General features: G+C 49.1%; 2 protein-coding genes and 1 long non-coding RNA gene across 7 annotated transcripts; all 3 read right to left on the bottom strand.

Annotated features, from left to right (window-relative positions):
• Nucleotides 1–2,970: 2,970 nt before the first annotated feature.
• On the bottom strand, nucleotides 2,971–17,088 carry LOC142929365 (uncharacterized). The gene is made up of 3 exons (XR_012945658.1): nucleotides 15,921–17,088; nucleotides 13,097–15,670; nucleotides 2,971–5,083 (listed from the first exon to the last, which is right to left on the bottom strand). It is a non-coding gene; the product is annotated as an uncharacterized LOC142929365 (long non-coding RNA).
• An 18,779-nt stretch (nucleotides 17,089–35,867) lies between these two features.
• LOC116947426 (sodium-coupled neutral amino acid symporter 2-like) lies at nucleotides 35,868–115,410 on the bottom strand. 5 transcript variants are annotated; one of them, XM_032963122.2, is made up of 18 exons: nucleotides 114,965–115,410; nucleotides 97,930–97,989; nucleotides 89,330–89,419; nucleotides 69,883–70,201; nucleotides 67,797–67,863; nucleotides 66,503–66,621; nucleotides 61,775–61,848; nucleotides 59,243–59,335; nucleotides 57,817–57,901; nucleotides 52,924–53,006; nucleotides 52,359–52,417; nucleotides 50,958–51,152; nucleotides 49,017–49,096; nucleotides 47,649–47,749; nucleotides 46,527–46,651; nucleotides 42,952–43,096; nucleotides 41,649–41,746; nucleotides 35,868–40,562 (listed from the first exon to the last, which is right to left on the bottom strand). In XM_032963122.2, the coding sequence occupies exons 4-18, from the start codon at nucleotides 69,996–69,998 to the stop codon at nucleotides 40,467–40,469; spliced, it is 1,536 nt and encodes a 511-aa protein (XP_032819013.1). In that variant the 5' UTR covers nucleotides 69,999–70,201; nucleotides 89,330–89,419; nucleotides 97,930–97,989; nucleotides 114,965–115,410; the 3' UTR covers nucleotides 35,868–40,466. The 5 variants fall into 5 exon arrangements, with proteins under 5 accessions (XP_032819013.1, XP_032819012.1, XP_032819011.1 ...); XM_032963121.2 differs by having other exon boundaries at nucleotides 89,330–89,408; XM_032963120.2 differs by lacking the exon at nucleotides 89,330–89,419.
• Nucleotides 115,411–135,925: 20,515 nt separating this feature from the next.
• On the bottom strand, nucleotides 135,926–143,489 carry LOC116947424 (transmembrane protein 115-like). The gene is made up of 3 exons (XM_032963119.2): nucleotides 143,248–143,489; nucleotides 139,986–140,894; nucleotides 135,926–138,564 (listed from the first exon to the last, which is right to left on the bottom strand). The coding sequence occupies exons 2-3, from the start codon at nucleotides 140,864–140,866 to the stop codon at nucleotides 138,324–138,326; spliced, it is 1,122 nt and encodes a 373-aa protein (XP_032819010.1). The 5' UTR covers nucleotides 140,867–140,894; nucleotides 143,248–143,489; the 3' UTR covers nucleotides 135,926–138,323.
• Nucleotides 143,490–144,179: the final 690 nt, after the last annotated feature.

The following is a 144,179-nucleotide window of genomic DNA, read 5'->3' as shown; positions in this document are numbered from 1 at the left end:
AAGGACAGCACAGCTTGGGCAATAGTTGGTATCTCTGGCTCAGCGCGTGCCTACCTCCCCACTTGTCTTTGCATCCTCGCGTCTCCGGCCGGTCGTCTCTCGTTGAAAAACAGCAAATAACTCTCCAGCGGTGTGCGCAATTATTTTTATTCTATGGATGTCAGAATGCCCGTTGGAAAATTCACACTTTCAATGCAGGTTCAAAATCCGGTCACGTATATTTTAGGCTCGAATTAAATTAGCAGCCAGGCTTATTCACAAAGTGGCAGACCGGTGCGAGTTGGGGTTTTTTTCTTCTTCTGCCGTGGCCGATGTTAACCCACCCCCACACGGCACATCGGTTGGAGGAGAGGTCAATGCAAGGAAGTGTTGGCACTGCTTCGCTTTTTGTCGCCATGCTGCAGGAATTGGCGTTCCCGTGCCATGGCGCTCTGCAGTGTCGCTGCTGGGAGTCACGGGACCGGGATCGCCCGAGATCCAAACTTGATGCTCGCTGATCTAAAAAAAAAAAACATGAACTATTTTTGAATGGACCATTTAAGGCCTACTGAGATGTGTAGCCCTTTTCCAGAAGTGACCTGGCTATCACAAATGATAGCTCAAAGAAGTGGCTTATAATGTGGACATTTGTCGAAGCCAAATACTCTAAATGCATGTTGATTCTAAATGTGGAGGGAAAAACCGGAGGACCCGGAGAAAAATCCACGCGACCATGGGGAGAACATGCAAACTCCCCAAATATAGGGGCGTCAGGGTCGGGATCGAACTCACGACCTCCTGCATACCAGGCGAGGGAGTTAACATCTCGTCACTGGGTGCCCAGCCAGCAACTGGGCAAGCACACGGCTATACACCCGGTCTCACGCTGTCAAGGGGGCATGAAGCATCACCACAGCGGCAACAACTCGAACATTTACGTCCCTGTTAAAAAAAACAACAATCTTTTCTCACCCAACGTGGAGCCTGAGTCGTCAAATCGTACATAATATAATGTACATTTACACATACTTATAAAATAAAGTTTGGTCTTTTTTTTAATACGATCGTAATTTTATACTCAGAAATCAATGTCATCTAGATCTGGGCTATCCGATTAATTATTAAACGTAATTGATCACTCTACCGAATGTCAGTTTGATTTACTCGAAGAATTGGAAAACACAAGAATGGTTTGAAAAAGATCGAACCTTTCTTCCTATGTGTGCCGCTGGACGGGAGGTGATGGGTGGGGCTCGGTGACGTCACCTGCGTCATCAGCCGTGTCATGCTGGGCGCGGCTTGCAGGGGGGTTTCCTGCCTTCGCGAGGAAGAATGTTCGGGTGCCAACTCATTGTCTTGATCAACTTAACGTCCTTGATCCAATGTCGTCTGGCAAAGAATATGTTGAGAAACGCAGTGTACCCCGTGTGTCAAGGGGATGGACGTGGAAGAGATTTGTTTACAGAGCTTCTCTGAAAAAACTCCTCCAGGGCCTGGCGGAACCAAGGGGCGGAACCACGGGGCGGAGGGGGGGGGGCAGGTCGGTGGGGGGTCAATTTGGGCGATCCGTCTCTCCTCTCCTTGAAACCGAAAAACATTCTATTCTATTGATATTTACCAGAGAAAATACATTCAATGTTTTTTGTATTTGTTAATGTTGATCCCAAAAAATATTTTGGTTATATTTTTTGTATCATCGTCATCATCCATTGTCAATCCACTAATCCATTGCTGGATGAAGGCCTCTCCCCAAGCCACCGTTCCCCCCTCGTGATCCCTTGACGTAACAAGCGCAGTCAGTCGATCGGTCGGTCGCATGCAGTGGTGGTGATGGTGAACAATACGGGTGCTCTCACTTCATCCGAGACATCTGGCTGGCGTGGAAGACTCAGTCAATTTGAAGAATGTATCAACTTACACTCCCGGCCGCGGCTGCATTGATTGATTGAGTTCCATTGTTCCATAGTTCCATAGTTCATTTATTTGGTATAGCCCTGTGAGCCATTCGGCTCTTGAATCGGGTGCAACCGCAACAAACAAAAACATGAACAAGACAACATCTTAAAGTGATTATGTGACTGTGCAAACAGAAAATACAGGAAAAAAAATCAAAATATTCCTGAAATAGCACCGTACACCAACGCTGTGTGCAAAAATCCCAGTGGGATGCAAGTCAAATAATAACAACAACAAGAACAACAACAACCACAAGACAACTAAGATTAAGGCCATCAGTCTAACTCTGTACTACAATAAACAAAAACATGGCCAAAACAAAAAAAACTTTTCGAAATCACCAAAATAAAAGGTATAAATGCAATGTAACAGTGATCATAGGGACTGTGACCTAATTTTTAACAATAAACTACATAAATAAATTATAGATTTGAAGCTTTCGTGACTGCAAGGATCCATACTGTTTGGTTCTATTCGGTAAAGTCACGTAGGTAAAAAAAGTTAAAACAACAAAAATCACGACGTTTTGGCCACAACACAAGTGGCATTCATTAGGTGAAGGGACCGTGCTGTCATGAGGACAGTGTTGAAGTGAAAACAGCCAAGCCCAGGTCGTGTCCTTTAAGCACCTTAAATACCGCGCCGTGACGTCATGTCCGCCCGCCCACCGTGGGCCAATCACGCACGAGGGGCAAACTCTTTTCACTCCAACGCTGTCCTCATGACAGCACGGTCCCTTCACCTAGTGGTATCCCAAACTTTCACAGCTGCTTATTTCTCTCCACTCACTCCACTCATTCACTCCACTCACTCCACTCACTCAATCCACTCACTCACTCACTCCACTCACTCCACTCACTTCACTCCACTCACTCCACTCACTCACTCCACTCACTCCACTCACTCCACTCCACTCACTCACTCCACTCACTCACTCCACTCACTCACTCCACTCACTCACTCCACTCACTCACTCACTCCACTCACTCCACTCACTCACTCCACTCACTCACTCCACTCACTCACTCACTCTACTCCCCCCCCCCCCCCCCCCGCTGCTGGTCCGTCATGGTCCCCACCCGCTCCTGGTCCATCATGGCCCATGCACCTCCTATGTACATCATGCTCATTTTTACGCTAATTCCTTTGTCAAGCGTTTTGCTTCCTCCCACACAGCTTAAAGGATGCGACCTGGGCTTGGCTGTTTTCACTCCAACGCTGTCCTCATGACAGCACGGTCCCTTCACCTGATGAAGGCCACTTGTGTTGTGGCCGAAACGTCGTGATTTTTGTTGTTTTAATTTTTTACCTACGTGACTTTACCGAATAGAACCAAAGAGTATACATAAATAAATTATAACACCAAAATCTAGAGCCATATTTTAGGCCACTGAATAGCAGTGGCAGCTAGGGGTGTTCAACTCCTCTAGATCAGTTTTGAGTGAAGATCTCATTGGTAGTGATTCAAGCTGCAGTTTATTGGCAATAGCATTCCAGACCCTGGGGGCATCAACAGCAAAGGCCCTTCCTCCAGTTTTTGTACGGCAATAGGGAATGTGAAGCTGGTAAATGAGCGAAGACCTGAGGTCACGGGCTGCGATAGAGGAAGGTTCCGCACGTAATGCAGAGATATACTCATTGGTTACGGGACCTCTGGCATGGTCCCATTGGTTAGGAGAACGCTCGCGTGATCCCATTGGTTAGGAGAACGCTCGCGTGGTCCCATTGGTTACTGGAACCCTCGCGTGGTCCCATTGGTTACTGGAACGCTCGCGTGATCCCATTGGTTACTGGAACGCTCGCGTGGTCCCATTGGTTACTGGAACGCTCGCGTGGTCCCATTGGTCACTGGAACGCTCGCGTGGTCCCATTGGTTAGGAGAACGCTCGCGTGATCCCATTGGTTACTGGAACGCTCGCGTGGTCCCATTGGTTAGGAGAACGCTCGCGTGATCCCATTGGTCACTGGAACGCTCGCGTGGTCCCATTGGTTACTGGAACGCTCGCGTGGTCCCATTGGTTAGGAGAACGCTCGCGTGGGCCCATTGGTTAGGAGAATGCTCGCGTGGTCCCATTGGTTACTGGAACGCTCGCGTGGTCCCATTGGTTACACGGCCGCGCGAGGCTCTCACGCTGATGAATGAATACAAAATGTTCCGGCCTTTGCCCGTGGATCCCACATCTACATCGCAATTCACGAGCCAGGTGCCGGTTAATCGCCGCGCTCTCTTCCCGTGCGACCTCGCGTCCAGAGGCATGTGCAGGAGCCTTCGGCGGACTCCACGCGTCGTCTCGACACGCGTCCTCCCCGCCGGCTTCTCGGAATTGCGAACTCCCCTGGTGGACGTGAGCGAGAACGAGTACGGTAATTGAAGCCGTTGGCGGTGGGGGGAATTCACAATCTTGGCTTTTATTCGCGTAGTAAAGTACCTCTTTGTTCCACGAAATTAATCCTAAAATAATTATATATATATCACGCCCAGCATATGCAACGTGTACGTAATTGCTCATGGTCCACTGAAGTGTACACGCATATTGAGAAATCCACAAAAAAACGGTGTATTTTGTAAAAAGTAAAATATACACGGAACACAAATGTAATTTATCTTCTTTGGTTCTTTCGGTAAAGTCACGTAGAATGATAATAAATAATACATTGATAAAATAAGCACTGTGATGCTGCAACAGTGGTATCGTGGTCGGTGCCCTGGACTTGCAAGGGTTCTTAAATCCATCCACCACCGCTCCTGCCCACACAGCAGCGGCAATGGCTTCATTGGAGTGAGTCGCCTGGCAGGTTTTGTGTGGTGTAGGAACTCTTCCCCCGTTCTAGCCTGGAAGAGTAGGCCAGATATATTAACCTCACAGGCCAAATATCCAGCAGGAGATCGACTAAGGGCTGTACATTGTAATTATCATTATACTCACGTAATGAATACAATACAAAGGTTTAGAGAACACAAAAAGACAAATTCAAGCAGCTAAATCGTGTAAACCCCATATGTCGATTGGCAGAGGGCTGCAAATGGATTATAACGCGAACGTTCCCTGTGCCTTAAAGCGAAAGTCGAGGGTGCGTCTTGAAATGTGGCAGCCGTGCGCGTGCTTGTGAGCAGTATGAGGGGCCGTCCATACATGACGTCACGCACCTGGGGGGGGGGGGGGTCAGACATTTGTGACGATGTGTGACGAGGGGGGGGGGGGGTTGAGAAATGTGACGTCACATCAAAATGCGCAACTTTAAATAAATCTAGAATTGTTATAACAACACTAATTGTTATAACAAGACTTCTACAGAATCAGAGTGCAGCGCCACATTAAATACGCACTACAATGACAATAGTTTAAAGCGATTTGAAGCATGTTTTATTTTAAAAATGGAAATATGGTTGGGGGGGGCAGTGCTTTGTGACGTCATATTTGAGGGGGGGGTCTGACTTTTTGTGACGCCGTGTGACGAGAGGGGGGGGGGTCAAAAATCGTGTGACGTCATTGACACCGCCCAAACTATTGGGACGTGTCTTACCTTCCCGAGCCCCTCATAATCTGGAGGCAATTGCACATTATTTATTTATCATGCACTCGAAGCAAGAATCTCAGAAGCTCCCTCGGGGCAGGTGACACCACCACCACACCACGTGATTCACTGCGCGCCGCTGTCATTTCACCGCGTTGTGAAAAACGATCCTTGACTGCGACGCCTCGCTCGCGAGTTCAAGCTCTCGGCACTTTTGCCCCATCGAATCTGATTCTCACAGGCTCAGGGGTGTCCAGCAATGACTCATTTGAAGGGTCCTAATTTAATTTAAAAAGTCGGTTTATATTTATGGGTTTTGAATTAAATGCTGCATGCACGCTGTCTACTTGACAATCCAATTACACGTATAATTAGGATACTGCTATGTGCTAATCGGAGGTGCTTTACAAAAAAGACAATGCGTAGAGAACAGCACACAGCACCAGTAATGGCCCTTAGATAACCAATTAATATTTGGGAGAAAAAACATATTTACTGAAATTGTAGACTTACATTTTGATTTTAAATGTAATTCATCATTATTGATCTCACTTCTTAAATGGAAGATACAGAATTTTGCCCTGTTACAAATACATCTGTCTTCATCGACTCGCACCGACGAGACCAGCGTGGTGAAGTATGGTCAAACCACCTCCGCATGGCATGGGCAAGCCCTCATCCAGCAGTGGATCGACAGCGGGGCCCTACGTTAACATACTCAAAATAAGTGCATTGCTCGTATTCTTGTGTTAAATGTTAATGATTAATAAGTCATTCAGAAGTATTCACGTGTTATATGTCAGATTGAGTCCACTCTCATAACGCCTTGACCACTCATCAAGCTCGTCGTCTAAACGTCCCTCTCGTGTGAAGGTGACAGCACGGAGGTGTTCTCGCGAGCCGGAGAGGAACAACAAACACGCGAACAATGTCTCAGCTCATTGAGTCAGACCAATGCCCGATAGCCAGTCGCAGAGCACACTCTCAACTGGACACTGGTCGAAACATGTGACGATGGAAGAGCGTTCATTAAATTGACAGCACGGAGCCCGAGGGTTTTTTTCCTTCCCCCCCCCCCCCACCCAAGTGCGAGATCAGTGGCGCGTGGCGAGGCGGGAGAAAACCGAGCAAAGGCGCAGGGGCCCCAAGTAGCCGGTGGGGGCCCAGAAAACGCAACACCGGCACCAGATCTCAGCACAAAGAAAGTGCTGACACCCAAACGCAGCTGCCGAGTTCAAGGGGCAACCCTATCTGCCGCGCGCCCACTCCGTCATTATAACAACAACATTTATAGTCAGCTGACACACGCAAACACAATTTCTGCTTCAAGCCCTCAATGGGTTAGCACCACCACTGTACTAGATTAGTCTTTACCATTTTGAGAATAAATTGTTTCATTTTCATTTCCCCGCAAGCCTCCGATTTCTCATCGCGTGCGCCGCCCCTGCTGTTCCGCGTGTTGGCCGCGCGGTGCCGTTCGGCGCCGTTCGTCCTCTGCCTCGACGCAGCCTCACGACGCCTCGCGCGGAGCGTGCGCGGAATTTCAAGCGCGTGGCCCGGGCGCAGTGGAAATTTCCACCACGAGAGCCGCGCTCACCCCCCGCCCCACTGCAATGTGCACGTCAGCCACTCCCCGTCTCGCCCCCAACACCACCACCGTTGCACCGCCCCGCAGATCTCCCCCCGATGCCCCCTCCAGCCACGCCGAGGGGGTTCGTTCCCCTCCGGTGTCGCTGTCAGGGCTGCCAAAGCAACCTCGCCCTCTTGCTGAGCATTCTTTTACCGTCGCCTCTGGCTCGCCATCTCCCCCCCCCGTTCCCTTGTTCTGGCTCGCCACCCCCCCTCCTCCCCCTCCTCCCCTCTCTCTCGCTGTCCCGTTCATTGACTGTCTGTTTTTTTAGCTTTTCCACCCATTTCATATTGTATCACTCCCGCCTCTCTCCGTTCCGCTGCAGCCTTTCGCGAACGTCCAGGGATGAATCCCAGCCGAAGCTGGCGGAGGCTGAGCTCTGGAGAAACAAAGAATATTTGGAACCATTGGCTTGAAATTATTTTATTTAAACTTCATTTTTTTTGGCACGTACACTATTTTAAAAGGCTCCGTTTAAAATAATGCCAGCGGCTAGAATTCGTGCACTCACTGCCATGAATATTCACAATCAAGAAATATTAAAGACTCATTAAGTAAAATACATGTACTGGAAAGACAGAGCTGATCCATGGCTAATGATATCACATCACAGGATTTGATATAAATGCTTCCCAAACGTCACTCATCAAATAAATAAAAACTAGAGGGAGACCATCTCTAGCCCCGCCCTCTTACCCTGAGACTGCACCCATCTCAGGCCTATATAAGACTTTGTTTCAGTCGCTCTCTCTCACCTGAAGACGGTCGCTTGTGTTGCGATCGAAACGTCGTGATATATTAATTTTATATCTACGTGACTTTACCGAAAGAACCAAAGAGTATAAAAACTAGAGTACAGACTAACAGTACATCACGGGGCAAGTATCAGTAATTTAATGAATCAAGAGAACCAGCGAGTTGTACTATGATTGTACTATGATTGTACTATGATTGGCTTACAGAAGCAGGAGCGGTTACTAAACGCGATTTTTGTATTGTAAGCTGGGACCATCCTATCCCAGGGATGGGCTCAATCTCGTTGTAAACCATAATCATACACAAACCATAATCCTACAAAAAACATAATCCTACACAAAACATAATCCTACACAAACCATAATCCTACACAAAACATAATTCTACACAAACCATAATCCTACACAAACTATAATCCTAAACAAACCATAATTCTACACAAACAATAATCCTACACAAACCATCATCCTACACAAAACCATAATCCTTTACAAACCTTAATGTTACACAAACCATAATCCTACACAAACCATAATCCTACACAAACCATAATCCTACACAAAACATAATTCTACACGAACCATAATCCTACACAAACTATAATCCTAAACAAACCATAATCCTACACAAACAATAATCCTACACAAACCATCATCCTACACAAAACCATAATCCTTTACAAACCTTAATGTTACATAAACCATAATCCTACACAAACTATAATCCTACACAAAACCCCACTGCACCATTGAGCCAAAACCTCATCAGACGTTGCCCTCCACAACCTGGTCACTGAAAATCACTCGAGTACCGTTGCTTACAGGTGGACAAATCAAGTGTGTTAATGTGCAGTAACAAACACGAGCGAGCTGTTTTAGCCTGTCAGCTTACAGCGTCCCAAACCTTTGTGAAGCAGCCAAACAGCTGGACTGATGTCGCCCATGTGGGTCTGAACATAAGACGAGCCCTGGGCAGCCTGCACTGACCAGCGTGGGAAACAATGGTCGCATGACTGTCAGGACTGACACTGCGTTGGGAGGCTTGCAACCAGGAGTAGACTGACAAGGGGGTCGGAGGTTGTTATATTTTAGAATTGAGAAGGCCGATCGGTAGATTTACTCAAACAATGTGGGAATGCATCGATCCATGCACGCGCCCTTGACGTGTCAATAACATCCACAACGCCCCGCAACGGCGCACGATGAAACGTCATCAACTGCAAGTTCAACTGCAAGTTGATGTCTCCAAGTTGATGTCTCCAAGTTGATGACTGCAAGTTGACGACGCCCCCCAGAAAAGGTCAAGGAACGAGAAGTCGAAGAACGCTAAGCACGCGACATTTGCACCGGCGGTGTCGAACGATCACTTTGAGGTGAGCCGGAGCACCGCGCGGTCTGCTCTGTCTGACAGGGACATCCGCTCCGGGCTTTGCGGTGTGTGAGCGAGCACGTGCTGGCAGGCGCTTGCGAATTCCTGTGCGGTTGGCCGCTGCACTCGGGGGGGGGTGAACATTGGGGGGTTTTCTCTGTCTGTGTCTGCCCACTCATTTGTCACTGGCGCGCACGCCCGGGCAGGAACGAGGAACGCGACGAGACCCACCTGCATGGAGGCGGAATAAATCACCGTCGGCGCGTGCTGCCGCAAGCAACGTGCTCGGTCTCACAGAGACGATCGGTCGTCCCCTCCGCATAATCTGCACTCTGCAGAGGTGGGTCTCCCTGGGTGAGCGACTGATTCAGATTGCCCGAGGTGGCTGGGGTGGCTCAGAGGTCAGAGCGGGGAGCTGACACCGCTGAGATTCCACGTTCGAACCCAGGAAGCCAGCCCGCCTGTGATCAAGCCAGATCCTCAAGTGCAGTGAATTGATGGTCACCGATAATTGCACGGGGAAAGAAAACATGACATTCAATTTGTTCTAGATTTAAAGCTTTCGTGACTGCTAGGATCCATACTCTTTGGTTCTATTGGGTAAAGTCACGTAGGTGAAAATAAAATAACAAAAAATCACGACGTTTCGGCCACAACACAAGCGGCCTTCATCAGGTGAAGGGACGAGACTGTCTGGAGGACAGCGCTGGAGTGGGAGAAGCCACGCTTAGATCACGACCTTTAAGCTGTGTGAGAAGAAAAACACAAAGCGCCTTGACAAAGGAATTAGCATATAATTTAGCATTGAAATGGCTCATTGAATAATACCTCTGCGGATGTGTATACTTTAACTTAGCTATTTCAATGAGCCATTTCAATGCTAAATTATATGCTAATTCCTTTGTCAAGGCGCTTTGTGTTTTTCTTCTCACACAGCTTAAATGTCGTGATCTAAGCGTGGCTTCTCCCACTCCAGCGCTGTCCTCCAGACAGTCTCGTCCCTTCACCTGATGAAGGCCGCTTGTGTTGTGGCCGAAACGTCGTGATTTTTTGTTATTTTATTTTCACCTACGTGACTTTACCCAATAGAACCAAAGAGTATTCAATTTGTTTGTGTGCTTTATTTGGCTCTAGGGAATTCGATCTTTGAGAATTTAAAAACATTGCTTTCACTGTCGTGCGACGAGCATTGCTCTTACTGTGCGGACCAGATGTCACTTGAAGTAATTTCAGAGATAGCTCTGTGATACCCACTTCCGTGGGCTGTTCTTTAACAGGAAGGGTTGCACTGCTCCCAGATATGTTTTATTTTATCCATTTTTTTGACGAATTATTGCGATAGCGAAACGTGGAATAAACTGGGGGAGAAGACAAAATAATTGAGAATATTGTGGTATGGTCTTCATCCAGCAGTAGATTAAAAAGACCTGAACATGATCGTTTTTGCTCCGTTCATGAATCTGTGTAGCTGGATGGCAGTTTGAGAAATGTTGCCACGAGACCTCTAATTGCCATCGCGATAAGTGGATGAATGCCATAGCACCGCACCGCAGCACGATATTCGAGGAGAGAGAATTCGTAGCAATGAAAACACCGCTGGAATTAGTCGTCGCAGGATTTAATCCACGGCGGAAGCAATTCAGCGAATGCGGCTGAGCCGGCTATCGACGTTGGGGCTCCTATCACCGAATGCAACACAACGGGGCAAATTGACAGAAATAAATCACCGCAGCACTTAGAACCGATCACCTTATTCGGGAAAGGAAGCTGCTCTGCTTGTAGAGGCCGTAACAGCGGGGGGTAACCTGGCTCGAGAGGCAATCAATTTAAAAGACAACTCCTGTTGTTGCCTTCTTTTGTTCCCCCAAAATCTAGCAAAAACATTATAAGCTGACTCATTGTTTTCTTTGAAACTGGAAATTTACAGATTCAGCCCGTATCGTGCATAAGGTAAGATTGCTTAACAATGGTGCTCGTGAAATCTTGCCAAGTACAGAGTATCGGTGCTTCACCACAGATTTAGAATCAGACTATCGATGTGTACTGGAGGAATCCAATGAGCTACAAAGTTCGTTTTCACAGATGTCCAGTAATTGAAGGTAAAGGCGCAGCCATGTAATTGCTTTATCACGCCCCTGCTAGCGGAAGGGCCTCAACTAGAGGGGGCTCTAGAGAGCCCTTCTCCAGGTTATTTGCCCACCTCGTGCACGCTAGCAGAGGGAGGGAGTACCCACGCTTTGTCCCACCACACACAACCTGCCCATGGACAAATCGTGATGCAGCCATTTACAGAGCTGCTGGGTGGATGGGGGTGTGGACCTGGTGGGAGAGGGGGGGGATTTAAAACAAAACTATTTTTTATTTTACCAGGTAATGCCGACTGAGCTTTACAGCTGTTTTGGAGAAGTGACCTGGCTATCACTAATGATAGCTCAACGAAGTGGCTTATCTTGTGGAAATGTGGAGCAACCAAATACTCGAAATGCATGTTGATGCGGAGTGTGGAGGGGAAGACCGGAGAACCCGGAGAAAAATCCAAACGAACCAAATTCCAGATATACAGGCATCAGGGTCGGGATCGAACCCGTGCCGCCTGCATACCAGGCGAGGTAGTCAACACCTCGCCACCGCGGCTCCCACTTAAGAAACTGGCCCCAATAATCCAACAGCCTGCGCCAAGAGATGGAATCCAACCGGCAGGTCTCTTGATTGCAGGTCTGTTGCACCAACCAAACACCCCGTGACGACGATCCCAAACCCTGGATACAAAACCACAACGCTCCTCCTCCGACAGAAGCTAATTGACCTTGTCTGTTGCACCGTTCGCCAGCTGCGGTGCAAGCGCTCCGAACATCAGGCAGGTAAGCGTCAAGGCGACGGGGAATTAGAAAATCTTCCGTTGTTTGTCACTCGGGCGTCGCGAGATCCGCCCTCAAGGGAGAGACGTTCGGCGACAGATGGAATAAAATAAAATTTACGTCTTTAAATGTAACTTTGAGCAATGCCATTTTGAATCCGCAAGCACAGCGTAGCGTGGCGAGAAGCAATTGTCGAATCGTAAATGCACAGTGGAGGAATGCTCCAGTGATAAATGTGGCTCGTCATCACGAGGCACATCAGATTGAAATGTGGCGATGGCCACACATGGCAGAGGCCCGCTAATCAAGGGCTGCCCTCGGGTCTCTTCTGTCAGGATGAATGAAACCCAATGTCAGGCAAAGTAGTCTAACTATCCCGACATTCCGATGTGAATACAGCGGGACTCCTCTTTGCTATCATCTTGAGTGGCACTAAAACGGGGATGCGATGGGTAATGGTTGAGATGTGGGTCACGAAGGATTCAGCTCGAGAATTTTAATTTAGCGCGCGCACTGGACAAGGCGCTCCCTTAGAGGGTGGTCGACCTAAGGGAGGCGCGGGGTGGGGGACTGCTTCTGACCTCACTCGCCACTGACGTTAGCCGTGGCCAGAAATCAAACTCAGGCACCCACGTCCGTACAACGTTGTGCTCACCACTGCACTGCCGCAGCCTTAATAGGTGGTGGCCAGGCCACGATCCCTGCGCACAGTGCTGGGCTTTGGAGGTCCCTGCTGCAGTACTTGCCACAGCAATGAGTATGGATATATGGGGGATCTTGACCTGCGTGCGCGAGGGTGCACGTGTTACAATCCCACGGTGAGGCGGCGATGCGGTGGTTAGCGCAGTGCCCTACGAACCCAGCCACCTGGGTTCAATTCGCAGACGTGGTTCACACTGAGTGACGATTATAATTATCTGAACAGGGCCTGCAACTCTCCTAGGTTCACTCAACGTTAGCTCAGTAGTCGGTGCGGTGTGTGAGCATCAGCACTGGGGAGACCGAAGGTACCCGGACGTGGTGGCGGCCATACCTCCCCCCTCGTGTGCTGTGCCGGCCTCCATAGACAGTCACCAACAGCTCCTGTCCCTGCAGTCTGCGTGGGCGACATGGGGGGTGTCTGTCTTGTGTACAATTCCAGTAGCCCGAGTTCAATTTCTGGTCATGCACAAGAGGAGTGGAAATTGACATGTAAACACGCCCTAGGTCTCTCCTGGGTCAGCTCATCCTAAGCTATGAGTTGGTGTGCCGTGCGAACATTAACCATCAGCATAGGGTAGACGAGTGTGGTGGGGTGTGGTCTGGTGGGGTGTGGTCTGGTGGAGTGTGGTGGGGTGTGCTGTGGTGGGTGTGGTGTGGTGGGTGTGATGTGGTGGGTGTGGTGGAGTGTGGTGTGGTGGGGTATGGTGGAGTGTGGTGGGGTGGGTGTGGTGTGGTGGGTGTGATGTGGTGGGTGTGGTGGATGTGATGTGGTGGGTGTGGTGGAGTGTGGTGTGGTGGGTGTGGTGGATGTATTGAATCCAAATAAATATTGGTGTGTGACTTGAGTTACAACGTGTCTCCTGTGCCATGGCAGCCTTAATAGAAGCTTGCTAACGATCTCACTATATACTGTATAGTGTATACAAAAATTACAAAGACAAACTTCCCCCATATAGCCATGACAGACTATTGGGGTGAGTGCTGTTAGTGAGCACCTATGAAGGCCAACATGGCACATAATGGGTGAGGTTGCCAGCACCACGCCCGACCGCCTTTTTTTCTCGTAGTGGTGACGTTCACACACTGCACCAAGTACTCAATTAAGGCTGAGTCGACCTAGAGGGGGAGGGGGCGCAGGATGGGTTCAATTATTCGCCACTGTGTTTGCTCGCGAGTAGGAATCGAACTCGGATGGCTGGGTTCGTAGGGCATTGCACTAGCCACTACAGGACACAGACATGACATGCAAATATATTCATTTGAAATGTCGATACATATATACACACAGCATTCTTTCTGATGCCAGGGAGCACATGGTGCAGGCGCCATCTATTACGGGTTACATCAAATCGTGTGTTGCTACTCGGTGGATTATTCGAATTTTTATGTCACGTGAGAAATTACGGGGGAACTTGGGGAGGCCATCATCCAGCAGTGGATTGTCCACAGCTGATGACGTTTGGTGATGGAGCTCAATATACAGGGTATACAATTACTGCCAACTAAAATAAATTACGTGTCAAATTATGAATGTTCCGGCAAAAAGTATTGAAAAGAACAAAATACTGAATGCAAACACATCTCCTCGTGTTATATTTCTTGGAATGACACTTGTGAATTAATTTTATATTTTACACACAGATGTGCTGTAACCATTCAAACTTTGAAAACCATGCAACCGCACCATTCTCTCATTCATACGAAGACTGTATTTTGTTCTTTTAATTAAAAATTCAATAACTGAAATTGCAACTTGTCGTTACCATATCAGACTCAGATTGTTCCCTGACAATAAAACATGATTTCCAACACAAGCTTCCTGTTATAGTTTTTTTGGCCTGGTTTCCAGTTTCTTGCTGCAAATTCAGGAAGAAACTTGCCAGCAAAATATGAATTTCCAAACGAAAGAAGCTCCAATGTAACATCTTTTAAAATGATCAGAAGGTTTAATATCTTTCACTAGGGGATATCGCATTGAGTTGATTTCTAAACTCCAGCTGTTCTTTGTACCATTGGTTACGCAGACTTTGGAAAATATCTGGTAAATCATTTTGGCCATGCACATTTACATTTCTGCCCCAACTAATAACTAATTTCTTCAACAAATGTGTCCCCGTGTGTGTTTAAATGAAACATTGCGTTATAATTTACTGACCAAATATTTCGCATTTTTTTTAACCAAAGGCCATGAGTTGAAACGTTACTCAGGCTCTGTTTAGGTTCTTGTTTTACTCTCGGTCACTCTTTCTCATTGAGAAGGAAGGTGCAACTTGCGGGAAATGTGCCAAGAGGCTCACGCTGGAGAAATGACGAAGATGATTGTGCAAGGGGAGATGGAAGCGAAGAGGAAGTGAATGGATCCGCTGGTAGGACAATGTGATGAGTTGGACGGAACGCTCCATGAGAGATGCTAAAGTTCAAGAATGATGGAAAGCATCTGATGGGAAAACACACCTAGGTGCCATGGGTTGACTGACTGAGATGACTGGCAGATGCACCACACACAGCCACCACACAAACAAACATGGCCACCAAACCTACAAATAGGGCCACCAAACCCACAAACACAGCCACCAAAAATGCAAACAGCCGCCGCATTCACAAAGACAGCCGCCAAACCCACAAACAGCCTCCACACTCACAAGCACAGTCACCACACTCACAAACACAGCCACCACACTCACAAGCACAGTCACCGAGTACCCAAATGCAGCGCAGAGGGAAGCGTCTCTGTGCTTGTAGCGTGTGTGCGGACTCCGCGTCTCCACCTCGCCAGCCTGCCACTGGGGAATCGTCGCCCCCCCCCCCCCGGGTGCTCCTCCTCCACAGGGCCGCACGGGATGGGACGCCGCTGGGAGCCAGACTTCCCTTCGGCGCGCTATCGCTCGTGATGATGCGATGGCACCTGGGTTCACCATCACACTCAACGTTAGACTCCCGACCAAGGTTAATCCGCCACGGCTACATTGCAGCTTGCTACTTTCATTCGTGGCCAGGTCGTTTCTTAAAAAGAGAGCTCTGTAGCTCAGTTTGCCTTACCTGGTAAAATAAAATACAAAAAGTTGAGTGTTAAAATAAAATACAAAAAGTTGAGTATCAAAGTCCACTCTCAGTCTCCCATCATCTGCCTTTGGCTCTTCCCATTGGTCGCTTACCTGCGGCTGCCCCTCCAACACCCGTCTCTGCGGGCTGCCCTCTCTCCTGCTCCTGCTGTCCCCTGCACCCGCGTCTCACCCATCACCGCCGCGTCTTCCTGATACCTTCCACAGCGCTCGCTCGCTGCGCATAGCCGCCGCTTACCCTCGCCATCCTTCCACGGCATTTTTACCACGCTCCAACAATAACAACAACAACACCGGAGCACGATAGACTAGTCCGGCATGGTAACGTCGGTCTCCGCAGCTTGCCAGGGGTGCGAGCAAAGCTCGGCGCTTGCGCAACCTCTAAGGGGCGAGAGGGATTGTCGTGAGGAGCGCATGGTGGGGGGGGGGTGTTTCACTGGATTGCGTAACGTGGCGCCGCAAATTCCAAAGGAATCTCGCCGAGGCAAGTTTACAAAAAGTCCGCGCGGCTTGCGACTGCTCAAAGTACCGCTGCCGCTTGGGGTACCGCAATTGTAGCACGTGGGCCGCGTGCAAGCAGCCGCACGTGGCGCGCGTGCTGCTGAATAAAGTCGTTCCCGTGTCGTGCGCGGCGTTCTTCTATTCATTGTCACCTGGACGCCGTACAGGGCTGCTCCACATGTATCGCGACCTCCAATTCATTGACCCATAACATTGTTTGTTCCTCTGCATATTAATTTCTGTTTTAAATAAACCGTACTTTTAAAATGTGGGTCACAAGATCATCTGGAGCACCCTGCACACGGAGACTGAAGCGATGCTGCTGGTCAATCGACAGGCCGCTCGTGGTGGGGCAAAGTGTGGGCACCTCCTCACCCAGCCACCTCCTGCACGACGTCTAGCAAGGCCAAAGTCGGCCGCACGACTCTCTGAGCGGGGTTCTTCACAGCTCACTCCGGCGCCGGGGTCCGCGGCCCTGCGCGCGGCACTTTTAAATATGTAATTTTGCGTCGGATTCAAAAGTGAAATAAATAAAAAATATATGTCTCTTCCTGTTATTTCGGTTGTCCGAGCCGTGTTCTCGTGAAAGCTTTTCTCGTGAGCAGTCAAAGAGCAAGGCAACGGAGACCTTTTTGATACAAATGAAACAACAAGCGTGAGACATCTCTCCAGCGCCTGATGCGCGGCTCGTGAACAGCGCCCAGAGACCCGACGGGGCTTGGCAGCTCGAGACGGCGTCTCGCGGCGACAGGCGCTGGTCCCTGGATGTGCACCGACTTGTGCCGGCGTCCAGATCTCGCCTTGCAGCATTTCTGTGTGCGTGTGTCAAACACACACACATCTGTGTGTGTGTGTCAAACACACACATACATCTGTGTGTGTGTGTCAAACACACACATCTGTGTGTGTGTGTAAAACACACACATCTGTGTGTGTGTGTGTCAAACACACACATCTGTGTGTGTGTGTCAAACATACACATCTGTGTGCGTGTGTCAAACACACACACATCTGTGTGTGTGTGTAAAACACACACATCTGTGTGTGTGTGTCAAACACACACATCTGTGTGTGTGTGTAAAACACATACATCTGTGTGTGTGTGTGTGTAAAACACATACACCTGTGTGTGTGTGTGTCAAACACATACATCCGTGTGTGTGTGTCAAACACATACATCTGTGTGTGTGTGTGTCAAACACATACATCTGTGTGTGTGTGTCAAACACACACATCTGTGTGTGTGTGTAAAACACATACATCTGTGTGTGTAAAACACTTTAGCTCCTGGGATAATTCGGCACTGCGTATGAGGCTTTCGCGAACAATATCTTCCATAATAGATTTTTTGTTAGATCGCGTAAATATATAAATGTGTCGTTAAAGCCGCCACCACCCGACACAGCCAATGAGTAAGGGGTTGTCACGTAGCCCGTTGTTAGCACAGCGCAAAAGTCAAGTCAATGCGGCGTCCTCTGTGAACCTTAGGGACCGTCCATAAATGACGTCACGCGTTTTGGACGATTTTTGACCACCCCCCCCGTTGTCACACGACGTTACATAAAGTCAGACCCCCCTCAAATATGACGTCACAAAGCTCTGCCCCCCCCTCAAAAACATTGAAACATGCTTCAAATCGCTTTAAACTATCGCCATTGTAGTGCGTATTTAATGTGGCGCTGCACTCTGATCTTGTAGGAGAAAAAATTATTAAAACGTCTATTTAATTAAGTAGAACGTTTTAAAGCTTTTGTGACTGCAGGGATTGATCTTTTTGGGTCTTTCGGTAAAGTCACCACGGAGAATGAGAATAAAACAATAAAACAAAATAAGACAATAAAATTCTCACGACGTTTCGGCCACGAAGCGCTGTCGCACCGACAGTTCTGTTCCTTCACCTGAAGAAGGCTACTTGTGTTGTGGCCGAAACGTCGTGAGAATGTTATTGTCTTATTTTGTTTAATTGTTTTATTCTCATTCTACGTGGTCACTTTACCGAAAGAACCAAGAAGATAAGTAGAACGTGTTGTCTATATTTGTTTAAAGTTGCGCATTTTGATGTGACGTCATATTTCTCAAGCCCCCCCCCCCCCTCGTCACACATCGGCACAAATGTCTGACCCCCCCCCCCTAGGTGCGTGACGTCATTTATGGACGGCCCCTTACGACCGCCGCGCTCCGTCACTTATCCCGCCTAAGCTCCGGCTGGTGGAGGCAGAGCGCTGTTTAGATGTTGCAATTGTCTTAATTATTTTGAGCATATTTTGATTTAAAGCTTTCGTGACTGCAGTAATTCATATTCTTAGTTTTTTCGGTAAAGTCACGTTGAAGAGAAACAACAAAATAATAAAATATATATATAACAATAAAAAATTCTCACGACGTTTCGACCATAACTCAAACGGTCATCTTCAGGTGTGTCGGTTTGCATAAATTTATTTTTAAACGGCGCATTTATTTATTTATAAAAACTTTAGCGTCACGCGCAGCGATTTGGCAGTTTACCCAGGACTAGTCCATCTATATTTTGAAAAGAGGAGGGGGGAGAGACGAAATTTTTTATAATGTATGCTGTCTGAAAGCCACTGTAAGCGTGAACAATCAATTAAGAACTGAAATGGTTTATCAAATCTTTCCAATGATTGCTAAGATAGAATCCATCTTCTCGGTTGAAATTGTCTCTGTGCTTGTATATGTGGATAGCCTCATGAACGAATCTCTCATGGAAGCCAGATGGCTTACAAAGAACCTCTGTCTTGGAAAAGTCAATGGCATGTGAGCCTACTGAATTAGAACAATGATCTGCTACGGCCGAGGTGTTGGTCCTACCGTGTTTAAGGTCTGCTTTGTGTTCACAAATGCGGTCCGAGACATGGCGTTTGGTTTCTCCAATGTAACTACTACCACAGAGGCAACTTAGTTTGTAGACACCAGGGTATTGTATGTCCGGAATCACATCTTTTACAGACGGAACCAGATCACGGATTTTATGTAATGTGTTGAAACGGACCTGGATCTTGTGTTTATTCAAGATTTTGGAGATCTTTTTGTGATCCCAGCAATGTAGGGTAAAGTGATGGTTTTGAAAGGCTCCTCAAGAGGGTTCTTCTTCATGGTTTGAGTGATAGCTTTGCGGATTGTATAGTCGGAGTAACCATCAGCCCTAAGAGCTTGGTGTACGTGCTTGAGTTCACTGCTTATGTGTTCCTGGTCGGATATGCATTGGGCTCTATGATACAGAGTCTTGATGAGAGAATTCTTCTGTGATGGATGGTGGTGGGAATCCGGTTTCAGATAAGCATCCGTATGGGTAGCTTTCCACATATACAAGCACAGAGACAATTTCAACCGAGAAGATGGATTCTATCTTAGCAATCATTGGAAAGATTTGATAAACCATTTCAGTTCTTAATTGATTGTTCACGCTTACAGTGGCTTTCAGACAGCATACATTATAAAAAAATGTCGTCTCTCCCCCCTCCTCTTTTCAAAATATAGATGGACTAGTCCTGGGTAAACTGCCAAATCGCTGCGCGTGACGCTAACGTTTTTTATAAATAAATAAATGCGCCGTTTAAAAATACATTTATGCAAACCAACACACCTGAAGATGACCGTTTGAGTTATGGTCGAAACGTCGTAAGAATTTTTTATTGTTTTATATATATTTTATTATTTTGTTGTTTCTCTTCAACGTGACTTTACCGAAAAAACTAAGAATATTTTGAGCATGTTTTTTTTTTAATCCAGGACAAAGAACGTTATAACGAATCAGCGTTATATGGGGTCGCGTTAAGCGAGGTATGTCTGCATACGGATCAGAGAGTACTGTATATGCATCATAGTGACTTCTGAAAAGTGGACTTGGGCAGGACACACGACCAGAAGAGGTGGCTATAGGAGGACGAGACTGCCGACAGAATGGCAGCCAAAGGAAGTCACCCAAGGGGAGGCCACACGGCGTTGGTGGAGGGGTGACATCTGGAGGGATGACATCTGGAGGGATGACATCTGGAGGGATGACATCTGCTCACGTGCTGAGGCGAGGCGGATTGTGGCATTGCAACAACATGGGGAAGCCTCCATCCAGCAGCGTATAGATCATGACCTGATGATAATGTTGATGATGATGTTGATGATATAACTGTACTATCGGATGTAGTCTCCCCTCATGCATTGTCCATCCTGGCTGTGTTTTGGCGTCAATGCACACCGCCGGAGTACCCAGGGCTCAGTGAGGCATAACTCGTCACTGATGTTAGCCGTGGCCTGGTGGAATCGATCTCAGTTGGACGGGTTCATAGCGCGGTGCGCGAATCACCACTCCCCACCCTGCACCGGTTCTATAACCGAGAGAGCTTCGAGGGTGGCTGCTCTGCCTGGAGCACTTTGTGATGACAAGCGGAGCTCTCTGCACGCAGGGGATGGGGTGACAGCTCCTCACTGACTGCACATTGCGATGGATGGTATGGGGAGGCCATCATCCAGCAGTTGATTGAGACAAAGGGCTGAAGATTATAACTTATCATAGCTAGTCCCATGCTCACTTATTACCTAAGCTAGCGCTCTGTTTTTGTCCAGGCTGGACTGTTTTTATTTATAGACGTGTGTATGTGTTCACGTTGAACGCTCGGAGGGCATTTGGTTCACATGATTAATCATTTTGCATACGCTACATGCAGCAGCACGCAAAATCTATTAAATTATGGCGATGATGATTCTGTGATCGTTATGCATCGCGCTCACTGGAACCTCATTTGCATAAAGGTTAGATGTAATTCGAAACATCTCTGCGATCAACACGGCCAATGTTCCAATTAAAAGAAGAACATCTGGTCTTTGCGGATACAGTTGACAATCCGTTTCGCGTATTCTTGCCCCCATTCTGGCCTCAAGCGGGTCTTGGCTACGGCAGGGCAGGAACGCCCAACAGCGCACTAATGAACACACCTCTTCATCACCAGGCACTTCGTGTCACCGCACGCACCGAGAGGTGGCAGGACCCGCAACTGCAATTTTACTGGCGAAGGCGCCAAGAACAACGGGGTGGGGGGGGGGGCAGGGAGGCAACATCCGCAATAATCGGAGCTCTGCGGTTCTTTGTCGGCGCTGTCGGCCGATTCAGGAGTGTTTGCACGTGGAAGGAAACCGGAGCGCCTGGTGATAACCCACGCGTGCGAGGGGGCAACGCTCTATCTCATGCAGATGGAACCGGTGGAGTCCACACTTTGCTGTGCCGCCTTCTCCTGACCAGTCAGGGTACGGCTCCTCCTCGACGCCCACGGGAAGGGAGTTTCACAGCCCATCTGTGCGTGATCCACCCACCATCGCTGCTGTTGCCTCCACAGTACTGGGTTACTGGCAGCAGCAGCCGCAGCCCTTGCAGAGCCACCACCGCCACCCGGCTTAATAAGTTACTGAAACTAATTAAATTAATCCACGATCACAACACAAACAAAGCATTGGTCTCTTGCTTCCAATTCTGCCACAAAATGTAAAAACTGTAGTTGATGCTGGGGTCTAAACCAGTATAATACGACGTGAACAGGAGAGTGCATGAGGATGTCACGTCCTGTGTTGGTAATTGTGTAGAGGTGTTAACTACTCACTGTTCAGTAACCTGCATTGCCACTAGGTATCAGGGGGGCAGTGCAGCGTTACCTCGGTGTACATAACGGTTGGGGTCAGACGAGGTGAAGTGGATCGTAGCCACAGTTGGGGAGAACCAATCAGACAGTTCCATGTGGGAATGTGGGATTGGTTGTGCCTGGCCACAAACGAGTATAAGAAGGGTGACCGCGCAGAACTCGGGGAGTTCTCTCCCTACACAAAGACCGAAGCCCGGGCTGAAGACTAGCTAGGACCCTGGACCCAGCCTTCCAGCCCTTCTGAGGGCTACGGCTCGGCGTATCCAGTGGTCAGGACCCACCGGGCCAGCGGTGGGTCAGATAGCCTCCCCTAGGTCCCAGCCGGAGGACTCTGGGATAGGGTAGCGGTAGACGTGAAAGTCCCGCCAAGCTAGGAAGCTGTACCTCCTTAGGTATCAAGGAGACCTGTGTGTAGGTTACGCTGAGTCCGGAGGCTGTACCTCCTTAGGGTATCGGGTGAGGGGACCGGATACCCCTCTGTGTGTTAAGGACTGTATAAGGAAGGAATTACAATAAACAGAGTGTGCCTCATTCTTAGCTCTTTCGGTAAAGTCACGTTGAAGGGAAACAATAAAATAATAAAATATATATAAAACAATAAAAATTCTCACGACGTTTCGACCATAACACAAACGGTCGTCATCAGGTGTGTCGGTTTGCATTAATTAATTTATTTTTAAACGGTGTATTTATTTATAAAAAAACGTCAGCGCCACGCGCAGCGATTTGGCAGTTTATTTAGAAGGACTAGTCCATCTATGTTCTGAAAATAGGAGGGGGGAGACGAAAAATTAATGTATGCTGTCTGAAAGCCACTGTAAGCGTGAACAATCAATTAAGACCTGAAATGGTTAATCAAATCTTTCCAATGATTGCTAAGCCAGAATCCATCTTTATAAACACTACAATTCAATAGCCACAACACTCCTAGATAACTCAAGTGACAAGTTACATGCCAGACTGACCCAAGGTGATGCTTCCACAATGGTGTAACGGGCACCACTCTGGACTTGCAATGCAGGGGTCATCGGATTCGATCTCCCGGTACGGCAGTTGCAACAATGACGCAAGGTTTCTTAAATCCACCGCCCTCTGTCCATGGGTATGCCACCGTCGCTGGGACGGCTGGGGTAAAGTGTGGGCACTCCTCACGCCTTCCAAGACATGTGGTCAGTGTGGAAGAGTAGACCAACTATCTTCAAGGGGCTCTCTCGATATGAGCTCGTGGAGGGCTCTTCTGCCCAACAGCGATATTGAGCGAGCTGGCGTAGGACTGCGCCTTCCCCATTACAGCAACGCTCCACTATATCTATTGCCAAGTGTGTCGAACTTCTCTCGCACCGTACGGACTCAACCGCGCTAATCGGAGGTGCGTGGAAGGACCACAAAGGAAACGCAACAAGCGGTTGTAAGGAAATGAAGTCATTAATTTACGTCCTCAAATCGTGTTTTATTCTTGTGTGAGATGATTGTGCTGATTCCGTTACAACTGTAATAACAGTAGAGTCAGCCTGCAGTAAGAGTGGACTAGTGTCCACGGGAGGTAATGACAGAGGAGTCAGCCTGCAGTAATAGTGGACTAGTGGTTTACGGGAGGTGATGACAGAGGAGTCAGCCTGCAGTAAGAGTGGACTGGTGGCTACGGGAGGCAACCACAGGGGAGTCAGCCTGTAGTAAGAGTGGACTGGTGGCATCGGGATGTAATGACAGGGCCGTCAACCTGCAGTAAGAGTGGACTAGTGGCCACGGGAGGTAATGACAGGGCAGTCAACCTGCAGTAAGAGTGGACTAGTGGCCACGGGAGGTAATGACAGGGGAGTCAGCTTGCAGTAAGAGGGGACTGGTGACATCGGGAGATAATGACAGGGGAGTCGGCCTTCAGTAAGAGGGGACTGGTGGCATCGGGAGATAATGACAGGGCAGTCAGCCTGCAGTAAGAGTGGACTAATGTCCTCAGAAGGTGATGACAGGGCAGTCAGCCTGCAGTAAGATTGGACTAGTGGCCACGGGAGGCAATGACAGGGCAGTCAGCCTGCAGTAAGAGTGGACTAGTGGCCACGGGAGGTAATGATAGGGGAGTCGGCCTGCAGTAATAGTGGACTAGTGTCCTCAGGAGGTGATGACAGGGCAGTCAGCCTGCAGTAAGAATGGACTAGTGGCCACGGGAGGTAATGACAGGGGAGTCAGCCTGCAGTAAGAGTGGACTAGTGGCCACGGGAGGTAATGACAGGGGGGTCAGCCTGCAATAAGAGTGAACTAGTGGCCACGGGAGGTGATGCCAGGGGAGTTAGCCTGCAGTAAAAGTGGACTAGTGGCCACGGGAGGCAATGACAGGGGAGTCAGCCTGCAGTAAGAGTAGACTGGTGGCTATGGGAATGATCGAGAGGAGAAGCGTGGCCAGGTGACGGAAGAGGATGGTGGAGTCTGCCGGCAGAACGAACGGTCTAGAAACAGCAATGAGGTTCGAGAATGGGGGCGTGACCTTGTACCGTATATAAGGAGCTGTTGCAGTGGGGGTCTCCGCCTGTTCGAGTGAACGCGTCTTCAAGACAAGTGTGTCAAGTCGTCATTGCACACCTATGCAGCCACTCCTTGAATGTAAATAACTCGAGGCTATAGAATTATGGGCAAAACCATTTCTACCAAACACGAGTCCAATGCGAATGTTGTTAACACAGCCGGTGGGCGGTGGAAGCACACACAGAAGCTCATAACTCAGATGTGGATGCGGAGGATTTAAGTCAAAACCTGCCAAACAGGAATATCAATAAATGTTCCAGCCGCATTAAAGCCTCTAAACGCATTCACGACTTGGCAACATTCGCCAGCACAGAACTTTGCAACTAGCTGACATTCGTTTAAGAATTTGTGATGGCACGTGCCTTCATGCTCCGAAGACCTTTATAGACAAATAACAAAAGCAACCCACGTGATTATTGACAGCACCGACCCGGAAATTGAAGATTCCTGCGTGGCAGTTTCAAAACCATGGAGCAAATCTCTCAAACGGCGCACCCCGCCGTGTTCAGCCGGCAGCACAGTTTTGGGTTCAACGCAGCCGAGGCAATCGGCATGTCGCGCTCGGTGGGGTAAAGCGTGGGTATATACACACACTCCCACGTATTTCAAGACGTTTGGCCAGCCGTGGAAGAGTAGGCCAAAACGCACTCTCTATCGGAGCAAAGCAGTTGAAATCGGCAAATGGGGCCTAACATTTAATGAATAGAAACATTACATTTTCTTGGTTCTTTCGGTAAAGTCACGTAGAAGGGAAACAATAAAATAAAAATACGTTACATTTTCGGGATTGGGATCGTTGGGGATGGAGGAGGGGGTGTGGGGGCCTGGTGGGGGCCCACAACCCACCACTCCCACCTTGGACCCACGCCCTCCACCTGCTGTTCTCCAGCAGAGCCACCACCGCTAGTGACTCTTGTGTTCTCAAGTTAGAGCCGCGCCTACACTCCGAGTCTTCTGGTAAGAATAAAGACAAAGATCCCCCGTATAGTCTTAACAGACTGTTGGGGCAAGTGCTATTAGCGAGTAGCACCTATCAAGTCCGGAACGGCACGCCTTTGTCTTCCTAGTGGCGATGTTAACACACTGCACCAGATACTCAATTGAGACTGAGTCGACCTAGGGGTGTGGCCCAGGACCGGTTCAGATAATTATCACTGGTGTTGACCATGAGCGGGAATCGAACTCGGCTCGCTGGGTTCGTCGTGCAGCGCGCTAACCGCTCCACTAATAAATAAACCCTCACACAGACACACTGCCTATACACACACACTGCTTATACATATACACACTGCCTATACACACACACACTGCCTATATATACACACACACTGCCTATACACACACACTGCCTATACACACACACACTGCCTATACACACACACACACTGCCTATACACACACACACTGCCTATATATACACACTGCCTATATATACACACACTGCCTATATATACACACTGTCTATATAAACACACTGCCTATACACACACACTGCATATATACACACACTGCCTATATATACACACACACTGCCTATACACACACTGCCTATACACACACACAGACACTGCCTATATATGCACACACACACACTGCCTACACATACAGACACACTGCCTACACACACACTGCCTACATACACACACACTGCCTACACACACACACACACAGACACACTGCCTATACACACACACACAGACACACTGCCTATATACACACACACACACTGCCTATATATGCACACACACACACTGCCTATATACACAGACACACTGCCTACACACACTGCCTACATACACACACACACACACTGCCTATACACACACAGACACATTGCCTACACACACAGACACACTGCCTACACACACACACTGCCTACATACACACACACTGCCTATACATACACACAGACACACTGCCTACACACACACACTGCCTACACACACACACTGCCTATACACACACACACACTGCCTATACACACAGACACACTGCCTGCACACACACACACTGCCTATACACACACACACACACTGCCTATACACACAGACACACTGCCTACACACACACACACTGCCTACATACACACACACTGCCTATACACACAGACACACTGCCTACACACACACACTGCCTACATACACACACACTGCCTATACATACAGACACACTCCCTACACACACACACTGCCTACACACACACACTGCCTATACATACAGACACACTCCCTACACACACACTGCCTACACACACACACACTGCCTCTCCCGGTGCAAGTCAATGCTGCTGGTGTGAATGGGACCGCTATCTCTGGCGCGCCCTGTGGCATAAGTAACGCAGATAACGCCGAGACAAATATTTATATTTGGATGTTGCTGGCAGACTCGGCGGCTGCACAAAGCATGGCTGACAAAGGCACGGCACAATCCTCGTTGGCTGTGATTGTTCTCGATATCGGGTTAGCGCTGGTGTCACAACGGGAGGGCACGCGTGTCCATCGGGACCTGGGAAGCCGTGCGCTGCAGACACCACAACTCTCCTGGACCGCGCTGGGTTTCAAGTTCGACGTTTTGTTGTTGTTGTTGTTGTTGCGAAAGTGCTGTTTATTTGAATACAAGTTGGGTGGCAAATCGCTTTATAGTTTGTCAAAGAAAATGCTTTTTAGAATGCGCAGCATTTGTTTTTGTTATTTGTAAAAAGAAGTTGAGCGACAGCCTCGCCTTAGACGCGGTCAGTGACTGCCCAGGACGCCATCCCAGGGCTGCAGAGAGGCACCACTCTGTCTGCGTCTGTCAACGGAGAGTCGCTGAACTTTACAGACGGTGTTGTCGGGTTCTTACAGGTGTTGTCGGGCATGGTGTCCGACGTTTCGCTCCACGAGCTTCGCCATGGTTCCCGATAGCTCTATAGCACGGCTCCTTCAGGTTTACCGAAGGAGCTCCCCAGCACGCGGTGCGAAACGTCGGACGTTGTTCCGAGTCGACTGAGTGGGATCGTTTCTTCGACTTGTTAGGCCACCGACACAACTGCCTCCTGGCTCTCCACGAAGTGGCACTCGTTTTTAGCAATGCCAGAGGCTTGAGGGCTTGAGTCGTCATCCCCGCGACCCGGATTTCGATTCGTAGATCTTCTGATTGCGCGCCGCTCCCCTCTCTTGGCACGCGGTGCCAGCCGTGGAGACTGCACGTGGTGACACGTGGGAGAAAACATTCGTACATACGGCACTTTAAAAACAACAGAGGTGGGTGCTCATGGGCACGGACACATTCGCTGTCCTGTCCACACGATTGCACCATGGATGGTCTTTGGAATGAGATGATGGCAGTCAGCAGAATCGGTACCCCGGTTTAGGAGTTTAGGTTGTTTATGCCCAAATTGAAACTTGCCGACGAGTGCATTCACACATTTTGCAAAACATTCCCTTTCCAAAAGATTAAATTGCAATTTCGCCGTAATGGGGTCAAAATGATGAAATAGTTTCTCCATATCCAGAGTAGCTCCAGCAAAGATCACATTTCGATGTGTTCTGTGTTCATTCATCGTTTACGCACCAGTTTCAGTCCGTTGTCAATCCACTGCTGGACAAAGGCCTCCCGAAGCTGTGTCGGTCATTGGCGTTGTTTGACCATACTTCATCACGCTGGGCCTGTGCAGGTTGGTGAAGGCGAGCTCAGGATTGGTTGGCCAGTGAAGTTAGCAATGGCCGGGAAATCGAACTGAAGGCCCCGGGTTCCAAGCGCAGTGCGCCAACCACAGTACGACCTCTCCCATGGAGTCGTCCATCGGCTCCAAGATAACATTCATGTGCACGCACGATGGACGGTTTGACACCCTTCACATTCAACATAATCTTTACCCTAAGCAGAAAATCAATCTTCCGTTGGGTTTGATTAAGCACACATTGGAACACGTTCTCTCTCATTACAATTTGCACTTCAAATTAATCGCTGCGAAAACTAAACTAAACTATTGTGTTATTTTACCAGGTAAGGCCCCACTGAGCTGTATAGTTATTTTTGAGAATCCACCTGGCCACAAATGATAGCCCGACGAAGTGGCTTGTCATGCGGTAACTTACAGCAGCCAAATACTCGAAGCGCGTGACGTCGCTTCTAAATGCAGAGGGAAAACCCGGAGGACACGGAGAAAAATCCACGCGACCACGGGAAGAACATGCAAACAAATATACAGCAGAAGGAGGCATCGTCAAGCTCGGGGTCGAATCCACGACCTCCTGCATACCAGGCGAGGTAGTTAACATTTCGCTATCGTGGCGCCCGAAAGACACCTTAGCATCCCCATCATTGGCCACCTCGGAGTTAAATTAAGATAATAATAATAATGCCAATTCACAGCAGCCCTTGTATGGTCAAACTCGCAGCACTGGCCTGTGCACACACTCGCTTCACGTTGCGCCTGGCTCCCACTGACACCAGCGTCCCTCAATTAACCCCTTCCGTTACGTTAACGATTTTGGGGGGTGGGAATAGGGGCACATGGACGGGAATAAAGCTGGTAAGGGTCTCGTGGCGGGTTGATGACCGCTCGGTATTCAGGTATGTGGACCGGTGGTGGTGTTTGTGTGTTGTGGTGGTGGTGGTGGCGCGTTCCTCTGCTCGGGGGGGGGGGGCGTCAGGGGGTGTGCGTGCAGGCGTGAGCGCATCCCGCCCGCGTGATTGGCTCCTCGGCGGGGGAGGAGACGCGCCACTTGATGCGAGACCGTGCTCTGACAGCCGCCTGAATGGGGAGGTCACCAAATCGGCTGCCCTGTTTGTGTCCAACGATGCCCCCCTTTGAACGACGGGTGCCACCCTCGGCTGGAGAACGTGGCACCACGGAGGCGCGGGATGGGATGCCACTGCGATGGAGCGAGATGTCCTTGTGAGCTCGTGACGCACTCGGCCGTGTCGGCTCAGCGCTGCACGATGCACACGGATGGTTTAAACCAGGGTCGGCCGGCCGGCCGGCAACCACAACAACAATTAATCTTTTTTCGTTTTTGGTAAAATAAAAAAACCGAAATATTCCAAGAGCCTCGTGCAGCACGGGAGGCGCAGGTTGCAGACTCGTGGTTTTAATAATTTTTGCGAAGCTTACATTTTTTTAATGTTTTAGAAATACGTTTTATTTGTTGTTTATGTCGGCTTCTTTATACACGTTAAAAAAATCGACTCACATATTTAATACAAATATTTAATATATACTCCATTATCAACAACATGTAAAACAATTTTCAAAAAGTAAAAGTATTAGGTTTATCGCACATATGTAAATGACGTATACGTTATACGTTTAATCACCGAGCACGCATTGAACCAACAGCTATTAAACATGCAAATGTCTAACATATGTAAATTTGCCACATTTTATAAAAGTTGTCGATTTTGCATAAAGAATCAGACATAAGAGACAATCACTGCCGCCGCGCGTGCATCAGATGTCCGCGTGAGAGTCACCGCTCATCACACCGCGAGAGTGCATCATACCGCGAGAGTGCATCATATTGCGAGAGTGCATCATACCGCGAGAGTATCATACCGCGAGAGTGCATCACACCGCGAGAGTGCAGCGGCTGTGCATTGCAAAGCCTCCGCTAAGGCGCTCCCTCTGTGGTTTGTAATTAGCAGAGTAAATGAAAAACATCAATACAATTACGATGGACATTGACTTGAACATCAAACACACACAACACACATTGGGCAGTGGTGCAACAATCACAAACAGCAACACTCATACTCGTCATCGACACTGCCCTATAGACTAACACGTATATCATAGGCGACGTTTCAGGCAATGGGCCTCCATTCTGGTCGCTGCTGCAATGAAGAAGGTCCATGACTCGAAATGTTTCCTATCGTATATATGTTGTTTCTTGAAGGGCGGTGTTATGGATAGGAATGTCGAAGTGTGTTATATACGTTATGTTATATATGTTATATGTGTGTTATATGTGTTATATATGTGTTATATGTTATATGTGTTATATATGTGTTATATGTTATGTGTGTTATATGTGTTATATGTTATGTGTGTTATATGTGTTATGTGTGTTATATGTGTGTTATGTGTTATATGTGTGTTATATATGTTATATGTTACATGTGTGTTATATGTGTTATATATGTGTTATATGTTATATGTGTTATATATGTGTTATATGTTATGTGTGTTATATGTGTTATATGTTATGTGTGTTATGTGTGTTATATGTGTTATATGTGTGTTATGTGTTATATGTGTGTTATATATGTTATATGTTACATGTGTGTTATATGTGTTCTATGTGTTTGTGCACCACATGCAATGCGTTATCACGAGTGGAGGTGTGGACGGCTGAACGCGTGAGCGTAACCAGCAACACCCTGAATGTGCGGGTAGTTTGTGTGTTCATTATAAATCATCATCATCATTTTCATCATTCGAGCTGTCGGCGAAATCAAACGAGGTCCCCCCAACGCGAATGGAAAGACACACTTTGGAATCTTTAAAATCAAAACCCCCCCTTCCAGCAAAACCACAAAAAGCAATTTGATCTCGAAGCGCCAGCCAGGAACAGCAACGCAACGTGCTGTAGAGCACATGGGGTTACTGGTCAAGAGGAGCTGACAACTCAAAAGCAAAGGGAACTAAATAAAACACTGCGATACCAACTTTACAGCATTATTTGCATGCACAACGGGATGCAAGGTAAAATATGCACGAGACTTCAAATCGACTTTGTTATTGAACAAAAAAGGCTATGTTTTGCGTTTTCTGGCAATAGAAAAACAGGTGTTACGATCAGTTTAACACGCAGTAGGAGGCTTTCACGACCAATATCATCCATAATAGAGGTTTTTTGGGTTAGATCGTGTAAATATTTCAAAGTGTCATTAAAACCCGCCAACACCCGACACAAATCTGGCTGTCGCCTGATGAAGCTAGTTTTAATTACTGGCGGAACGTCGTACTCAGATTGTAAATGTTGTGGCTTGGCTCTCCAACACACCGGTGTGCTGTACTAGTGACGAATTGGCACGTTCTGTTGACGTGACAACCCTTACTAGTTGGCTGTGTCGGGTGGTGGCGGGTCTAACGACACATTTATATATTTACGCGATCTAACCAAAAAAAACCCTCTATTAAGGTGGTAAGATGTTCATACTGTGATACTGGCAAAAAGGTCCCATTTTATACCGTGTTATTCTTGACGTATTTTATGGCATGTGTTGCATAATCTACTGTCAATGATGTATTGTCTCATAGCGTGGCCCACGATCTACCCACTGCTGGATGAAGCCCCTTTCCCAAGTCATCACCATTGCTCACGATTCCGCGGGTCCACGATCCCAGCGGCTCCTGCACAATTCGCCGCTGACGTGTCTCTCCGTGGCGAGGACACCGCCACGAACGGCCTTTGTTGTCCAGCACGTGAACTATGATGCACTTTTCCTTTTAAGGCCACAACGCTATTGATGACGTGTGTGTTGAGTTATGTTGTTGTTTGATCACCTCCGGCAACGCAGCAGCTGCAGCACCGTCACCGATCAATGTGTAAATGATTATTGCGTAATTAAATCACGTTTTGAGATGTGTACACCTCAGAAACTCTTCCCTAGCTGCAGTATTCGGGCAAAGCGTTGCAATGCAGTCTGAGGAATGAGACCATTTTGCACAAACACAAAATAATGTTTACGTCACATGATTTTAGTTTTTAATGTAATAAGTAGATAATAATGATAATAATGATACTCTTTGGTTCTACTCGGTAAAGTCACGTAGGTAAAAAATAAAACAACAAAAATCACGACGTTTCGGCCACAACACAAGCGGCCTTCATCAGGTGAAGGGATCAGGCTGTCTCGAGGACAGCGCTAGACCGCGACCTTTAAGCTGTGTGCGAGGAAACAAGGTGCCTTGACAAAGGAATTAGCATAAAATTAGCATTTAATTGGCCGACTTAGCATGACGATCGGTGCAGAGGTGGTGTACATGCGGGTGGACCTGCCGGTTGGCGCGGGGGGGGGAGGGGGAGTTTACCCATTGATGGTGTGAAAAGGGAATCCTTAAGAGCTGCGGAAGTTTGGGGTACCACTACTTGAAAAAATATACTGTACCATTGAAAATTAGTTTAATGTTTGGTTCGATTTAGAACATCTTTCCAATGGTTGCTTAATTTGAAACCATATTCTCGGTTGAAATTGTGTCTGTGTTTGTAGATCTGAATTGCCTCGTGAACAAATCTCCGATAAAAACCCGTGGGTGTGCAAAGAACCTTCTGCCGTGGCTGATCACTGTTACAACGCTGTGGGTGATCACGATATAATTTTCTCCGATACCAAGGTTTTTTGCAAACCCACGGGTTTTTATCGGAGATTTGTTCACGAGGCAATTAAAATCTACAAACACAGACACAATTTCAACCGAGAAGATGGTTTCAAATTAAGCAACCATTGGAAAGATGTTCTAAATCGAACCAAACATGAAACTAATTTTCAATGGTACAGTATATTTTTTCAAGTAGTGGTACCCCAAACTTTCGCAGCTCTTAAGGATTCCCTTTTCACACCATCAATATGTAAACTCCCCCCCTCGCCAACCGGCATGTTCACCAGCATGTACACCACCTCTACATCGTTCATCATGCTAAGTCGGCCAATCAAATGCTAATTTCTATGCTAATTCCTTTGTCAAGGCACCTTGTTTCCTCGCACACAGCTTAAAGGTCGCGGTCTGAGCGTGGCTGTGTTTCACTCCAGCGCTGTCCTCGAGACAGCCTGGTCCCTTCACCTGATGAAGGCTGCTTGTGTTGTGGCCGAAACGTCGTGATTTTTGTTGTTTTATTTTTTACCTACGTGACTTTACCGAATAGAACCAAAGAGTATGGATCCTTTCAGTCACGAAAGCTTTAAATCTAGAAAAATAATGATGATTGTGCATCACACTTTGGCAATGTACTGCTGGATGAAGGCACCCCACGACTTCATCCAGCAGTAATGACCAGACAAATTTAAATGTAATATATAACACGTCTAAATGTTTACACCAATGGACCAATTACACAACAAAACACACTCTTGGGGCATCCACCCACAACAGCGGGGCAGACAGCCGGGAACCACGTGGCTGGACCGGGCCTGCATGGGCCGTGTTCACGTGACCTGAATCGCGGGCCGTTTGGGATGCCGCATTCATTCCCAAAGGTCATTGTTGTTATTTATATGCATGGTATTTCTTTTGACATGTAAGTGCAGCCCCATTGTTTTTTGAGATCGTGCCCAATAAACGCAACGTATTTGTATATACACACACACGTAAATATACACTCACACACATAACTATTCTCTGTTGAATTGTACTGACCTATTCGGACACGTCAGAGTCAGAATCTTTATCTATACTGGAGGAATCCTATGAGTTATATAAAGTAAATTTTCACAGATAAAAAGAGCTTCATGTTCAGTAAGTGCTATTCGCGAGCACCTATTTATGGTGGCACAACTGACGGCACCAGCCACGGTGTTGATGACCACGAACTTAAAAGAGTACTCGTTCAGCAAAAAACGTACTGAATAAGATGTCATATTCTTTGGGTCTTTCGGTGAAGTCACGTAGATAGGTTCAAAGAAAATAACAAAATACAAAAAACGACGACGTTTCGATCGCAACACAAGCGGCCCTCATCAGGAAACGACGACCGCTTGTGTTGTGATCGAAACGTCGTCGTTTTTTGTTAATGTATTTGAACCTATCCACGTGACTTTACCGAAGGACCCAAAGAGTATGAATTCCTGCAGTGACGAAAGCTTTAAGTCAGGAATAAGATGTCCCTATTGAATAGTTCAAGATGGTGCTACCGAACAGATGATCCTATTAAACAGCTCTCCGATGTGTTTTTGAGCTGTGACGCGTGTTGTTCGGCACGACGTCCGACGTTTCGCTTCCCGCAGCAGCAGAAATCACCAAGGCACCAACGTGCCGTTCTGGATGTTCCTCCCGGTGCGACGATACCCCCCCCCCCCGGCCAAGCCAGGCCTCCTGGGCAGGCACGGCCCGCGTGGTCGGGCGTGGCGCTCCGTGAGCCGCAGGCGTGAGGCTCCCCACGAGCGGTGGTCGGTCGTGGTTTGTCTCGGATCTGATGTCGACAACTCAAGCGTGGGGCAAGGGGAGCCAGAACGCCCGGCTGTTGGAGGCTGTCGCCTGATGAAGCTAGTTGTAATTACAGGCGAAACGTCGTACTCAAGATTGTAAATGTTGTGGCTTGGCTCTCCAATACACCGGTTAGTGCTGTACTAGTGACGAATTGGCCACGTTCTGTTGACGTGACAACCCTTACTAGTTGGCTGTGTCGGGTGGTGGCGGGCTTAATGACACATATATTTACGCGACCTAACCCAAAAGAACCTCTACTATGTTGGAGGCTAGCTCCGGCATCTGAACAAGCCCAGACGGCGGTGAGCGATGAGCTCCCCCCTCCCCCCCGTCTGTTTGGGGGAGAGCGGTGCGGGGGGATGCCACGGTGGCATTTGTGAGAAAATCTCACCACGTTGGTCCCGAGGATGATGCGCCGTTAACAAAGCTCATGGAAGGCCACGGGGACGCCTGGAATCACGACTCGAGTCGTAGTCTCCGGCTCAAAATCAGCATCTTCATTTGTCCTGGAGAAATCCCGATACGCTATGAAGCGATTTTCCACAGAGGTCCCAACACAGGCCTCGTGAGGAGTCGAGCGCGACTGCAAGGGGATGGCGAGCGTCGCTCGACGCGTAGCCGATGACGCAGCAGCAGCAGCAGCAGGAGGAGGAGGAGGCCAATGACAATTCTCCATCGCATCTCCACGTCGCATCGAGCACAGCAGCGCAGCCCACCAGGGTAGATGGACCCCTCCACCCCCCTCCACCGCGGCCCTGCGTGCTGGAGCGTGGCGGCTGTGGGACCCACGGACACCACGCTCCGGCACCCCTCGGCTGGGCCATCAACGCACGGAGCCCCCAAAGGACTCCGCCGATGAGCGTGGTCAAGAGCGCCGACGGCGGGGGCGGCGAGGAGCCGTGCGGTGGCAGGCGGCGAACTGCGTCACGTCACCGTCACGAGCAACGCCGGCGGGCAATGGAACCCCCGTTCATCCTCTGAACTGTAAATCATTATTAATGGGCCCAACATTTTTTTAAATTGTTTTTTTTTGGGCCTATCTACGTGGCTTTACAGAAAGACCCAAAGGATATGAATTCCTGCAGTCACGAAAGCTTTAAGTCAAGATTTCGAATCAGCATATTTATTTATCCTGGAGAAATCCGATTAACTATGAAGCGCTTTTTCACAGACGTCCAGTACACCACCACACAGACTGGTCACATTAACCAAGACAAAAAAAATCCACTTTAGCATTCATTTGCATCTTTTAAGTTTTTTTTATTGTTTATGTACTGTTTTCACAAACGCTTCTTTCGATACAAAAACACCCAAAAACACCCATCTACACATCCGAGGTGGGGGCGTCACAGTCTAGAGTTGTTTATTCACAACCGCACAACCCAGAGCCTCACTTTCTTTCTCACGTGGTGATGCCACTGGGAGAGTCAGCTGCTATCGGTATTAGGGGGCTTTAACAAAAGCACTTTAAACCCATGACCGCGAGGTTTTTTCTGTTTGCTTACATTTTCAAATGTCAAGGACCAGTACACGAGGCGCTAGTCAATACCAAAAGGTGGCGGTTTAAATGAGGGTCACCAACACAGCCAATCGCGTTTGAGTATTCTCCACCATGTGACCTTTTAATAACTGGACAAACGTGCTCTCACGCGAATCTGTTTAGGTTGACAAAAGTGCTCGCATTGGGGAAATGTTCCCTTCACCTCAAAAGGAGACTCGGCAAACTCAAGAGGCCTGTCAATGATTTGAACTTTTAAGATGTTTAACGCACACACAAATACATCTGGAGACACTTTCTGTCCACGATTTGGCAAAAGAATGGTGTTGGTGGCCAACAGGTTCATATTCTCCTGAAGTGCAGCAACAAGAACATGGCAATACATTCATTCGTAATGCGTGCGTGAAAATAAAACCCAACCACGTTCTCTTCAATGTTCCACGAAGTTTTCAATTCTCAGCGGAAGAAACGTTACGTTGCGAAATATCACCTTCCTTTCAAATGCCAACCTTTGCAGCTACAATTGCAATGTAAAATTATTTCGAGTTTAAAGAAAATGTTGAAGGGCATTTAATCCATTAAGCTACATGTATGTAGCCGTGTTCAAGGCAGTTGTATACAGCGACGTTTGTTTTTAGATACAGGAGCAGTAAAATATGTCCAGGGATAAACACGATGGCCCGTTCAGATGCACCCCACCGATACGTCTGCTTTTAAGTGTGACAACACGTTTGAAAAACATCAGTACGCATGTTTTCACTCCCTCGAAATGACAAGGCCGTGTTGTTTAACGAAGACTAGACACGTTTGAAAAGAAGTCTGGCTACAGTCAAAGAGGAGGAGAAACTCATTCCTGCTATTGCAATTGTTTAAAAAAGAGAAAGTAGTTAATTTGGGAAAACGCCGCGCTTCCCAGCAACACCACACGTCCTAAAAGTCCACGAGTTTACACACAAACCCAGCGACTTGCTTCCATAGACACGTTACTTACAGAGTGACACGGACCGTATATGTACAAGAGGGGAAATAAATAACGGCCAATGGGTTCACTGCAGTTCAACCGATCATAAATAGGGCATGTTGGCAAGGGGGTGGAGACGGAGGGGGGGAGGAGATGGTTAATGTTGGAGTGAAAAATGATGTCACAACACTTGTGCGGCCGTCTGGAATGCTCTTCATTCCGGTATTAGGAAGACTGGCACTACGCACTTTTAAATTTAAAACTATTTTGTCTACAACTGCTTTTTGTGTTTAGTTTGTTGTCCTTCCATAGCACCGCCGATTAGCACTGTCGGCTACGTACGGTGCGAAAGAAGTTCAACGTACACAGTACATGCTGAATTTGTCAATGTTCCTATGTGCAGTGATCGTGTGAACAGCATGCTGAAACGTTAATGGACCGCACTTTCTCAAGTTTGCTTTTAGATCCCGGTAGCTTATTCTACTAAACAGGTTTGTTCCAACTGCCAATCGCTTGTACTTAACAAAGCAGTCATCACAAGGTGGCACTCCACTCCCTCATGGGCCCACACTTCTGATGCAGGTTTTTGTTACGGGATGTTTTGGTAAGCAGCCTTTTGTATCATATTAAAACAAATGTGTTTAAACTACATTAATACTAGGGAATGACAACCAATATCTGCGTTTCATTAGGACATGCATTCACCCAAAGAAATAAAACATTTACATGTTTTAACTGGTTCAGCCTTTGAGTCCATGTTCCAGAGCAGATTGGATACCACCAAAGATCGCAACAGTTTAGTCCTAACGATTGAGAGTCAATTACTTGATAACCAACGCATTCTTAATATGGTTATCACGTTATTCACTGTTGTTGTCCACGTAAACAAAAATTATGCCACCTCGGGTGGCACCGACGAGTGAGGCGCCCGGTCCCAGCTCGTTGACCATCATCTCAGGCGGGCACTGTCGGCAAGCGGCAGGCACGCGGCGCCGGCGGGGGCCAGCGATGCCGCGCGTCCACTCCGGCCGAGTCCCCGGCTCCAGTGGCGACGCCGCGTCCGGTCGACAACCGCCGGGAGAGACGACGTCGCGGAAGGCCGCACGCCTCGCACCGAACCCGGGTGACAACGATCGACGGACTTGGGCAGGGTCAGGAATCAAACTCAAGCGGCCGAGGCTACCAGGCGGCGCGCGTGGCCGCACTGCCGCCGACGCCGACGAATCGCACCGCGCCCGGGAATCGACGAGATCCCAGCCCAATAAGTCGGTGTGTAGTACTTCACCACTACGGCTAGGCCTGTGTAGATGGCTCAAGGGGAACGTCCAACAGCAGGAGGAACTCTGGGAACACCACGATGCAGGAGGTTACGACTAGCCTAGGGATAATCCTACGGATGGGATGATGCGGTTTGCAAGGGAACCATCGTCCAGGTACGATATTAATCCGTAGCTCCACGCGAAGTCACTAACTTTGGCAATGCTGTAGTTGCAAGTAGATTTTTGCGCGTTATCGATGGACAACACAGTGAAATGGACGCTTACGCTAGTTATAATTTGAACGGACCGATTTTGTTAAGGTAGTATAAAGATACTATGAAAAAAAAAACCGGTTTTATTTTCCAGATGTAGAACAATGCAGAGACGAATGTGATCTGCATTTAAACGCCCTAATTTCATGATTCAGCACCGTATTTTACAATATGTACAAACGATACCAACATGCACGTCGACCAGTGGCTATTTTACAATGTACTAACTATTGATGAAGGTTGTGAGCCGACATTCAAACAGTACCAACTAAAGCACAAAAACTAAATGAGCTACAGTATATCAGAAAATAAAGACTGCGTTAATTACCAAAATCGTTAAGCGATATAGTCCGTAAGATTAGAGTTAAGATACGTCTTAAGTTAATATAGAAAAAGAGCTAAAGGGGTTTGTTTGAAATAGCGTAGTTAAATACTGTCTAAGGCATAGCGATCGGAGTTTATCCAGAATAATCTATGAAACACTACAAGAGAACGACGTGAAAGCAGCAATTGTGTACAAAAACAAAATAGCCGTCTTGAGTCTTGCAACTGGGAAACAGAACTCTGGGCAGCAGTAGAAGTCACAGAACCTGGTCAGCTGTTTGATAACCTGCAGCAGTAATCGCATTTCCGCTGACGGTTGTTCAAGTTTCTTTCCGCAGCGGGGAAACTCGACTTGACGCGGCACAGTCGGGATGTCTTCGTGAATGCCTCCCCCCCCCCCCCCCCCCCCCCCAAGGCGAGGGGGTTTCAACTCCCAAAGCCGCGCCAAAAGGTCAGCACGGATGCTGGACACAGCCTTGAAAAATTGGAAGACGATAGTGTACGGATCAAAAATATGTAATGCAGAGGTCGGCACATTTAGGGTTAAATACTCCTCCGTTTGCACGTTGATACAAGTGCCTGCATGCCCCCACACAGTTTCGTTACAATTGTTGCCGTTGTAAAATATGGGGCGTGTAAGCCTCTTTCACGAAACGAAAACAAGAAAGGACTTGGTGTCTGTATGATAATGCAAGCCCTGCTAATATCAAAGTGGATAACACAAGGCTATCGTTTTCTTTATTAACTGGCAAAGCACGCCGAGTTCACTACGTACGCCTTCATTTACCACCTGCACCACATGATGAAATGAATACCGGCGAAACGAGAGTCGTGAGCTGAACAAACCTTTAAACGAGACACGATGACGAAAAAACCTAAAAAAGAAAATAACTCGAATCCTAAAAGGTAATAAGTCACGGGAATAACCGCTAACACTGTGTTACTACTACGGGTAGCTCAGGCTGCCACACGTCGAGCTCTTCCCTGCGGGTGTCCAGTCTCTCGAGGGTCACACTTGCAGCAGCTTCGCCTCTTCCTCGCTTTTCAAAAGCATCCCCCGAGTCCAGAAAGGGCCGTACGGGCAAGCAGGTCGCTCAGACCCTGCCCCATCACGGCGGCGGCGGCGGCGGCGAGTGAAACGGTCCCAACGGTGCGGGGTGGGGGGAGTAGTGGGGGTCGTGCGTCACGCCCCCAAACACTCGCGCAGAAATCGCTCGCAGAGTGCGCGGTGGCGGTGGTGGAGGTGGCGGCTCCGCGTGTGCCATTGACCAAGACGGCCGTTGCCGTGGCGGTCGCTCCGCGTGGGGGGGGGGGTGGGGGAGATGCGGGATCGCCGAGGTTGCCCGGCTGGCGGAGGGAGATTTTTCCAGCGGACGTCTTGCTCGGGGGGTCCGTCCCCAGTCGGTTTGGTCTCGGATGGCTCTGGGATGGCTCTGGGATGGCGATGCACGGCAGGGCGGCTGGGGAGGTGGCAGGGGTTCTGTTGCTGCGAGCGGAACGGGAGTTGCTCCCGCCCCCCCCTTCTCAGTGGGCACCCCTCGCCTGCTGCACCCAGTCGGAGATGATGAGCCCCATGCTGGCGAACATGAAGAAGATGCCGGACACCAGGAATATGAAGGCCTGCGGGACGAGTCAAAAGCGGGGCTGTTAGGAACGCGCGCACGCACGAACGCACGCACGGCGAGTTCAAACGCGGATGGCGATGCGACCACGCGTCTGGTTGTCATCTGCGCGCGGTTCGCTCGTTGATCAGCTTCGCTTAAAGATTTTCGGACGGCGAGAATGCAAACGGCAAAAGGTAACGCGAGTAAATAAAGCGGCTTCTACAAATGTGTGAAGTGAAAATGTGGCTTTACTGGGAGATAATTGGTGGTTGTTTTTTTCCTGTTCTGCACGTTCATACGGAAGGGGACCCAGTAACTCCGTGCTCACAACGTTCACATTTTGCCGTATTTTTGCACCAGTCTTTGCACTCAACGTTTTGGCCTCGCATTTTACCCCAGGCCTCGCCTTAAATCTTTTTGTCTCAATGCACTCTTCGCCAATGTCCAACTATTATTATTTACTAATGCTACTACTACGGCGGATGAAGCGATGGTGGACTGGATCGTGCAGCTACATCAGAAGGCGAGCAACATCCCCACTGACCAGGGTGGTGAAGTATGGTCAAACATGACCAAACGGTGCAGGGAGGCCTTTATCCGATAATGCATTGATAATTGGCCCTACTTTTTTTTAATTTGTTACTAATTTACAATTAACACTTATTGTAACTCTGCAACTACAGCTCATTTTCAAGTAATGTACATTTTCATTATGGCCTTGGTATACAAATTATCTACCGATTGCAAACCAGGTGACGGTGGTCCGAGTGTTCACTTTACCGCAGAGGTAGCAGTACACCGGCGGTATGGAACCTAAGTACTCTTTATCACACTGGGGTCTCGCAAGCCGGCCCCTCAATTACAGAACACTGCCAACTAATCAATACCTGCTCTGCCACCAACTTGCAATGTTTAATAAACCGGCGTTTGCAAACTGTTACCGAAGGGAGTTTCCACGTACATTGAAAGCGTCAAAAGGATTTAAATGAATACGAGCGTGCGTGCTCTGCTTAAACGAAACACAATAAACAAGACAGCTTGTTATTAAAGTCATGACGGTGGAGCCATTACGGTTGCATTCTTTTTTGGGTGCAAAACTTACTCCGATCTTCTGCTTGGACTTGAATGGGTATTTCTTGACTATCTTGATGTAAAAGGCGGACGGGAGGATGAAAATGAGCATTGTAGCAGCGGACGCCCCTGTAAAGAGAAAAAAAAATATCCCCAAAAAGCCCAACCATCCAAACGGTCAATTCAGCACGAATCACGGAGCGAGCACTCTCAAAAACTACAGCCGTTACGTACGAGCGGAAATTAGAGCCAAGGTGCGGTAGACTCTTCCGCCCATTTACCGCAAGGACATCCTTTCTTGTTACAAATTATATCCCAATTGCACGTTGCCTGCATCAGGGCACAGACAATGGTGGTGACAACGCAATTCGGAACACTTACATGAGGGCCACTGTGATGATGACACCCACTGACTGGCTTTCGTGCGACATCCCTACAATGGGTCTCTCTTACCAGCACGAAGACAGTGGCCTTCCCAACGAGACGGGGAAGTGCTTCCTACCCTAATGCTACCTTCGCAATTTTACACCTGCCGAGCTGTGCTGGACCGGATCAATCTGGAACCAGGTTTACACGCGTTTTTTTGGTGCAAATGCAGTGATGTTGAAAGAAACGAGAACGTATTTTCAATCTTGAGTAGGCAACTGGGTTTTGAACACAGACTCTCAGTGGTGCCAACTCAAAACTTTACGCATCGTCGTCATCATTGTCATCATTGTCATGATTGTCATGATTGTCATCATCGTTGTCGTCGTTATCCTCGTCGTCGTCACCATCATCTCTCCCTTCGCTGCAACGCCTGTGGAGACACCACCGATGCTCCTGCTGTCACCTCTCTCCACTTCTGCCGATCCCTTTGCTGCCCTTGCCAGGCCTTGTATCCGCTTATCGGTCCACATTCTCACATTTGTCACCCAATTGCCCTGGGGTCACACCGTCTCCTTTCCACTTCCGTCTAGCGCCGGGCCCGTAAGACGATGTCGGAGAGTCCCCCGTCTCGTGTCGCGTGTCCAACCCATCGCAGTCTCCCTTTCCTCCACCGTTGTCCGTGCTGGCGGTCAACGTTCTTCCATCAATTTTGCGACCTCCGCTAAGAACCGATTCGTGCGTCCGGCGACCCCACAAGCCAAGCCAATATGCATTCAACCGTCTCTAACGCACGTCGTTCATTAAAAAAAAAAAACTAATCTGCGGCCAAGTATTTGTCCGAAATATCGGGCGAGTCTCGGGGTCGGCGGCACACGACTGTGGAGGCACGGCGGCGTGCGCAGCGGTAGGCGCTGCGCGTTGCGGAAGGGCAAGACGGTCTCGTTGAAATAAAAACGTCGACTCACCGATGAAGCCGAATATGTCACGGATCGTCGGCACGAAGATGACCAGGATGTTGACGAACACGAGCAGGCACAGAGCGATGGCCACGTGGCGGATCCAGTTGAACTGCTTGTTCTTGAAGAGCAACTCCTCCACGGACGAGCGGATCTAGAGGGAGAGGCGATGACAAAAACGCGTTCCGTCACTCCGCCGTCGCTACTGCTGCCACCGCTCTCAAGAACTTCACTCAATTCCTCCCCCCATGTGGCGGATTCGGGTCACTCGGGGCGACCCCCCCCCACTCGGGGCGACCCCCCCCACTCGGGGCGACCCCCCCCACTCGGGGCGACCCCCCCCACTCGGGTCACTCGGGGTGACCCCCACTCAGACCGCTTCCACTCATCTACGCCGTGCTCAACTGCGTTGCGTAAAGGGCTGCATGCCGGTTCAATCCGTGCAACGTAAAGTGAGCAAGCATGCTGGAGGCTTGCAATTCCTGAGATTAAAGAAATAAATACTCTTGTTTCAACATGACTAGATATAGACACAACAAAAAATACCAACAACGATAATGGGTTATTACTCATTTCTAAATCTGAAACGGAGCACGATTGTGAATCGTCCAAAAGGATACAACTGAAAAGAATTTGCTTTGTCTCCACTCACAGTGGTTCCAGGTGTTTCTGTAGATTCACATTTCGCTTAGAATCTGGAAGGACGCGGCTCAAATCGCTCGCAATGAGAATCTTTGTCGTGTGGACGCCGTTCACGACGTACGTGTTGCGGACTCACAACGCGGTCCATTTGTTTCACCAAGGGAAGGAACTTTGCAACGAAATGGATATTTGGCGCAATTTTTTAAAACTAATTATACATTCGAGAGTTCATATGTTAGGAGTGCACACTCCCGCCAAAGGCTACGCGACGAAAACTTTCAAGTACGTACATCACAACTCAATTCTTTACCACAGTATCCAGCTGCAAACAATTTCAATAGCTCGGGCGTGCCACATGATAACTTCAAATCGCCGTTCTTGCCATCGCCGCAATCCAGCGCTGCCGATTTATTAACGCAGAACTGCATTCGCCTCCCCAGAAGCGTTTGTGCAGGTTCGAACGATGGCATCGGCGCACGTTTCTGCTACTTTGCTCTCAAAATAGAACGCCCGCCGTCTGCGATGGCACAACAACAACGCCGCTGCTGCTGCCTTTCTAGCGAGGTCATCTCGGTGGCGGATTCCCGACCGCCGCGCACGACCCCACGGGATCGCAAAATTGCCTGCGGGGCCAATTTGAAAGGAAATGACCTGGCGCTTGTATGCGCTAATGGCACCGTTAGATGCTCTCTTCTCGTGGAAATTTTCTTAAAGGAGTGAAACTGTATTATGTCATTGTGCCAGTTTATTTATTTGAATGAATGCGTTAATCAAAGTGGCAGCTAACGAACAAAACGCGTCCCAATGTACGCCCGCCGAGGAGATGGAGTGATGAAATCAACTCAAGCACAAGGCCTTGGACGGATTACTGCAGCCCAGGATCGTGAGAGAATGGCAAAGGCTTTGGGAGGGTCCTCATCCAGCAGTGGATTGATCGTGGCAATGAAGATATTAAAAATGTGTTGACCCATCCAACAAATGGGTGGGGGTGTTGCGCTGCGTTGAGTGTGGATAATAAACTGTACAGCAGCGTAGATTACACGACTCTACATTTACCACTGGGACCACCGTGAAAACGAGATTCCAGATAGAGCGGCGTGCCATTTTACACAACCCCATTTATTATTCTCGCCAAGCGTCATCCTGTGGCAACAGCCGCTTCGGGTTTTGCGAGTGCTGTAAATCCAACCGCACCTTGACCCAACGCCTACGTAATTACCTATGGTATTTCTCTACCGGATCCATCTTTACCTTCTTCAACGATTTTTAGATTTTTTTTTTGGCCACACGAATACTCTTTCAGACGACAACACCCTTCTGACGTTTAAATGTAAGAGAAAAAAAAACTTAAAACAAAATCGCCAATCTTCAGAAGATGAAAACGTGCCGCTCTATTTCACAAGCTCTTCCCTGCTGGTTGTTTACGAGAGCAGGGCCGCAGCAGCACAGCAGCCCCCCTCCCCCCTCCCCCCTCCACTCGTCCTCTTGACGTCAACTTCTCCGTGACCATCGCCGAAAAACCAACAGCCCCACCGCGGCACAGCATGGCCGGGGGCACAGGCCCAGGCGGTCGCGAAACAAACAACATCCGTTTTTCCAGCACTCTGCGAGTAAATAAACAGCTCGACTCGTGGCCTGCTCTTAATGGCGTCACGTGACGCTCGCGTCCTCCTCTACTCCCAGACCGTATGGGCACCACAGTTTGCTAGGAGATGTTAACTACCTCGCCTGGTTTCCAGAAGGTCGTGGGGGTTCGATCCCGACCCTGACGCCTGCTGCTGTATATTTGCAGTCTGCGTGTCTCTCTCTCTCTCCCCCCGTGATCGCGTGGATTTTGCTCCGGGTCCTCCAGTGTTTTCTCCACATTTAGAATCGACAGCATGAGTTTTAAGAGTATTTGGCTGCTATAAATGTCCACATGACAAGCCGTTTTGTTGAGCTATTAGTTGGGACAGCCAGGTCGCTTCTGAAAAAGAGCTACGTGGCTCAGTGGGCCTTACCTGGTCAAATACCAAATAGTTTAGTTTTTAGTTTTGGCACCGCGTACTCAAGCGGCTAAAGCAAACGAGCGAGCGAGCATGCGAGCGCGCTTCACTCGACACCTCCCGCAGCACGGCGCCCCGGCGACCGCCGTCTGCTTTGTGTTACCAAAACGGGCGGCGCGGAAGGGGCGCTGGCAAAAAAAAAAAATCAACGAAACTTAAAAGCGAGGGGGTTTCACTCTCGCTTGGCGCAATCAGAAAAAGACCGGCGCAGCTGGTGGTGGTGGTGGTGGTGGGGGTTTTTGTTTACCGAGACGAGGGCACAAGAGGGGGTGAGGGGGCCCTGGCCCGCCAGCCGCTACCACCGTCGCGTCAGCCCCCGGGCTGTACCGAGCGTTTGGGTTTTAAAGTCACGCTTTGCCGAGACGCCGAGCGGCCAGCAACAAGCGGCGCACTGCCCAAGGTGTCGTTATTTTGAAACCGAATCTGTGGAGTGGTCACCGGAAGCCGAGAGTGCTCATTAGGAATCCGGGCCGAATGCGGGATCAAGATTTAGCTCCAGTGACCGGCACGAGCGTTTATTTACCTTTCAACCGGTGTTAACGCGGAAAATTGGAGAAACGTATACATTAAAAAACGCAGCGCAATGTGGTACGTAACTCAATTAAAGGGGTTTGCGTCAGCAGGTAACAAGACGGACAAAGAACGCCTCTGACTTGCCTCTACACACGGATTCATGAGAAAACCACTGAGCTCCACAGCACAACGCCGCTCGTTCAGCGTGCCTGGCATTCGCAGGCGCGCTGTGCGCCACGAGGGGCGTTCGAAGGGAAACGACGTTCAAGGGGCCTGATGTGGCGATACCCGAGCAGCGGGACGCGGACGAGGAGGTCGTAGCGAGAGAAATGGAGAGAGAGAAGGCAGGAGGAGCCGTGGCGAGGGAGAGGTGCCGGGCCTCACCGGGAAGAGCACGATGGGCACGGTGAGGGTGACGGCCACGAGGACGGCGAGGCGCACGAGCATGATGAGCAGGTTGTAGGGGTCGCTGTGCAGGAAGGTGTGCAGCAGCTCGGGCTCCACGTTCTCTGCACGACGATCAGAGCGGAGCACAACGGTCACCGCCGCCACCGCCAACATCGTCGCCGTTGTTAGACTCGCGACACCCGCACGTTGAACTTCTTCCGCACGCTACGTAGCAAACCGTGCTAATCGGAAGCGCGATTAGAACGCCGTTAAGTGATGAGCATCCTTGATGGTTTGTGGAGTAACAATGAAGGATGCGCATCGCTGATTAACGACGTGCCAAACGCTTGCAAGTCGGCGGGACAAACTGGCCCCCGTGACATCCTTTTGTGGTAAACATCCAAGCAAGTCTTGAAAAGAATGTCTGATTTTGGCAAATGGCATTTTGTATTCAAACTTTTGAGCATGGTCGCTTTAAACATTAATTGCTTATTTTACATTTACAAGATAGTATTGGTGGACAATAATACCGATGAAACATATTCGGTCTGTGTTTTTATCCGGCCATTCATGCAAACACGTTCCATAACGCACCAATTTGTAGTCGGACATCCACCCCCAAGTGGAGGTGACGTCCCTACATCGCTTGTGCCAGGCTAGGTGCACTTTGAGGTTCTCATGCGAAGTGTCGAAGGCTCGCTGGCAGGAGGTCACGGGACAGACCCAGCTGCTACACGTCGACCGACTGGGATGCCTCCTCCTCCTACTCCCCCCAGAGCAACACAAGACAAAGATCCCCCCGGTAGCCTTTAACAGACTGCCGGGGCAAGTGCTGGCAGCGAGTAGCACCTACGAAGGCCGGTGCGCCACACTAGGGTCAGCGTCATGCCCGACCGTCTTTGTCTCCCCAATGCCGGTGTTTAACACGCCGCACCACCGTGCACTCACGAGGCCGAGTCGACCCAGGGGGAAGGGGGCCCAGGACCGGTTCGGATATCCGTCGCCGGTGTCGGCCGTGAGCGGGAATCGAACTCGGGTCACCGGGTTCGTAACTCGGCTACCCCACCCCCACAGACAAACGCAGAGTGCCCCCCAGGATTTGTTCGCTCCGGCACTCACCGTAGAAAGTGAGGTATCCAAAGACGGCGGTGAGCAGGTACATGATGAACATGAAGAAGATGGAGATGTTGGACACCTGCTGCATGCGTGCACGTGTCGGCCTGAGGCGGAGAAGACACGCACGCGGGGTGAGCCACGCGGGGTGAGCCACGCGGGGTGAGCCACGGGGGGTGAGCCACGCGGGGTGAGCCACGCGGGGTGAGCCACGCGGGGTGAGCCACGCGGGGCGAGCCACGCGGGGTGAGCCACGCGGGGTGAGCCACGGGGGGTGAGCCACGGGGGGTGAGCCACGCGGGGTGAGCCACGCGGGGTGAGCCACGCGGGGTGAGCCACGTGGGGTGAGCCACGTGGAGCGAGCCACGCGGGGTGAGCCACGCGGGGTGAGCCACGCGGGGTGAGCCACGCGGGGTGAGCCACGGGGGGTGAGCCACGCGGAGCGAGCCACGGGGGGCGAGCCACGCGGGGTGAGTCACGGGGGGTGAGTCACAGGGGGTGACCGACGCACGACGCGCTCCCAGATTTGCCGCACGGCAAACTGTGAATTCACAGCGGTGGTGGCGGCCCCGCTAGAATCACAATATTCACGTATAACTTGGAGGAATCCGATGAGCTACAAAGTGGCTTATCACGTGGGTACTCCCAGAAACCCCCCGTGTCACATGACCTCGTTTAAAGGTGGCGGCGGGGGAACGTACACCAACTCAGCGGGGCGCGAGACGTCAATCACTCGGTTAGAAGAATCTAGAAGGGAGGCTGAGCCAAGAGCGGGGGGGGGGGGGGTTGAGCCCCCTCCAGCCAACCAACCCCCGCGACGATAGCGGCAGATGAGACGCCGCCCAAACGAGGAGCGGACAGCCAGGAGGGACGGGGTGTGGCGAACGTGTGCGCATTGACGACAAATGCCTTCAATCAACCACCCACCTGTCAATCAACCACCCACCTGTCAACCACCCACCTGTTAATCAACCACCCACCTGTCGACCACCCACCTGTTAATCAACCACCCACCTGACGATCGGTCAATAATGAGGCTAAGACAGACAGCTGTGCAATGGGCAATGATGCCGTACGGCCCCGTTGTCTAAACCACTTCAAGTCCACCGTCTCATCCTTGATGTAAACCAACGCAGTGTCAAGCAAAAGGCGAATTTTATAATGAACAGACACACGTTTAACCAACGTCGCCGGCATAAACAGAAACCAAAGCTCGTGTACGCCACGTAGTTTTACGTCAAATCTGAAAGCCTTTCCAAGGAAAAATATACACGGGGGACACTCCGTTCTCGTTTCGCGAACGGGGATGAGCCGCGTGGCGTTTCATTCGCAGCGATGGGCAACGGCGGGGGCATTATGCGCGCGACGACGCACCTTTTGAGCTCGGTGTAGATGGGCAGGACCTCGGGGTGGCACACGAACGCAAACGCCAGGATGGGCACTGCGTACGCCGTCTATAGAGACAAAAAGACGCACACGAAACACCGGCGCAATAACGTTGGCGGTTTTACCCACGCAGCTAGGCATCCCGTCGGCTTGACCAGAGCAGTTAAACAGTTCGCACAGGTACGTTGTAAAAGTCAACGGACGACTTGGATACATACAGGTTTCGCTCGCTGTGTGTGGTAGGAGGAGAGGAGTTCAAACAAAAGGGCGCACAAAGCGAAATCGCACGAGAAGGCAGCTGACTGCCTAGTCGCACACACAGTACACACACACAGTACACACACAGTACACACACACAGTACACACACACAGTACACACACAGTACAAACACAGTACACGCACAGTACACGCACAGTACACGCACAGTACACACACAGTACACACACAGTACACACACAGTACACACACACAGTACACACACACAGTACACACACAGTACACACACTACACACACAGTACACACACACTACACACTATACACACAGTACACACACAGTACACACACACTACACACACAGTACACACACAGTACACACACAGTACACACAGAGTACACACACAAAGAGTACATAAACAACGTCCCACTGCATGTGGGGGAAATCAAATCGCATACAGAGGATATTGTTTGGAAATAAGTTATCCGCATATGTACGCGAAATCGCACAACCCAAGCCCGCATTAAGCGAGGGGAACCTGGTATTGGTAAAGGTCAAAATAAAAGTAAATCAACTGCACGTTGACAATGAAATGAAGACGCTTACTAAACTGGGCCCCTTGTAAGATGGCAAGCCCAGTCTTCTGCCTCTTACATATCTCAAGAAGAGCCACTGCACAGAACACTGTTAAAATATTTTTACTTATAAAAAGGCAATATTCGTTATTAAAGACAAGGATATTGTTTCTGTTTCAATGTTCACGTTTCTATTACAATGCTAACGCAGTACGTGACATTTTATCTGTAATAAAACAAACCGAAAATGTCAGCTCGCCTTCTAAAAGTTAGCAAGCTTAAAGCAGTAAGCTGGATGAAAATAAATAAATACATAAATAAATAAAATACGGCAAAGTCAAGGCGTATCATAGTTCAAAACAACCACGGGGCGGGTCTCGTTTCCGATGGCGTCAACGAGTTAGCCAGTGGTGGAAACTCTACATTCCCATGGCACGACACAGCGGTAGACATACACGCGCACACACACACACGCACACACATACAAGCACACACGCACACACACACGCATATATATACACACACACGCACACACAAATACACACACACGCACACACAAATATACACACACACACAAAAACACACGCAAACACATACACGCATACACAAACACACGCATTACACACACACACACATATACACAAACACACAAGGCCATGGGCCCAAGCCGCACAGCTCTCAGAGTGGAATGAGATGCAAAGGGCTCAACGCAACCGCACACACGGAGACGTCGTCACACGTTGCACCACGATGGGAAAAGCAAAACGTCACGGGACGCAAATTGTAAATGTTGTAGTGCGTTTACTCTCAAACACACAACCGGTTAGTGCTGCACTAGCAACTAAATTACGACTAATATTATACACAAGAGGTTTTTTGGGCTAGATTGCGTCAATATAAATGTGTCGTTAAACCCGCCACCATCCAACACAGCCAATTAGTTTGTCACGTAAACAAAATATGCCAATCAATTACTAGTTCAGCACACCGGTGTGTTGGGGAGCAAACCCGTAACATATACAATTCTAGTACGACATTTACATTTACATGATCTAACCCATAAAACCCTTACTGTGAGAATAACATGGTTCGCGTGAAGCCCGCTACTGCCACCACCACCACGGCGTGTTGAACTCACCTGCGAGTTGAACACAAAGTACTTGGCTGTGCACGAGTCATCGAGCGTGCCGTTGAGGTCGCCGCTGCCGTGAACCTCGCCGTTGGTGTACAGCTTCTCCACGCCGTGCGCCGGGCTGTGCAGCGTGCCGTTGAAGGTCACGTTCTCCGCCTCGTCCTCAAACGGGCACGGCAGCGTGAACTTCTTGTAGATGATCTGACGGAGCGCGCGGTGGGGGGCGGGGAAACATTCTGATGTTTGGTCACGGTTGGCGTGATTGCGGCCGTGCGCCCCAAACTGCGGAGCGGGCAGTAAATCACCGTAGTCTGCGTTCCTTCAACGGAGGAGGAACATGTGTATGTTGAGCTTCTTTCGCACCGTACGTAGCCGACCGTGGCCATCGGAGGTGTGGAGCTCGACATTGGCATTTAGCTCCAGAACATTGCCGTATGCAAGAATAGAATAATAATAATAATAATAATTCACTATGTTTATTGCGGAAAAGTCTCACTGAGAAGAGAAGTATTCAGAGTTTTTTTTTCCATGAGGTGTCTGCAATGGGTTGGCTGACCGATTCCTAATAAGGAGTGTTGTGAGATGTGGAAGGAAACGAGAGTTAAATATAGATAACAAGGGAATAACACTCAAGGCTACGCACAGGCATATTCTAGAATACACTGCTGCAACGCAACATCTTGGCAAACTCGCAGCCCGCGACTACAACACTTCGGTATATCCGGGGGCAGACGACGCATGCGAGTACTGTCCAGCCTCAACCCCGCTTAGCTTCTGGGATACGATGAGATCGAGTGCATTCGGGCGATTTGTACATCGTCGTCGGGCGTGGAATTCCGAGCGTCAAATCCGGTGGAGCACGCCGGCGACGCTCGACCGCGACGCGTTCCAGTCGGAGCTGCCGCCGCCGCTGCTGCCCGCCACTTTGGCGCGTTAAAATTGACAGGTACCGGGGCAACCGGCTCTGCGGTGGCTCCCGTCCACAGGAGCGAGCGCAGGCTCGGCATCCTGGGTCAAAGCCCCCAAGGGTCGTGGTTTCCCGTGACGGGGCCGTCGCAACCAGCCGGCGAGCGACTATATCCGTCTCAGCCGAGTCACCAAAAGGATATTAAATATATATGTACGTGAATCCGGTGTAGATAGCTGCGAGAACGGACTAACTGGTGACAAATGAAGCCAGAGGCGCTCTTGACCAATGCGGCAACGTGCCGTGCGAGTTTAGATGCCGGGTGAGAGTGCGTTTTTAAGTTTTTATCGTGTGCAGTGACTGAATGGAGTGATTGGGGCCAATGATAGAAGGCACGATGAGATCTCAACGTTTGTTTTGTTTCAAAAGCATTTTCGACCACAGATGAATGGACTTGTCATTTATTTATTTTCTTACTAAAATAAGAAAGGCATACATACCACAATTTGGAAGAACACCATGCAGGCCAAGGAGAATGTGCTTGTGTATCCCAAGTAACCTGTGAATGAGAAAAAAACCAAAATTACTTCACTAAAACATGGCATCAACGCTCATTTGACAGTTTAGTTGCACGCACGTTCATGTGCTGGTTACGTAAACCCTCAACAATGCGTTCATGCAAGATCTTGTTGAGATTCATAGCTTTGAACTCTGGCTAAACACAGCAGCAGCAGCAGCAGCAGCTCACCGCATCAGCCCCTTGCTGGATTTTCCCCAGCACGGTGCCAAATATAAATGCGGCTTTCAGTTTTCCTGGCGTAACACGAACCGACTGCGGAAGCAGCCAACTGACACACGGAGCGGTGGGGCCGTCGCCATCACCGCTTTGCCAAAGCCACGGTTCGTGCCCCGACCTGCCACATGCGGCGGTCCCCGTTTCCCCTCCCCCCCCCCCCCCCCGGCTCTGCGCCGTTACCGGGTCACCTTCAAGAGGACGCCGATGCGCCGGGCAGGCCCATCGACCGAGGAAAAGGAAAAACGGCAAAGCAAAAATCCTGGACTCACCGATATTCTTCATGAGCGAGAGGGGGAGAATGATCGCGATGCTCACGAGGATGACCAAGTAGTTTCCATTCAGATACCAGGGACTGAAACAGAAAATTTAAATTGCGTAAGAACGAGAGACCGATCGTTAAATGCACGAGAGAAACGATACTTTTGCGAGAGGAGGAGGCGAAGCAACGATTGAAATTTGGGTGCGGTGGGGGTATGGGTTGGGCTCTCGTTACAGAGGCCCTCCCCCCTGCCACCCCCGTGTGTTGGGGCTAACCCTCATACCATATACAAACAAGGCAGCAGATCCGGCCGGTGCAAGAAATAGCTCATAACGTGAGGGCCTGTGCCCTGCGTGACGATCGTAGAGCGAGCGCGTGACCGCAGCCAGGTCAATATCAAGAGCACCGTTAATCATCACGACAGCTTTCAACGGAAGACGCGATGAAGGTGGACACTATAAGCAAATGCACATGTGAATGTGACTTATTTATACTTAAAACATTAATTCAGAAGGTGATTATATAACACTGAGGGTTGCGAGTGCCGTGTATTCGACATGCACAAAGACAAACGGCATCCTCTTCGCTCATGCTCACAAGTTATTAATTAAAGCGGCTATTATAGTTGATACAGCAGGCGGGAGAGGGGGGGCAGTCATCAGCGCCAGGCATGGCTGCTGTTGTCTCTCTCCACTACCCGAGGTTGCCACACCACCAAATCATTGTTCTGCCTCTATTAACCTTAGGGGGAAGGGCAAGGTCAGATTGAGAATCGAATTGTCGGTCGTGGTCTGCTTGGCCAGAGTTAAAGCCGTGTAATCTGGGATCTAGGTGGGTGCGTGCTACCCCCTAAGACACCACGACAGCGAGGTGCTCACGTGCACATCCACACAGAAACGCACGCAGACTAAAGACAAAACGAGGACGATAAAAACCAAACACAAATGAGACGTTCAATCATGCTCCATATGGGGAAAAAATCAATACGGTAATAACAAAGCCAGCTAACGTTTCAAAACAGAGCAGACCGAAGTGGAGTTTGTCTAGACGCCTTCATGGGGTGGTAAACCATGTCACAAATCACGTGTAAATCTAGCCACTCCGAGTCCCCCCGTTACACCGTTACCGTACTCAAGTGCACTTGCAATGTCTTGGCCATCACCGCTACCGCTCCGGGTCATTTACCCCGCGGTGGCGGCACCGCCTTGCGTCCTTCGGTGGCCAGGCAGCCACGGCGGGGTCACGTCGCATGGCAAGCGAGCGCAAGCAGAATTCAATCGCACCCCCCGCCCCCCCCCACCGCGTCTCAGTTACAGATTCTCCGCATAGCGCACGGCTCGCCGACGCACGTGGCTGCCAGGGCACGGTGGGACGAGTCCGGTGCTTTGCTTTTTTACATTTTTATTTTCCTTCCACCACTGTCCCTTCCCTAAGCGACAGGGCACTATCCTGGCTCGAAGTCCAAGGGACTTTAGGCCAGCAGTGCGGACAGACTGTCAAGGCTTGCGCGGTCCCACGCCTGCGATCCAACAGGCTGGTGGATCGCGTACGTTTGTGAAACTAAAAAAACCCGCCGGGACTGCCAGCACGTGGTGGGGTGAGCCCGGCAAAGTTGGTTTAACTTCCACCTCCGCCTTCCCATAGCAACCCACCTAGAAGTCACAGGGCTTCGCTAGCGTGGAGCACAGACTGTAGCGGTTTGTGTGGGTCCCCGTGTGCTGCCTGTGATGTGGCGCTCTGTGGGTGAAGGTTGGCGGATCGTGTCCGTCTCTCAAACTCAAAGAGATTGCTGGGGCTGCCCACAGGAGGCCGGGGGATGGCAGCGCAGCAAGTGGGTGTCACAAAATACGTCTCTGTGGATCTTTGAGTGCTGTTCCCTTTCTCTTTGTGTATCTTAGTTTCTACCAGCAATAAAGAAACGTCACTTGAAACTAACCATGCCAAATATCCCATTGCAAGACCCTGCATTGGTAAAATTAATTACTATTATTATTAATTCCCACTATTGATTTCCCCAAAGTGGAACTAATTTCTTCGACCTGAGCATAGAGAGGTGGGGTTGGGCTGACCCCCGACCGGGTATTGAACTCATGCCCTTACAAGTCGAGCACTCTCTCTGTGGCACTACAAGGTCAGACATTATTGTCACAACTTCATATTATTGTTACAACTTAATACTGCAATGCCAGAGCAAGGAACGGGTTTCTGGCCGCCCTATACTTGCGATGCTCAGAGAGCGTTAGCCTCTCCACCTCGCTAATCACCCATGGCTGGAAGTGTTAAGCCTGCGGGATAAAACGGAATGCCAAAGCGAGGCTAGCGTTTCTGCTGCTGCTGCATCTGCTGCTGCTGCTGCCCGTGGATTGTGTTGCACTAAAGGGAGCTCAATCGTCGTGCCAGCAAGATGATAATTTTGCTGCAGCTTGGCAAAGCCACCTGGGAAGACTGAAGGGCCAGCGTAGGTGACAGCCGACGCTATAAATGTGGACATCCCAAATGTGAAGAGCAAGCTGGTAAATAATTATATGCATTCTAAGCGGACTCATCACTGTGATGTCGTGCAAAATGGCACTAGAATGATACAACGCTCCAATTAAAACAATGTTTTATGGCTGTACATTATACACTCGACATAAGCTCAGCCAACAATAAGATCCATCCAGGGAACATTCCAAATGTGATGGCCGTGCTTGGTAGAAGTTATTGGCGTTCAACCATTGAATGGAAATTCTCAATTATTGTCTCAACAAACATTCGCGAGGCGAGTGTCTCATCGAGATGCCCGGGCTGACAGCGGTCTACGGATGGCATCTCTTGCGTTGGGGCTTCCTCACCAGCAGCGCTCGGCCGTGTCGCGAAACGGCACCTGGCGTCTGGGCTACGATAAACAAAAGCGGCGATTCTCTCTCCCAACGGATGGCCACCGCTGCCACCAGCGGCGCCGCGACAACATCATCGCGTTTCTCGTGCCTGCACAGTCGCCTCCATTCGAGGAGGAGACAACAACCGGTTGAATTCCAAATGAATGTCCAAATTCATTGCCGCAAATTATACGTCGTCTAAACCAAACCAAAGAAAGTGATCTTCAAATATATCAACACCCAGATGAAAATAAAACACCACTCGGGAAGGCACAGCTTTGTTGTACCAACCAATCTTGAAAGTCGGTGTTCATAAACTGACGCCTAGACCACACTGCTCGCAGGAGTCAAATCAACTCATCCATTGACCCACTAACCTACTCAAAAAACCCATGAACCTAGTCAATATACCAACTAACCTAGGCAATCCACCCACCTATCTCGTGCCAACCGGGAATGCAAGTGGTTGGTTAGTGCTTTGGCAGCAGCAACAGCAGCTAAACTATGGGCAGTTGTTACAAGGAGAAGACACACAATATCATTATCACAAGGCAATTAGAACAATAACGCATATGCAACTAAAAGTTGCCCATCTGCAAGATGACATTAATCTACCAGCAATAAATTCCACATCTGGTTTCAGGGATGTCATACTTATTATACGTGGAGCTCTTTATAACACCATTGTGCGTGACATGGCGATTATTCTCTGTAAATAGCAATCGGGCAGAAACCGAAATTCAATTTAATTTTCTGGAAAACCATTTGGGTTCTTTGACATTGGCAGCACCATCCAAGACTGGGGGACTCGCTCTCCAAGCCACCGAGAGCCAAGTCTCGGGCAAGTGCTATCCATCACACTTGGCCAACAAGTCACTGGGTTGTGAATGAAGAGCATGCCCAGACACCACTGTGTAGTGTCCTAGGCTGATTAGCTCCCTGACACTTTCATTACGCGCACACACACACAAGGTTTATATTCGAGTGGCCAATTTGTTTCTGGATTATTGAAAGTATATAAAAAAGTGTGCCCATTTATTACACCGTCGACGACCCACGGGTAAACTCGCTCTGCAGTTAGCAGATTGCCATTTACCCAGAAAGCATTTAGAAGGGAAATATGTCAAAGCGACTCCCCGTTTAAAGGAGCGTCACACGGTGGGGCAATCCGTTTCATTGGCGGCCCTATACTTGCCGTGGGAATGTGAAAAATTCCACATTCCCACGGCAAGAGCAAGTCTATGACTCTGAATTTTAACGAATCACATCACAAATACTATTCTTGGTTCTTTCAGTAAAGTCACGTAGAAGGGAAACAATAAAATAATAAAAATATAAAACATATTTTTATTATTAGAACCAAGAATATGAATCCCTGCAGTCATGAAAGCTTTAAATTAAAAAATCACAAATACTATTTGTTTAACAAGGCAAGTCCTTTGTGGCAAACCCTCATTGAGTATACGCATGCTTAATCTACTGTACGCATTTATTAGATGCCAATGGTCAAGATTAATGACGCAGTGGCCGTCAAAGGACGGAACGTATCCGAGGGAACGTCCAACCGGGGAAACGGAGCGATGAAATCAGTTCGCATGCCGACGTCAGGTGGGTCGTTACATCGCAGGATCGAAAGAGATGGCATGGGCTTGAAGAGGCCTTCATGCAGCAGTGGACAGACCATGACTGACGATGATCATGATGAATTGCTTCCGAATGTCGCCATAGCAACAAGACGGAACTCAAGTCTTAAAAGGCGGTCACCGCATCGCGCGCTTTCAGATGCACTTCTGGAGACATCCGGAACGCTCTTCCTTCCGATACTAGGAAGCCACTGGAGCTATGCACTTATAAATCACCGAGATTTAAAACTCATTCCGTTAGAACCGCTTTTTTGTGCTTAGTTTGTTGTCCTTCCCCCGCACCTCCAATTAGCACGGTTAGCTACGTGAGGTACGAAAGAGGTGCAACATACATACGTACGTTACGCGCATACAGGCTGGACATGTGAGCGAATGGGCCGTGGGCTCGCTCGCACTCACTTGGCGTCCAGGACGGACTGGTCGCACAGCGCGCGGATCACCGCCGGGAGCTCGTACTTTACGATGAAGAGGTAGCTGGACATGGCTGCACGGAAACAAGACGGGGGGAGGGGGGGGGGCACGGCGACAATTGAACAAACGCGTCACGCGGCGCACAAGCAAGCGGGGGTTTGGGCGTGACGTCTCTTGAGCCGCGTCAACGCAGGCGGGGGTCTCCAGAGGTGCACAACTTTTGCCTTGCCGCCGACACAACGCGCGAGAGGAGGGCGCCAGCGCCAGGGAATGAAACTCGGTCATCGAGTCGGGGCGCGAGGCACCGCGTTTGCCGTTTAAAATTACAAACGCGCGCATTAACGTACGTAACAAAACAAACAAAAGCGTAATAATAAAAATAACAGCAGCATTGCCCATAGCCAAAAGGCCTTCACAAAACACGAACAAAGAAAATGGCAAAGATAAATGATATCGTGCGGCGGAAGGAATAATTCCATCAAGTTGCTGGAAAAGGGCGCATCAATAATGAAATAGCACGCTGCAAAGGAGCTCCAATTTGCATCTTTAAAGCGTGGGGCTCCGACAGACGGGAGCTGCTGATACACAGTGGAGATTACAGTGGCCTGTTCGGCGAAATGCGGGGATTTCTGCAGGCTTGGCAAAATAGTAATTCTAAAAATATATAACATTCATTTTAAATGTATAATACGACAACAGAACAAGGGATGCCAAACACGAGATTTTATAATTCACTGCACGTTGCAAGGTTGGCTGAAGTAAGTTTGAAGGCGACCGAAATATTTTCCTTTTTTTTTGCTCAAACCTAAATGTACATGTCAAACCGTGCATAACAATATCCACTTCCACAAAGACACGTGACATTTTCATCTGATAGCTGTCTTTGGGTGCTAACTTACGTTTAAGCACCCACCTTTGTGCTTGAGAAAGAACAACAAATGTAACCGCAATCTACGTTTGGAGATTTAAAAAAAACATCGACATTAGGTGGATGTTATTTATAAACATTTGCATTGATATTTCTAGCCGTCCTAGAAATTGCACTTGCCCTCGCCACAGGAACGAGGAATTACCACCACGAGCTGAGAACTACGAATCAGGCAACAAAGCACCACTACATGGTCATTTGAACAGCAGCCACACCGATTGCGAAGCCGCACGAAACACACACACACGCCACGCAACAGCGGCGGTGCCGAGTTGAACCTTAAACAGCCAGTGTGGCCCCGCAGGGCCCCTTCACAACAACCAGGGCCGGGCCACCCCCGCGGCCCCGGGCCCACCCCCCACAAGGGGTCCAGCGCCACACCTTGCTGCGCTCTCAGCAATGCTCGAGTGCGGTGGTTTTAGGAAAAACACGAATATTTCCCTGAACGGAAGGCGGTAAAAAGAGCGGAAATGACAATGAGCTCACCTCCGACATTCTGTAAGGTGATAGCGCCTGCTGCAGACAGCTTTCCAGGAAGTTTGAAAGCAAGGAAGCCGAGCTGCTCGTACGACTTCGTGCCTAAAACAACAAAACAAACGGAGCAGTGGGTGACGTTTTTGCTCAAAGAATTGTCACCACCAAAACAAACTTCCTAATGACTGTATCTGGACATTTTTTTGAAGGAATGCATTTTTTAGATGTTGATATTTATTTATTTTGTATTTCGGTAGATTAAGACCTTTTATTTTCTACAAAGGATCGAGCAGCAATGTAGAGTGGTGGTGAGTGAATTGCACGAAGAAGCTGGTGACTTGAGTTTGATTCCTGGTCACGGCTGACATTAGCGTCGAGTGATATCTGAACTGGTTCTGGACCACCCCTTGACCAACCGACACGGTCCACCATGGTGAAGAATCGTCAAACAACTGCCATGACCGCCAGATACGTTTGAACTTCTTTCGCACCATACGTAGCAAACCGTGCCAATTACAAAGGACTGTAAATTTAAAAAAGCAACAACAATGTAAAAAACATACATCTAAATTACCTCTTGACTGATCACTGAGCAGTGCTGAATTTGAATTGCTCTTAGTTAATTGGCAAACGCTTGTGGTGAGGTGCAGTGTGGGTATCACCAGCCTGAACGGCTGTTACCAATGAACACAGGACAAAATGAACTCATTAGGCAGGGCGGCCCCCCCCGTCTGTGTTTAGAGTTTCACAAGCACCCAAGTACAGCTGACTTAATTAAAATTCAGCACTCGACAGAGATATAGCAATCCAGCCATATGTTACAACACTGAGTACAATATATCCGTACCAATCCACACACACACACACAATCATCACGTGTGTGTTTCCTTCGACAAAGTTCGCACCCACAATCAAAATGCGCATTCATACAAACAGAACGACTAGTTCCAACGCAGTGTCACGGTCACCACGGTGCAGCCGCATAAAATAACAGATGTCACTGTTGCTCCCATTAGCCAAGCTAATGGTCGTGCGGGAGTGGGGACTCCACGTATATGGCTCCTCGACGCACACTTTGCATCAGTGTCGCATTTTTGGCTGTACTGTACCGATGAATCCTTATGAGGCCAAAAGCGGTCTGTACTGCTGCTGCTGTCAGGTCGGTCCCATTTACCCATTCAGGCTTCCCTCGCGTTCTATGCCGGTTCTGTTTGTGCGATGTCGCGCTGTATATGCGGCCAACCAATTTCTACCCAAAATTCGCTCTATGCGGTTTGAATTCACTCAACATGCGGCTTTGTGGTCGAACGTGGCACAGCGTTGTACTGTGTGTCCTGTGTGTGGTGTGTACTGTGTGTGGTGTGCTGTGTGTGGTGTGTGCTGTGTGCATGTGTACTGTGTGCATGTGTACTGTGTGCGTGTGTACTGTGTGCCTGTGTACTGTGTGCGGTGTGTGCATGTGTACCATGTGTGTGCTGTGTGCGTGTGTACCATGTGTGTCTACTGTGTGTGGTGTGCTGTGTGCGGTGTGTACTGTGTGTGGTGTGTACTGTGTGCGGTGTGTACTGTGTGTGTATGGTGTGTACCGTGTGTGTGTGCTGTGTGTGGTGTGTGCTGTGTGTGGTGTGTGCTGTGTGGTGTGTGCTGTGTGCGTGTGTACTGTGTGCGGTGTACAGTGTGCTGTGTGCGTGTGTGCTGTGTGCGTGTGTGCTGTGTGCGTGTGTGCTGTGTGCGTGTGTACTGTGTGCGGTGTGTACTATGTGTGTGTACTATGTGTGTGTACTGTGTGTGTGTGTACTATGTGTGTGTACTGTGTGCGGTGTGTACTATGTGTGTGTACTATGTGTGTGTACTGTGTGCGGTGTGTACTGTGTGCGGTGTGTACTATGTGTGTGTACTGTGTGTGTGTGTACTGTGTGCGGTGTGTACTATGTGTGTGTACTATGTGTGTGTACTGTGTGTGTGTGTACTGTGTGCGGTGTGTACTGTGTGTGTACTGTGTGTGCGTGTGTACTGTGTGCGGTGTGTACTATGTGTGTGTACTATGTGTGTGTGTGTACTGTGTGCGGTGTGTACTATGTGTGTGTACTGTGTGTGGTGTGTACTGTGTGTGGTGTGTACTGTGTGTGGTGTGTACTGTGTGCGGTGTGTACTATGTGTGTGTACTATGTGTGTGTACTGTGTGTGTGTACTGTGTGTGTGTACTGTGTGCGCTACTCGGCAGGCAGCTGTCTCGTGCAGATTTTCTTTGTGTGCCCCTTTTTTGAACGCATCCACTCCTACCGCATTTAGCAAGGGAAACCTGGATTTATTTTGATGGTGACCTTGTATGTATGTTGAACGTCTTCCGCACCGTACGTAGCCAACCGTGCTAACCAAGAGGACCACAATTCACTTCTTCAGGAACTGATGACGCCCCTTTGCAAAATGCACAAAGGCCGACTGTTATTTACACATTTCTGTGTGTTGTTCGAAACTCAAGTACTGTTGCAACGTCGACAAACAGTCTGGCGGCTGTGGTGTTTGCCACCAGCGCTGGCTTACCGGCAGTGTCCGACGTGACCAGCAAGAGATGCACCGAGTACAGCGACAGGACAGCCACGCCGAAGAGCAGAACTCTGCAACAAAACAACCGCGTAGCTCATAAGGCACAAGGTCAAACGAACGATCTTCAAAGCACTGAACTAAACGACGAAATGACTCGACAGATATTTCACTTAAGCAAATAGTCGTTCAGTTTATTTTATTGGTTACCGACAAACTAAAAGTGCACGGGTGTATCGGGAGGACAGGGAAAGCAAGGATGTGCAAATATTGCACGAAAGTTGAACTCTGAATGCTGGATCGAATATCCACATTTCAACAATTCTAGTACATGGGACATTGACAGCATAATCGGACCTATACCTAGTGAACCATTCCATTTCCCCGAATTCTTTGACCGCAATGCCTGCCCCTCCAAAGCAGAATAATCTTTCCGCATACATTGCGTCAACACGATTGTGCTTACCACAACCCGACACTCGTGTGGCCACACACCGTGAATAATTAACGATGACCATGAAGCCCACCGCCTCGACATTCTTTCTAGGCAAATGCCACACACAAGCCCGCTTTGCTCCCCGACCGCCTTCTGATGCAACACTCGCACGGTGTTACGACAGCGGACGACTTTGTGGTCGCGCGCCACGTTCCCTCCCGCGGCTCCACGTCGTCACAGGCATTCCCCCCCCCCCCCCGTGACATAACGGTGCCCGACTGTGGGCTGTTGAGGGGGGCCCATCTAACTCGGGGAAGGATGAAGGTCTGGTCACGTGAATGTCGTTGACGCGCACCACCGGGCTGCTGTGCTAGGAGGCAGCTGCGATGTTCGTAAACAAAGGCTGCCGAACGGCGACGTGAACGCAACTCGCAACTGTTTGCGCGTAGTCACTTTAAGATGTTTTCTTGTTCATGTTTTTGTTTTTTTGTTTGTTACGGTTGCACCCGATTCAAGAGCCGAATGGCTTCACAGGGCGATACCAAATAAATGAAATTTTAAAAAATGAAATTAAACCAAAGCCCCGTGTAAAAGAGGACCGACACACCCGGCGTGCAAACAAACGACAACAACCGTCGACCGCCTCCATGCTCCTACAAGCAAATGGGTTGTTTGTTTGTACTGGGGATCCTCAGCCACCCGGGATATTTTCCACATATCCGTGATGACACCCCCCCACACTGCGCTGCCCAATGTGGTGAAGCATGCTCAAACAACCCCCCACGACCCCCACGGTGTGGGGGGGGGGGTCTTATCCAGCAGTGGGTTCACAAATGGCTATGCACGTCTTTTGTGAGACGGTCTCTCCACAGAAGACAACACACCCTGGCGGTGAGACCCACTCGGTCCCAGCTGACCACTGCCAATGTGCGAGATTTGCAAACTCACGGCGATGATTGTTCCTGCCGTTCTGACCAACCGAGCTACGTCCCAGCCGTGGCGGTCTACGCCGTGTCGACGTTATTTACGTGGACGTAGTGAAACGCGGTTGCCTTCACAGGCAACATTAACCTGCGGGCGTTTCTAACGAGCCGTTCTCAGGGCCTCTTCACAGGCCCCGGCTCGCGATGACCCCCACGCGAGGATCCTGGCAGGGAGGCCGCGCTTGCTACAGTGGGTACATCATCGCATTACGCAGAATCTAACACGCCGCTTGTTTTCCCATAAACCGCTACGCCAATTTACATGCAATTTCTTCATCTGTGGAGGAGCGCCAATGTCCACAAGCTGTCGAATCACAGCGACTGTTCATAAGTCGGGGTGGGGGGTGGAAGGAGGCGGCGGTGGGTGAGGGGTACGGCAACTGTGGACCTCGCTAAACCGTGCCCAAATGGCTACGTGGGAGATGTGCCCACCTACCACGAGCGGAAGATCAAAGAATCGCCAAACTGCGACTGCGGTGAAGTCCAAATCGTCGAACGTCACCGGACGAATTGACCATCCGTGCAACACCGTGGCGGCGTTGCTGCGATCCATAGAGCATCTAACCGCCTCCTTGGATCGGTGGAAGAGACTTGGGAATTCGACTGATAACACGTCTCAAGACTTTTTACTTTTCTCTCGTGCCACACACGAAAGAAGACGGCGCCTCTCTGCCTCACGAGTCCCGGGACGGAGCAAAACAAAAAAACTGCGGTGTTGGGTTGCTCGAATTTCGTCAATGAGATACAGGCTGGGCAATAAGTCTTCCGTAAGGTTCGCTGACGCACGCGTGGGGCGTGCGTCAGCGACGGACGAGGCGAGCCGGATCGCTGTCACCCTCTCCGGGCCGGTTCTCTTCATTCGCGGCCTCTTGGTCAATCGCTTCCCCCCACCCATTTCCGCACACTGTACACAGGTGCCACAGACGTGGACTGTATTTACAAATGAACGCACAGTCCGCTCGCGTAAAGTAATACTGTTAATCCGAGCCGAGAGCACGTGCGTGATAACACGGACGCGGCGCATGTTTGCGCAAAAGATGACGGGCCGGGCCTTCGATGTAATGCTACAAAGCCACTCTTTGTATATTTTAGCAAATCGGTGTTGTCCATGTACGGAAAGATGACGGGCCGGGCCTTCGATGTAATGCTACAAAGCCACTCTTTGTATATTTTAGCAAATCGGTGTTGTCCATGTACGGACGCGTCAAGTGTAGACTTGTGGCAGTTTCGGGACTTTTCACTCGGCAGCAGAGGGTACACATAGAGAACAAATTGGACTTCAGAAGAGATCTGTAACTTCATTTCTAAATATGTTCGTGACACAAGAGAGGCGATGACTATCTTTTGATAAAATCACTGACGGGCTATTTTACGTCCACGCCGATACCGTGCCCGTTTGACCATTCTCATAAAGTTTAGGACGACGACTTTTGAGCGCAACCGATGAGCCCTGGATTCAGAGGTTGGCCCTGTATGAACCACCGAGCCACAGGAACATGCACCGTCGAGAGAGCACACCATCCCATATCTGTGATATCTTATCTCTTTCACCATAGAGAGCTGTGCCAATGCGACATGACAGCGGCTGGCCGGGTAACAAGCTATCACTCAGACTCGGTGGCGAGGAGCCATATTGATTGTGCCGACTTTCAGGCCCTCTTGAGTTACACTAAACAAATTGCTGGCTTACACCTTTAATGCATAGCACCGCACAGAAAATGTATCTGCTCGTTGCATTAACGATACCGACACCAGGTTGGGAGTCGAGTGGTGGTGCAGCGGTAGCCAGAGCCAAAAACCAACGCCGAGTGATATGCGAACCAGCCCGAGCCAACCCACTACACTAACAATGCACTGCCCATCGTGGTGAAGTATGGTCAAACCCCCCACGACGACACGGCATGCGGGGGGGAAGACTTATCCTGCAGTAGATTGACAAAGGGCTCTAAATCGCGATTATAAATTTGACTCTGCTGAGACACAAGCGAAGGGTGCGGTCCTTCAAACCGGACCTACAACAAATATGCAAATGCTAACCTCGCTACAGCCATCCCTGACGCACATGCCCACCTTACAAGTTGTTTCATTGACAGTAAAAACCGCTATCATGGCCAAATATTCGTCACGGAGGATAGCTTAAAGCATGAAGACATTGCCTGCAAAACGTTAAGACAAAGCATCAACGTTAAAATCTCTGTAGGATTGCATTCCTTTTTCGGATGTTTCTTTTTTTTTTCTTTGCGCATTTCAGATGTACTGGTGAACCGGCTGGTTCAATTAAACAAATCACGCATTTTGAGGTGATTCTTGCATGGCCAAAATGACATGTGCCCGTCTTCGTTCCCCCCCGGCTCACTCGCCACACCAAGAGAGAAGGCGCACAAGCGTCACACGCCAAGATGGCTGCACGCCAATGCAAGCGGCGCGTCTCCTTCTCGTGGTGGCCCGAAGCATAAAGATTTCACGCGAGAACTCTGCATTGTTGCGCGGGGCTGAAAATTACGAATGCGTCATAATCAAAGGTGACCTGGCGGCTTCTCAGATGTCAATGCCCGTGACAAATCGTACTGAGCCAGCATTGGGTTCAATTTACATCCTCCCCTCCCTACCTGGTGGTATTCGTACAATTATCTATTGATGGCTGCACACCCACACATATATACACACCGTGAAAAATATTCACAAAAAGGACTGCACAGCTGTGAGAGTGAGTGGTTGTGTTGCGACAGACAATTGAAGGCTAACTGGTGAATAAACCTATGAAAATCCAAAGGTATGTTTGTGCAGGTACAAGTACGATATATCTACGTCAGTCAACCTGGTATGTTGGTATGTTAGTCTCGTGTCATTGAGTTTCAATCCAGGACCGATTTTATCTAAGGCTCACGTTCTATGCCGGGTACTTACGAGTCTATGTTCAAAACTACATAGAACCTGTAAACGTCCAGCATTAAGTACACAAACAACAAGACAAAGATCCCCCATGTAGCCTTTAGCAGGCTGTTCGCGAGCACCTATGAAGGTCGGCATGGCACACGAGGGGGTGGGTGGCCAGCACCACGCCCGACCGCCTTTGTCTCCCCAGTGGCGATGTTTACACACCGCACCAGGTACTCATTTGAGGCCGAGTCGACCTAGGGGAGGCCCAGGACCGGTTCAGATAATCGTCACTGGTGCTGGCCGTGAGCGGGAATCGAACCCGGGTCGCCAGGTTCGTAGCGCTGACCGCTACACTACACGCTTCGTTTGTCGTGTGGCTTTCAAGCGCACGGGGCGCCACGAGCGATGTTCTAGCGCGGCAGTACTCACACGAAGAGCAGGATGCCCGTGTTGGCCATGGCAAACGAGAGGCCCAGGATCCCACTGCCCATGATGGCGTTGCTGAGGTTGAACACAGACATCCCAAAGGACTCTCTGCCCTCATGTTGCTGAAAACACAAAGAAGAGAAACGCTCAACGTTTGCAATGGGACAGCAGCCGGATGATCTTGCGTCTCGCCAGACGTGCCTGACGCTTGCACACGAGCGAGTGCCGTGGTGTACAGAGAGCGGGTGCACTGCTCAATTGTTGTGCTGGCTTACAAACGCCAATCGCACTCGGCCAGAAGTGTATGCATATTAAACTGAAAGCAAAAACTTTCGTATAGGTTTGATAAGTGGTCGAATTTATATGCCTAATAAATGACTCGTAATGTAGAGTATACAGAGTTGCAAATCCTGTTCTCTGCATTTGACCTGTCACAAGGCTTTATTTAAATATGGGTGTATAAACAGCCTTTTCCGTTTACAGCAGATAATGACTATCAAAGTCTTGACATCGATCAAATGATGCTGGAGGAACAGAACTTTGATGGTCTACAGAGAGATGGCTCAATATTCGTGACCAATGTGCATGCACTCAAAGAGTGCCAATTATTGTGAAGCGTAATGTCAATTATTACTTTATGGCATCTTTATGAATCAAAGTTGGGACGACATAGAGTACAGTTCCACATTATGGACATGAAATCGTTGTTTAATCAAACATGCCTAATTTAAAATAAAAGGCAGTGCAGAAATATAGCGGAATGGGAGGCCCGACACATTCCATTTTCACGTTTCATTGCAGAACAGCCGAACAAACATGCGGTGTAAAGATGCAAAAACAACATTTCGCAACCGCCCAAAAAAACCCGAGTTTGCTCGTAGGCAAACATAGCAACTCAACACCACGACTACCGAGGCCATGATAAACAGCAACATACACACACACACAATTATATCTGTTTTCTCTCTCAAGTTGTAATGCGTGACCATCCTCGACATCCCCTTAACGATGACGGCCATGGCGACGATGGCGGGCGGGTCAGAGAAGAGGAGCTCGGAAAGATGAAACAGAAAGCTGAAACGTCGGAGTTCAGAAACGTGAGTGATAAGGTTAAGCTGCACCCTATTTCAGTGAGGCTCTTACAAGTTACAACACCCGACAGGCCCGTACTTAACCCATGATTGATAATCAACATATGTCTGTTTACTGTAACACAGTTTCTACGTCTTTTTAATTTAGGGTGTGTATTGTCTAAACAGGTAAATGTGGGTAAGAATGTTGGAAACAAAAGACTTACATCATATTTCTTTACTCCACCATTGAGAAAGTTGGCACTTTCAGTTTCAAACTGTTCATCGTATTGGCTGCGAGAAAAACACGCAGAGCAGAGGTGACAATGAACTTTCCCCTTTTCCACAGACGGCCGGTGCAACTCAAGGATTAAGCAAACATCCCCAACCCCATTGCAATGACACATCCAGCAATAACACACAATCTCAGAGCTATGTAAACACAGAAAATGAAACAACAATACAGCATAGATAACATTTACGTGTGGTGTGTGTACCAGTTGGGAGTCTGCACACTCACTCCGGCAGACAGGATGGTTGTATAATAAAAGGCACGTTGCTGTGTACGCTTACCGAGTGTTAATAATTAAACGGGTGTGCACTGTGCGTGGCCACCAGGGATAAATTACGGCTATTAGCACCGTCACGCACACACATCGTGATTCATGGAAAATGAATTACACACCTGCTCAACATTTCAATTACTTATATTCTTGGTTCTTTCGGTAAAGTCACGTTGAAGGGAAACAATAAAATATTGTTATATATATTTTATTATTTTATTGTTTCCCTTCAACGTGACGTTACCGAAAGAACCAAGAATATGATTCACTGCAGTCACGAAAGCTTTAAATCAAAATTTCAATTACTTATTTAACTATTCTCCTAGCGGCAAGCCATTGCCTTTCTTTCAGTACCAAATTGTTTTAATATATAGCTTGAAACTTGGGTCATTTACATTGAAAAACATACTTCAATTGTTGCACAGGTGTTTGAACAGACACTCACATTTGATCAAAGTTGTGACTTTGTCCTGAACTTAAACACGATGTTGTTAATTTTGCTAACGGCATTCCCATCAGCAGACAAATCAAGCTACTTGCTTCGTGATAACTCCATTAGCACGGTCATCGCTCTCCACAGCCAACCGATTCCATACATCCTTTAATGTTGTATATTGGCTGTCTGATCATGATCAATGTTCTTTTCTGTCAAGCGCTGCACACTTATAAATGAAATATCTTTCCTCAATATCTAAATAATTTCAGCATCATTAATCACCTAGAATTTCAATGACTTCAATCGGAGATCATTGCTGGCTGGGTGCATTTTTAGACACGAGACCGACGGGTCCAATCTTATCGCCAGCATCCCCAGGGTGTCATCCTAATTACGCCATCAGCGGTGTCGTAAGTCTCAAAATCCCCCAGAACTCTCGGCGCGCATCACAGCATGCTCAAGAAGAGTCCACGGAGAGGAGACGTCGCAAAACTTTAAGTTTCTGAAATCTCACCAAGCGACCCTCCTAGCTGCACTGGGCATCGCACTCCCCCACCCGCACTGCTGAACAGAGGAACGCTCGTCACAAGACTCGGGCTCGTGTATGCGTTTTAACTCTCAGAGCTGGAATTCGGCCAGATTAAGTGCAAAACCAAATCTACGATGACATGCTGTTTTTTTTTAAATTCAATTATTAGTGACCAGAACGGAATTCGTCTAAATCACAGACACACAGACGTGTGAAAATCGAAACCAGCAACTCACCTTGCCAGTGCCATTACTTTTGACAAGGAATACAAAATAATGCAGACGCATGCACTCTGTAGCAATGTCCAACGTGTGTCTGCCTCTCACAAATGTTTATAAGCACTATGGAAGCCGATGGGTAGTTGTTAGGGCACAACCCGTTGTCATATTTGCCTCGCAAGCTTTTTTCACCCCTTCCATCAATTTTGTCTGGCTTTCTATAAAGCAAAGTGCCTAACAGCACAAGTTTAAATAAAAATTCCATGTAAACTTAATCGTCTCGACAAGAGGTTATCGTGACCCCACATTTCAGAGAAAAAAAACACACACACACACCCACTGTTGTAACCCGCTGAAGTCTGCGCTGCTTTCAACGGAGGAAAAGCAAAAACTCCACAAACTCTCTCCCGAAGCCCTACCCGTGGTTAGCGGACCTCGACATTGGCATTCGAGCTCCACGAACGCATTGCTGCCGTACGCAAGAATAGAACAGATAGAGACCGTACATAGCCTTAGTTGGAGTGACTGGCAGTGCAGTGGTGTTGGTGCATCTCTCTCTCTATCTACCTGATGGTGACTTTGTCTGCCTCGGAGGGCACCGGGTAGCCATCCTCTCCGCTGTCCCTGCTGTCATTGTCATTTACGAAGATGTCTGAGCGAAGTTCCAGCTGGTCCTTTGCCATGGCGATGGGAGGTCGATGTTGGAAACAGGCTGCGGGTGAACTTGGCGTTTGTGCTTTCAAAACGTTATCGTTTTATATTTTTTGGAGAGAAGGCGCAATTTTCCAATTGAGTTAAGAAATGTCTTGCTATTTGAATGTCAACGTTTTGCCTGCTACACAGAGCATAGAGTAAACGTCCTCCTCGTCCTCGAATATCGCGTGACCTGTTAACACACACACACACAAACAGCACACAAGTTGCATTGTTAATAGTTGGTGGCCGCTGTGACTTTAGAAAGTCAGGATAATTATAAAAAGTATAAATTATCACGTCAATGTCGTGCCAGTCTTAGCAGGTAGCCAACTGAAGTGATTCTCACAGTACCAATCCACTGCAGATTTAACACTACCAACCTCAAAACACATTTGTCAATAACACCGTGGCCTTAAAATAAACATATATAACCGGCGACGTTTCGGGCAATGACCCTTCTTCATGGACAGATACAATGCAGCATGAGAAACACAAATAATGGGCAAGAGTTTATATTGTACCGCTGTGTGTGGTACGACTGACATTGACGATGTGCTGGGATCCAACCTCAGCGGTGGAAATGTTCAAGCCGGGAGCTGGGGGGGGGACGTCTCCCTGTGTCTGAACTTAGGCATTTTAGCGCTTTGCATGACAAAGTTAGGCTAATAAGAGTACTGTAGAACTTAATAACGATGATAGTGTAGGAGCTTGCGTTAATCCCATTGATCAAACAACATTCAAAACGTGTTGTAGCTGTACAATGTGCACTACTATATACCAAGATACCCCATCACAAGTAATGTTTAAAACAGCATGTACAGCATTGCCTAAAACCAAACTATACCCAAATACAATAATTAAAAGACATTAAACAAGAGGGCAGAAACTTAATTTCGTAAAGTGCAGTACATGACAGTTCCTCGCGATAACCTTGATCGGGCACGCATTGTAGTGAATTAAGCACACCAGATGCATTGTAGTGAATTAAGCACACCAGATGCAATGCTACACACACAGCAGGTTTACATTGTTTGCCATTGCAAGCAAGAATGGTCCATAGCTAGGGGATATCACCTTACCTCGTTAGCTTTGGAGCTGTTTGCCAAATGTAGTAAACCAGAGAACAGCAGTTATTACGTAAGTCCGATGGATATAAAACAATCAAACAGATGGATAAACAACTTCGTACTTAAGTGGAAACCAAAACAATATATATATAAATCAAACCCCACTATAACTGAAACCGAACAAACGTTGCTTTATTATTTTGTGCCGCAGCAAATATTTGCAGTTATTAGGTTATTCAGTTTTACGCCTTTAAAGACTCTCCTCTTTGCGTTCAGCGCAAACTTTTGCAACGCACGGCCGAACGATAGCGACGGACTTTTATTTATATAGCTAGCAGCCAGCCCCGCCCCCAACACGCCCCAGCTCGCCCTCATCAAGCCACGCCTCCAACACGCCCCAGCCCCAACCAGCCCCGCCCTAATCAAGCCCCGCCCCCAACACGCCCCTACTCAGGCCCGCCCTCATCCAGCCCCGCCCTCAACACGCCCCAACCCCACCCGACTCAGCCCCGCCCTCATCAAGCCCCGCCCCCAACACGCCCCGCCCCCACTCAGGCCCGCCCTCATCCAGCCCCGCCCTCAACACGCCCCAGCCCCGCTTTGGGGCCATCCATCCAGTACGTTCGCTGGAGGGGGGAAGGGTTAAACCAAATGCGTACTGCTTTTATGGGGGGGGTCTACTCACAATGTCTGCATAGGAAACGGGGGGGGGGGGGTGTGAAGCCTCGACAATAATTTGTCTACAGTGGCCTTCAACTTATTTAGATAGTCCGGCGGTGGACTGTTTGCTTCAACACGTTACTATTATTATTATTACGTCATTGACACGTTAATATTATTACGTCATTAATACGTTAATAATATTATTACGTCATTAACACGTTACTATTATTACGTTATTAACACGTTACTATTATTGTTGCGTTATTAACACATTTATAATATTATTACGTTAACACATTAATATTATTATTACGTCATTAACACGTTACTATTATTATTACATTATAAACACGTTAATATTATTACGTCATTAACACGTGAATATTATTATTACGTCATTAACACGTGAATATTATTAACGAGCTTGTTTGCCCGTCCAAGGACGGGGTGGAGATTGCAGTAAATCTGAAAGATTAAATAGACAAATTGTTCAGCTCATGATTATTAATGAGGGGGGCGGGGCTCACGTGGAGTGACGTCACGCGCGGGACACACTCTTAGCTCATTATTAATCTTAATTATTAATCTAGATTAGTAATCTTGATTAGTGATCTTGATTAGTGATCCTTGAGCGTTTCTGCGTGGATTAAATATCGGCCGTTCTATAGGGGATTCGGGGGTAGGGGGGGAGGGGTAGGGGGGGGGTAGGAGGGTAGGGGGGGTAGGAGGGTAGGGGGGTTGGGGGGTAGGGGCGGGTAGGGGGTGTAGGGGGGGTAGAGGGTGTAGGGGGGTGTAGGGGGTGTAGGGGGGGTAGGGGGGGGTAGGAGGGTAGGGGGTAGTGGGGGTAGGAGGGTAGGGGGTAGTGGGTGTAGGGGGGGTTGGGGGGTAGGGGGGGTAGGGGGGGGGAGTCGCGAGAGGTTTCTGCGTGCCGACTGAGCGGGTGGCTCCGCCCCCTTCCTAAGGAGCCCCGCCCCCTTCGTAAGAGCCTCTTCTCCCTTCTAGATTTGAAGTTTTCGTGACTGCAAGGATCCATACTCTTTGGTTATTTCGGTAAAGCCACGTAGGTGAAAAATAAATAAAAAATTAAATCACGACGCTTCGGATGCAACACAAGCGTCCCCTCACAAGCCCCGCCCCCATCACGAGCCCCGCCCCCATCACGAGCCCCGCCCTCATGACGAGCCCCGCCCCCTTGCCCAATCCATATAAAGCACACATTGTGTATACTGTAATGTCCTTAATGCACAAGCAGTGTCTGTGTGTCTGTGTCTCTGTGTCTCCACACGCAGTGTCTGTGTGTCTGTCTCCACACGCAGTGTCTGTGTGTCTGTGTCTCCACACGCAGTGTCTATGTCTCCACAAGCAGTGTCTGTGTGTCTGTGTCTCCACACGCAGTGTCTATGTGTGTCTGTGTCTCCACAAGCACGCTCAAAGTATTTATTACATAACCTCGTTGGCCCAATGGCCTGCTGGGGAGTGCACGAGTTCAGCACCATTCATTCCGTACGAGAAACAACAACAACAAAAACCCACGTTTGTTTGACACGCAAGTACGGATTATTTGCATCAGCAGTGTCAGCCTTGCTTCAGTTAATGTAGGTGACCTGCCAGACGTTATAGGAAAGGTAAGATTGGTCTGTCGGCACGAGGTCGTCAAGTAGAGATATATTCCCACCCACCAAACTATCTCCCATCAACAGCCACGGTCAAGACAGCCAGATGAAAGCCTCCCCAATCCATCACTATCTCTCACTATGCTGCCATAGATCCACACCTAGCACCTTACGCGCTGATTTAGTCGCTCCATCTCATTGAAAGGCGTACTATTGGACCACTCTCCACCAATTAGCACCTCCGATTAGTACGTTTGGCTAAGTACGGTGCGAAAGAAGTTCAACATACATACTCTAAATCTTGACTTAAAGCTTTCGTGACTGCAGGAATTCATATTCTTTGGGTCTTTTGGTAAAGTCACTATCTACGTGACTTTACCGAAAGACCCAAAGAATATACACTCTAATTTATTCAACTTGTTTATTTAGTATTTACATGCCTACCCTACCCACTACTATTCCCTGGGAGTGTGTTGGCATTCACAGCATTGAAGTATGTGGATCCAGTCATTTATATACATATTTAATATCATGTCAGTGCCACAAAATCCAGAATTTACATCACTCAGCGACATGAATCAATCATTCACTCTGGGTGGGAGGTCGTGCAGTGGTGCAGTGGTTTTGGTGTAAAAAAAACGTAACCTGAATTTGATCTCAAAACAGCAGTGTATTGAAAACGGGACTGTAAACTCTTCTCAGAATTCAAAATCATGAATGTGTACTACTACATGATGCTGCACACTTTATCATAATACATTCTATCTTAATGGCTATATATGTTGCATGTAACAACGAAACGCATTGGCGGTTCTCGATGTGCACACTCGATTCCCATGGTGGGTGAATACACCACGAGCATGCTGGGTTTGGCCTGCCACAAGTGCGCACGACAGGACTTTACAGAGCTCAGTGCGCAGGAAACGACAACAACAAAGGAAAGATGCTTTGCATACTTTAGTGGCTCTCATTTGAGTTGATAAAATGGTTGGAAATATGTAGATACCTGTAGACACTGTACGCCATTGCATCCCAGATGCATGCCAGATAAACAAACATTGGTTGGGTACAACACTTCAGAACTGTATATGCAGTGTAATAAACACATCCCTTATCAACGTGAAGTGCATTCATTTAATAAAGATTCTGCAGTAAAATGTCTTATTACTTCCGCACACTGGTTGACTGCGAAATGTTTGTACAATGACTCACACGATTAGTGAGAAGGTGAAGCGATAATTTATATATTTATTATGCAAATGTATCCATTTGTTTTGCACTAAATACACATGCAGGCCCTGCATCTCATACCCTATCATGTTTCCACCTCCCATGTACAAGTATATCTCCTGGATTTTACTTATAGTTTTTTGGTCACAACAAATCTTGTAGAATAGCACACTCGTACAGCTAATAATAAGGGTGGAAGATTGCTTATCATTCATCATCGAACCTATAGAATTACAATAAAACGCAATGAGGAAACATATTTAAAAAAAAACGCTAGCATCTCAAAATACATAAATTGGACAACTATCACGATATGAACTTAAGAGTTGATTTGCGTCCTTCACAATTGAATAAGCTAAACAGGCTTATCCAGAAGCACACGCACACACAAAGAGAAACGCAAAGACACTAGGATGTTGCATCACCCTCTAAGGGAGTGCGGTGGTGTCCCCACGCTGCCCGATAGAGGTCAGACTTCACTCGACTTGCCCTGGTGACAAAGAGAGCCACAGATTTAGTGCCACGCCGAGCCAGCAGATTGTAAACACGACACGACTCAAACTTGGTGCGCAAATGCAACATGACCGCCACATTTCAGTAGCAAACAGCTTGCATTTTTAACAGATTTCACGCACAAAACCACGTATTTGTACGTCACGTTCATTGCAATTTTAATTGTATACTTCCCAATCTTTGTATTTCTGGGTTTTCTGTCAGTTGTTATATCTTTTTTTAAAGTCGAATGCAAGTTCAGTTACATTCGATGGGAAATGTTTACATCACGTTTCGTAAGGTTCCTCAATGGAAACATACTTTGCAGGACCCTCCTGAGAAAGTGTTATGCCAATCGGTGACGAAGCTTCCCTTGGCAAGCGATGGGATTATAAAATTAGACAGCGCTTAGATAATCTTCAGTGCACACAGCGGGAATTACAAACAGGCCACTCTGAACAGTGGCGGCCATTCATGAGGCTTCCTCCACTGGAGGAAAGGTAACAGGGACAAATGAAACAGCGCCAAACTGCGCATTGTCGATGTTACAAAGTGCACAGTAGTACGGGATCGTGACTGCAAGTAAGGCGAAGGGCTAGCCCCCCTTAATGGTGGGCACGGGGCCCACAAACACCACCACCACCACCTCCTGTGAAGCAACAGCACCGATTTAGAGTGGATGCTACCACTTGCGCTGCAATTTTTTTCGTCGGGGCAATGAAGGGGCACAGCGGCGTCCTTGGCCTGCTGTACAGTCATTGTACATTGCTGCTGCACATGTACTTGTCCGTCACTCGACTTAAACCAGATATACACTACACTCGCTCTCACACCAACAACAGCCTCTTTCCCAATGTCCCCGCCACCCCCCCAGCTTGAATCAATGTATTGTGTCATTGGCCTAAGAATCTATTTTGGTCGACGGATAGATGCACTGTGACACGCTAACTATAGCCTATGCTTCATAACGCCAATTTGCACAGCGCTCCGCTGGGGCGCTCATCACAGCGCCATTCGTCACCGTTCGTCACAATGCTGGGCAAATCGGCAGGTGAAGGGGTCTGCTCGTTTCACACGAATATTGGTCTCCTCGTGACCACGGCGGTGGCTACCCTCGTGGTATTCCCGCAAGTGCAGTGCGGTGATTTCACGACGCCCACTGAAGGTGGGTCAGCGATGACCGCTGGGTTCGCCCGAGTCATGCGTTGCCAAGGAGCAGAATAACACGTTATCTCCATCTTGTCAAAGCGTCCCAAATATTAATAAATATATAAAGCCCCAGGGTCTTGTTTTTCACACAATGCCAACGAGACATGCGCCATCACCAGCTGCCCTCTGAAAACCGACTTTATATTTTCCAGCATCATGTACATGCTGACAAACAATACGTATTCCATCGCCAGGTATTGCCCTTGCAAAAGTTTGGCCAAGTATATTCATCTTTCGACAGGCACGAATTACTTCCGCAAGCATTCAATGTTAATTTTCGTACATTAATGTGCAGCATTAATTGCAACCAACTTTCAAATGTGTTGCATTTGGTGACATGTCTCGAACTCTGCTTTGATGGAAATCGAAATAACAAATGAGCCATCTTGTCTCATTGCCCGGGTGGCAAACAACAAGCGGTGTAGTGCAGAAAGTGCGTTGCCGGCCAATTTGTGTGGAGGCTGAGTGCTGCCTCGTCATTTGCGTGGGGGTTTTTTTCTTCCAGCAACTCCGGTTTCCTCACAAACTTAAACACAAACCTAAAACATGTCGTCCAACATTTCACGACCCCCGTAGGCAGCCGTGCCACCTCAGCCACAGACCATTCAGAGTAAATGAGGAAAATAATTATTCTAATTCCGTGTAAAACCTTTGGGCCATGACAATTTCACATAAAGACCTCCTCTGAATATTGCATTAAAAAACACACACAACTGTTTACACCTAATACAATTTGTAATTGTCGTTCGCCTTCTATTCCATCTGGCACCACTCCATTTGGCAAGGGAATCCATGCCAGCCTTTTTCAATTCACCAGGGCTTAACGGAATGTTCAGATGCCTTTGTAATTAGTGCAACTTCGCAAGTAAACAACGAGCACTAATTGTATGGCACGAAAAAAGTTCACCGGGCTGGCAATGCACCTGTTCACAGCAGTTCCAACCGCAGGGGGGACTGTACCTCCTGAATATAAGGGGAGCCACAATAATAGCAACCGTAATAACCCTACAAGAGGCAATTTCCGCCTCTTGTAGGGTGCGATCTAGAATGCGGTGCGTGTGCATGTTTGATCAAAGTTGTTGCAATTGCATTGGCATCGGACGCACGTTTTGGGTGCGCCTTACTTTTCAAAGCGTCTTATAATCCAGAGCATACGGTACACCGTGTGTCCCTCACATGAAAAGCCTACTCTGACCCTCTGTCCACAAACATGTATTGCAACAATGTTTGTACTTTCTCAAACCCTGGGTTGTTTGTCCTGTACATATGACTAAAACACACACGCACACAAACCCAGAGACAAGAAACGAGACCCGTTACAATAACACCGCTATTTACCACACAATTTAAACAGATTACTGAGTTGCTAAACATTGTTGTTGTTTGAGTAGCAATTCAGCAAAAAAAACACGAAATCCAGCAAACAGCCATTCAGTAAAAATATGTTTTTGGAAAGATGGTGTCCCACATCATGTGATACTGGGTGGTCTTGGTTTCAAAATAAAACGCACATGTTGAAAATTTCTAACACGCGTACCGCGAGATGTGACACACTGCAATTTAATATTCAACAGCTCAAAGCAGCGCTCGTTGTTTTCTGTAAAAAGTAGCTTTGCTTTGAAGTTATGCTTCTGGCCATAGACAAGACATACAGCTCGGTTTGGATCTTTAAAATGAAACTAATTGCATTTTTGTTTCCAATTTGAATGTTACGACGTTGTTGTTGTTGTTTGAATATGATTCGATTTTTGCTTCAAATGCATTTTCACAAAGTATTCATCACGACTAACCTGATCGATCGCTGCATGAAAATTTAACACAAAGCAGACAAAGTAATCTGAAATCACAAACAAAAACCACAAGCGTGCCTTGAACAACGGCAATCTCTTTTAGATTACACGCCATCTCACGCTTGACGGTGCACTTCAAAGTGAGACACAATACACGTTCACAGACTGCTCGTGTAATCGCCAATGGTGATCATCGTCCTCGTCGTCGTCATTAGCCAGGATTAATCCACTGCTGGAAGAAGCCCTCCACAGTCCGTCACCAATGTCCCGATTATAATAGTGGGGGCAACGATTTGACCTTCAAGGCATAGGTTTCACCAAGGAAGTAAATACATAAATATATATATTCTACTGCAGCGTTTGTGTTGATCTCAACACAATCACCGAAAGTTGTATACGTTTTGTTTATTTATTAGATTCGAAATCTGAATTCAGACTTGCTTCAGTTGTACCCAGCTACATACATCGAAGGAGACATGGGTACACTTCCTCTGCGGTCTTGTGCAACACGATATGAGTGATTCTGCGCAGGGTCTTCTGTGCTCTGCCACTGTTGGTAGTGTGGGGTGGGGGGTCTTGTGATGGTGGAATATCACTTTGTTATATAATTCATGCCGGCAGAAGCGATTTGCAATTATTGGGAAAGGTACACGCGCACGCACGCACACGCACACACGCACACACACGCGCACGCACACACGCACACACGCACACACACGCACACACGCACACACGCACACGCACACACGCGCACACACGCGCACACACACCAATAAACAAAACAGCAGCGCTGTACTACAAGACATGCAAAGGTTTCAATGACGAAGACACGACAGCCATAATCTCTGTCTTCCCCAGCTTATGTTTAATATGCACTCGCTTTTACAAACACAAGAGTGCTGACACAACGCGAAATACATTTAGAGATTTCAAGAGGCTTGTTATTACAAAATATTTTTACAAAACTATGTGGGCTCCAGTCGAAGATTGACTTTGGTAGCATGCCATGAATAAATACAATTTATCTCTCTATCCACAACACGGAATTTAGGTGAGGGTGATATTGCATATTTTGTATCCTTTTTACAATCGTCCGTGTCGAATGCAACATTGTACCCTCACGGACGCCACAAGCGATCACTCGTCAGCACATTTTCCCAAACAACTGCAGACCCCTCTAGCCGATTTGACCTCAAAATCCGCGGGAAATTTTAACTGCAATGATCTAAGCAGGAAATGTAATGTGGGTTAGCTCTGAAAGAAAGTAGGTTAGGATCGGTGAGATGAATACGCCAATAAATAAAATAAAGATGGCAAAGTGTATTTGCGATTGGATCAGCGGTGAACAACTGGAACGCGCTCGACTCGACAGCTGTAGTTTTCCACCGTCCGCTCGAGTGAAGCATTCACGGCCTTTTAATTTCACAATTAATCACCCGGCAAGAGGAGCACATTCGCTCACGTCAGGTTTACAGTTTGTTCTTACGCAAGCACTCAGCCGGCTTCTGGGAAGGAGATGTAGGTAGGAGGGGTGGGGGGTGGAGGCATGGGTCTCGTGGGAGGCAGTAAATGGGGGTAAAAACAGCGGCACGGAGAGGTGAGAGAGGGGAGAGAGAGAGGTGAGAGAGGGGGGAGAGGCTCTGGGGTCAGAGGGCTGAGCCGGCACTGCTGGGGTACTGGGTTGGATTCTGGCTTCCAGCCGCCTGTGATTGAACCAGATTGTCAAGCGTAGCGATTTTATGGTCTCACCCGGTCACCGATGACTGCAGACGAAGCCATCGTGCCGTATTCAATTTGGCTTCTGCACTTAATTTGGCTTATCCCAACTCTGAGAATTAAACATTTTCAGTTCGATTGACGTGCAACAGTCGCTCTTTTTCAGGGCATTATAAAAGGTGTGGCCCCCAAAAAATGGACAAAGAAGACGTCGATTGAGGGTGACTCCAGATGCAGTTCAGCGACACCATCTTCCGAGATTGTTCGTCGACACAGCGTGATGCACTGCTAGCTGCAGACTTTTGAACAGAAACGTCTTCAACTCGTAGCATTACGGCAAAAGCGTGCAATTCTAAATGGGGACTGAATTGTAAATCTGGGTGTCCGTGGCCACGGTCGCGCCGTACGGCTCCCCGGCACACCCTTGGGTCGCACCGCTCGTTTGGCACGGAGTCCGACGTTTCGCTCCTAGTGCCGGGAGCTCCTTCAGGAACTAGGGCCAGTTTCTGAAGACCACAGCACGTGGCACATCCCGAAGATACGTTTGGGAGCTATTTTTGCGTGTTTTTTTTTTATCAAACTGGGAAAGAAATGAGCCTGCAAATTCAGCCGACAGTCACCGCGGCGGGTGAGTGTTTGCATAAACCCAAAGAAAGCACGGAGCCGTGTGGACAGCGGGCTGGCACGGAGGCCGGCTGCAAGCTAAGCAACTTGCCTGTTTTCTAAATAAGCATTGCAGATTCCCTCTGCCTCTTCAGATACAGGCGTAAGACCTTCTCGTGTGCCTCTGCACCAAATCCAAATTGAATTGTGCTCCAGTTTTCCAAACAGCGAAAGAACTGCGTAGTGGCACCGTGAAACACAGACACTGTAGAGTATTTAATGAATGAAAACAAAAACCCTCCATTTACCAAATAATGTATTGTCATTGGTCAGAGTTGAAGGGAAACTAGATCTGCACTGTAATTATAGCACGGACAGTTGTGATCAAACGGACCCTGATGTAAGAGGGTCTGATGGGTTTTTGAGTAATCACTTACGAGGCTAAAGTCCTGCAGGGAAAGCAAAAGTCTGAATTTCCAAAACTGCTCTGCAGCAACTGAACCCTGCACACAGCAACGCGGCCACACACGCGCCTCTTTGGAGTCAGTGGTCTGATTAAGGCCGAGAGCTTCCGTGCGTGCCATGCACCTCTTTGTGCGTTGTTAAATCAACAGCCCTGCAGGGTATACATTTTTTTACTGGTGGGAAACTGCTTTTCTTTTGCTGCCAAATCATCGCGGAGTAGTGATGCCCAACACTTTCCTTGTCGTGCGTCCACTACCAGCCCCTCCGAGCAGTCTGCTTACTGCTAGCAGCCCTATCGACTGTCCGTACACTGCTACCAGACCTATGACATCACATCTGCGTGCACCCCCACGGGTCTATCAACTCTCCGTGTCAATGTCACAAACGGGATGGAGCACAATCAGAGCGCACGGATTACCGAGGCGCCCAAGCGCGTAGCGTGTACAGCGGTAGAATTCACACGTGCAATTCTAACGACGTACACGCTATTCCAGCGCCGAGCAGTCTGCTTACTGCTAGCAGCCCTATCGACTGTCCGTACACTGCTACCAGACCTATGACATCACATCTGCGTGCACCCCCACGGGTCTATCAACTCTCCGTGTCAATGTCACAAACGGGATGGAGCACAATCAGAGCGCACGGATTACCGAGGCGCCCAAGCGCGTAGCGTGTACAGCGGTAGAATTCACACGTGCAATTCTAACGACGTACACGCTATTCCAGCGCGAGACTGTGAATTGAAGAGGTGGGGAATGCTTGGAGATGTTGAGAGCAGAGGAAAGCGCGTGTGGGAAGGTGGCAGTTAGTCAATGCGAGATGTTCAACACCTTCACGGCTGCAATTGCTGCTAAAACAAGAAACATGCAATGAGGCATTAATAACGAGAAAGAGTGAGCCAGATGGGCTAGGAATAGAATGTTCTTGGTCGATTTGAAAAACAAACCACGATCGAACAACACGTTATCCTCAACCGGAGTCACGATATATGACCGACAAAAGTATGCAATTGTTAAAGCAAACAACACCGATGGGTGTCGTGGTGTTGGTGTGAAGCCCTTTATGGAACACGCAATTTAATTTAACACGTAGGCTTTCGCGACCAATATTATTCATAATAAAGGTTTTTGGGTTAGATCGCGTTATTTATAAATGTCGTAACCCTCCACCACCCGACACGGCCAATCAGCAAAAAAGTGTCACGTTGACAAAAGACAAATAGTTCACTACTTTAGCCGACCGATGTGTTGAAGAGTGAATCCACAACATTTACAGTTTGAGTACGACGTTTCGCTGGTAATTACATCCAGCATCATCGGGCAATTCGCCAGAATGGTAAAGCCCTCACTTGCTCCCGGTCTTAAATAGAGCAGCAGGATGACGTCATCATTTAACTCATTCAGGTGCAGTGATTTGACACTTTTTTTGCTGATTGGCCATGTCGGGTGGTGGAGGGTTACGACACATTTATAAATAACGCGATCTAACACAAAAACCTTTATTATGAACGAAATTGTATTGTCAGATTTAATCACCGTAAGAGTAATTTCTTTGCCAATGGTGAGCCTCCGCATTGCTAGGTGTCTTTGTCGTTTCCTGGTCTCACTCTATGTAATAGATATCATGTTTAAGGATTTAAGAACTCTAAGTAGCTATTACTGGAGCCTAGCGTAGATAAATTAGGGTTGTTAGAGAAAGGGTTTTGAGAGAAGGCCAATACTAACGTGGAAACATTTTTGAACATTCACATTTTTATTTTGTCTCAAAATAATAAATAAAGCCAGATATCTCGTTCAGGCTCGAGTTAAACAATTGTAAGAATGCTCTTTATTTACCCAGGCACTCCTTCATGAGTCTCAAGACTTTATTCAGGAGGATTCTGCATTGGTATGTTTGGCCTACGTCGTTCATTGTTGTTTAGCTCATGGAAATAAGTCGGAGTACCCACAAAACACTGCACGCATTACGAGGGGATAACAGTCAAAGCTCTGCACAGATGGATTCAAGAATCTATTGCTGTACGTCCATGTTTTCGCCACCTTGGCGGCAAAAGCCTACAACACCTGGCATTAGGTAGTCTTCCACCCAAGTACTAACCAGGCTCAGATCTGATTAGCTTCCCAACTCTGAGGAGATGGGACACATTCACGATGATTTTGTCACACGTAGCAATTGCGTTGAGCATGCTAATGTGTGTGGCGCTGTGTAAAATTGCCATTTTTTTGAAAATATTTTAAAGTACATTTTCTTCCTTTTTACCAATTTTAATAAAATTGTACTTTCAGATGCCTTTACTCTGACAGCACAGATCATTGATCTGTGGGCCAATTCCTGTGGCCTGCAGAAGGAGATAACACAGAACTACTCCTGAGGTCTCTTCAAGTGACCTCTTATCGACACTGGGAGAGGGGTGGAGAGCTGCAATGTCTCCTATACACTGCTATAGAGATGTTGATCTCGTGGCTATCAAACCTCGACTCGTAATTTTCAGAGTGATAATTTTGCCTCATTAAGTTAACAACCAAACATATGAATGACTGGGAGGGGGGGGGAAATTCTAATATTAATACCATTCACTTGCTACAATTAAGAATCCGGATTAAATCACAGATGGCTGGAATCTGGAAGTGAACCCTGGAAGTGAACTATGGATGTGAACCCTGGAAGTGAACCCTGGATGTGAACCCTAAATGTGAACCCTGGAAGTGAACCCTGGATGTGAACCCTGGAAGTGAACCCTGGATGTGAACCCTGGATGTGAACCCTGGAAGTGAACCCTGGATGTGAACCCTGGAAGTGAACCCTGGATGTGAACCCTGGATGTGAACCCTGGAAGTGAACCCTGGATGTGAACCCTGGATGTGAACCCTGGAAGTGAACCCTGGATGTGAACCCTGGAAGTGAACCCTGGATGTGAACCCTGAATGTGAACCCTGGATCTCAGCAGTGCCGACTCAAGCGATCTGACTCCTGGGAGGCAGCCACCTGGCCTCATCATGGCCAATATTTTTTGCCAAAATGACTACGAATTTAAGCAGCTTCCAATTAAAACTCAATTACATGTGATTTGTAGCTTTCGTGACTGCAGGAATTACTCTTTGGTTCTTTCGGTAAAGTCATGTAGAAAGAGAAAATAATCAATTAAATAATGCCTCCGGTTCTGTGTTTTGTCTCTCTCAAATTTAGCAATCTTTGGAAGAACGTAATCAACCAGGTAGGGTGTTGACTGTTATGTTAGCCGACTATCTGTGTTGTATTGCATTATATTTTTAAGTTTACTAGGTTCGTTTTCTCTTCCATTTGTACCTGATGATGATTGCTTGTGTTGCAATCGAAACGTCGTATGCTATTAATTACTTTATTATTTTCTCTTTCTACGTGACTTTACCGAAAGAACCAAAGAGTAACTCAATTACATCATTAAAAAAACAAAACAAATCAATCACGAGGTATTCATGTATCATTAAAATCGCATTAGTGTATTAAATTGTGTTCGTACAAAAGTGCTTATACAATGCGCATTGCAATTAAATCATGGGTCTCTTCTGTAGAACAGGAGGCTATAATGAAGCGAAGGAGCTGTCACCCAAGGTTCAAACCAGAAAGGGTGAATGCACTACTTTCATTTTCGGCTCTTGCACGGGGTGGTGTAGACTGGGGCGGGACATCCACGTAAGTGGTGAGGGACACAGATGGGGAAGGCAGCGCACGGGGAAGGCACGGCCAGGGAGGAGCGGCTGCACGGTGACCCACGGCGGGAGTCAGCGGTCGACGCGGCGGTTCCGTGGCGTCGAAGTGAACCCAACTTCTGGTGCGCGTCTCCCGCAACCCCACGGGTCCGGCAGTCCCGTTCGACCCCTTCGCAATTTACGCCAGGGCGGCTTTAATAACGACGGCCTCGCCACCCATAGCCCATCGCTGGCGACGCTGCGTCAAACAGACGCCGCGTCGCGATCCTCGCTAGCGCCAAGCCCGGCGGGCTATTTTTAGACGCCACGTGACGGGGGCCACAGGATGAGGCCGTACGGACGAAGCGGTTCGGGTGGCCCGCGTCGCTCCGGGCCGCTGGCCGTGAAGTTACAAGACGCGGCGGGGGGGGGGGGGTCTGCGGTGGGGCTGGGTTACGGGGCTCCGCTGTAACGTTCCAAGCCCCGTCACGGACTGATTATCCCGTGTTCGACTGAGGTGGGGGGGGGAAGAGCTCCAAGTTACAGCCATGGTGCTTGCCTCATACTTCTTCCCTCCCTTGATGTTAATCAAATGCAAGGCGCAGTATCAGGTTCGCGGACCGTTCCCCCAATAGGAACATCTTGTGTGTATTGACGTGGGGACCGGAAGATATCTCTTTGACATGGTTTCGCTGGTCGGTGAGGTTTATTGTATTGGTGTCATTGGACAAAAAATTTAATCGCCTGGAAGATCTCACGAAAATATTAAATTGACCGCTTGGAGGGGATCGTTGTAGTGAATAATCTCGTAGCGTGTTCCATGAGCCACGTAATAATAATCCGAGGGCGAACTCGGCTAGCCAGCACAGCGCTGCTGCGTTTCCACAGATTTTGTCAATGTGACTTGGTCGCCATTTTGAACCAGAGTCAGAAAAACGAGGGTGGCATCAAAACTCACGCTCGACATGCGAGAAGGGGGCGAGGATATCCACTAATATTGCGATCATGCGCCGATTCTTCAGTTCAAAAAGAGTCTTATGATCACGAAAACAGGTGGAGTCGTGCGTGAGCATCAATGACTGCCGATCTCGATGTGTTGACATTGACCCCTGTAGCCACCAGAGGCTGCTGCATTCACCGTGACCTTGACATAGAATAGATTATTGAATCAAATCGTGACATCGAATCGTGGCAATTCATCAAAACACGCGGTGGAGGGGGCGGCGGGGTGCAGTGGGGTCGTAGTTAAATGGTTAATTCACACGTGAGGATTTCAGCCCATTATCAACGTCAAAGGTGAGTGGCGTCAGGGTGAGTGGAAAAACTCGCGCGTGCGGTCTACTCTGTTATTGTATCACCGCCCACCTCGTAAAGCGTCACTCGCGGAGTCCAGGTGAACGCGGCGGTGTTGTCACAAAGCTATCTGGAGCAGCCACCTCGTGCTGCGAGTGGAAACGCTAACCCAGCGGACAGCGCCGTCTCTCCTCCAACACTGGACGCTACTCGCTAAGATCGTTGTCGCTCGGGGATAAGTTGGTGGCCCAAAATGACCTGCAAGTATAGACCACGTGTCCAATATGAATCCCTCAATCAGGAACAACAATAAAAAAGCCGGGGTCTGCCCCAGCTCTGCGATACAATCCAGCAGTCAAGACTGCATTTAGACACGAACGTGAGCCGGCCTCGGACTGACGGTACAGAGGAACAATGTACGTTGAGATGATGATGATGATAAAAATGGGTTGGTATTTGTGGAGGGTATGGTGGGTGTCACGTTGGCGAGACATCCACGGCAGTACTCGCATTTATTTTCTCGAGTTTGGCATGGGGGGAACGGTTTGTGTGTATATGTATACTGTTGAGTATTTTATGATTTACACAATGAATGGGAAACCGTTGCAATAATTTGTTCGAAGCTTGTGTGAAAGCTCTACGTCAACAAAAATTAAAAGCAATAACTACAACTTCTCATCTGTGGTTTATGCAACAAGAATTGCACATTTTGAAATGCTCAGAAAACAAACCGAACACTGCAAAATAAAAAAACCCAAATAAATTACTTACTTTCCCTTTTATTTGACTTAATTTAACACATCGACATGAACAGGAGGTTTTCCCTTGGCAGTTAAATGTATTAATTTGCAACGTGTCCAAGTAATTCAGTGTCACGCTATCTCCCCCGTGCCAGTAATCACGACGTTGACACACACTTTGTCCACATTGAATGTTCAAAGCATCGGACACGGCCTGAGTCACGTGCGTGGATGCCTGTCGTGAGTAAGCGTGGGTCAACATTCGTCACACGTGCACAGGACTAAAGCGCCCCTATACACGTGACCGTAATTCACGGACGTAGACTCACTTCATATCAATTTGATTTGTTTAATATTATTGTGTGAACAGGAAGTTCAGATGCAACAATAAAAATGTCCTGTAACTCTGCCAAGGCCACTAAGCCTGTCTGCCGCCATATAACAGTAATCATAAAATGAAGGCAATGTAAAATTACTTATCAATCATGCCAGGAACAAAGTAGTAAAATACCACTATCACGCAAATTACTTATCACCACAATGTAAAAAAACCCCGTAACAATCGCAGCATTAACCAATGACAACGTTTACATGCCATGTGAATGGTCATAAATGTTGACGTTCGTTTGGCCGGTGAAGATAATTAAGCTATATTGTGCTTGCAAGACAACCTGGGTCATTGAAGAGAGGTGGGTAATTCAATCTGGTGTGACAGATACCACGAGGTTGTGGCCCCTTTAACCCCTGAATTATGGTACATGTTACTAAAATGGAACCGTCGGAGATAGGAGACGTTTATCTCACTTCTGTGAATGCGCACGTACCCAATATAATAATGACAATGAAGAGTTCCTTTTTCTTCCACCGATCGACGAAAATGCCACGCGCCTCGAACTGTTCTCCACCCCACTCTCCTCCCCTGCTGCGATTTGATGAATAGTCACGATTCGGATTTGATGAATAGTCACGACTCGGATTTGATGAATAGTCACGATTCGGATTTGATGAATAGTCACGATCGGATTTGATGAAAAGTCACGATCGGATTTGATGAAAAGTCACGATTCGGATTTGATGAATAGTCATGATTCGGATTTGATGAATAGTCACGATCGGATTTGATGAAAAGTCACGATCGAATTTGATGAAAAGTCACGATTCGGATTTGATGAATAGTCACGATTCGGATTTGATTAATAGTCACGATTCGGATTTGATGAATAGTCACGATCGGATTTGCAATTCGAGCTTCAACTACATGTCGTCCCCGTTGCTACCCTCTCTGTTTTGCTCTTTTTTGTTTGCACAGTTTTGTTTGCTCCATAGGCCCGAACGTAACGTGAGCAAAAACATTTTCTGTAATTTGCAAGATTTGTTGTAATTTGTACGATTCCGATCATGTCTAAGATTTTGACACGCCTACAATTTGCCAAAACCTTCCTTTAGTCAACTGTTTTTTATCTTGACATACACTTGGCCACATGATAAGAATCCATGGATACAGTTATTGTTTACAAATGTTGAACGCTCAAAGCAGAGTGTAATCATCAGATCATTCTGCACGATGTTTGAGAATTCATGGCTCACCGCAGACGGTGCAAGGATCAACGGATCACGACAAATAGATGATGATGATTTCTTTGAAGGAAATGCTGCAATATGTGCAACCACATTCAATGCTGTGCTCAATTTTAGGGAAGTGAATTCATGGACATCACACTTTTTGAGAAGACTTACAGTAACTAACTCCCTTCTCTTATTCGAGAAAGCCATTTTCACCCACTTGAGTATTTAGGACACCGATTAGTTAATGTAATAGTTTCCTGATAATCGCCATCTTGTTATTGTAGAATGTGTGCCAAAACGATTGAGGCATTGTTTATTCAACGCCAAGCACAGCTGAGTGACCACAGCAGCTACCTTGCTGCTGTGACCACAGCAGTGACCACAGCAGCTACCTTGCTGCTGTGGTCACAGGTAGCTGCTGTGGTCACTGCTGTGGTCACTACTGTGACCACAGCTGCTGTGGTCACAGCAGCAATGTAGCTGAGAGAGAGCGGAGGTCTCGAGACGGTGACACGACACACGGTGGAGTGGCCGTGGAGAGGATGGCTCACGACAGCGACGGAGTGGCGACAGGGACCAGGCAGACCCCCGGGTGAGCGGGGCGCATTCCAGGAAGAAGAAGAAGCGGATGACGAAGAGGAGTAGAAGATGTCAAGACACGGATTTTCATTTTGAAGCAACGCGGTTGTTTTATTTTGATTTAAAGTTTTCATGACTGTTCTGCTGCTCGTCAGCGTGGACGTCTGAAAGAGAACCTCGGTCGACATGGGAGGCAGTGCTCATCACCGTGCCACTGCTGCCACTTGAGACCCAGCCGCGTGGATCTCTGGTGAGAAGAGTGCGTCAATCACCAGTCACAGCCCTTCACCAAATGGGCCTTGTAAACCAATCAAACGCATTGTCGGGACTTCATTTCACAGCATCGATCGATTGGCTTACGGAAACTCTCGTGGTGAAGAATCAGCGTCATGATTATCAGCAGCCATGATCTATCCACCGCTGGATGAAGACCTTCCAGAATCAAACGCCATCTCTCATAGACCCCCAATGCCACAGTCCATTTAATATTTTTGCACAGGGGCCAATCTCAATATCTTCATCTCCGCAGTGCGCATCCTCTTGGGGACATATGAGAAAAAAGGTCTCCTTCATTTGTAATTTATCAGTTTTTCCTTACATTTATGCAGGCTTTGAACGCATTACCTTATTACGAGCCATTCTCTATCCACGGCTGGATGACGCCCTCCCACGTCGCCACCAAAGCTCACAATCCATCTTGCTCCTGCACACGAGCTGACATTGTCACTCCATCTCCACAGTGGTCATCCTCTCGCGAGCGTGCAAAATTGTGTTTGCTCTCCGATCAATGTGTTCCTCTGTGTCTCTCAATGGAACTCTAAGCATGCATCTTCGTGGCACTTTTCAGCGTTCGTTCCACGTTCTTTGTGAGTCCGTGTTTCTTAACCAAATGTCATAGCAGCTAATACGAACCGATTGAGTACTTTCCTTTTTCGCCAAATTGGTATAAGAAGCGAACGGGTCTTTAATTGGTCAAATTTGCCACCCTTTACGAATGGTTAAGTGACTAATGTCAATGGTAACGGCTGGTATACATCGTAAACCAAATACACACGCATCGGCGTTTCTGTCTTGAAATATTACGTGGCGCATATCACGAGGCCGTGAGCGTGAGCCCAGAGACATGGGGCGATGCGGGAGCTCGCTACGAATCCAGCTGCACGCAGCACGGTGCATTCACACCGACGACGGAGAGCACACAAACATAATCAACACCGAGGTGGGACATAAATGTAGCGTCGCTATCAACAATAACCTGCAGGTTGCAGGGTCAAGTGAAGAGATAAATAAATAGCCAGAAAGAGCTCCATCGTTTACGATGTGCGTACATGGCTTGCGACAATTTTCATTTATGTTTTGTGTCCTGTGCTATTACAATCTCGCACGCTTGTGTTGTGAGGGCGCCTTAGTCTGGATCTGTGTGTGTCCGCGCGTGTGTGCGTGCATGTGTGTTACATACATGGGGAGCGGTAGCGAAACGGTTAACGCACTGCGCTACGAACCTGGCCACCCGAGTTCAATTCCTAATGGCCAACACAAGTGACGATTATCTGAACCGGTCCTGGGCCTTCCCTAGGACGACTCAGCCTCAAATGAGTACCTGGTGCGGTGTGTAAACATCGCCACTGGGGAGACAAAGGCGGCCGGGCATGGCGGTGGCCACCCACCCTCTCGTGTGCCGTTCTGGCCTTCATAGATGCTCGCTAACAGCACTTGCCCCAAGAGTCTGTTACAGGCTATACGGGGAATCTTTGTCTATTTTTATTACATACATGGTAAGATCAATAACCCATGAATATATATTTTAAACTAAGCCACGTCGATCACAAAGTCAGTTTAAATCCCAATTCTGTTCCCGCTAAACTAACAGTTGTACCTTAAGTTATATTTATCGGCCCTTTTTCAATCCACTGCTGGATGTAAGTCTCCTGGCGCCTTGTCGGTAATGGTGGATGTTTGACCAAACTTTACCAGGCTATTCAGTGCGGGTTGGTGAAGGGAGGGTGCTACCAATCGATTCAGATATCACTCACCACTGATATTAGACGCGGCCGGGAATCCAACTCGGGTCATTGAGTTCAGAGCAGAGTGCGCTAACCGCAACATCGCCACCCTGCCCTGCCTGGACCCACATCGATATGCATCGCCTCCACCATTCGGCGATTTTCTTAACACAGCAATAAACCAACCTGTACATTCGGGTACATTGGTAGAAATTTCCACTTCAGGAATGCTTCTAACAGTGGTAAATAAACCTAATTTCGGAATCATCGCACGCGTACGAAATGCAGTTGTCGCATAAAAAAAGACGCAGCATGGACACAGACAGCGTTACACACGCGTGTTAATATACGTCACGTATATATACACACACGCGCGTGTTTTAAATCGACGGCGGTTAAAACGCAGATCGATTGTGCTCAGCGGTGAGCGTTGGCCGCCTCGCGGTTGCGTCGGCCCCCTAGCTAGGGGCCGACCTCCGCTCTAATGATGACCCCCCCCCCCTCCCTTCCCAGCCGAGCGTCGACACAGTTGGGGCTCATCAGAGCAGCCCTCGACACGGCCAGCTCCGTCTCTCACGGGCACGTTGCTGGCCGCCCCCGTAACGACGCCTCGAGCCGCCCCCCCCGGCGTTCCGAACGTCCCCGGCGATGGCGGCACGCACGCCGGGCGAGTGGAGCCAGGGCGGCCTTCTTCCTGGGACGTGCGAGGCGGCCCAGGGGGCCGCGGCTGCAGCGGCCTAACGACGGCGACGACGACGACGGAGGCGGCGGCGCGCCGGGGGGGCGGCGGCGCGTGCCGAGTTCGATAAGCGAGGAGGCGAGGGAGATAAAAGGGGCGCGAGAATGCGGGTTAGTTAAGGGCCCTCTGTGACCACCGCCCACGCGTCGATGTGGAGAGGTCGGGAGGGTTCAGTGGGCTGCGGGCACGTGTCGCGCGGACCAGCAAGCCCTCCGCGGGCCTCCACGCAACGACGGCCCGCGGTGACGGGGACACCCGATCACCAAGCTCCCTCTCCGCCCCCCCTCCCCCGCTACGAATGAATGGAACGTGCAGGCAGTGGGGGTTTTTTTTGTAAGCGATCCTCCTCCTCCTTCTGTCGGAAAAGTACCGGGAGGTGGGGGGGGGCCCTCAGAGGGCAAAGGGGACACGGCTGGGGGTAGGTTCGGAGGGCGACACAGGGGACCGTAGATGCCTCGTGATATCTATCAAGCTAGAGTGAGAAAAGTGCCGCAATTAAAGATAATCTAGATAAACGGAACCGTACCGAGGTATAAAGTGATGAAGGTCGATGCCAAATCCGTCATCCGTTCTCGATCGTGCGGATTAGGTTCCACACTCAGCTGCGGCTTTTAAAACTCGACGTGAGTCAAAAGGTCAGTGCCGGGGTCAGTTTATGCGGAGGACACGGCTGAAAAATGGAGCCCCTTTACGGGAACATCTCGCAGCGGTGACGACAACACACGCAGTGGCACGTGTTCCACAGGCCCCTTTGCCTTTGTGTTTACAAAGCCAGAGCTGTCGCCAGGCAAGGCCACTCTTGTTTATTTACTTTTTGCTTCACGTTCACGTGCATCGCGTTATCAGCATTCCAGAGGCCCGCCAATCCATGGCGGCTGGCGACTCACGACCCAAGCGCGTGCGTCACGTTGGGAGATTTTGTCAACGTGTTTAAATGGGGCCTCTGTTTTTTTTTTCTTCCAAGGGACAACTTGGCCCCTGCTGTGGCCCAAGCACAAAGTGCCACAAAGTGCCACAAACAGACCGATGCGGGGGGGGGGTGAAACGGCGCGTACTGCGGTGTCAGTTCAGGTTGCGCTCTGCTGGGATCGAGCCAGACGTTGGGGTACAACTTGTACGGCACCCTTCTCTCTCTCTCTCGCTGCCAGAAAAAACACCCCCCCCCCTCCCCCGTGCCACAATTTTCTCTCCGTTTTTTAAAACTCGGGGACGTTTGTTGCAGGACTTGCACACACTGCTCACAGTTCACGGCCACAGCGAGCTCAACAGGCGGCCCTGTGTGTCCCTCTGCGTGCTCAGCGCCCCGAGTTGGCGGCTTTGTGACGCATTCGCCGGAGGCGCGGCGTCACGGACGAGCCGCGCTCGTGTCCGCGGCTCCTTGTACGGCTACGCGACGATGCGCGGCGCTGCCGTGACAACCGCTGCTTATGGAGCACCTCTGCCCGGCTGGCACGTGTCACGAGGGCACGGCGTGCCAGGCACTACGTCCACCCACTGGACGATTACAGAAGGAAGCGGCGAGAGAGCGAGCGCCTTTGTCTCTCCGGCGCTGATGTTTACACACTGCACCTGGTACTCATCAAAACAAATACGTTTACCGAGGTAAGGCCCCGGGGCAGGTTCAGATATCACTTGCTACTCGAGTAATGTTGTTATCCATGACCAGGAATCCACCTCAGGTCACCATCGTTCCTGCACAGCGCGCCTCCCTTCACAGAGACGAAGACCATCGCTATGCAGCCAAAGAAGAATGCCGGCCTTCAGAGGCGCTCGCTCACAGCACTTGAACAGTCGACGCAGCGATTACCCAGTACACAAAGATCCCCCGTATAGCCATAACAGGCTGTGCTGTTAGCGTGCTGCTAAGAAGGCCGGCACGGCACACGAAGGAGTGGGTGGCCAGCACCACGGCCTATACCTCCCCAGCGCTCATGTTTCCACACATTGCGCCAGGTACTCGTTTAAGGCTGAGTCGACCTAGGGTAGGTACCAGTTCCAGTCATTGTGTTAGCAATGGACTCGCTGGGTTCATAGGGTAGTGCGCTAACCATTACGCAATGACACACACACATGTAAATAGTGTGTATAAATGCACATTTACTGCAATAAAATTAAGCACAGAAGCAAAAACAAGCCTTAGAATTAAAGCTGTTCAATGGTGCGGAATGGATGCTTAGTTTTGCCGATACCATTTATATTCCGCATAACGGCCCGTCACTGATACCGCATCGTCAAGCTTGTTTTTAAAAGCGTATCGTAAAAAACCCTCCATCATTGAAATAACCCCCCAAAAATACTTAATGACGTGCTTTTATTTTCTTTCATAATTCACAAACTGTCTCGGTGTGCATATTCTTGGTTCTTTCGGTAAAGTAGAAGGGAAAAATAAAATAAAATTTTTTATTATTTTATTATTTCCCTTCTACGTGACTTTACCGAAAGAACCAAGAATATGAATCCCTGCAGTCACGAAAGCTTTAAATCAAAATTTGTCTCGGTGTGCTTGCTCTCACTGGGATTTCTCAACTCGCGTGGCCGGTGTGAGGTTTTAGTTCGTGACGATGGAGCCAGCCCAGGGGGAACGGCAGGAACGGTGGGAACGGTGGGAAGTGGGCAGGCGGGAGGGACCGGGCAGAGGCACCGCGGCTGGGTGGCGGGGCGCGTCGACCCGTCGCCAGTGCACCAACACTCTGGCTTTGCGCCACGACTGAGCATTCCACTCGGGCTGTACCTCTGCAACCCTGTAGCATCAAGTCTCCCCATCTCGTCTGGCCATACGCACGATCCCTCCTCTCCCTCCTGTCTGCCTGCATCCGTCTACGCGGTGTGTGCGTAGTCAGATGTACACACTGCATCTTGCTACACGGTGTGTGCGTAGTCAGATGTACACACTGCATCTTGCTACACGGTGTGTGCGTAGTCAGATGTACACACTGCATCTTGCTACACGGTGTGTGCGTAGTCAGATGTACACACTGCATCTTACTACACGGTGTGTGCGTAGTCAGATGTACACACTGCATCTTGCTACACGGTGTGTGCATAGTCAGATGTACACACGGCATCTTACTACACGGTGTGTGTAGTCAGATGTACACACTGCATCTTACTACACGGTGTGTGTGTAGTCAGATGTACACACTGCATCTTGCTACGTGGTGTGTGCGTAGTCAGATGTACACACTGCATCTTGCTACACGGTGTGTGCATAGTCAGATGTACACACTGCATCTTACTACATGGTGTGTGTGTAGTCAGATGTACACACTGCATCTTACTACACGGTGTGTGCGTAGTCAGATGTACACACTGCATCTTGCTACACGGTGTGTGTGTAGTCAGATGTACACACTGCATCTTGCTACGCGGTGTGTGCATCGTCTTCCTCCGGTGCATGTGAGTCTGTGGGTGACGTTGGCTACCTCAGCCTCTTGTGTGTCAGTCCCTCCCCCCCCTTCATAGGTGCCGCTCGCTAACAGCACTTGTGTGTGTGTGTGCGTATGTACCTGGCTATATGAGTGTACGCATGTTCTATGTCCCTTTGTGTATGTGTCTGTACGTGTGTCTGCACGACTGCCTGTACGGCCTTCCCTCTGTCCTGTCTCTGTCTGGGTGTGTCTGTCTGCATCCTCTCGATCTCCCTCCTGTCTGTTGACAATGCCCGTACACGTGTCTGTCTGCATGTATGTATGCGTGTGTGCGTATTTTCTAGAATCAACTTCAGCAGGAAATTGTCTCGATCGTGGTTGTACAGAGGAGAATTGTCTCCTCAATGCAAATGCGGATTTTTTTTCCCCCGCCTATGGAGTTGAGCAGCAACACGATGCTCTTGTGGGCATGGCGACACAAAACCGTGTTTTCATCATTAAAAAAACATTAAGCAAAGTATGCACACATTTCACACGAATATATCTTCGTACACAATAAAATATATATGTATCTGTCTGTAATAAGTGCCAATTGCAAAAAAAGGTAGGAGGCAGAATACTAAATATGGGGTCAATTTGAGCTTTCATTCGTGCTGAACATCTGCAAGATTTGATGAATACAGCAGACGCAATTGATTAATTGCTGTAGCGGGGGAAATGACGTCCAATTCTTTTGTACGCAGGGGGGAAAAAGAAAGGGGGTCTGGGTTTCTAGGCTTTTGGCAGAAGGACAACAAAGCATCGACGCTTGATGCACTTCGGAAGTGGCTCACAATACACGCCTCGCTGAGACGCATTTAGATTCCAAACAAGGGATTGGCGCTGCAAAAATGTTGTTTGATCATTTAGAATAAGCTTACGGAGCCAGTAAACAGTTTATTCAAGTTCCACCCACTACAATAAAACTCTAAACTAACAATAGTCTAGACGAGAGCTGGACAACACTGAGCTCCAAGTCTGGATATTGCTATGAAAGGGTAAGAATTAGTGGGATTAAGCGCAAAAAAACGGGCGTTTTTTGATGTTGCGCCAATCATATCTGGAGTGTTTTTTCAACCCAGACGGTCCGGAATTCTGGAGCAGCTGGGCTCGCATCGCTCCGCACGGATTTAGAGGCGGGTGGCCAGAGGACAGCGCATGATGGTGGTTACCCCCCCGCCCGCCACTCTTCTGCCATCCCCACGCTTTTGTTCCGATTGCTGAGCGAGCGAGCGGGCGCGCGTCGAGGTGGGTCAGGCGGCGGCGCGCGACGCCCCATTGTGGGGAGGGTAATCGCGCTGTGGGAGCAAGACCTGCGGAGCCGGGAGATCAATCGCGGCGCAGGAAAAACGCACGAAGCCGACGGCAATAAATCACCCGCGGCGCTAATGCCCGCCACCGCCACCGCGAAGGGCTTCGCGGTTCTGCCGCATGAGCCCTGCGCCGGGCTCGCGACGCGCCACGCGCTGTCCTTCGGATAAAGAGCTCCCCGGCACGTGGAGCGGAAAGTCGTCTGGGGTCGTCGTGCTCGGCACCACGCGGCCACGGCCAGAAGACACATCGGGGCGGTGGGGACTTGCAGCGGTGGACGAGAATCCCAACAACCACAACAACCACAACAACACTTTCACTCCAAGCACGCCGTGGCCAGACCACGGGTATGTTGCCAAGAATCGCGAGGCAACGCTGTTACGTAAAATGTAAATTTAAACGTCATATAATCGTGACCAGCTCTCCAAATATACCTTCTATGAATAAATGCGGGTATGTTTGGATCGTTGAGACATCTGCTGAATGTTTTATCCGACAGGGCCTGAATAGAGGCATTACGTTCAGTCCCGCTCTGTAATGCCTCTGTGTATCAAATCCCGTTGGCTGAAAATATGGTGCAGAATTCTTTAAAGCACACTCAATATTACATGTATACGTCGTTGCGGTCCATGGAGTAGAGTGAACGTTCTTAGTCACCATTCTGAAGCAATAACAATGGGCGTGGGAAAGGTGTAAAACACGATGCTAAAGAGAAAGCGACGATGAGCTCCGACTGTGACACTAACCACCCTCGCTGCGGTCTGAGACGTGAGGAGGAAGGGGCCTGGAGGAGGGGGAGGGGGGGGAGGGGGAGGAGGGGGATGAGGGGGAGGAGGGGGAGGACGAGGAGGAGGGGGAGGAGGAGGGGGAGGAGGAGGAGAGGGGGGAGGACGAGGAGGGGGAGGACGAGGAGGGGGAGGACGAGGAGGGGGAGGACGAGGAGGGGGAGGACGAGGAGGGGGGGGGAGGACGAGGAGGGGGAGGAGAAGGGGGAGGGGAGGGGGAGGAGGAGGTGGTTTCTGGCAGCAGAACCAAACTTTATCCCTAACCAACCCCAGCTTCATATATATATATTTTTAAAAGATTAGGCAGGTTTCTTTTTCCTAACGTAGACTTCGGGTTGTATAGTGCAGTGGAGTGCCAGCGCACACACACACACGGCAAAACTCAGCACATCTGTCAATCATACGTCCCGAAAAGGGGAATATAAACAAATATATAATGGCGACGTTTCAGTCAACAGTTTTTGTGCGATAGAGAAGGCCCACGGCCCAAATTGTCACCAGAAAGATAGCTGTGAGGAAGGGCCAAATATAGAGAGCTTACTTGCACCTTCACCGAGCGTTTTCCCGGTGCATCCTGCTCTTAAATTATTTTTATTTTTTTAATTTGCGTTGTGTTTCGTTAACGACATTTAAACAGCTCGTCTGTCAGTTGCCCAATATTCCTTAGTGGCCGTGTACTCGGCCGCTGCAGAATCGACGGTGGCGCTTCTCTTCTGTTGCTGCTGCTACGCTCACGCACCACGGACCGCCCTGGCTAAGTGGGATCATCCGTGGAAGAAATAAAATAAAATCAAACTCATTGCCCTGCTCTTGCTTTCAGTAGTGTATTTATAATATATATTTATATTTCGTCCCTTCAGGCCAGTGTTATTGACGAATGTGTTGATTTTTTTCCAGATATTTGTGCAATTTTTATGAATAATCACGAATCTGTGTCCCCACCCGCGAGGAGACAGACGACCGATTCACGGCAGCGTACCTGATCAGAGTGCGGGGCCCAAGGCCGCGTGACTTGGGATGATGCTCTCCCTTCGGGACGCTGTAGAGAGATGGGAAAGGGAACGTGAACTCAAGGCGCAGAACTGTGGGCGCTTTGTGCGGGGAACACGCGCGAGCAACGTGAGCTTTTTCATTCTGCAGCAATTCAGCAATTTCAACGGCAAATACACTTTGCAGGAACGAAGTGCAAACACGAACGCGCGCGGTCATCGTGACCTTGTGGTTTTACGGGGTTACAAAAAAACAAAACTCAACTCTCCTCAAGGCTCTCGGGGGTTTCGGACACACACGGCTGATATTCTCCGAAGCGGAAAGGGCATTTCAGAAAGCCTCAACGGCACACGACGGAGGCTCTAAGCCCACCGCATTGCCTCGCACGTTTTCAAAACATTCAAATGTGATCATGCGCGAGTCCGGGCCACTCAAGCAGGGGCGGGCACAAAACAGAACACGCCTGTGCGCTGCAATGGAAAGCATTGCCAGTCTGACCGGAGCTCAATAAAATGTGTAAAATAATTTTTGTTTTTGCCAATTCGTGATATATGACGGCCGCTCAGCAATTTACTGCTGGGTGAAGACTGCCACATGTCGTGCGAATCCCATTGGCTGTTTGACCATACTTCACCACGCTGGTTAGTGTGGTTTGGTAAAGGGGGGAAGGGGGAGGTTCATGGGCGTTGCTCAAGACGTGGGCGGAGATGGATAAATGCCGACACAACTGGATATATTCTTAGCTCTTTGGGTAAAGTCACGTTGAAGGGAAACAATAAAATAATAAAATATATATAAAACAATAAAAATTCTCGCGACGTTTCGACCATAACACAAACCTTTAACGTGACTTTACCGAAAGAGCTAAGAATATGAATTAATGCAGTCACGAAAGCTTTAAAACAACTGGATATGTCAAATACATTGATTATGATGGAATGACAATTCGTGAAGGCGAGCGAAAAACCATTGTAAACAGAACGATAAGTTAAATACAACACAAGTGTACAACTTAAGAGGTCTGAGAGCTTCATATAACCTCGGATGTGTGGTGAAAACCGCTTTAAACTTTTTGTTGTTGTTTAAATAAAGTTTAACAGGATGGCAAAATACGCAAGCGGATAAAATATATAGAGTGCGGCGGTAACACCGCCCATGGTGTTACAGGCCCTGTGTGGAACGAGGTGCCAGAAGAGTGCTCGACATTACGGAACGACGTTCTACGCCAATGTCCATTGAGATGTTAATTCAAATGAGCGGTGAATGTGTAATGCGCACAAGTTGAATATAAAATAAGACTCGCAATATTGAAGTTAAAGAAGAAGATGAACGTCTTCAGATTCTGGTGAGGCTGCTGCAATGGCAGTGGTGCACGAGACGAATAACAACTAAAACTCAACACAAAGTCTATGATAGGTGACGTTTCGGGCAACGACCCTCCTTCACGGCACATTGAGAGGCAATAGAAGTTGAGACTGGACTGTTAAACATGGGGGTGGAGGGGGAATCAACCTGTAGGCTGGCATAAATATAAATTAGGCTTTTAAGAATTATTGTGGAAAAAAACTCTCATAAGACTGAGTAAAAATAAAACCATTGACTTAAGGGAAGAGTTTGGAAGTTGATGAAATTCTAGAAAAAATATAAGGGTAAGATTGAAATGGCGTGGACGCCCAAAAAGGATGGAGAACGGAGAGGCTCCAAAAGTGAATTGAGAAGAAACGCGGCAGGACAGCTGCAGGGGCCGTCCAGAAACACGCAGTGGCATCTTCAGGAAGGACGTGGAATAGAGAGGCGAGGTGAAGGCTCAAGAGTGGTGGAGGAAGAGGAGAGAGACGGGAGGGAGAGGCGAACGTTGGGAGGAGGCGTAGTACATCAAGCGACCTGGTGACACACCACGACCGACGATGACCGATGTTCCACCCTCCATTCTAAAACGTGCCGTACTCCGTGGTGGAATTAAAACATTTTTCTGTATTGCTCATCATTTCCTGGACAATAAAGTACACGACTGTTAAATATTATCTTAAAATAATAGCTATCAACTGTCAGACTGCTTATAAAAAAAAAGAATACAATTAAAACTTACAAGATTATTCCCAGGAATCAGGTAATGCTAAGTGCAACATTTTTTTTGTAAAAACGGACAGGACTTTCCCACACACTTCTTGGAAAAAAGACTTAGGGGTTGTTAAATAATTTATCGCAATGGTTGCCAACATGTAAGTACACTTTGTTCCTTAAGCCGCACATCAAATCATATGCTCCTGCAGAAGTATGAAGCGCTTTGAAATGCCATGGTAGGGTGTGGGGGGGAAGCGTTATTTAAAATCCCCAGCAAACACCTGTGCAGATTTTGTAGCTCCGCAGGAATACCGCACGGCACGGCTGACACTTCCGCGTGAATTGGCAACTTTCCCATCTGTCCAGACGCGAAACATCCAGGGGTGGAAGGGTGGGAGGCTGGGAGGCTAGAAGGGTGGGTGGCCGTGAGGCCGGGAGGCCGGGAGGCCGGGAGGGTGGGAGGCCGTGAGGCCGGGAGGGTGGGAGGCCGGGAGGCCGGGAGGCCGGGAGGGTGGGAGGCCGGGAGGCCGGGAGGCCGTGAGGCCGGGAGGGTGAGAGGCCGGGAGGGTGGGAGGCTGGGTGCGCTTAGCCACTCAACTGCAACTCGCGACTCCTCGCGTCGCGCGTAAGCGGCAAAGGTTCGGGCCCTACAATCGTCCGCTCACGCCGCTCGCTGCTCCTCACGGAAGAGCCCACCAACTATAGAATCAGAAATATTTATTTATACACAGATGTCCAGTCGGGGGGCTCTATAGAGCTCCCCTCGAGAGGGTGTTTTGTCCGACTCTTCCACGGTGGACAGATGTCTTGGCGTGGGTGCTCCATAATCACAGACAGCTACGCTGACCAGCGGGGAGAAGTATGGCCAATCTCACCTGACCAAGATGGACTGGGGGGGGGAGCTTTATCCAGCAGTGAATTGACAAAGGGGCTGAATTTAGTCAATGTTATTTCATCTAGAAACCTAGCAGACACAACATGAACATAAGCTTTGTTAAGCTTCTTTTAAAAATAATAACTTAATCTATTTGGCAGTTGGCTGGCCATGAACTTGGTTCACTCGCCCCGCCCCCCCACCAGTTCAGGGTTTTTCTGGTCCACGTCCAGCCCGGACCTCCTCCTGCCCGTCCCCCTCTCTCGGTGTCCGTGTGCTGGCGCCGTGACCTCTCCTCAGCAGCGGCAGTAAGCCTCTGTGTGCTGACACTCCGGCCAAATGGAAAGACTTGCCCCCAATTACCAAGCGACTCGATTATTGTCCCACTTTATGAACGCTTGCCAAGGGTAAACGCTCCCTCTTCCAACCGAGCAGAGTACGTATGTGCATAGAACTTCTTTCGCGCCATACGTGGCAAACCGTGCTAATCGGAGGTGCGTGGGGAAGGACAAGAAACTAAACACAAAAAGCAGTTGTAAAGAAATGCGTTTTCAATCTGTATTATTTAAAAGTGCATAGCTCCAGTGGATTCATAGTATCAGAAGGAAGATAGTTCCAGATGGCTGCAGAAGGTGCATCTGAAAGCGTGGTTAGCCAGAAGCCGCTGCTGCAAGGATGCCCCAAGTTCGCATGATGGTTCATGCTCCTTGACAAGATCAACAAGGTATTGTGGTTCATTTGTGGCAAGCACTTTAAGTGGAATGAGTGCGGACTTATAATGTATTCGTCCGGCAACCAAAAATCCAATTCAGCTCGGCGAGCACCGGACGAAATCTTCCGAAATGGAGCTCGCAGACTCAGTGCGGGAGACTCGGGGCTCGGGGCTCACAGACTCAGTACAGAGGACTCGGGGCTCGCAGACTCAGTGTGGGAGACTCGGGGACTCAGTGTGGGAGACTCGGGGCTCACAGACTCAGTGTGGGAGACTCGGGGCTCACAGACTCAGTGTGGAGGACTCGGGGCTCACAGACTCAGTGTGGGAGACTCGGGGCTCACAGACTAAGTGTGGAGGACTCGGGGCTCGGGGACTCAGTGTGGAAGACTCGGGGCTCACAGACTCAGTGTGGAGGACTCGGAGCTCACAGACTCAGTGTGGAGGACTCGGGGCTCACAGACTCAGTGTGGGAGACTCGGGGCTCACAGACTCAGTGCAGGAGACTCGGGGCTCACAGACTCAGTGTGGGAGACTCGGGGCTCACAGACTCAGTGCGGGAGACTCGGGGCTCACAGACTCAGTGCGGAGGACTCGGGGCTCACAGACTCAGTGCAGAGGACTCGGAGCTCGCAGACTCAGCGTGGAGGACTCGGGGCTCACAGACTCAGTGCGGGAGACTCGGAGCTCACAGACTCAGTGCGGGAGACTCGGGGCTCGCAGACTCAGTGCGGGAGACTCGGGGCTCACAGACTCAGTGCGGGAGATTCGGGGCTCACAGACTCAGTGTGGAGGACTCGGGGCTCACAGACTCAGTGTGGAGGACTCGGGGCTCGGGGACTCAGTGTGGGAGACTCGGGGCTCGGGGACTCAGTGTGGAGGACTCGGGGCTCACAGACTCAGTGTGGAAGACTCGGGGCTCACAGACTCAGTTGCGGAGGACTCGAGGACTCACAGACTCAGTGCGGGGACTCGGGGCTCGCAGACTCAGTGCGGGAGACTCGGGGCTCACAGACTCAGTGTGGAGGACTCGGGGCTCACAGACTCAGTGCGGGGACTCGGGGCTCACAGACTCAGTGCGGGAGACTCGGGGCTCACAGACTCAGTGCGGGAGACTCGGGGCTCACAGACTCAGTGCGGGGACTCGGGGCTCGCAGACTCAGTGCGGGAGACTCGGGGCTCACAGACTCAGTGCGGGAGACTCGGGGCTCGCAGACTCAGTACAGAGGACTCGGGGCTCGCAGACTCAGTGTGGAGGACTCGGGGCTCACAGACTCAGTGCGGGAGACTCGGGGCTCGCAGACTCAGTGCGGGAGACTCGGGGCTCACAGACTCAGTGCGGGAGACTCGGGGCTCGCAGACTCAGTACAGAGGACTCGGGGCTCGCAGACTCAGTGTGGAGGACTCGGGGCTCACAGACTCAGTGCGGGGACTCGGGGCTCACAAACTCAGTGTGGAGGAATCGGGGCTCACAGACTCAGTGTGGAGGACTCGGGGCTCGCAGACTCAGCGTGGAGGACTCGGGGCTCACAGACTCAGTGTGGAGGACTCGGGGCTCACAGACTCAGTGCGGGAGACTCGGGGCTCACAGACTCAGTGTGGAGGACTTGGGGCTCACAGACTCAGTGCGGGAGACTCGGGGCTCGCAGACTCAGTGTGGAGGACTCGGGGCTCACAGACTCAGTGTGGAGGACTCGGGGCTCGCAGACTCAGTGTGGGAGACTCGGGGCTCGCAGACTCAGTGCGGGAGACTCGGGGCTCACAGACTCAGTGTGGAGGACTCGGGGCTCACAAACTCAGTGCGGGGACTCGGGGCTCACAGACTCAGTGTGGAGGACTCGGGGCTCGCAGACTCAGTGTGGGAGACTCGGGGCTCACAGACTCAGTGTGGAGGACTTGGGGCTCACAGACTCAGTGTGGGAGACTCGGGGCTCACAGACTCAGTGTGGGAGACTCGGGACTCGGGGCTCGCAGACTCAGTGTGGGAGACTCGGGGCTCACAGACTCAGTGTGGAGGACTTGGGGCTCACAGACTCAGTGTGGGAGACTCGGGGCTCACAGACTCAGTGTGGGAGACTCGGGACTCGGGGACTCGCAGACTCAGTGCGGAGGACTCGGGGCTCGCAGACTCAGTGTGGGAGACTCGGGACTCGGGGACTCGCAGATTCAGTACAGAGGACTCGGGGCTCGCAGACTCAGTGCGGGAGACTCGGGGCTCGGGGACTTGGGGCTCGGGGACTCAATGCGGAACTCGGGGGCTCGGGGACTCGGGGCTCGCAGACTCAGTGTGGGAGACTCGGGGCTCACAAACTCAGTGTGGAGGACTCGGGGCTCACAGACTCAGTGTGGAGGACTCGGGGCTCACAGACTCAGTGCGGGGACTCGGGGCTCGCAGACTCAGTGTGGGAGACTCGGGGCTCACAAACTCAGTGTGGAGGACTCGGGGCTCACAGACTCAGTGTGGAGGACTCGGGGCTCACAGACTCAGTGCGGGGACTCGGGGCTCGCAGACTCAGTGCGGGAGACTCGGGGCTCACAGACTCAGTGCGGGAGACTCGGGGCTCGCAGACTCAGTACAGAGGACTCGGGGCTCGCAGACTCAGTGTGGAGGACTCGGGGCTCACAGACTCAGTGCGGGGACTCGGGGCTCACAAACTCAGTGTGGAGGAATCGGGGCTCACAGACTCAGTGCGGGGACTCGGGGCTCACAGACTCAGTGCAGAGGACTCGGGGCTCGCAGACTCAGCGTGGAGGACTCGGGGCTCACAGACTCAGTGTGGAGGACTCGGGGCTCACAGACTCAGTGCGGGAGACTCGGGGCTCACAGACTCAGTGTGGAGGACTTGGGGCTCACAGACTCAGTGCGGGAGACTCGGGGCTCGCAGACTCAGTGTGGAGGACTCGGGGCTCACAGACTCAGTGTGGAGGACTCGGGGCTCGCAGACTCAGTGTGGAGGACTCGGGGCTCGCAGACTCAGTGCGGGGACTCGGGGCTCACAGACTCAGTGTGGAGGACTCGGGGCTCGCAGACTCAGTGTGGGAGACTCGGGGCTCACAGACTCAGTGTGGGAGACTCGGGACTCGGGGCTCGCAGACTCAGTGTGGGAGACTCGGGGCTCACAGACTCAGTGTGGAGGACTTGGGGCTCACAGACTCAGTGTGGGAGACTCGGGGCTCACAGACTCAGTGTGGGAGACTCGGGACTCGGGGACTCGCAGACTCAGTGCGGAGGACTCGGGGCTCGCAGACTCAGTGCGGGAGACTCGGGGCTCACAGACTCAGTGTGGGAGACTCGGGACTCGGGGACTCGCAGACTCAGTACAGAGGACTCGGGGCTCGCAGACTCAGTGCGGGAGACTCGGGGCTCGGGGACTCGGGGCTCGGGGACTCAATGCGGAACTCGGGGGCTCGGGGACTCGGGGCTCGCAGACTCAGTGTGGGAGACTCGGGGCTCACAGACTCAGTGCGGGAGACTCGGGGCTCACAAACTCAGTGTGGAGGACTCGGGGCTCACAAACTCAGTGTGGAGGACTCGGGGCTCACAGACTCAGTACAGAGGACTCGGGGCTCGCAGACTCAGTGCGGGGACTCGGGGCTCACAGACTCAGTGCGGGAGACTCGGGGCTCACAAACTCAGTGTGGAGGACTCGGGGCTCACAGACTCAGTACAGAGGACTCGGGGCTCGCAGACTCAGTGCGGGGACTCGGGGCTCACAGACTCAGTGTGGAGGACTCGGGGCTCGCAGACTCAGTGTGGGAGACTCGGGGCTCACAGACTCAGCGTGGAGGACTCGGGGCTCACAGACTCAGTGTGGAGGACTCGGGGCTCAGACTCAGTGCGGGGACTCGGGGCTCACAGACTCAGTGTGGGAGACTCGGGGCTCACAGACTCAGTGCGGGGGCTCGGGGGCTCAGTACGGGGGCTCGGGGACGCCGCGTCCATCGTGCAACCAGAAACCTCCACATTCAATTGCTGCGGTTGGGGGCATTTACACGATTCCCAATGCACGTTTCAGACGCTTTAAAGATGTGGGTAATCGTTCGTGTAATCGTGAAGTCGCTTTGCACTGCAATTCAGTGAAGTACAAAATTACCTTTAAAAAGAACACCCCATCATTATTAGGATAATTTAGAGTTTTTCTTTGGCATTTTCACTTGTGAGGTTGTCTTGCAGCACATTGTTCAACGAAAAGAGCAGAGCGCTTCAAATAAAACTGCATTATGTTCTTCGCTCTGATGATGACGCATTCATATGTCGTAGGGTTCCTTTGCTGCTATGTCACTCAAATAAGTCAGCCCTCTCCCACACCTCTCCCAGGGCTTCATTGCAGGCTCGCGAGAGGCGGCGACGCCTCGGGGTGACGCCTTCATCCAGCAGTGGATCGATCATGGCCGACTAACATCCCAATTTTGACCTCGTGTCACTAATACCTGATTTGCAAGATTACAGATTTTACCTATAAACCAAATCAGTTGGCACTACTGCCCATCTTCTTTGGTTCTTTCGGTAAAGTCACGTTGAATGAGAACAAAATAATAAATTGATAAAAAAATAACACAATAAAATTCTCACGACGTTTCGGCCACAACACAAGCGGCCTTCATCAGGTGAAGGGACGAGACTGTCTGGAGTACAGCGCTAGAGCTATAGCTCCAGCTAGAGCTATAGCTCCATTGTGTTATTTTATTTTATCAATTTATTATTTTATTCGCATTCTACGTGACTTTACCGAAAGAACCAAAGAAGATTAATCCTTGCAGTCACGAAAGCTTTAAATCGAAACTACTGCCCATGTGACACCTCGAATTGATTGGCTCTGTCGGGTGCTGGATGGTTATAGCTAACAAAGTGACACAGCGACACGATTCAAGTCCGTCTAGACAACTCTCCTCTTCAAACCACCCTATACACCCCACTCGTTCTGGTCACTGACCCTGCAGGTTCTATTTCCTTCCTGCTACCCATACATGGCGGATGAAATGTGCGTTACAAATGTAAATAATAAACATTATTGCTATTTAACCCCGAAGAAAATAATTACGAATGAGAGTTATGGTGTTTAGAAATGGTTCTTGAACGGCTTCCACTGTCAGTAGCCCTGACGTACAGAGCCCAGCCTGAGGCCATCACGCACATGCACACACTGATATTTACAAGTACACAAAGATTAAAATGATGAAAGAGTGAGGGAGAGACACGCCGTTTCATCACATTTAATCGAGGATCCCTTTCGGGAAGGGTCCAAGCTCACCACGTTGGCACCAGCAAGGGAAACCATTACCTATTACGTGATCCGTGTCTTTCAAGAACGTGGCCCAATCTATCATTGTTGTTGTTGTTGTTATTGCAACTACTACTGCTTGGTAGCTCAGCGTGCCGTTCACGAGCTGCTGAATACGAGACTATCATTGAGAATGTGTTCATATCAAGTGGTCAGATGGGTGCTGCCTTTCAAACATTCAATTCCAGCTCCCACCCCCCAAACTCACCTTTAATATTCAATGTATCTATTTATTTTATTCAGCAAACGTTTTTACACGCAGCACCAGTTGAGCCGCCTCCTTCAACGTGGGCAGGGCAGCACATTGTCAATACACTGATGGACAAAGGCCTCCCCACACCGTGCGGGTAGCGGGGGCTATTCGACCATACTTCACCATGCTGGCGAGCGTGGGTTAAAAGTGGGGGGGATATGGACGTGGGAGTACAGAAGTGCAGTCCAACAATGTACTGTATATTACTGTGCTGCTCTCTGCTGCCCACAATGTCGCCTCGCAACCGCCTATTGCGTCTGCTTTGCGGACGCTTGTGCCGACTTGACAAGGACATTTCTATTTGGAACTCGGTGCACAAAAGAGTCAAAGAAGAACTTCTCACGTCACTTCAGTAGAGCCTCTCCATCGGCACTTGGGGCACAATTTGTATTCGCTCTGCGAGTGTTCGTCACACACGGCCAGAAAACCACTCTTTACTTCGGCGAGCTGGGATTTATTAACCAAAGGGGACAAACGATAAAAAAACTATCATCTATTTTATTTTTACCAGGAAAGGCCCCACTGAGCGATGTAGCTCTTTTTCAGAAGCGACCTGGGCTGTCACAAATTATAACTCGACAAAGTGGCTTATCATCGTCACGTGGAAATTATTAGCAGCAGCCAAATACTAAAACAATTCTAGATTTAAAGCTTTCGTGACTGCTAGGATCCATACTCTTTGGTTCTATTGGGTAAAGTCACGTAGGTGAAAATAAAATAACAAAAAATCACGACGTTTCGGCCACAACACAAGCGGCCTTCATCAGGTGAAGGGACGAGACAGTCTCGTCAGGTGAAGGGACGAGAGCACTAAAAAAAGTTTTTATTGTTTTTCTGAGTCGGCAATGGTGACCGGGTTGGGACGAAATGTGCGTGGGTTTTTAGGTCAACCTTGTTAACCCGACTCGAATGTTGACAATAATGGCCTCCATCAATCCTCAAGGAGTCTGGCACAACCCTTTAAGCCAGTGGTTCTTAACCTTGACTGCAGCCCTGCACCCCTTTGGTTCTGAATCGTTAAAACACGTACAGTGTTAATATTTTAATGAAACAAAGTAGTTGTGCTTACGAGCCCGTGCTTAATTTGTGTTTCGATTATTTACCTTCTTAAAAATTCTGGCCATGTTTCGCACCCCCAGAAAGGGCACCTCGCACCCCCAGGGGGTGCAGGGTGCACCACAGGTTGAGCAGAGCCACTGCTTTAAGCTGTTCCTTCTGCAAGCGTGCAGTCTCTCCTCTTCTAAGTCCCGGGGCATTCTAAAATAATTAGGAGTTGCCCGAGATGCCAAGTGACAGGCATCAAGCAGCAGAAGCTCTTCAAGGTGGAATGGCCAAAAAGTTCCATGAATTGAGAAAGGTTGCGATACGATTTACTGCATGAAAATAATATACTGATGTAAAAATTGGTGCGATTGGATTGACTAGAATTTTTTTTATTGAAAAACAACACAAACAAGACAGTAGAAATAAACAAGAGAAAACATAGCATTAATTTCGTCAATTTCATTGTGACCCTGAATTGCGACGATATTTTTCATCGCTGACGAGGTGAGTCGTAACATGCCAAGTAAAAACGTAAACCAGAGACTATGTTAATGAATCACCCATGATCGTATTATTTTTGTCACAGGATGTAACCCTCTCTTAGCTTAGTTGCATGGCGTTAGTATTGTGCATGTGCACAAGTCCACGGTAAGGGAATTACAGCATCATAAACATTTGACAACAGCATCATCGGGGCTATAATTTATTCTCACTATTCGTACACACCGGGCTGATGCAATACCCAATTAATCGCCGTGCTAAATATGCCTCGAATTTTTTTGTAATTCTGCTACCGTGAAATAGCCCAATGATGAAAAATACTGCAAAGAAACACCAGAGGCCTTTGTGAATCCACGACTGTATGAACGCCTGTTCATGCTGCATCAGTCACGGGGGCCGTCTGACTATCCTTCACCATGCGTTTAGTGCTGGTTGGTGGAGGGAAAGGCATGCAGAACCGGATCAGGCATAGCTCGCCACTGATGTTAACCATAAGCGGAGAATGTAATTTATGTCACAAGGTCCACAATGCAACAGTTTAACCACTGCGCCATCGCTCCTTACCTCCATACGCTTCATTAAATATAGCAGAAGTGCAAATCTAAACAATAATGATTTGTTGTTGATGTTTTTGTCCGAGCGCCCTTTATACCGCACCATCTCAAGAGAGCTTTACACACGCTGAGTGACTTACAGCTCATCTCAAACATGTGAAAGGGGCACCCTCAATGGCAGCTGTCCCTGTGCAGCACATGGTGACTCAGCATCTGGCCTGCGAGCGGGCATCAGTCTGCCAATAGGGAGTGGGCTGTGATTGCTATGCGCAATGCCAATTGAATCACAATCGGGTCATTTTTGAATTTGGTCAATTTGGACCGTGACACTGGCCCACAATAGTCTTCTCGTAACGAAATGATGCCAGGGGATGCTTAAGCTCCACCGCAAAAGCAGACGGTGCAAATTCTTACGGGCAATACACCGCAGTGATAACCACGGCGGCCTGCCGGATTCGAACCTCTGCAGTAATACCCCTGCACCGTGTCGCCACCATCACAGCTGCCCCTTCCTCTCGGTGCGCACGGGAAGTGGGCAGGATGAGGCCTGCGAAAGCCTCTTCCTCTCTGGTTCCTTGTCGGGGAGGGCAGCTGTGGCTGGGGTGGGGGGCAGGCGGGGGAGGGGACGGGCGGTGCTGCAAGGCGGCAGAGCGAGCACAGCACCGCTCCATGCTGCGCTCATCTTCTCGCTCGTCGTGTTACACAAACCCTACACTGCCGGGCCCCGGGGGAACGGCTAAATAGGGAGCCGCGACTTCCAAAACTGGGCGGCCGGGAGCAATCGACACTCGTGACTCCCAACGAAGCCACGGGGGGGGCTCTTTCATCGTCGCAGAGACAGGCGCCAGCACGTGGAGAGGAGCACGGTCACTCTCAGGCGTGCGCTTGCCTGTACAGTCGCCTCCACGGCGTTTGGTGCCTTGTCACGGCAGTGGCCAATGCCACGGAGTCCACGCAAAGGCACCGGGCAGAGTGGCTGCAACCACGGAGTGACGAGCGGGTGGAAGTGTGCCCCTTCCAACCCCGGACCTTCTCTGTCAGCCCCACCGCCTCACAAGCCACAGCCAAGCGACCCTGCCGCTTGGCGTTACCGCTGTGCAAGTTGACGTGGTGGTGCTGTACAGCTCTCCAATGTGTCACCCGGTCGGTACCACCTGTTGTTTGGCGCGATGTCCGACGTTTCGCGCCACTTGCTGGGTGCTTCTTCTCGAGCGGCTTAATTCAGTTTCTGAAGAAGCTCTCATCACGTGGAGCAAAAGCTCGGGACACCATGCCGCATGATACGCCAGTGATGCTACCCCACGGTCGGGAATGCCCAGGTTCACAGAGGAGCGTGCTAACCACTGCACCACTGCTCCCCGACTCTCGGTCACAACACATTTACTTTGTGCGATGAAGCTGCCGATGCAGGTTGCTCATACACGATTGGACGTAAGTCCTGGTTACCCAGCCAGTAACGTTTGTTCTTGAGAAATACATGTAATTATGTAAGGAGGAGAGAAATATTACAGCAAGAGAGCATGTACCTCCGTCATCTTGCCTAGAAGAGCAAAGGCCCTCTCTAGGAGCAGATAGGCCTCACGCAGGAAACAGACTCACCCCTCAATCAATGTGGAATTTCAGTTTAACTACTCAAGTGACACAGTGTGCAATGCCTTCATTCTATGTCATTCTACTGACCCATCATATGAAGCCAATTGCTCTGTAATGTCATTTTTTGGTTTTACCGGTAAGGAGGCTCAGTGGTAGAGCGAGTGGAAGGCTTGCGAGTTCAATTCCTGGTTGGAAGTTGACTCAGCCCATCGTCCCTTTGGGGGGGGGGGGGTCGATAAATTAATAATAAAATAATAAGCACCGCTTTGCTGTTGTCCCATGGTGGGACTCGTCCTCCGCGAAAGGAATGTGGAATTTCCACCAACTGGCTCAGGGCTGCCAACGGGAGGTGAGCACCAATGCCTCAATGCTCATGTGAGCAGAAGTCACTTCTGAGTTTTGTTTTAGTTGATGTCCTTGCAGTGCATCGAAGACAAAGATCCCCCGTATAGACTTCACACATTTTGGGGCCAAGCTGTCAGCGAGCACCATTTGTACATTTACACCGTCCGGTGAGCTTCAAAGAGCCTCGACCATATTCTGGAAATCTCAATGAATACTGCCCATGCAGACGGTGGGAGCAATCTTTAGCTTTTGTTTTGTTTCACAAAGGATTTCAAAGTCAGCCAGTATATGACCTTCTGGAGGCAGTTTCTCCCTTAGTGTGTTGTAAATTTTAGTTGTTGGCAAGTGCTGGCACTATACAGTATTCGCGGGTACCATGAGCCATTGTAAGCTACAGCTTCAAAGCACTCCGAACATTAAAGCCAGTATCTTAATTGAAATAGCATACATAACCTAATCCCCATTTGGTGTTAGGCATTGTGTACTACAGGACTGAAATTATATAGCATTGGCAACATTAATGGGCGGCCTTGTACTGTATTACAGCAGAACCTCCTTCATGCCACATCGCGGCAGACGAGACAATCTATCTATCGAATCAAACCATTAGTGCGCTTGGTATCCGCGCCATTCTATCGGTGCAAGGCCGTCGCGAAGGGCGCTGCGTTTGACGTGGAGCAGCAGTCTTGCCAGTAGCCGCACAGCCGGGGAGGGAGGGGCGCTGTTGCTGTGTGGCCTGAGCCAATTTGTTAACTTTGAGAGACATTTTCTAATTTAGACCCCCGACGGTCTGCACACGCCACTGGCTCTCGTTGTCGTTGTTGTTGTTCGAACGTCACGCGATCTTTAACGTTCACTGCGAATGGTGCGGAGTGTGTATTCCTTTCCGCTCAGTCCGCTCACAACGCTAACCAGGGCAGCCGCCGGGATCGAAACCGCAAAGCCTCCGCAACCAGCGGCATACGCAATACCGCTCGGTCGTGTCACCACCCGACCTCCGGCGTCACTTCAACGGACCATACGTAAATCATTTGCTATGCCTATAAATGTTATTGCTCACAGCTGAGAAGGCCAAGTGAAGTGGAGAACCACGTGTGTGCTGGGGGTGTTCGTGTGCAGCCGTAGGTGGGTGCGCTAAGATTATCAACTCTATATTAAGAGCCGGATTTGAATTCAGTAACCCAAAATCCTCAGCAGTGCTGGCTCAGGGTCTCAGACGCGGGGTCCCCCCCAAACCCTCCAGTTGCCCCCCCTCCCCCCATGATTCAAATCAAGATTGATGTTCCCTTTTTTTGTAGTCGCTTTGTATTGTTTTATGTATTTCCCGTTTTACTTACAAAGGTTAGTTCGCGCAAATTATCCTGAATGTCACAATTGCATATCATGAGCGTGTGATTTGCATAAATCATTATTTGCTCTTACCCAGGCAGTTCTATGCACGGGTCGTGAGGCTTCGGGATCGATACTAATTGATGGACCTATTCAGGGGCGGAGCCAGGATTTTGACTTTGGGGGGGCTGACTTCAATATCCAGTTTATGCTTTCCAATGGGCGCCACAAATGTATAAAACTAATTTGATTGGATTTGATGGCGGAGTTTATTAATAGGTCGGAGCCGCTGATGTGTTCGAAAGTCTGCCGCTCAAGCAGCCTGCAGGGCAGCACAAGGTGGCAGCCTCCAGGGCAGCACAAGTTGGCAGCCTGCAGGGCAGCACACAAGGTGGCAGCCTGCAGGGCAGCACACAAGGTGGCAGCCTGCAGGGCAGCACGAGGTGGCAGCCTGCAGGGCAGCACAAGGTGGCAGCCTGCAGGGCAGCACAAGGTGGCAGCCTGCAAGGCAGCACAAGGTGGCAGCCTGCAGGGCAGTACAAGGTGGCAGCCTGCAGGGCAGTACGAGGTGGCAGCCTGCAAGGCAGCACGAGGTGGCAGCCTGCAAGGCAGCACGAGGTGGCAGCCTGCAAGGCAGCACGAGGTGGCAGCCTGCAAGGCAGCACGAGGTGGCAGCCTGCAAGGCAGCACGAGGTGGCAGCCTGCAGCATTTTGCAGCAGCCGGATATCCGGTTATCCCGAATACCGACTTTCCCAAAATTTCAGGGGGGGCTGAGACCCCTCCCAGCCCCCCCCCCGTAGCTCCGCCCCTGGACCTATTGCATCCTTATTCCCCTAATTCCCCTTATCCAGCAGCATATTGACGAAGGGCCGTAAATTATTGTTTGTATTAATTTTATTAACAGATGACAGCATGGTCACAAACGCTATGGCCATGCTGTCAGCTATTTTTAAAAATTATTTTACAAATATAAACATTTGCTTAATATGGCAATGATGATGATGTGTTACAGCGACGTTCTCGTGACAACGGAGGCGGCTTGGTCGTTCAGAGAGAACCCATCAAAGTCCATTACAAATGTCATCACACACTACGCTTCGGTATTGTCCTTGACACAAGGTAAACAACGTGGGCGTGGATTCACCAATTCGTAAATAACAGTCACACAACAGCAACAGGCAATGCATATCAAACAATGTATATCTAACAATGTACATATATAAAAAAAACAATGTATATATAAAAGTGTATATATAACAATGTATATATAACAATGTATATATCTAACACTGTTATATGTAACAGTGTGTGCAACTCAGATGATCCATGATCCCAAGTAAAAAGGAGACGCAGATATTTTGCCCCATATATAAAATGTGGGTTTCGTCAAAGCTTATAGCCAGGAAAAATTGGCATTTTCACGACCATTCCAAGACAATATCCATCCCTATTCTTGTTTTTTTGGGTAAAGTCACGTAGAAAGGAAAGAAAATAATATTTTTTATTATGAATCCCTGCAGTCACGAAAGCTTTAAATCAATATCCATCCCTGTTTCCAAAAAAGACCAAAAATCAGCTGCAGCTGTTGCTGCTAAAATAAAAAAATCCTAAATCTGCTCAACACATTCGAGACGCCTGCATCGCGTCTGTGCATTTCTGACGAGCTAAACGTCAAGTGGATAATCACCCATTAAACAAATAACTGCACAGTTATTAATAGAACACAGCAAGTAATTATCGCTGTATAAGCCACTCAAGTCACCACATAGTACAAACTACGACCATTCTATTAATCGTTATCCGTTTTGTCCAACCACCGTTTCAGAAATATTTTCATAAAAAACCTCGTGGGCCCGGTCGATGCTTCTTCGTTGCCGGCACAATTAAAACACAATTAGCATTGTGACAGGCGAATTGCTGCTGTGGGCACGTGACTCGATGGCGACGCTGTGACGTCACCGCTGTGCACACATGCCCCACCCTTATAAGGCGTTTCCGCCCCGCGACAGCGCGCGGCCCCCACCACTCGCTCGCTCCCTCGCATTAACGGCAATTACATTGCACGCAGATTTCACTCAACAATTAAAATATAAACGTACGGCGAAGGTGTTCCCGGTACATACTAATCATATCGTTTTAGTTCGTGTCAGACGAAAGCAAACAAAAAAAATGTTAACATTTTGTAATGAACAAAAAAATTGTTATAAGAAAAAGACACCGTGCATTTGTCATCTTAAAGAGTAGTGTGCATCGTCGACAAATGACACGTGTGATGTGTTTCTGCGTGTGTGCTGCGTGGAACGTGTCGCCCTGTCGACTGCGAGACGGACAGAGCTCACAGCAGTCACGAACAACTCAAAATGCCGGTACATTGTGTTGTTGAGTTGCCATCCTAACCCCATCATCATCATCCTGTCTCGCCATGAACACAACACGCGCCACACCCTTTGCGACATGGCAAGAGTCACATACCTTGCTGGTCCCTGGGTTGTCACAACACAGATGATGATGATGACGGTCGTGAATCAGCCAATGGTGCTTCCGGCTTGTAAATGTAAATTCCCCCAATGAAACTGCCTTAATCTGCGTTAATGTTTAGCCCTTAAGCCACACACGCGCACGACACCCAGCACTGGTCGAACCCGCTCGCTCTAGTGATCAAAGGCAAGAGGAGATAAGAGAGAGAGAGACGACTGGTAGGTGGGTAGACAGACTGGTAGGATAGGCAGGGGAAGTAGGGGGTAGGAGGGCTCTTCGTATTTAAGCTGAAAGCCGCGAGATGTCCTCTGGAGGGAATGCAAGAGGGTTGGTCCGTTTTTATAATCTGCTCTCTTGTCTCGGGCTCGCCGCGCTCTGGCGAGTGGAAATTTCCACCATGTGCACAGCAGCAGCAACCACTACGCCAATCCAGCCCACCGCCACCACCACACCCCCTCACACGCCCTCCGTCACTCTCTCTCCCCCCTCTCTCTCTCCCCCCCTGTGTGTGTGTGTGCACCACCAATAGCCGCCACGTGCGGTAGCCTCGCTGCTCATCGGATGAATGATCGTGGGCGGGAGCGGTGGCGCGGTGGTTAGCGCACTGCGCGACGCGAAATACCCGGCGACCGAGATCCGTGCTGCAGTCACGGATCTCGGTTGGACGCTCGCGACATCATCCATCATCAGTGGCCTGGCGCGGGATATCCGAACCCGTTCCGGGCCTCTCTCCGCAATCCCCCTCCCGAGGTCAACTCAACCTTAAATATGAATATCTGTAGCTGTATTTGGGGCGGTGTGTAAAGCAGAAGCACTAGGGAGACAAAGGCGAATGTGCGTGCTGCTGGCCTTCTGGAGGTACTCGCGAACAGCAATTGCCCAAAAAGTGGAATATGTTAATTAGTATGTAGTACATTGCCAGTAATTAAACAAATACGCTCAATGGCTTTATTAGTGAACGTTAAACAAACTTTAAGGGTCAACCGTGGCAACAGACATGCCGTAATAAGCTATAGGAGGGAAAAATCTCGATTTGAAGCTACGTGACTTTACCGAATGAACCAAAGAGTATGGGAGGAAACTTTGGCTTTGTCGACGGTTCCACGTTAGGGTCGTGCTTTGGGAGGGGAGAGTTGGGGGGTCGGGGAGGATGGCCTGCGGTGGTGGGGGCAGGGTGCTGGTGGTGGTGGTGCTAGGGGTGGGGGCAGGGTAGTGGTGGTGGTGCTAGGGGTGGGGGCAGGGTAGTGGTGCTAGGGGTGGGGGTAGGTGGTGGTGGTGCTAGGAGTGGGGGCAGGGTAGTGGTGCTAGGGGTTGGGGCAGGGTAGTGGTGGTGGTGCTAGGGGTGGGGGCAGGGTAGTGGTGGTGGTGCTAGGGGTGGGGGCAGGGTAGGTGGTGGTAGTGGTGGGGGGTGTAACATCCACACCCCTCATCCATCCACAACCCCACCCACTTACCCAGTCGCGGTCGTGAACCAAATCGGGCCATGTGTGGCAGGGCAGAGATGCATGGCGACGAATTGGGAAGGCCTTCAGCCAGCAGTGGATAGATCACGGCCTATGGTGGTGATGATGGTGATGATCACGGCGTAATTGCTCGTGGAATATTTTCCGGTACCCTCATGGTACGGTTGTTATTATTAGTATGTGTGCCATCAGCGTTGTCATTATCCGGTAGTCCCATAATCCCATCACGACAACTCGCCACCATGACTCATGCCTGTGTCAATGCACTGACATTACACAGAAGACGCTTTTATCTCTTGACGTTTTGCCCCCCCCCCCGCCAATTACATTCCAGCTGGGGTTCAGGGTCATGCCGTGACTTGCAGGTAATTTTTATTTCGAACTCTAACCGATAACGGTGATTGACAAAAAAAACACATTTGACCACAGAAAAAGTAGCCGCTGGCAAGTTTGAACCGATTATAACGCACTAATGGTCCCAGCTCCAATCAAATGTCAAACCAAACATTTGAACTTTGGTAAAGGAAATAATCCGAAGTGAACGTCTCAGTGTGACGTCACGTGTATCACGTCACGTTTATCACGTGACGTGATACACGTGCGGTCGTCACGAATCAGGGATGAGATGGTGGACTCTCCCTTCCCTGTGGAGGGGCCGCTCTCGAACCCACGTCCTCACTCGCGCTGCCCTCAGTCCTCCGACCTTCTCGTTTCACGGTGGAGTTCGGACGTGAAATGCGTTCAGTGTTCACGCTGTGGCTGTGGCGGAGCCAAAACGATTCCCATCAAGTCAATGTCCCGCTACCTTCACACTTTGCATGCGACACGCACATCCGGCATGCTGGTAACGTGTCGATGCATCCCCTCTTTAGGCGCCTCTTCACCTTTACAGGCCACGTGCCCTCGCCAAGCTTCGCACAGCCACGCGCGCCCTCTTGAGAGCCGAGCTATGCCAACATCGCAGCGCCTAGTAACAAGCGCAATGGCAAACACCGACAAAGCACGGTCCGTGACGCTGCTTTGCATCGGCGAGAGGCAAAGTCAACCTGGCCGGGATGATTCAAAGCCTGTATTGTCGTATCAACCAATCGCCGCGTATGGGAGTTACCCGTTCCTGGCATTCAGACGCGTCCACACACACGCAGAGCTCCAGCCATGCAGGGGGCGTCATGCAGCCCAAGTCCCCTCTCATCGCACCACACAGGTCAACTCTCCCTGTTAAGCAACGACGTCCATTGGGATATAAAGCCGCAAATCGCGGCAGTGGTGTTGAAGTGTTCGGGTACTCTGTTTGTACTCCCTGCTATCATCAGTGGCGAGCGACACCTGAAGCGAGCCGAATGTGGAACCTCCTCTCACCGCCGCAGTGGTGGCTGCACTGTGCTCCGAAACCAGCCACCCGAGTTCGAATCCCAGCAAAATCCTAACATCGGTGGCTGAAAGAGACGTCGTTTTTTAGATGAGTGCACTTCAGTATTTCATTTCGGTTGCGGGCGGTGCCGCGGTGGTGGTTTGTTGCACTGCACTGCAACACTGGAGACCCGAGTTCGACTCCCAGTAACAGGGCTGACATCAGAGGCAAGAGTGATATCCGGGACACCGTTCTGGATCACCCGACCTTCAGCAACGGCACGCCGATGAACCACACGGGCGAAGTATGGTCAATTCACCGCCGTGACTGAGGAGGCCTTCTACCAACAGCGGATGGACAGAGGGCACTCAATTCACAGAATAACGAATTTAAAAAGGCACCGTATGGTTTGTGAACACATTTTTATCGGACATATGTTGGCCTCCAAGCCTTGGAGAGATGATCAATGTTTTCCGTGCAACACGAGATACTTGGACCGCTCTTTTCTTGTCACAAGACCTTCCCGTCAGTTGCACAATTGCCAAAGTGAGCAACAGCCAAAACACACACCCTGAGAGCCATCTCACATATTAAGGTGCGCCTTCTATTGTACTGCACATACATAGTGTTATATAGCACACGCAGATAATATAATTGTATGTTTAACAAAAACACTTTTTTTAAGATGATAGCTACAGTTCTGCATTAGTATATGGCCCTTTGACGCATCTATTGCTTGAAGATTTCCACACATAGCGTATGGTGTTTTTTGTTGACCATACTTCACGAGCATGGTCAGTGCGCGTTGAAGGGGGGTGGTGGGACGAGGTCCGGGTTCAGACAGCACTCCCCATTAAATTGTAGCCGTGCCCGGGAATTGAACTTGAGCATGCTGGGTCCATAGCGGACTGTGCTTAGCTCTGCTTAGAACGTACAGTGTACACACGTCAGAGTAGCGAGTCCCTAACCTGTTGGAAGGCATGCTACTCAAAATGACCATCACCTAAGAGTACCAAGGATATTGCAACAGACACGAACACGTTTCTCGAGCTGAGCAAGGTGATACGCACCTCGGGGTGGAGCGGTCACACCGAGGCTCGAGCCCTGTGCTGTGAACTCACAAACAACGCATTCGGTTACCCGTCACGAGGCTCACATCGATGGTGAGTGAATATCTGAGCCGAGGTTCGCTCTGCATTGACCAACGCGGTCAAGTGAGGTTAAACAAACCCCGTGGCAGAGGCACGGCATGGGGTTGCATTCACTTATCGTCAGCGGGTTTACAAAAGGGATGTCGTCATTTGTATTGTTATAATATATAGGAACTTGGGCAAAAATAAACAATGGGATTCCAAAGTTGAGCAGTACGCGGAAAGGAGATGAACAGAGGGGGAACTCGCACGGAAAGTCACGTCCGGTGCGACAGAATTCCAGAGCGGGCAAAAAATGTCCACATGCGCCAACGCCCAGCGAGGTGGATTCTTGTGGAGAGCGAGTTGATGACAAAACAATAAGAACGGGCGTTACCCTTGCAGGCAATAAAACGGGTGTTACGATGTTCAATCACCAAAGAGACACCGTTTGCAAGGAGTCAAGTCTGCATTAACCGCAAGTATTTGTGGTTAATGCGGACATGTTGGTTTGCATGTTCACCACAAGTACTGTGTGTGGCTAATGCAGTAACTTGTTGATTCCTTACAAAACGGTGTCTCTTTGGTGTTTGAACATCTTAACACCTCCTGTTTTATTGCCAGAAAGGGTAAAAACGATTTTTATTTCTATTCTTATTTTTTCATACTTTGACACTGGCAAAAAGGTCCCATTTTGTAGCGAGTTGATTATTAGCGTCTGGGTCTAGAGCCTTCTTCCACCTGGCCTCATCACGCGTGTCAAGAAAGGCGAGTGCGGACATGCGTGTCTGATGGAAACTTACGTAAGCCGGGAGGGTTATGGGCGTTTACGACGCAGCATATTGACTACTACAGTATGATGAGCCAAAAATGTCTGTGCGTCCCGCGCGTGACGTCACTCCACATCGGCCAGCCCCCCTCATTAATAATCATGAACAGGTGACGTCCTCCCCATGAACCCCCTCCCCCTCATTAATAATCATGAGTGGGTGACGTCACTCCACATGTAGCACCCACCCCCTCATTAAGAATCATGAACAGGTGACGTCACTCCATATCGAACAACCCCCCTCATTAATAATCATGAAGAGGTGACGTCTTCCAAAATGAACACCCTCTCATTAATATTAATTAGCGGTTGACGTCACTCCAACAGGGGGGGGGTGGGGGGGCGAGACTCCTCCTCCCCCCTCCTCGGCGTCAACTCACAACCCTCACTACAAAGGCAGAACCCTCACGTCATCACGTGACCTCCGTAACGCTGAATGTAGACTGTAGCCTGGCTCAGAATCGAAGTGAGTGTACCGGCAATCTACAATGTGAACTGCAGCCCGGCCATTAAGCTTGGTGAGTGCACTGGCAGTCCACAATGTAGACTGCAGCCTGGTTCCCAACCTGAGTGAGCGAACCGACAGTCCACCAGCTTAGAAACCAGGCTGCAGTCTACATCGTGGATTGCCAGTGCACTCACTCCGACTGAGAGCCAGGCTACAGTCTACATTAGTGTTTTTTCTTTTTATTATTTAGTTAAATTTTTATGATTTTTCTTTTTGTTCACTTAATATTTTTATATCTACGTGACTTTACCGAAAGAACCAAAGAATATGAATTCCTGCAGTCACGAAAGTTTTAAGTCAAAATTGGACATCATGATGAACAAGGAATTATAACCTTCAAATGAAATAATTCTGTGTCACCGCTTCCTTACAAAGTGCGCACGAATTGATGCAATGAATATCACGTCGCGGTCTGCTTATTCGCTTGCAAGTTTCAGATTTACTGAAATACACCGTCCTTGGACGGGCAAAAGGCTAGCACTGAATATACAAAGACAAAGACCCCCAGTATAGCCTTAACAGATTGTAGGGGCAAGTGCTGTTAACAGGCACCGATGACGGCCGGAACGGTACACGAGGGGGTGGGTGGCCAGCACCACGCCCGGCCGCCTTTGTCTCCCCAGTGGCGATGTTTACACACCGCACCAGGTACTCATTTGAGGCTGAGTCGACCTAGGGGAGGCCCATTACCGGTTCAGATAACCGTCACTGGTGTTGGCCGTAGAGCGGGAATCGAACCCGGCGATCCGCGTTTGTAGCTCAGCGCGCTAACAGCTACACTACCGCTCCCCACGAATATACATACGCCGCGAAGTTGCAGTGAATGGGCTGTGGAGTTCAGCGAGATCTTGGCTAAACACTCGTGTTGTCACCTGGGCACTCACCACGCGAAGGGGACTCGACCGGACGGACGTGAACCGTACGGGCCACACCGTCGCTCGTCTTAACAGCAGGCGCTCACGAACAATGCTCTCTCGCCAACCGTGTTTCACACTGATGAGCCGATCTTGTCTGAGTTCATTAACACAAACAAACGCGAAGGTGAATCGTATTTAAAATGCTGAACATCGATCAATAGTCGTAGCCTCCCGGTGTTTAACAAAAATAGCCGCGAGCACGCCACCGTCGCAAAGACCGCAGCATCGGTGTCAGCGTTTTAAGAACGTGACCCTTTCGAAAAGTTACTCGCCGGGCTTTCTTTCGCTGCTCACCGTGTCGCCAATGACCAGGGCCGTCAAGTGGTGGTGCGGGGCCCCGGGGCCAATCCGTGTTTACATTCTGACACCACTGTGACGTCGACGTGCGGGGGGTGCCTCCAAAGCCCGGGGCCCCGGGCGGCCACACCCGATTGGCCGTGCACCCCAGGGACGGCTCTGTCGATGACACGTTCCCAGTGACGCCTCCGTGCCCTGGTTCCACAAACCACGTGCCCTGACTCCACAAACGCGTGCCCTGGTACCACAAACGCGTGTCCTGACTCCACAAACGCGTGCCCTGACTCCACAAACCACGTGCCCTGGTTCCACAAACCACGTGCCCTGACTCCACAAACGCGTGCCCTGGTTCCACAAACCACGTGCCCTGGTTCCACAAACGCGTGCCCTGACTCCACAAACGCGTGCCCCGACTCCACAAACCACGTGCCTTGGTTCCACAAACGCGTGCCCTGGTTCCACAAACGCGTGCCCTGGTTCCACAAACCACGTGCCCTGGTTCCACAAACGCGTGCCCCTACGGGCGAATTCCTCCACCTCTTTCCCAGTAAGGTTGGACGCGCACTATTGTAGGGTTAGGCCAAGACTGAGTACATATGCAATGACGTCACGTCAAACTTGACAGTCTTGGCCGCATCATTATTCTCTGGTACACCAAACATTACCATCGATATTGGTTTTTCAGTGTTTAGTTTTTCTACCCGGATACTTTATCTTGTATAGATTTATACGGTGCCTTAATCCAAGCCGCTTGACGACAATTATATAATTGTACATAAGATGATAGTGATTAAAATAAAAAGAAGTGGAGTTATTCGACGTGAAGGCGTAGTTGTGGTGACAGGACAAGTCGAATTGGTTAAGGAGTGGTTTGGGGAGTGATAATTAGTGATAGGGGTTGGGGTTGTATGTATATATGTATGTTGAACTTCTTTCGCACCGTACGTAGCCAACCGTGCTCATCGGACGTGCGGGGAAAGGATAAAAAACGAAACACAAATAGCAGTTCTAAAGAGACGAGAGGAGGACTGCTCGTAGCTGGCGTGCGGGGACAGGGAGTAAGTGGCAGTGGCAGCAGGATGATGATGAGCTAGGGGAGAAGAGATGGGGGTTGTGTTAAGGGAGAAACGGAAGCTGCAGGCTGCTGTTGTTGTTGTGAAGATGGTTGCTCTCTGTGCTGCAGTGGGAGTTAGTTCTATTGGAGGGGAGCGAGAAGGGAACAGGAGCGAGAGAGCGCGGCACGGTGGCGAGAGAGCTACAGAGAGGGGCCGCTAGAGACTGGGAGGGGAGAGGGCAGAGTGAGAAGCGTACTGCGTGGGTTCTCACCGGACTGCTCAACGGCCCTCTGATGTATTTTCGGGTTGTAACTTATATATTGTTGTACGGCACGATGTCCAACGTTTCCCTCCACACACTTCGGCGACCCGATTCAACAACCGATTCAATTCCACGAGGAGCTCCCACACACGGTGAGAGAGGTCGCACGTCACGCCAGACAGCACGCAGCACAACCCAAACACCCATCAGACAACGTCACCCAAACTCTTGATGGCAGTGTTATTGTTGGTACGATTAGCACGGTTGGCTACGTACGGTGCGAAAGAAGTTCAACATTCATACACCACGTACAAATGAGGAACCAAAGCCACTGAATAGGGAGAATGGAGATTCATTTTGTTCCTTTTCATTCTAATAATGAATGTTAAAAACCCCATTTTAACTAGATATACATTCCATGCCCTGTCTACAGTCCTGCATGTTAACCTACAGCATAACGCAAGTCATCTGGAATGTACCCCCATATCGTTAGGTCTCGTCAAGTCTCTCTGCTAAGCATGGCTGGATGGGCGACCACCTCGCATTGAATTTGTCTTATGTGGCTGCGGGGCTGAATCGTGAGTACTACGCTCCAAAGTCTGTGCTCCTCGCCTTCACCAGGCTACATTGACCAGTGTGGTGAAGTATGGTCAAATAACCCACGTGACCCACGCAGCATTGGGGAGGCCCTCACCCCCCAGTGGAATGACGAAAGTCTGTGCACCTACCCACGTTGAAACTGTCACAGCCGGTTGGCAGCATCAGCCAGCAACGGGAGACATTGGGAGGCATTGAGGAGCAGCTGGCAGTATTTGGCAGCGAGCTGGCAGGAAACGATGGTTAAACTAGACAATGGTATTTTCCAGAGGTCAGCCATGGCCAGTTGCAACTTACATAAAGCCCTAATTATAGCCATACTAACTATTACAATAGTATACAAAAAATTGATAGGATCAATATCACATTGGGTATAAGGAGATTCTTGAATGTATTATACCGTATAACTATCCAACAATGCCCCTATCGAACAGGTTTGTTGTAATATATCAGCAATGGGCTGTACAATAAATATTCATGAACACGGGAGGGCAATGACGATTGTAATTCTTGAGTGCCCTTGGATAAGCCACTGGCGGCTCCACGAGTGATGGCGTGCCTGGCACTCGGGAGGCAATGGGAGGTTGGGGGAATTTGTTTTAGATAAAAAAAAAACATTACTGGAAATTTGGGCCAACAAAATATAGGGCGGCTAATTTAGCTAAAAAGCTGAAAGTGCAATCATTTTTGTTTGCACAACATAAATTTTCACCACTGTTAATCAACTTCTGGATTAATGTCTCCTCATACTGTGTCAGTCATAGGGAGTTTGGCCATACTTCAGCACACCGGTCAGCATACGTTGGTGCAGACAAGACTCGTATATTACTTAGCAGCGCTGTTCGCCATGGCTGAGCAATCAGACTCGGATCGTGGGGTTCACAGCACGGGACATGAACGTACCACCGCTCCACAACCATAAACCCACATTGAGAAATCACCCACGCCTGAGATATACGTATAACCTTAATAAACCCATCCTTCTGTAAACATGTGCTTGGCCCATTTGCAAAGTAATTATTTTAAACTAGTGACCTCTTACCTTGTTAAAATAAATGAAATTGGTTGACAGACAGCAGATATTGTTTTTTTAATTATTATTTTCTCCAATTTATTTATTAAGTTCCGGGAAAAATAGAACGCTGTCTCATTAGACTCGTCAATTTTTTCCCCTTTAAGATAACGGGTTAATTAATTCGGCACCGATCGATTGATTAATTGATTCGGCACGCATCGATCGATGAGGCACAGATGAGCATGTCTTCCCAGAATGCTGCCTCGACGTCTCACTTTCTCGGCAGAGATTTGTCCGTGATTTTGTGTTGTTGTCATTGTTGTTGTCATTGTTGTCGTCATTGTTGTTGTCATTGTTGTTGTCACTGTTGTTGTCATTGTTGTTGTCATTGTTGTTGTCATTGTCGTTGTCATTGTCGTTGTCATTGTTGTCCCCAACCGCAATGCAGCATCTCTTGAAGCGAAGTGGCACTGCGAAGGGCACTCCCTGCGAAGCGTCAGCTCCGAGCGGTAACGCGTGCACCGCGGTACACAAAGACAAAGATCCCCCGTGTAGCCTTGACAGACTATAGAAGCGAGTGCTGTTAGTGAGCACCTCTGAAGGCCGGCACGGCACACGACGGGTGGGTGGCCAGCACCACGCCCGGTCGCCTTTGTCTCCACAATGACGATGTTTGCTACTCACCGCACCAGGTACTCATTTGAGGCTAAGTCGACCTAGAGGAGGCCCAGGACCGGTTCACACAATCGTCACTGGTGCTGACCGCGAGCGGGAATCGATCTCGGGTCGCCGGGTCCGTAGCGCAATGCGCTGACCGCTACACCACCGCTCCCCACTGTGGTACACGTGCACTGCTCAGAGAGGCGTGCCGGGGATGTCGGCCCCACACCACCACCACCACCACCGCTCTTCTCCTCCTGGCACAGAAACGCGCACCGCACACCACGCCATCATGCGATTGGCGACGTTCAAAGTGGGCCCATACAGCCCTCCCCCCCCCCACCCACCCTTTGGGGATCAATCGGCCATTTAGAGAGTGACAGGCTACAAAGGAAAGTTGTGCAAAATGTAAAAAATAAGCAACGCGTGTCCGCGCGTTATGCAACGCGAGGGATGTGCGGGCCAGACGCAGTCCATCTTTGCCGGTCACAAAATTGGCCGCGCTCACTCCGCACTGCCGTGATTCTGCGTTCGCACCCCGTGCTATAACCGCCCGTTATAAGGCCACTCTGGACGCTGCCACAGTGCTGTAATGGTCAGCCCAATGGATTTGCAATGCCGAGGTCGCCGATTCGACTCGTTTGGATTTCCCGGCGTGGCGGTTGTTAAATTCGTATGGTTTCTGGATTCCCCAACACCCCCTGCCCCCTCTGTCTACCCAGCAGTCTAAATGGGCGCGTCGCGTGTGGTGGGATGAAGTGTGGCTACATTTTGACGACTTCCACCTCTTCCGAGACGCTTTGGCCAGGGTGGAAGATTTGGCCAAAATCCTCTCCAGAAGAGTGCAGGGACCCTTCGGGCAGCAGTGGCGTGAGTCAGAGTTTACAGGGCTGCAACTTCTACTTAGTCGTTCCGAGATTGATTGATGAAGGTCACTGAAGGTCAGGTGTAAATATAGTTACCGTGAATAAAAATCACATTGCATGGATAAAGATATTGCATTTACAATATGATGAGAATATGACCTTGCATTGATAACAATATCCCTTTGCTTATACTGCAAGCAATGTCTTGGCAAAACATGTTCCCAACTCAAAATCAAACATCTAAAAGTCCACGTGCCTACATTTTACATTGAGCATTGGCTTGTGCTCATATACAGTATTTATTCCAATGGTGTAAATTCCACGATCTTACGACAGGGATCTGACAGGCAGGTCGCGCATGGTGAGGCTAGACCACCAGGTCTAGCCTCACCAGGTGGCGCGGCCTCACCAGGTGGTCTAGCCTCACCAGGTGGAGCGGCCTCACCAGGTGGAGCGGCCTCACCAGGTGGTCTTGCCTCACCAGGTGGTCTAGCCTCACCAGGTGGAGCGGCCTCACCAGGTGGTCTAGCCTCACCAGGTGGTCTAGCCTCACCAGGTGGTCTAGCCTCACCAGGTGGTCTAATCTCACCGGGTGGTCTAGCCTCACCAGGTGGAGCGGCCTCACCAGGTGGTCTTGCCTCACCAGGTGGTCTAGCCTCACCAGGTGGAGCGGCCTCACCAGGTGGTCTAGCCTCACCAGGTGGTCTAGCCTCACCAGGTGGTCTAACCTCACCAGGTGGAGCGGCCTCACCAGGTGGAGTGTTCTCACCAGGTGGAGCGGCCTTGCCAGGTGGTCTAGCCTCACCAGGTGGCGCTCAATACAATGGACACGGATGGACAATGCAGAGCTCAGTGAACCGTGCCAGGTATTTCAAGTCATGCTTGGGGAAGTCTTCTGCTCCACACACTGGGCTCTGTCCTGCCACCACCGCTATCCACAGCCATCACTCCAATGCTCGGCTACCCAACGCTGCGACCGCCTCGCTCTCGATCCTGAGATCCGTCCAGTTCACGTTTGCCAACTGGGCGGTGGACATTTGCGTCCGTGTTTGTTGATATCGGTCGGCTTGGAAACACGAGACAGTGATCAGAATTTTAAACCCACACGCAAATTGCTGCCCACCCCCTGGCCAAGACTGGATAAGGACACATGACGCTGGTAAACGCCTTGCCACAAACGCTTGTGGACCACGAGCGTATTCTGGCCTCTACATTCATTTGACTTTGACGCAGCGAGGAGGGCGTTGGCCGACTTTGGCTGGCAGGGATTCAAGGCGGGGGCCGTCGGCGCTAGCGACTCGGCAGCGCTGAGAGGAAAATCACCACAACGACCTCGAGCGCGTCTTCAAAATGAAATGACGTACAGTATTTTGTGTGATCCGCGCTGTCGGGGATTGCTCATGTGAACCCTTAAAGATGGGGAGAGGATTGAAGCGTGTTTATAAAACTGGCACAAATAACAACAAAAATCAACGCATTAATACCACTGCCCTAATGGATATATAATGTATAATAAGCAATGTTTTAGGGCAATGGCCCTTTTTTATAGCTATTAAAAGGGGCCATTACCCAAAATTCTGCCTATTATAAATGATTCCTCTGAGGGTAACATTTATCGAGGTGTTAATTTTCGTGTTATTTGCACAAAGGTTTGTCTTGCTTCCGTCCCTTGCCATTCTCGACTTGGAACAATGCAGCGCGGTGCAGAATTCATCACAGCAACACCGCGGGGTGGACGCCACAGATCCACCAACATTCAACGTACACATGGACTTGGCCTCAAATGAGTACCTGGTGCGGTGTGTAAACAGCACTACTGGGGAGACAAAGGCGGTCGGGCGTGGTGCTGGCCACCCACCCCCTCGTGTGCCGTGCCGGTAATTTATAGGTGCTACTCGCTAACAGCACTTGCCCCGACAGTCTGTTGCAGGCTATACGGGGGACTTTGCATTGTGTAATATGTATGCATTACAGTATATTGGGCATGGGAATACAATAACTGTGTATAAAATATATGTGGCCAATTGAACGGTAACAAAATTACAAACACAATGCAAGCAAGTTATGAAACGGGTGGTTGTATGTATTGCACCGGCATGCTGTGTAAGCATGCTTAGAAACTATAAATAAAAAAACGCCTAACTTATGCTTATCTCGTATTTTAGTCACTCTCGGGTTCTGTGCCCATACTGTCATTCCGCTCCCGTGTACGTGGCCGTGCGTGCCAACAGCTGACAATGCGACTTGTGCACTTTACCAAGCAAGCACCAAAATAATGAAAATGTCTTGTGGCCTATACTATGGCTTATTATTATTATGATGATGATCACGTGCATATGTCCAACTGTGTACGTCTGTGTGTATGCCAGTTGGGGGAAAATCGGACGCAAGTGTTTCAGCATCCCCGCCTCCGTCCTCCACTCAGCAGCTTACACGGCGTCGTTTCAGTTCGTCCCGATCGCTGGGGTGAACTGTGGGTACGTCCGGTGAATGCGGAAGAGTGGACGAAATACCCTCCCAAAGTTCGCTGGAGCGGAGGCCCTTCCGCCAGCAGTGGAGTGAGCAAGGCAAGGCCGCACTGAGCGCCTCCTTTCCCGCGTAGGCGTCAATGCGTGCTACCCGCTCCGACGAGACGACAACCTGATGCAGAAGAAGATGATGGGTAGCGAGCTCAAGGTGCACGGAGAGAGACGCGCGCTTGGGATCACGCTCAAAGGAAGACAGTGAAGGAACGCGCGGATTAGGCAACGTACACAAAGTTAAACACCCTGCGTAAATGTGACTTCAGAAAAGTGCGAGTTTGGGCAGGGCACAATGACTGCAGCGATGATGGGCGATGGTGGTGGAGATTAACAACGAGTGGCAGCCAACGGAGTGGAACGCGCCCCAGCGTGAGCGTGTAGGCACGCTCTTGCCCACTGGTCCTTGCGATGCTTTAGCCCAGATACAGGCGACCCGATTCTCACCCTTTTTGGCCTTCACACCTACACCGCTGAATGTTACACAATCGTGTAATTTTCCCTATACCACGAGTCCGTGTTATGTTTGAGAAATAAATAAATAGTTCTCCACGTGGATGACACACACACACGGCACGTGACACTCAAGATGAGTCACTCTGCACCTTGCTAAGCCATAACACACGAGCTCAGAAGGATTCTCTCTCGTGTTTACATATTACTCGGTTGAGAAAGTATATATATAGCTGCCGCAGGTTTAGTAACCACTGACTTCATATTATAATAAAAGACAGGATGATGAGGCGGGTGACAGAGTGGCAGCCAACGGAGGGAACGCGCCCAGGGGGACGACCACTGCGGAGATGGAGCGAGAAGGATGGGAAGCAACACTGCGTCGTGAAGGTTGGCGACGGGGTAGGGAGGCCTTCATCCAGCAGTGGATAGACGATGGCTGCCAATGATGATGACTTAATCTCAGCAAAAATATCTGCAAAGATTTACACCGGCAAGTACGGCAGGGACGAGTGCCGAGTCACTGCGTCGTGAAAGTACAACTCAGCGCGTGGCAACAGCGTGGTTTGAATGCTTGCTCCGTTTCCTGTCGGCCCAATGTGTTTGTGAAGGGACACATCGCCACCGCGCGGACACGGGGGTTACACTGCATTGAGTTTAACACGCGGTAGCAGGCTTTCGCGACCAATATCATCCATAATACAGGTTTCTTTTATTTGGGTTACATCGCGTAAATATATAAATGTGTCGTTAAACCTGCCACCACCCGACACAGCCAATTTGTAAGGTTTGTCACGTTAACAGACCATGCCATTGCGTTACTAGTACAGCACACCGGTGTGTTTAGAGAGCAAATCCACAACATTTATAATAAATCGCATTGATGCAGACCTCGGCCAGCCCGTCCACGCGTTAACTCATGAATTGTATTATATGACAGGGAAGGAGTTTATTGATATTTGATCTCTCTCGCATGGAAGGCGGTGTAACAAGTTTAAGAAGCTGCGATCCTTTTACAATTGGGGATCAATCCGTCGGGTTTGACCACACGTTTAAACGGCTAAGCAAGCTCATTATTGTCTTTTTAAAATAATAAATTCCAGCCTTTCTCAATCCACCAATGGATTAAGGCATCCCCATGCTAACGTCGGTGGGGGGGAGTTTCACCGTCCTTGGAGAATATGAGTGGAGGGCAGGACCGGTTCTGATATTTCTCGCCACCAATGTTAGCGGTGGCCATGAATTGAACTCGGCTGAGCGGGGTTCATAGGGCAGCGGGCCAACTCCTGCGTCAGCGAGCCACTCCTCTTGTGGTTGTCTTGTAATGATGGGCGAAATATCCTGGGTGTGACGGTAAACTGCATCTCTTGATTGTATCATCACAATTATCCCTTATACCCCAGGGGTAGTGCATTTTCCATTTGTTGTCGAGGTTTGTATTTCTATCTGAATCCGAATATGTATTTATGCTGAAGGAGAAGCTCTTTTTCACAGATGCCCAGTAGAGGCAGGTCAAAACGTTACAACAAACAATAAACAACAAACACGACACAAACAATACACAAACGCGACACAAACAATACACAAACACGACACAAACAATACACAAAACGACACAAACAATACACAAACACGACACAAACAATACATAAACACGACACAAACACGACACAAACAATACACAAACACGGCACGAGTGCAAGGTATAGAAAGGTAAACAAATCACTGAAACAGTATACACAAATAAAACGAAACCATTAAAAAAATATATCATCAGCTAAGGCCCACTGAGCTATTAGCTTCGTTAATACTGCGGCTGTGTGAACCACAGAAAACGCATTCTCTGCTTCACACTAGATTTTAGTCTTCTTTAAAATCCCTACGGAACACACCAGGTTCCGAACCGGCCGAAATTGCTGCGACCAGGTGGTAGCGTTAACAAGTTACACTGAGGTCAGTTTCGAACGCCAGCTCAAAAACAGGAGCAGCATTCACCGACTTCTCCCCGGCAGATGATACCGTATGGTGGGTCTCCTGCTGATGCTTGCGACAGCCGTGCCTTGCCGCCTGACTATCAGACTCATCGTCGACATGCTGAGCGACCGATGGTTCACCGTCCACCTTGCCCACACCCAGCCCACAAACATTGAATAATGAACTCCCACAGGGATCTGTTCTAGCCCCAGTGCTGTCCAATCTCTACACGGGCGACATTCCGGCGACATACTCCCGTAAGTTCACGTACACGGGACGACATCGCACTGGCAACCCGAGCCCGGACAATAGAGGACACGGGAAAAGTTCTCAAAAAAATATCTCAAGCCCTTAGAAGCATCCTTCACGAGTTGGCGCCAAAAGCCAAACACTTCCAAGAGCGTCGTCTCCATTTTCACCTGAACAACGGGAAAGCCACGAAAACATGAAATGTCAACTTCAGTGGAACAACACTAACACACGACCACCACCCTCGGTACCTAGACCGGACGCTCAACTACCGGCACCACCTTGAACAGAGCCAAAATTTAAACAAAAGCACGAGTGAACACGAGCCAGAAACTCGTGGGAACAACGTGGGGAAGAGACGCCCTCACCTTGGAAATGTCAACGCAGGCCTTGGTCTACAGCAGAGTACTGTGCTCCAATGTGGAGTGCCAGCCCTCACACAACCTCGTCGACATGGAAATTAACGCCGCTCTTCGCACCATCAGGGGCACCCTGAGGTCCACTCCACTCCCGTGGCTTTCTGTGCTGGCGGCGAGCATCGCTCCAGCCAACATCCGACGTAAATGCCGCGACGACCCTGGAGTACAACAAGATCGTGGACAACTCCGCCCAGCCGCTCCACCAAGACAAAGGAAGCCCCACGTCGTAGCCTTCAATGCAGAAAGCCTTTTCTGGATACGCGCCTCCACTTTGGCAGCTGCAAATGAAGACACCGGCACTCGATGGTCTGAAGGGTGGGCGGCGACAGACGTGAGAAACAAAAACACAATTGAGAAACCCGACTGTGGATGTGCCGCAACTATCTCACGACGTCTGTGGGCCACACAGCATTGGAGATGTGTGGCGTACACGTTGCTGCATAAATGTAAAATCAAAGATTCACCAGTCTGAGATACTGTGGTAAAGCCGAAACCATCAAACCGACGATTTGTGCCATCCACGCACACCCCAGTGGTATCGCTGCGATCCATACAGCATCTACTGCCGCTTTGAATTGCTTGAAGGACCTTAAGATTCAACTGTGACATCTATACAAATTGTTGCTTACATGCCGTACGGAAGAATAACTCTTTTAAAATAGAGGGCCGTGCATGCTGGCGTATTGGTCCAAATTTTACTGAATTGGGGGGAACTGTCCCCTGCTGGGAGACGATTTGCTCGCCAAGTGCCGTGTTCAGCACGTGCCGCACAGGGAGGTCTGCTATGGCTCATCGCACGTGCTGTCACAATGCGGAGAGGGGGGCGTGGGATCAGAAAGGATGGACGGAGCTTGAGCGGTGGATCTTCCCTTTGGCAAGAGAAGATTGAGGATGGTTTGCAGCAAAATACCAAAATGTAGTAAGGCAAAATAACGTTGCATTATTTTGTCCTCACAATTCTGTTCCAGAGGCAAGCATGGGGCCATGCCATTGAGAATTGTCAAACAGGCGTCAACTCGTGGAATTTGCCACACCCGTCAAGTAACTTGACAGGCTCTCACATGTCTTAGTTGAGAGTTTATCGTCACATTTACTACTACTGAGACCGGCACATTGCTTGACACTTGAAAGTGACAATCACACTTGTATTATTACTTCAAAGTGGTACAACAGGAAGAAGTATGCAGGTGCTATGTTGTCAGAGGGACCGATATACTTCATAATGCGACATGCAGAACCTTTACAGAGTAAATTAACTTTCGGTTTGAACAGGCTAAAGCAATACCACGTAGACTATAAAACTGTGGAAGTAAAATCAACTGTGGATGTGTGAACATGTATACTTTAACAATGTTTTTTTTAATGTATTTAACACCGCTTTCAAATCTTGCATTGCTGTTTCTCTGGTAATGATCTTGTGAGGTAACCTGTCTGCTAAAGCTAGAAAAATACATCAGCGAGCACGTGCATGTGATTTACATGAGACCACAGAGCAAGTGACATTCTGATGTAGATCTGGATTGAAAGAATACAAGCAAGCAGCAACTAAAGCCTCTGCTGTGACCTCTTTTGTGCAAGCCTCTAATGGGACGAGCCACAAAAGGATGTCTCTCTCTGATATCGAATTTAATGAACGCTTTCCATGGGATTCTGGCAGTTGCCGGACCAAGATCCAACTCTGCTTGCAGGATATTAAAATAAGGGCTTTGTTAAAGTTCCTGCGTGTGCTGTGTGATAAAAAGGCACCAGTTTTTTTTGTATTCTCCCAAGTACATGTCCAATAATGCCATCATACTCATTGTGAACCGAACATATCACCAGATGCTTTGACTGTACTCTCTATTAGTGATCAGAATATATGTAGCCAATGCCGAGAGCGTAATTGATTGTAAAGAATCGTTTATAAAGTTTACAAATAAATTAACAATCCATAATTTTGACAACTGAACAGAAAATGGTGACATCACCATCATCAATGCATCACACTGTTAACAATCAAGTGGCTTCCGAACAAAATTACACACCAAATTGTAGAATGTAAGACGTTTTACATATCCAATATTAGGATCAAAGTGCAGGATGCATTGTCTTGAACACTGCATAAACTGTACACATATATCCACATTTTGCTTAATTCAGAAGCAGAATGTTCCGTTAATAACGAAAACATTTAAATTCAGTTTCAAGACACTTTCCCCAAATACTTATATATACCGTGATTGAAGTGTGCAATTTGTAAAACGTTATGCCCCAACTGCCCTCCACACATTTTATCATTTTCGCTTTTAGGAAGTTGTGATTTTTGCGGAATTCAGTGAGACGTGTTCACGCTCCACAGAACTTGTGCATTCAGCAGGATCTGCGGTGTTTGGTTAGCAGAGACGTTCCCACACCCAAGCTGAGAGCTGTTCTGGGCCCACAAGCCAAACGCGCACACACTAGTGCCTCTCTGCATTACTTTTTGTGCCCAAGTTAAAACCACCGTTTGTCTTCAAAACTACGTATAGGGGATGCAGATGTGCTGTCTCCTAAAAGGAAAATCACGTTCAGAGATCGTGTCCCACATTAAGTGCAAAACCCTCTTACGGATGAATGAAAAGCAAACCCAAAGTACACCTCCCCCACGACAGTAGATGTGACTCACACAACGGCCAAAAATTTGACTTGAAATACATCCATAGAAAGGGTACGTTTCCAATCACTGCAACTTATTTTATCTTTTGAGAAACTGTTTATGCAATGAAAGGTATGACACAAATAAAATAAACCCATTCAGAAGACAAACAATAATCAATTGTTTTCAAATACAATTTGAAGTATTGCTACGAACATACACACCATTTTACGCTAGACTGGCACGTTCCGTCGCAACCTCTTCGATCCGCTGGTTTACCTCTGCTCCACGTGCCCAGAACTCTACCTCTGCACCTCTGGTGACCGAGCCCTGTGCATGCGCTGGGCCAAGATCACGGAACGCCCTCCCGCCAGTGGTGACCCAGGCAAGCACACTCGCCCTCCCTTGGTCTTCTCTAAACACTCCGCTGTCTCGCCTGCCCTACACTTCCCGTCGACTCTGCACTAATTCCTGATCTTTCCGAAGTTAGTGCGTGGCGCACTGAGATCCCTGGATTAATTGCGTCTTATAAACGTCAACTATTATTATTAAACTGCCTATGTAACGATTACTACCACTTACCGGGGTACCTTGGTGGCGAGGTCTCCCTTGTCTGGAATGCAGGAGAACCTGAGTTCCATCCCAACCTTGGCCATGCCTCGATCTTTGGAGTTCACATTCTCTCTCTCTCTCTCCCCATGGCGGTTGCGTGGATTTTTCTCCGGGTCTCCCAGGTTTGCCCTCCACATTTACAAACGTGCGTTTAGATTATTTGTTTACGACTATAAATGTCCACATGTGATTATATCAGCCACGTCGGTGAGCTCCCATGCGTGGTCAGGTCGCTTCTGAAAAAACAGCGAAGAGCTCAGTGGACTTTACCGGGTAAAATGAGACAGTTGAGTCGAGTAATTAAGCTACAAGTGTCCATTATCATAGCCTGTGCAAATTAAAACTCACACACATCAGGCAGGTTTGCCAGGGCCACATGTGCTGCCAATTATGCAAAGGACAGGAACAAGCTAGTTTAATGAGGAAGTGTTCAGGTCACCACACACATACACTTGCAGATAACTTTAAAAGACTTTGTTTAAAAATACATCACTGTGATGTCAATATTGTGTGACTTGCACTTCCTAAGGAAAACATTGGATTTGTGGGTTGAATTATACAGGCAAGTCAGATTATAGGAATTACTCAACACATCACTTAATCACTACGATCATATTCTGAGGAAGAATATTTTCCATTTTCTAAGTATAAACATTAAGATCATAAATATGTTCCAATGCCAATGCTTAATTACCAGAATTACAGAGAAAGAAATGGTTATGTAAAGTATAAACGTTAAGATCATTGTTACATGCCAATCAGAAGGTGTTTGGTAATTTATTCCCATGGTAATGCTTAATTTTATCTAAAGTAGTAAGCATGTTCTCTTCCTAACAGGAAGCTATTTAATGCGCACGCAGAGCCGCCTCGAGGGTACGGCGAATCGAGATGACTGCCCCGGGCCCCGCGTTTAGGGGGGGGGGGGGGAGCCGCACTTCAACGTCACGGTGGTGTCAGATGCAACACTCCCCGTTTTTGTTGCCAGCAAAAAGGGGAAAACCTATTCTCATAGAATCTACGTCTACCTCATTTGTGGAGATTTCTACCAAGGTCTTAATACAATTAGATGTTTTAAATAACCATGCCATTCGATAGATTGTCACCGTGCCTCCAAATATTGCAATTCTGAATGTAACTTGTACAAAGTCTCAAAACGCAAGCAGCCTCAGGTTCTCAGGTTTCATTGGCTATCATCAGCCGATTTAATTGTTTTATCCAACAATACAAGGAATTGCATGGAAAAGTACACCAGTAATTTACTTGACACATGTACAACATCTGGGGAACACTGGACCGATTTAATTCCAAGTCATGTTTCTAAATTAACCCTGCATGACCGCAATTACAATATACACCCCATTTGTAACGACGTATTTTAGTTTAAATGACTTTGATTAAACTTTGTCAGATGCTTTTATGGCATGTTGTTTATAGACAATCACATGATTTACAAATAATAACCCAAACGCAAAATCTAAACTCAACTTATCTCTCCCATGACTGACAATGGCTTTAAATGCACCCCATTTCAGTCTTCCTTCACCAAAAATGCATTGAGAGTACATCTTGAACAAGCTCACCAGCACAGGTGAGGATGATCACAACGGCTTGATGATAATAATCTGTCGTTGATAGAATCGCCCTTCACGCCTGGGCATCTCAAACCACAGGTACAAAGAGCAAGGCTTTGCCTTACAATTGGCATTACAATACACGCATTCCACTGCTTCCCCACGAAGCAACATTTCCTAGTCACTCGAATTGCAGACGAGTTCATTATTGAATAGGACTATCCAAACGTTAACCTAAAAAAAAGACTTGGCATGTATCCCAATGATAACTGCATCTGTCACTTTTGAATAAATTGAGTGAGGCAGCACGTTGGCAACTCCTGCACAACAAACCACTGTGTGCGTGTCTTCCCTTGAGGTGTCTGCTGAAAACAAGAGCTGTTGCTCGATCTGCGACCTCAAGACTAAAAAAACACGAATCTCAACTCTAACCCTCGGTAGTAATTACATAGCATGTATCCAAACATTTCAGGTGCACTCCCGACCAATTTGTTTAAGTTGTGTTCCATAGCACAGCGATGTACTTAAGGCACTCCACCTAGAGACTACCTGAATTGACGTAGCCATAATTAGGACAAGGCATGTGGGGAGATTAAACTGGTGTCCTCTTAGCCATACCTATAAGGTAGCGGTAACAACCGTGGTATGTCATTTGTCCAGCATCTAAACGATGCCAAATAACGAGTATTGCTGACAAGTGGGTGTGTCTTACAAATAAAGATCAGATCATCATTAACAGTGCACATTAACGGTCAAAACACTGAGAATGTGTTCGCATGAACAGGTCCACAAAACTCATCTGTTCTGGACAGCTTTCTCAGATTTTTTTTATTGTTGTTGTAATTGTGCAACATCGAGGGATCAACAAAAATTAAGTTAACATTTTAATCAAACCTCTCACAAGTTTGTCATTTCTTACATGCCATTTCTTTACCTTGAGTGCCTGAATTTCTATATGATGAGAATAAAATAAATCTGTGGAAACTGAAAAGAACTTGTCGGTATTTTATACAGCCAGTTTGACCAAGCAGCTCCACATACAACCTTTGTAGGCAAAGGTTATTCACATTCAGCTTTGTTAAGTTTGTTGTCCTTCCCCCGCACCTCCGATTAGCAAGGTTGGCCAAGTATGTACGATGCGAAAGAAGTTCAACATACGTATATACAGTACACAAGTGGGTAAGTGCTTGCTACTAACAATACAGAAACAGTGTGTGTGCACAAGCCTGTGCATGACTGGAATTTGTACAAAGATCAACACTCGTCCACATATTAGTTTCTCACTTGAGGTCAACAGTAATGCAGGTCCTGATATCTCATCCACCCGTACATGAGGATATTACACTTACAGCAGAAACCATTATTTTTAATAAAGTGACATCTAACAACATACCTCACCATATACTACAACGGTCATGTCTAGGATTCAATTTTAATTGCAAGGAATTGCAATGTCTACTCTACAGATAACTTTATGATTTCCAACCATGGTTCATTACATGTGTGAATTCTGCACATTTCATTAAATAAAAAGTTAACCTGTCAAAATAAGATAAATAAATTAAACACAAAAATGGAATCCCAGAATCACCATTATGTCTGTTCACACATTTTCTAAATACCCCCTTTACAGATGTTTGTATACATCATCATGCTGAGAGATGTTAAACAAACCCTCCAAAGCTAAAAGAACCACAACCAAATATAGAAGCATGCTCTGTATTAATTATTGCTCAATGAAAACCCCAACCTTTGCATAAGTGCAGACAAGCAGAACACGGATTCTCATTCAGTGCGAGGACATAACAGTTTGTTCCAATGTACACAACAACGTACAGCTGGCAACTGCCGCCAAGAGACGTCCGTCGATCTTCTACGACCTGGCAGACACCAAAGTAAAATTCACTCTTGTGTAGTTTCATTGTCTCGCAGCTTGTGGAACTCGCTCTGTTTTTAAGGTCACCGTGCCAGCCAGGCTGCAGCAAGAACCCGTCAAGTTGGGCTTGGAGCTTGGTCCGTGGTGCCAGTGCTGCTGACCAGGTCAACGGCGTCGCTCTGCGGGGCAGACGACGCGACCGAGGTTGGAGCGTAGAGTGGAGCGGCACTTTCCCTGCTGTCGCCCACCTCTTTAGGGCCACCGACCCCAACCTCTTCCGCTTCGTCCATCGCCGGCCACGCCGTCTGCTCCTCCGACTGCCTCAGCCTCTCGTTGAGAGCCTTGAGAGCAAGCTGCCTGCAAAGCGCACATACAACGCAGCGACCGTTCAACCGCGGCACTCATTATTACACGACTGTACTTACAAAGTAAGGAACAGGGAACATTTCTGTGGCGTAATCGTTCACACGATGGACTGACAATCCAGAGGTTACGAGTTCGACTTACTGGCACGGCAGTTGAAATGGGCAAGTTTATTAAATCCCCCTACCTTTATCAATCTGGCAGTAATTATGAGTACACATGTCAGTCTATCAGCAGGCAATGTGATGAGGTAAAGCGTGGGTACTATTACTTTTTCAAAGATGTCTGGCCCATGCGAAAAAGTAAGTCAAAATACCCTACGTTTTACTAGGAATTGTTTTTGAAAACTACGAAGAAAACGTTTTATAATAGAAATGTGCTCCCCCGTGAATCATTTACTCATATCCAGACAATTTAATACCTAGAATAGGGTAATAGCTCTATTGTAAAGAACGAACAGAGTGGATTTGAAGCTTTCGTGACTGCAAGGATTCATACTCTTTGGTTTTATTCGGTAAAGTCACGTAGATAAAATAAAACAAACGAAAATAATTTTTACCGAATAAAACCAAGGAGAACAAACAGAGTGCTTAAAAAGAAATGAGATCACAGCCTAATTGCATGCTACATTTAAACATGTCAGTGTCCATCTGATGAAATGAGCGAGCGGTGAAACTCGTCTACGTTGGTGGCCCCGAGTCAGCAGTGGGGAAGTCCACATTACCATGCCAATGGCCACACTTCCACAAGGTGACCACTGCTGATTGCCCACAATGAGGAACTCATTTTATCAACAACGGAGGAATTATGAGGTAAGGTGACCCACGATCAGATGTTATATAAAACTTGCATTTTCTTTCATGTAAAGTCAAGCACTCTATAAACATTAAGACCTGGCCGGATCCGGTGGCCAGTGTCTATTCGTATTTGTACTCCCAAAGAAACTAATTTGTTCCCGTCAGAGAACATATGTTCCCACCTATTTGACTGTAACCTCTGAGGAATCACTAATTGATTCTCCCAACTCACATTTTAGGCGTTAAGAGTAAGTCTGGATTAATTACGGCCCAGTAAAGGTCAAAAAAGGTCTATTGGGGGTAACATAGAGCAACACGGATGGTATGATAAAAAGATGTATACTCAAAGCTGGGCTACTCTTTAGCAACACAAGTTTTTTTTTGAAATGTATATTTTAGCTGAACATGTATGGATAGAGACCTATAAGCAAAGAAATATTATTTTAAATTTTAAAGAGGATATATATAATTGGAAAGGGAAATAAAATGCCTAAATATTGCTTCCAAACATGAACAAATATTCATTATTGGGGTAACAAATCCTTGGGTGGAGTACAAATATTAAGCACCGGGGTTGCTAAACGTCTCATTCAAGGTCTGTACAACAGTGATCATCACCTCCTCCTCTCGGCATCCTGGGCGTCAATGCCGGGCAGGCTGATGGTGACAGAGGACGGCGCTTCTACCGTGTAGCGCTTGCCGGCGCCGCGGCAAATGCCTACGTGCACCAGCGCCCGCAGCAGCGCTCCGGCCGCCGCATCCACGGCCCCTCGCGCCACCGGTGGGAAGAACGACGCGAAGGCGAAGTGCTCCGACGGGTCTCCCCGCGCCGGTGCGGCCCCCGCGGCCCCCGGGTGCCGCTGGTAGAAACGCAGGTAAAGCCACCCCGCGATGCCGCCGTACGCGAACGCCAGCGGCACACGGCCCTCCGCCACGTTCAGCAGGCGCAGCACGACCAGCAGCGCCAGCGAGGCGGAGGGAAGGTGGCGGGCGCGGAGGGGCACGGGCCGGCGTGCCAGCACGGCCTCGCCCTGCGTCTGCTTAAGCGCCACCAGCACGGCGGCGGAGAAACCCGCCATGCCATGCACGTGCAGCCAGAACAGGTAGTAGGTGTCGAAGGAGGAGGCGACGTAGACGAACAGGTAGGTGATGCCGCACAGAACGCCGGACGCCACGGTCGACACGCCGAAGTACAGCAGCAGCTCGAGCGCACCCCACGACGGCTCCAGCAGCCGCCCGGCCGCCGCCACCGTGGCGAGGCTGGCCGCCAGCTCGATGGCACGCACCTCCACGAAGGGGTGCGTCGCCAGCGTCCAGACCCAGAAGTTCGGAGGCGCCAGGTAGCCCGACGACACGCCCAGCGCAAACGGCGTGTCGGCCACGAACGACAGCGCATAGAAGGCGAGCAGGAGGGTGCAGGCGGCGCGCACGGGCACGCTGGCGCCGCTCAGGGCGGCGAGCAGGCGGTGCCGCGCCGCTGGGAGCGAGTGGTGAAGCATGGTGCGTGGAGGCTCTCGCTGAGACGACCTGCGAGGCACGCAAAGTCAAATAAACCTCACGCGTTGTTACAGAGCGTCACGGTAATTCGCTTTTAGTCAATCCACCGCTCGACGAAGGCTTCCCGTTTAGCATTGCCACCTGATGAAATTGGGACGTATCATGGGAAGTATATCTGACAATCCCAGAATATGGGAGAAATACATGCAGATGGTGTATTATGTAACTGACAGAAACAAGACTTATGTTCTGGGAAGATCTCAGGACACAAACCTCAAAATGAGGACGTTCTGTGAAAATCAGGACAGATGGCAACCCTATCCACACAGTGTCGGTCAGAGGGATTATTTAATCATAATTCACCACGCTGGTCAGTTCAGGTTGGGTCAGACATCACTTGCCATTGTTGTTAATCGTAGCCAGGAGTGAAACTCAAATGGCTGGGGGTTTCACAGTGCAGGAACCATTTCACCGCTCTACCCTATGACATGTTGTGGCTAAATTCTTAACCGGTGAACTTCCATGTGGCGAGGGCAGGTAAACGGCCGTGTGGATTTCTCGGCCACAAAGATAATGACGTCATATTTTCTGTTGCAAGCAAATAGTGCAGGAGGGCAAACTGGCTCCACTGGTAAAGCCCAGTGCGGCTGTATTCTCCGTATAACACGTTCTGGACTCACCTCAAACTCGTGCCCGTTTCAATTTTAGTTATACAAATCTTATGTGGAGAACGGTAAGGACAATCCGAGTGAGGTTTTGCCTCATGTTGGTCTAAAACTGGAGATTATCACGCTCAATAATAATGGGCAAATTATATTCCAACCCCAGCCTCAAATACAGGTAAAATGGCCATGTTTCTCCATTGCTTGCAGTGTTTGGCGATGTGATGGTAAAAGCAGAACCAAAACGCCTCGCACGGCCTGCTTGCTTGCAGTACAAGCTCTGCAATGCTGTGACATGTTTTGCTTAGAGTTTGTGTTTGATGTGGACTCCACCTGCTTGATTAGTGCGGAAGTGCTTTACTTGAACATTATAAACACCAAGGCTTAACGTTTCAATTATTTTACAACGTGATAAATAAACTGTGCTTTAAAAATCACGTGTGTACAGTGGTATATAGCACTACGCGCATGGCAACATTCGCCAGCACTTTGCTCCAAATATCATTTCCGATGAGTTCACTCCTTCTTTGTCAAAGGTCACCATTATGGTTAAAAAAATATATAAACAGTTTTAAGTAATTGTTAATGTAGGTCTTCTATTCCCACACCCAGCTACTAATGGGTTCCCAACTATTGTTTACGTTCCACTTGTCACACAAATGGTGAGTGATTGCAAACGCGGTCACCTGCAGGACTTCCCCTCACTCACACCCGGTTACTGCCATTAGGACTGCAGTGATTATTACAGTAGCTATATATATTCTTGGTTCTTTCGGTAAAGTCACGTAGAAGGGAAACAATAAAATAATAAACATATAAAACAATACAACTCTCACGACGTTTCGACTGCAACACAAGCAATCATCATCAGGTTTGATTTAAAGCTTTCGTGACTGCAGGGATTCATATTCTTGGTTCTTTCGGTAAAGTCACGTATAAGGGAAACAATAAAACAATAAAAATAATAAAAAATAAAACATGTTTTTCTTATTTTATTGTTTCCCTTCTACGTGACTTTACCGAAAGAACCAAGAATATGAATCCCTGCAGTCACGAAAGCTTTAAATCAAAATATTACAGTAACTGTTAACCACAGGCCTAAATACATAGTCACGACGATTGTATACCCCAGAGTACAAATCAAGACATTCGGGTTTCCCTTACTGCATTAATAATCCATATCTGTCAACCCATACGATTTACCCATATTCCTGTAAAGGGAAATTGAGTAAAAATAACGTGTATTTGTTTGTGTTTCTCCCTTGTGATGGCACTTTGTAGGATGAACGTTGAGATTTATAAGGGCACCACGGGGTGACCAGTAAGGTCTGAACTGGTGTGTAATAAGCCAGAGTCCCCTTACTACAATGGGAATCTCAGCTTCTCCTTCCGAGCAACAACTCGCTTTGTCGACCCATGATCACTCCGACTATGCCAGTAATCACCGTGTTAGGCCTATACGTTGTGCAGTATGCACTGTACGTTGAACTTCTTTCGCACCGTACGAACCCGGCCGTGCGGCGCGGGTGGAAGGACAACAAACTCGACACAAAGGAGCAGTTCTGTCAACGCCAACGTCCCCCCTACTCGTGACCACCGTGAACACCGCTTGCCCCTCACGACTAAAGCAGCAGCAGCAGCAGCCGCCGCCACCACCACAACCCCGGTACCTAACCCCCGGCTGCCATCGCCATCACCGCGTGACCGCAAGCTCCTCTCACTTCAGAGCAACCGCGCCTCTCCTTTGCCTCGTCCGCGCTCAGCAGCAGCAGCAGCAGAGCGACCACGGCGTGCGAGAGGCGCCAGTGGCTCTCGGGGCTGTCACGGCGAAGCGCTCGGAACGTGCGGCCGCGAAGTCGCCGCGCAGGAGCAGCAGGGGCAGGGAGCGGCCACGGGGTCCAGGCTCGGGCGGGCGAGGGCCGCGGTGACGTCACCCCTTCACCCTACGGGGGCCGAGGAGGCGCGAAGCAGCAACAACGAGAAACAAAAAATAACGCGATTTGTAATTGGAAGTTGAACTTGGGAGGCAGTTCGCCGCCCACTGGCCGTGTCTGTCCCTCCACGTCAGTGTGATGGATACTGATTTGTGTTTTTTTTACTTTACACATCCCATCAGCCATGCACAGCATGAATGAACGTTGAAGCAAAGTATCACGTTCCCTCCAGCACAAATCTAAAATCGGCGTAACACGAAATAACCAAGGGATAGGGGACGATGGTCAAGACTAATAACGGAGTGGTAACCAAGGAGTGGTAACCTGGGAGTGGTAACCAAGGAGTGGTAACCAAGGAGTGGTAACTAGGGAGTGGTAACCAAGGAGTGGTAACCTGGGAGTGGTAACCAGGGAGTGGTAACCAAGGAGTCGTAACTAGGGAGTGGTAACCAAGGAGTGGTAACCTGGGAGTGGTAACCAGGGAGTAGTAACCAAGGAGTCGTAACTAGGGAGTGGTAACCAAGGAGTCGTAACTAGGGAGTGGTAACCAAGGAGTGGTAACCAGGGAGTGGTAACCAGGGAGTAGTAACCAGGGAGTAGTAACCAAGGAGTCGTAACTAGGGAGTGGTAACCAAGGAGTCGTAACTAGGGAGTGGTAACCAGGGAGTGGTAACCAGGGAGTAGTAACCAAGGAGTCGTAACTAGGGAGTGGTAACCAA

This window comes from Petromyzon marinus, chromosome 30 (assembly GCF_048934315.1).
Source record: "Petromyzon marinus isolate PM22_M1 ecotype Great Lakes invasive population chromosome 30, UKy_Petmar_22M1.pri1.0, whole genome shotgun sequence".
Lineage (NCBI taxonomy): Eukaryota > Metazoa > Chordata > Hyperoartia > Petromyzontiformes > Petromyzontidae > Petromyzon > Petromyzon marinus.
The sequence above is the reverse complement of the archived record's forward strand: the minus strand, read 5'-3'. Positions and strand labels throughout refer to the sequence as shown.

What these genes read in the sequence shown, in the direction of transcription:
- LOC116947426 (XM_032963122.2), bottom strand. Translation starts at nt 69,998, where the DNA reads ATGGCAAAGGACCAGCTGGAACTTCGCTCAGACATCTTCGTAAATGAC. An exon ending in CACCTTACAGAATGTCGGAG is followed by an intron (nt 57,902 to 59,242) that starts GTGAGCTCATTG and finishes GTTTCCGTGCAG; the next exon opens with CCATGTCCAGCTACCTCTTC. An exon ending in TGGATACCTCACTTTCTACG is followed by an intron (nt 46,652 to 47,648) that starts GTGAGTGCCGGA and finishes ATCGTCGTGCAG; the next exon opens with AGAACGTGGAGCCCGAGCTG.
- LOC116947424 (XM_032963119.2), bottom strand. Translation starts at nt 140,866, where the DNA reads ATGCTTCACCACTCGCTCCCAGCGGCGCGGCACCGCCTGCTCGCCGCC. An exon ending in CAGGATGCCGAGAGGAGGAG is followed by an intron (nt 138,565 to 139,985) that starts GTGATGATCACT and finishes TGCGCTTTGCAG; the next exon opens with GCAGCTTGCTCTCAAGGCTC.